This window comes from Suillus clintonianus, assembly GCF_016758775.1.
Source record: "Suillus clintonianus strain FC179 chromosome Unknown DEU56scaffold_118, whole genome shotgun sequence".
In the NCBI taxonomy this organism is placed as follows: Eukaryota; Fungi; Basidiomycota; class Agaricomycetes; order Boletales; family Suillaceae; genus Suillus; species Suillus clintonianus.
In genome coordinates, this window is record NW_024539342.1 from 1 (window position 1) to 128,317 (window position 128,317).

The 128,317-nt window shown below is 49.3% G+C and overlaps 38 protein-coding genes across 38 annotated transcripts; 14 read left to right on the top strand and 24 right to left on the bottom strand.

The window, feature by feature from the left end:
- Window positions 1-7,140: 7,140 nt before the first annotated feature.
- On the top strand, window positions 7,141-8,653 carry DEU56DRAFT_832570 (kinase-like domain-containing protein). The gene is made up of 6 exons (XM_041354593.1): window positions 7,141-7,509; window positions 7,572-7,757; window positions 7,809-7,839; window positions 7,893-7,930; window positions 7,983-8,207; window positions 8,261-8,653. The coding sequence occupies exons 2-6, from the start codon at window positions 7,578-7,580 to the stop codon at window positions 8,486-8,488; spliced, it is 702 nt and encodes a 233-aa protein (XP_041203176.1). The 5' UTR covers window positions 7,141-7,509; window positions 7,572-7,577; the 3' UTR covers window positions 8,489-8,653.
- A 2,471-nt stretch (window positions 8,654-11,124) lies between these two features.
- Window positions 11,125-11,768, top strand: DEU56DRAFT_832604 (uncharacterized protein; the record flags this gene model as incomplete). The annotated part of the gene is made up of 3 exons (XM_041354594.1): window positions 11,125-11,267; window positions 11,359-11,448; window positions 11,500-11,768. 3 exons carry the CDS (start codon window positions 11,125-11,127, stop codon window positions 11,510-11,512), a joined length of 246 nt encoding a protein of 81 aa, XP_041203177.1. The 3' UTR covers window positions 11,513-11,768.
- A 446-nt stretch (window positions 11,769-12,214) lies between these two features.
- DEU56DRAFT_917860 (uncharacterized protein) lies at window positions 12,215-12,948 on the top strand (the record flags this gene model as incomplete). Its single annotated transcript, XM_041358044.1, has 2 exons — window positions 12,215-12,616; window positions 12,676-12,948. The coding sequence occupies 2 exons, from the start codon at window positions 12,215-12,217 to the stop codon at window positions 12,946-12,948; spliced, it is 675 nt and encodes a 224-aa protein (XP_041203178.1).
- A 4,277-nt stretch (window positions 12,949-17,225) lies between these two features.
- Window positions 17,226-21,027, bottom strand: DEU56DRAFT_873634 (uncharacterized protein; the record flags this gene model as incomplete). The annotated part of the gene is made up of 12 exons (XM_041355873.1): window positions 17,226-17,447; window positions 17,671-17,918; window positions 17,970-18,595; window positions 18,711-18,849; window positions 18,900-19,091; window positions 19,143-19,540; window positions 19,593-19,741; window positions 19,789-19,954; window positions 20,003-20,190; window positions 20,237-20,608; window positions 20,667-20,839; window positions 21,000-21,027. 12 exons carry the CDS (start codon window positions 21,025-21,027, stop codon window positions 17,226-17,228), a joined length of 2,901 nt encoding a protein of 966 aa, XP_041203179.1.
- A 580-nt stretch (window positions 21,028-21,607) lies between these two features.
- On the top strand, window positions 21,608-22,032 carry DEU56DRAFT_760398 (uncharacterized protein; the record flags this gene model as incomplete). The annotated part of the gene is made up of 2 exons (XM_041350428.1): window positions 21,608-21,796; window positions 21,859-22,032. The coding sequence occupies 2 exons, from the start codon at window positions 21,608-21,610 to the stop codon at window positions 22,030-22,032; spliced, it is 363 nt and encodes a 120-aa protein (XP_041203180.1).
- Window positions 22,033-22,125: 93 nt separating this feature from the next.
- On the bottom strand, window positions 22,126-22,777 carry DEU56DRAFT_760399 (uncharacterized protein; the record flags this gene model as incomplete). The annotated part of the gene is made up of 4 exons (XM_041350429.1): window positions 22,126-22,177; window positions 22,237-22,479; window positions 22,530-22,631; window positions 22,698-22,777. The coding sequence occupies 4 exons, from the start codon at window positions 22,775-22,777 to the stop codon at window positions 22,126-22,128; spliced, it is 477 nt and encodes a 158-aa protein (XP_041203181.1).
- Window positions 22,778-23,329: 552 nt separating this feature from the next.
- Window positions 23,330-25,548, top strand: DEU56DRAFT_76751 (uncharacterized protein). Its single transcript, XM_041351168.1, has 6 exons — window positions 23,330-24,091; window positions 24,151-24,279; window positions 24,330-24,436; window positions 24,494-24,637; window positions 24,692-25,364; window positions 25,420-25,548. The coding sequence occupies exons 1-6, from the start codon at window positions 23,367-23,369 to the stop codon at window positions 25,433-25,435; spliced, it is 1,794 nt and encodes a 597-aa protein (XP_041203182.1). The 5' UTR covers window positions 23,330-23,366; the 3' UTR covers window positions 25,436-25,548.
- A 2,976-nt stretch (window positions 25,549-28,524) lies between these two features.
- On the bottom strand, window positions 28,525-30,200 carry DEU56DRAFT_76951 (uncharacterized protein). Its single transcript, XM_041351337.1, has 4 exons — window positions 30,064-30,200; window positions 29,177-30,006; window positions 28,963-29,120; window positions 28,525-28,908 (listed from the first exon to the last, which is right to left on the bottom strand). The coding sequence occupies exons 2-4, from the start codon at window positions 29,951-29,953 to the stop codon at window positions 28,803-28,805; spliced, it is 1,041 nt and encodes a 346-aa protein (XP_041203183.1). The 5' UTR covers window positions 29,954-30,006; window positions 30,064-30,200; the 3' UTR covers window positions 28,525-28,802.
- DEU56DRAFT_832617 (uncharacterized protein) lies at window positions 29,867-30,512 on the bottom strand. Its single transcript, XM_041354595.1, has 3 exons — window positions 30,314-30,512; window positions 30,145-30,262; window positions 29,867-30,006 (listed from the first exon to the last, which is right to left on the bottom strand). The coding sequence occupies exons 1-2, from the start codon at window positions 30,424-30,426 to the stop codon at window positions 30,145-30,147; spliced, it is 231 nt and encodes a 76-aa protein (XP_041203184.1). The 5' UTR covers window positions 30,427-30,512; the 3' UTR covers window positions 29,867-30,006.
- Window positions 30,513-35,278: 4,766 nt separating this feature from the next.
- On the top strand, window positions 35,279-35,940 carry DEU56DRAFT_760402 (uncharacterized protein; the record flags this gene model as incomplete). Its single annotated transcript, XM_041350430.1, has 3 exons — window positions 35,279-35,329; window positions 35,405-35,473; window positions 35,710-35,940. 3 exons carry the CDS (start codon window positions 35,279-35,281, stop codon window positions 35,938-35,940), a joined length of 351 nt encoding a protein of 116 aa, XP_041203185.1.
- Window positions 35,941-37,468: 1,528 nt separating this feature from the next.
- Window positions 37,469-40,106, top strand: DEU56DRAFT_984116 (WD40-repeat-containing domain protein). Its single transcript, XM_041359985.1, has 8 exons — window positions 37,469-37,491; window positions 37,551-38,880; window positions 38,930-38,959; window positions 39,012-39,218; window positions 39,268-39,336; window positions 39,393-39,524; window positions 39,579-39,698; window positions 39,752-40,106. Exons 2-8 carry the CDS (start codon window positions 37,873-37,875, stop codon window positions 39,788-39,790), a joined length of 1,605 nt encoding a protein of 534 aa, XP_041203186.1. The 5' UTR covers window positions 37,469-37,491; window positions 37,551-37,872; the 3' UTR covers window positions 39,791-40,106.
- A 180-nt stretch (window positions 40,107-40,286) lies between these two features.
- On the top strand, window positions 40,287-46,629 carry DEU56DRAFT_832657 (nucleoporin subcomplex protein binding to Pom34-domain-containing protein). Its single transcript, XM_041354596.1, has 4 exons — window positions 40,287-40,390; window positions 40,445-41,703; window positions 41,756-46,026; window positions 46,077-46,629. The coding sequence occupies exons 1-4, from the start codon at window positions 40,353-40,355 to the stop codon at window positions 46,587-46,589; spliced, it is 6,081 nt and encodes a 2,026-aa protein (XP_041203187.1). The 5' UTR covers window positions 40,287-40,352; the 3' UTR covers window positions 46,590-46,629.
- DEU56DRAFT_832659 (methionine aminopeptidase) lies at window positions 46,630-48,098 on the bottom strand. Its single transcript, XM_041354597.1, has 7 exons — window positions 47,634-48,098; window positions 47,435-47,583; window positions 47,286-47,385; window positions 47,029-47,233; window positions 46,923-46,972; window positions 46,802-46,870; window positions 46,630-46,747 (listed from the first exon to the last, which is right to left on the bottom strand). Exons 1-7 carry the CDS (start codon window positions 48,081-48,083, stop codon window positions 46,673-46,675), a joined length of 1,098 nt encoding a protein of 365 aa, XP_041203188.1. The 5' UTR covers window positions 48,084-48,098; the 3' UTR covers window positions 46,630-46,672.
- Window positions 48,099-48,172: 74 nt separating this feature from the next.
- DEU56DRAFT_832662 (mitochondrial genome maintenance MGM101) lies at window positions 48,173-49,427 on the bottom strand. The gene is made up of 5 exons (XM_041354598.1): window positions 48,916-49,427; window positions 48,717-48,864; window positions 48,535-48,663; window positions 48,407-48,484; window positions 48,173-48,353 (listed from the first exon to the last, which is right to left on the bottom strand). Exons 1-5 carry the CDS (start codon window positions 49,379-49,381, stop codon window positions 48,296-48,298), a joined length of 879 nt encoding a protein of 292 aa, XP_041203189.1. The 5' UTR covers window positions 49,382-49,427; the 3' UTR covers window positions 48,173-48,295.
- Window positions 49,428-49,450: 23 nt separating this feature from the next.
- DEU56DRAFT_832670 (Spc98 family-domain-containing protein) lies at window positions 49,451-53,364 on the top strand. Its single transcript, XM_041354599.1, has 11 exons — window positions 49,451-49,901; window positions 49,964-50,081; window positions 50,135-50,167; window positions 50,218-50,683; window positions 50,730-50,794; window positions 50,845-50,946; window positions 51,001-52,161; window positions 52,211-52,599; window positions 52,654-52,681; window positions 52,730-52,815; window positions 52,868-53,364. Exons 1-11 carry the CDS (start codon window positions 49,528-49,530, stop codon window positions 52,920-52,922), a joined length of 2,877 nt encoding a protein of 958 aa, XP_041203190.1. The 5' UTR covers window positions 49,451-49,527; the 3' UTR covers window positions 52,923-53,364.
- DEU56DRAFT_832675 (uncharacterized protein) lies at window positions 53,365-55,139 on the bottom strand. Its single transcript, XM_041354600.1, has 7 exons — window positions 54,615-55,139; window positions 54,409-54,551; window positions 54,251-54,355; window positions 54,003-54,201; window positions 53,877-53,947; window positions 53,727-53,822; window positions 53,365-53,672 (listed from the first exon to the last, which is right to left on the bottom strand). Exons 1-7 carry the CDS (start codon window positions 54,817-54,819, stop codon window positions 53,553-53,555), a joined length of 939 nt encoding a protein of 312 aa, XP_041203191.1. The 5' UTR covers window positions 54,820-55,139; the 3' UTR covers window positions 53,365-53,552.
- A 66-nt stretch (window positions 55,140-55,205) lies between these two features.
- On the bottom strand, window positions 55,206-57,284 carry DEU56DRAFT_832688 (uncharacterized protein). Its single transcript, XM_041354601.1, has 11 exons — window positions 57,211-57,284; window positions 56,925-57,154; window positions 56,735-56,874; window positions 56,595-56,685; window positions 56,450-56,547; window positions 56,317-56,392; window positions 56,173-56,265; window positions 56,063-56,119; window positions 55,951-56,012; window positions 55,651-55,896; window positions 55,206-55,593 (listed from the first exon to the last, which is right to left on the bottom strand). Exons 2-11 carry the CDS (start codon window positions 57,060-57,062, stop codon window positions 55,368-55,370), a joined length of 1,227 nt encoding a protein of 408 aa, XP_041203192.1. The 5' UTR covers window positions 57,063-57,154; window positions 57,211-57,284; the 3' UTR covers window positions 55,206-55,367.
- A 71-nt stretch (window positions 57,285-57,355) lies between these two features.
- DEU56DRAFT_832698 (uncharacterized protein) lies at window positions 57,356-58,407 on the top strand. The gene is made up of 6 exons (XM_041354602.1): window positions 57,356-57,479; window positions 57,535-57,556; window positions 57,620-57,767; window positions 57,822-57,866; window positions 57,925-58,117; window positions 58,174-58,407. The coding sequence occupies exons 1-6, from the start codon at window positions 57,404-57,406 to the stop codon at window positions 58,305-58,307; spliced, it is 618 nt and encodes a 205-aa protein (XP_041203193.1). The 5' UTR covers window positions 57,356-57,403; the 3' UTR covers window positions 58,308-58,407.
- A 949-nt stretch (window positions 58,408-59,356) lies between these two features.
- DEU56DRAFT_832709 (pyridoxal phosphate-dependent transferase) lies at window positions 59,357-61,473 on the bottom strand (the record flags this gene model as incomplete). Its single annotated transcript, XM_041354603.1, has 9 exons — window positions 61,323-61,473; window positions 61,052-61,105; window positions 60,956-60,992; window positions 60,787-60,904; window positions 60,481-60,730; window positions 60,090-60,427; window positions 59,880-60,032; window positions 59,514-59,827; window positions 59,357-59,455 (listed from the first exon to the last, which is right to left on the bottom strand). Coding segments are annotated over exons 2-8 (1,076 nt in total), but the record flags the coding sequence as incomplete, so codon positions are not given.
- A 736-nt stretch (window positions 61,474-62,209) lies between these two features.
- DEU56DRAFT_832711 (uncharacterized protein) lies at window positions 62,210-65,038 on the bottom strand. Its single transcript, XM_041354604.1, has 6 exons — window positions 64,914-65,038; window positions 64,343-64,814; window positions 64,164-64,266; window positions 63,774-64,114; window positions 63,440-63,717; window positions 62,210-63,384 (listed from the first exon to the last, which is right to left on the bottom strand). Exons 2-6 carry the CDS (start codon window positions 64,723-64,725, stop codon window positions 62,399-62,401), a joined length of 2,091 nt encoding a protein of 696 aa, XP_041203195.1. The 5' UTR covers window positions 64,726-64,814; window positions 64,914-65,038; the 3' UTR covers window positions 62,210-62,398.
- Window positions 65,039-65,710: 672 nt separating this feature from the next.
- Window positions 65,711-67,650, bottom strand: DEU56DRAFT_760413 (interferon-inducible GTPase-domain-containing protein; the record flags this gene model as incomplete). Its single annotated transcript, XM_041350431.1, has 4 exons — window positions 65,711-67,060; window positions 67,115-67,287; window positions 67,401-67,485; window positions 67,600-67,650. The coding sequence occupies 4 exons, from the start codon at window positions 67,648-67,650 to the stop codon at window positions 65,711-65,713; spliced, it is 1,659 nt and encodes a 552-aa protein (XP_041203196.1).
- A 787-nt stretch (window positions 67,651-68,437) lies between these two features.
- Window positions 68,438-69,483, bottom strand: DEU56DRAFT_917878 (NAD(P)-binding protein; the record flags this gene model as incomplete). Its single annotated transcript, XM_041358045.1, has 5 exons — window positions 68,438-68,724; window positions 68,775-68,831; window positions 68,889-68,896; window positions 68,953-69,403; window positions 69,453-69,483. The coding sequence occupies 5 exons, from the start codon at window positions 69,481-69,483 to the stop codon at window positions 68,438-68,440; spliced, it is 834 nt and encodes a 277-aa protein (XP_041203197.1).
- A 1,434-nt stretch (window positions 69,484-70,917) lies between these two features.
- On the bottom strand, window positions 70,918-71,115 carry DEU56DRAFT_695798 (uncharacterized protein; the record flags this gene model as incomplete). Its single annotated transcript, XM_041347215.1, has 1 exon — window positions 70,918-71,115. A coding segment is annotated over one exon (198 nt), but the record flags the coding sequence as incomplete, so codon positions are not given.
- Window positions 71,116-73,317: 2,202 nt separating this feature from the next.
- On the bottom strand, window positions 73,318-74,242 carry DEU56DRAFT_77717 (uncharacterized protein). Its single transcript, XM_041351757.1, has 3 exons — window positions 74,091-74,242; window positions 73,749-74,039; window positions 73,318-73,693 (listed from the first exon to the last, which is right to left on the bottom strand). The coding sequence occupies exons 1-3, from the start codon at window positions 74,161-74,163 to the stop codon at window positions 73,416-73,418; spliced, it is 642 nt and encodes a 213-aa protein (XP_041203199.1). The 5' UTR covers window positions 74,164-74,242; the 3' UTR covers window positions 73,318-73,415.
- A 943-nt stretch (window positions 74,243-75,185) lies between these two features.
- On the bottom strand, window positions 75,186-76,383 carry DEU56DRAFT_832730 (uncharacterized protein). Its single transcript, XM_041354605.1, has 5 exons — window positions 76,174-76,383; window positions 76,003-76,123; window positions 75,740-75,941; window positions 75,324-75,687; window positions 75,186-75,271 (listed from the first exon to the last, which is right to left on the bottom strand). Exons 1-4 carry the CDS (start codon window positions 76,189-76,191, stop codon window positions 75,393-75,395), a joined length of 636 nt encoding a protein of 211 aa, XP_041203200.1. The 5' UTR covers window positions 76,192-76,383; the 3' UTR covers window positions 75,186-75,271; window positions 75,324-75,392.
- Window positions 76,384-76,696: 313 nt separating this feature from the next.
- DEU56DRAFT_832735 (uncharacterized protein) lies at window positions 76,697-78,151 on the bottom strand. The gene is made up of 5 exons (XM_041354606.1): window positions 77,621-78,151; window positions 77,465-77,560; window positions 77,333-77,397; window positions 77,095-77,271; window positions 76,697-77,044 (listed from the first exon to the last, which is right to left on the bottom strand). Exons 1-5 carry the CDS (start codon window positions 77,698-77,700, stop codon window positions 76,854-76,856), a joined length of 609 nt encoding a protein of 202 aa, XP_041203201.1. The 5' UTR covers window positions 77,701-78,151; the 3' UTR covers window positions 76,697-76,853.
- Window positions 78,152-78,939: 788 nt separating this feature from the next.
- DEU56DRAFT_77757 (uncharacterized protein) lies at window positions 78,940-80,212 on the bottom strand. The gene is made up of 6 exons (XM_041351779.1): window positions 79,954-80,212; window positions 79,797-79,907; window positions 79,628-79,741; window positions 79,453-79,565; window positions 79,216-79,392; window positions 78,940-79,166 (listed from the first exon to the last, which is right to left on the bottom strand). The coding sequence occupies exons 1-6, from the start codon at window positions 80,028-80,030 to the stop codon at window positions 78,982-78,984; spliced, it is 777 nt and encodes a 258-aa protein (XP_041203202.1). The 5' UTR covers window positions 80,031-80,212; the 3' UTR covers window positions 78,940-78,981.
- Window positions 80,213-80,778: 566 nt separating this feature from the next.
- Window positions 80,779-81,406, bottom strand: DEU56DRAFT_917884 (uncharacterized protein; the record flags this gene model as incomplete). Its single annotated transcript, XM_041358046.1, has 3 exons — window positions 80,779-80,984; window positions 81,060-81,251; window positions 81,319-81,406. The coding sequence occupies 3 exons, from the start codon at window positions 81,404-81,406 to the stop codon at window positions 80,779-80,781; spliced, it is 486 nt and encodes a 161-aa protein (XP_041203203.1).
- Window positions 81,407-85,142: 3,736 nt separating this feature from the next.
- Window positions 85,143-87,586, bottom strand: DEU56DRAFT_984133 (uncharacterized protein; the record flags this gene model as incomplete). Its single annotated transcript, XM_041359986.1, has 7 exons — window positions 85,143-85,420; window positions 85,602-85,866; window positions 85,921-86,055; window positions 86,107-86,169; window positions 86,222-86,401; window positions 86,457-86,498; window positions 86,555-87,586. The coding sequence occupies 7 exons, from the start codon at window positions 87,584-87,586 to the stop codon at window positions 85,401-85,403; spliced, it is 1,737 nt and encodes a 578-aa protein (XP_041203204.1). The 3' UTR covers window positions 85,143-85,400.
- Window positions 87,587-88,682: 1,096 nt separating this feature from the next.
- DEU56DRAFT_746102 (uncharacterized protein) lies at window positions 88,683-89,255 on the bottom strand (the record flags this gene model as incomplete). The annotated part of the gene is made up of 1 exon (XM_041349185.1): window positions 88,683-89,255. A coding segment is annotated over one exon (573 nt), but the record flags the coding sequence as incomplete, so codon positions are not given.
- A 668-nt stretch (window positions 89,256-89,923) lies between these two features.
- Window positions 89,924-90,106, top strand: DEU56DRAFT_746065 (uncharacterized protein; the record flags this gene model as incomplete). Its single annotated transcript, XM_041349184.1, has 1 exon — window positions 89,924-90,106. The coding sequence occupies one exon, from the start codon at window positions 89,924-89,926 to the stop codon at window positions 90,104-90,106; it is 183 nt and encodes a 60-aa protein (XP_041203206.1).
- Window positions 90,107-91,377: 1,271 nt separating this feature from the next.
- DEU56DRAFT_904481 (uncharacterized protein) lies at window positions 91,378-91,906 on the top strand (the record flags this gene model as incomplete). Its single annotated transcript, XM_041356673.1, has 2 exons — window positions 91,378-91,695; window positions 91,747-91,906. Exons 1-2 carry the CDS (start codon window positions 91,502-91,504, stop codon window positions 91,904-91,906), a joined length of 354 nt encoding a protein of 117 aa, XP_041203207.1. The 5' UTR covers window positions 91,378-91,501.
- Window positions 91,907-94,490: 2,584 nt separating this feature from the next.
- DEU56DRAFT_746050 (uncharacterized protein) lies at window positions 94,491-95,481 on the top strand (the record flags this gene model as incomplete). Its single annotated transcript, XM_041349183.1, has 4 exons — window positions 94,491-94,623; window positions 94,720-94,842; window positions 94,889-95,321; window positions 95,370-95,481. Coding segments are annotated over 4 exons (801 nt in total), but the record flags the coding sequence as incomplete, so codon positions are not given.
- Window positions 95,482-99,135: 3,654 nt separating this feature from the next.
- DEU56DRAFT_760425 (uncharacterized protein) lies at window positions 99,136-100,424 on the top strand (the record flags this gene model as incomplete). Its single annotated transcript, XM_041350432.1, has 6 exons — window positions 99,136-99,210; window positions 99,262-99,396; window positions 99,451-99,718; window positions 99,829-99,870; window positions 100,097-100,246; window positions 100,273-100,424. The coding sequence occupies 6 exons, from the start codon at window positions 99,136-99,138 to the stop codon at window positions 100,422-100,424; spliced, it is 822 nt and encodes a 273-aa protein (XP_041203209.1).
- An 867-nt stretch (window positions 100,425-101,291) lies between these two features.
- Window positions 101,292-102,226, bottom strand: DEU56DRAFT_719786 (uncharacterized protein; the record flags this gene model as incomplete). Its single annotated transcript, XM_041347667.1, has 2 exons — window positions 101,292-101,567; window positions 101,912-102,226. Coding segments are annotated over 2 exons (591 nt in total), but the record flags the coding sequence as incomplete, so codon positions are not given.
- A 5,686-nt stretch (window positions 102,227-107,912) lies between these two features.
- On the bottom strand, window positions 107,913-111,594 carry DEU56DRAFT_974543 (uncharacterized protein; the record flags this gene model as incomplete). Its single annotated transcript, XM_041359549.1, has 5 exons — window positions 107,913-107,917; window positions 109,395-109,536; window positions 109,618-109,771; window positions 109,823-110,066; window positions 111,459-111,594. 5 exons carry the CDS (start codon window positions 111,592-111,594, stop codon window positions 107,913-107,915), a joined length of 681 nt encoding a protein of 226 aa, XP_041203211.1.
- A 4,423-nt stretch (window positions 111,595-116,017) lies between these two features.
- Window positions 116,018-116,652, bottom strand: DEU56DRAFT_760429 (uncharacterized protein; the record flags this gene model as incomplete). The annotated part of the gene is made up of 2 exons (XM_041350433.1): window positions 116,018-116,316; window positions 116,361-116,652. The coding sequence occupies 2 exons, from the start codon at window positions 116,650-116,652 to the stop codon at window positions 116,018-116,020; spliced, it is 591 nt and encodes a 196-aa protein (XP_041203212.1).
- A 7,809-nt stretch (window positions 116,653-124,461) lies between these two features.
- On the bottom strand, window positions 124,462-125,750 carry DEU56DRAFT_926137 (uncharacterized protein; the record flags this gene model as incomplete). The annotated part of the gene is made up of 4 exons (XM_041358583.1): window positions 125,489-125,750; window positions 125,177-125,437; window positions 124,972-125,116; window positions 124,462-124,919 (listed from the first exon to the last, which is right to left on the bottom strand). The coding sequence occupies exons 1-4, from the start codon at window positions 125,726-125,728 to the stop codon at window positions 124,462-124,464; spliced, it is 1,104 nt and encodes a 367-aa protein (XP_041203213.1). The 5' UTR covers window positions 125,729-125,750.
- Between the last annotated feature and the right edge of the window lie 2,567 nt (window positions 125,751-128,317).

The window sequence follows — 128,317 nt, forward strand, 5'->3', positions numbered from 1 at the left end:
AGGCGATCCTCCAATACACCCTTCATCCGCTTCTTCTTATGAATGAACTTCGGGACCGGTAGTAGGGCGGTGAGGACGAAAGAGCTCGAAGAAGATTTAAGTCGCGTGTTCATATGTATATTGGCCAGGCTAATAAGAAGCGGATGAGCTACACGATCGCCTGTCAATGCGGTGATATTCGTTTTGTCGGAAGATAGGATAGATACCGAGGAGGGTCGCGCCACTTGGTATTGCTGACTTTGAGAATAGCGTGAGCGGAGACATTGAAAATCGACGTCTTACGCACCTGCATGTTCCAAGCACCACTTCCCGTCATCCATTCGGTATAGACACGACACTGCTTCTCCGCCGTGGGTATCCACCTTGCGATGGTGTGAAGTCCCATACGATTATGAAACAAGGGTGGTTGTAAGAGGGGTCGCGATACACTCTAGAGGGTCACGCCAATAGAGATACCACGGGTGACTTTGTAGGATGAGACGTAGGAATTATTTGGGACATCCAACGTGGACCGCTGGTCAGCATCTCCGCTCGACCTCGCAGTAGTCTTTGGCCGAGCGGAATGAGAAGGGCAAATCTTTGATCTAAAATGGCCTACAGTCAATGGAGAGCAGTGAGTTTGAAGTTCGGGCACTGACCATGTCGAGCGATAGGAAAGAATCAATCTTCCCCATGCTCAGCCCTGACGCAGTAGCCATGCGGCAACCTGCCAGTCTCTCCGACTGCTAAATGGAAAATAAAGGTTGGTCTTGCGATATACGCTATTTTCATCAGCGTCAAAACAGGTCCAAGAACGTGTACCCATCCTGATAGGCAAGTGGTGGATCGGGAAAGTAATCTACCGCTGCTTCTTTGCCCTGGTCCTGTATTTCATCATGCTCTCCCAGTACAATATCCTCTTCTTCACCGTAAAAATCGCTGTGCGTGTGGATTCGCCTCCTCTCCGACTCCTGGTTCATGCGAAGGGATAGGTTCATTGTCGTCTAATGAGTCCATGGGATGATCTTTAGCGGGCGGGATGATGGTATTGAGCCTGATAAGATCATCCAGCCAGGTGTTGCAGCCAGACCGGGGCTGGCTCATATGACGAGCAACAGACGTATGGTCCCTGAGGAGTTTTCCGCACGATGGACAGTGAGGCATGAGGCAAGTTGCGTTGCTGAGATGTCGGCATTTTCCGCTACCGACTCTCTTACACTCTATCATGAACATCAATCTGCGATCGTTGTCAGCTAGCGCATCAGGTACAACAAATGAAAATATACTCGACCCACATCTTTGCGAAGGGCCGGCGCCCGGAATTTTTGACCTATATGAAGTTTTAAATGCTGTCAATTCCATGGTGAGGTCAATCGAAGTTTCTTAAATTTTAAGCACCTTACTTTTCAACAGTCGAGACAGGATCCAACTAACTCAGAAGCCAATCTTATCATGAACCTTGTAAGAGCGAAGCGCGATGTTTATCAGGCACAGAAAGCACTGGCAGATTGTATGATGAGGGAAAATGAAATGTTGGCCAGCCTACTCAGATTTCGAGCCGAAGAGGCAGAGAAGCGGCTGGATGATACGGACATTGGACTGGGGTGCATGAGAGTTGTCTTCAAGAACCACGGATGGAGTCATACTATTCCTCCGAGTTCTTCAACTCGAACTTCAAGTTGTAGGAGTCGTTTGCAAGCCGGTAAGCTCGTTATACTATGACATGATGCAATGACGTTCTGAGAAGCCTGCAGGAAATTCAGTGATTACAGTAGACACCACAGGGGGCCGGTGCCTCACTGCCCAGCTTGATTGATTCGAGCGCTCAGTACTTCGTAGAGTTTCTCCTTGTATTGATTCATGTTTCGTACTACTATGCTGTTATGAATACCCCAGCGTACATATGTGATATGCAATTCTTGTTATTTTTAGATCCGGCGGTGTGAATCTACTAAGTTCAAAATCATCATGTCTTTGCATCGAAAACTACAAAGTGTTGTAACTTGTACATTATGATAGCGCGCCCGTGGTACTACTTACTACTAAGGAATATTAATATAAGGCAACGTTCTGTGGAACTGTGAGTGACTGGAGACACTATATACTTTGTGGTTGTTTGTTGCTGTGACTCTGGCGGCACTGTGGAGTCTGTAGCTGGCTGTGAGAAAAACACAATTCTCGTGTTTTCTGTGAAGAAAATACTAGTTTACTGATGTGGGGATGTGCTGGCTGTTGAGGCTGCTGGTGGTGGCCTGAGTTTCTTGGTACCCAACTACCCAAGCTATGAAAGTGAGTTTTGAGTCTCACTGCAATTATGATGAGAAAATGTCTTACCATGGGTCGAACCAGAAATTTTGTGCATCAGAGTCTGGCCTCTGGCTTTGTGCTTGTCCACCGTGCGCAGTGGCCGTGTGCTGGTAGTTGTGACCAATGTAAGGCATGTTGTATTGTTGTTGAACATGACCTGGAGCATTATTATAAGTCCTCTGCTGAGCACCATTGATGTCTTGTAAAGCATTATAGATGCCATGCGAAGAATTAATAGGGTTGTATACTATGTTTCGTGCTGGATAGCTCATCACTGGTCAGTGGACTACAGCGAAGTTTCTATGTTCAAACTTAGTCCATTGGTGTGACGGTGTCTTCGCTTCGGTGGCTTCGGCAACCCAAATGGGGTCTCGCCGGTCGGCTATGTTGTTTGGCTTAAGGCACGGTGGGACTTGACACACCTTGAACTTGACATCGTAAGAATTGAGCACGCCTTATGTGTATGTCGTTTGAGATCTGAGGGACAGAGTGTGTAACGATTCAGATGTCATATCATATAGCATGGGAGAATTCTGTTACCTCCAGGTCAGGGTCAGAATGGGTGAAGCAGGAATGGGCGAGTCCGCATGGGAAGTAGAGGGAGCGGGTACAGATGAGCGTCAGATGAAGCCTGATCGAATTTAAAAGTATGAACTTCGATGTCTGGAAGCTAGCTATAGCGCTCACTGGCACGGTTGAACTCAAAAACTGCAGAATCTTCGAGTCACGGCATGTCAACAACGACAAACAATCATGGCTTGTCGCCGCACAACCATACGCGGTAACTTGAAATCATTCAAAACGAGTACACGTCTATCCGCCTCTTTTTCATGCTTAAACATTGCAGGTGTTGCGTCCATCTCTTACATTTTAAACCTAACCTACCATTCCTTATGTACACTTGTTCAAGGAACATGAAAATTCGACAAGGTACGTACTTTTCTTGCTCACACTGGCGGAACACCCGTTTCGGCTCTCACGCTTTGATTTAATTTTTCAGAGCAACTCTTCCACATTGCAGTATTGATGGTGTGTCAAGTTTTTTCCTCCCCGTCGTTCTCTCCGTACTTATAACCTGTGAGCTTTCAAGTATGGTCCAAGATCAGACGGGCAAGATAATACCAACTTATGGATGGAGGTGCTTGTCCCTCTGGTCACCACGGCGTCCCTGTTCGGTTGTTTCACTTTTATCCTTGTGGTGCTCCAGACTTACTTCTTACTGCAGACTTCATTAGCCGACACATTTCGCTGATACGTCCACGCTTCGTTTTGAATAGCTGTTGGACAATACGTGTTTGGGTGCTCGCGTACCCAGCTCATTCTGAACGTAGTGAGTCGCTGCAGGTAGCGTTTTTGAGCGATATACAATGATTGCTCTCAACTAGCCAGTGCTGTTGCTTTGCATGCGACACGGACGCCCACTCCGACTATATTGACGTGTAACTCACGCTTCTCGTTTTTATCGAGGGGGTCTACCGCAATGATGTTGTCTTTTCTAGTGGCTATGCTGTTGCCAGTGTCCCAGGAGGTTATGAACCATCATCGCGTTCAAGGTGAGATTGTGCGATTCTATGCTGACTGTGAGTCTGATCAGGGTGTTCGTATTTGGCGGTTTATTGGTAATGGAAACACTTTGCTTTAGGCACGCTCGGGTTCTGCTTTCATGATGACACGAACAATTTCCACTTTGCCTGCCTGCTCAGTTGCTCATAAGTACACGTTACATCTCATTACAAACCAAAAGCTAACATTAAATGCAACCAGGTGATTCGGCACGTCTCACGCTGTCATTCTGGCGCTGGTGAGTTAGGTACACAGGCAACCCAACCCAACTCGCCAGCGCTAGCGATGCACATTCCGCACCAATTTTTACGCTGATGAGTTGCTAATAAGTACAATTCGTATCATTCTAAATCGTTATTAATTGTGCACGCCTCAGGCTGTTCTGGCGGTGGTGTGTTGAATTAGGCGTTTGATAGTATTCAGAAACCTAATGCATCTCGCCAGCGACAGTGATATATCACGCGCAATTTATTATCTCCACCTGGCTGGTATTCAGTAGTTTTCCCTATAAAGGACAAAGTGTATTCAACCTCATCTGAACTTCCAGCGCGAGTGAACAAATGATTCGAATCAGCTGTAGCGGGCAATACACTCTTGGGTGTGTCGAATATCTACAAAGATCGCCATCACTATCAACGTGAAGACTACTCACAGATCACAACGCGCTGCTGCTTCGAACGCAGCAAATAATTCAGATATCGTTCATCAATGGACGCAGAGAAACTGATGCATCTCAGATTGTTGTGCCGTCCGTCGTGTATGCTGGCTGGTGTACCCCTTGCCCTTCAGGTTCGTGACAAGAGCAATACTGATCTTTCCACGAGTTCGCTGTGTCCTTGCGAAAAAGATGGCACAGCTATCTCGCTAGACCCCACCGTTGGCGTGTTGAGTGCAGAGCAAGTCTTCTCTGGTGAGTGGACCAAAGTGTGACCTTGTTTTTCAAGACCTGGGCTAATGGTATGTTCTTATTCGTTGGTGGGTGTTGAGCGCAGAGCAAGGTTGTGCCAGTTTTCTCTGGCGAGTAGGCAGTCCCGCTGTTATCCAGGATGCAGAGGCCTGTTCTTTTCAATCATCGTTGTGCTTCTCGTTTTCTTATCAAATTCACGCTGAATTATAAGTTAATAATGCTCTAATACAATATATTCAGGTGGTGGCACACACCTCGGGCTGTCGTTCTGGCGCTATTGGAGTTGGATGTCGATGGAATTGCACAGGACACCAATCGAACTCGCCAGCATCTGGTAGGAATGTACATGCTACACCATGTACGACACGGACACGTTCTCGTAGTCTACGCATCTCCGACCACCAGGGCGCTAGTCACTGTTATCGATACCTGGGCTGGCTACTTAATTCCGCTGTCCTCTTCGAAGTTCCATGATATATGGCGACGGTTTAGACGTTGCATTTCTACTGCCATGCTTCCAGTTTCCTACAAGCAGATGTATGGAAATGGTGATCTTGAATCCTATGAATAAGTCCTTGATATCAGCGTCGATGAAAGATCGAAAGTGACGTGAATTCATAAGATGTTTGGGGCGCAGTCAAAGACAAATAAAATGGCCGCTGAAGCATCCACGTGTCTGAAATGTTGTGTGGGCGTGTATTCAGAATAGCTTGATGCGATGGGATGAGGAAAGGTGGTCTCTGTAAACGTTCACGCGGGCTAAACAAAACTTACAAGCGAGCAACGATCAAAGTTGAATGCCTGCAGATTGACGCGTTAGCACTGATTGTAAATTTGGTCATGGCTGTGAGCTGAGAAGCGATGAGAAGTCAATGCGATGCATGGCGTAATGCACAGGTGCCCTTGCGGAGGGGGCGGTGTAAGGGCATAGTATAAATAGACATATGCAAGGCGGCGCCTAAGGCCAACAACTGCACTCACATTCGAGAATCCATCACTTTCAAAGTTCTTCGCTGCTAAAGCGCTAACGTTTCGGTACACGAAAATCTCCTCTGGACTTCCAGCGCAAATGAACTGATGTTTTGCTTTACCAGAGGACCCATCTTTGAATCGCTGTTCACGTCAGTCACAAAGCACATTGACGCCAGGAGACCTCACCGAGGAACACATACAACGACTACCTTTCCCGAACTTGACTACCACTCGCGGAGACGCAGCCATGGCTTCCACATCGACGAAGGCAGCCGCCACGAAATCTATTCTGACAGCGGCAACAACCTTGAAGGGTCATGAGAATTGGATTCAATCCATATCCTACTTTCCTGATGGCCAGCGAATAATCAGCGGATCTGATGATAAGACCGCTCGGCAATGGGATCTGAAGGCGGGTAAGGAGATTGAGGAAGCGCGGAGTGTTTGCGAGAAGGAGGTACGGGCAGTAACGGTATCAAGAGATAGTCGATGGGTTGTTACTGCTGGTGGAGATTACAAATACGGGGAGCTGAAAGCCTGTGAGGTTGCGACAGGGATCGTGAAGACATTCACAGGCCACACAACGGAGATCAACTGCATTGATATCTCCGCGGACAGCAAGCTGGTGGCGAGTGGGTCAGCTGATTCTACAGCGCAGATATGGAGCTTGGAGACTGGCAAACTTGTGGCCGGTCCATTCGAGACTGTAAGTTGGGTGGGCGCAGTTCGATTCTCAACGGATTCGAAGAAGCTCGCACTCGAGTCGACTGTGGGGATGTGCCTGGAGGTCTGGGATATCAAAAAACAGAAATTGGATGTGAGCATTGGGAAAAGTGGTTTAGGGAGTATGACGCATGCGCCAATTTTCTGGACAAACGACAACAAAACCATCTTGGCCGCATTCAACTTCACGGAAGATTTTGATGCCAAGACAATTTACGAGTTTGACGCCTCGACGTTGGACACTGTCGGAGCTCCCTTCGAACACACTGCCTTTGTCACTGGTCTAGCACTTTCATCCGACAACACTCTCCTCGCCAGCTCCTCGTTTTGGCAAGACACCATCAAACTCTGGGCCTTCGAGTCCCGCGAGCTACTTGCTTTCTTCGACGTTCAAAATGCTGGCGCCCTTGCCCTCTCACCCGACTCGCGCAAACTAGCTTACACGGGACACTACAGTACAAACATTTACATATGCGATATTCCACCCAATGTGCTTGCTCAAGCCCATGTACGCATTTCCCGAAAACATCTACTGCTCGTGCGCTAATATTCCCTTACAGACTGGTGCACGCAAAACGTCAACCCTCAATGACCCCCCAAATGTATGTGCCTTATTCTTTTACTCATTACACCACTCATCAATCATCCATCGTTATCATTGCAGTCTGATGCACCTCGGCGTTCTCCTACAGTGCGCCACAGTTCGCCGATACCCGTCACACCTATCGTGCAGAGGCCTCATGAACTCCTTTTCTTCCCTTCCCACACCGATACAGTCCTCCCAGTTCGTAACGATGAGTCTGGTGGTTCCCCTATTGAAGCGATGCTCCCAAATCTCACGACATACATCACCAAGGACGACGAATATCCTGTTGCTCATGGCGGGTTCGGAGACATCTGGAAATGCACCTATTCCATAGATAGGAGACAGATCAAAGTTCGTTCGCAATATTCTGTTTCTCCATCATCCAAAATTGACAATTGTGCAGGTTGCAGTGAAAACATTGCGTGTGAACACTGCTGATCAACTTGGTCCAGCGAAGACGAAGAAGATCAAGGTAAGAGTCTTGCCGAAAAATTCCATCTGAAGTCACTTACATCAGAGGTCGCCACTTCGCAGAGGATAATGCGTGAACTCAGAATATGCGCGAATCTGAACCACAAAAATGTTCTCCCCATTTATGGTTATACTTATGGCTTTGGCCCATTTATTGCACTGGTCAGCCCTTGGGCGGAGAATGGAAACCTGATGGGCTATTTAGAGTGTGTGGGTGCGGATCTTACTGTCCTTCGACGATTCCAGATCGTAAGTCCTCGCTTGCATTTCGTAAAGGCTACAGACTGATGACAATCTCAGCTCAGGGATATCATAACTGGTCTCCAATATCGTACGTGCTAGTTAGTTTAATGCTGGACGAGAAATCAAACCTATTCCCCGTAGTTCACGCCAACAGTGTCATCCATGGAGACTTCACTGCTGTGAGTTCGAACATTCTCGTTAGTTTCAGATTGATTGAGATGTAATCTCCAGCCTAATGTACTCATCCATGGTGATGGTACTGCGTGTGTTGCCGACTTCGGTCTCTCCTTGATGTATTCGGAGGTCATAAGTACCTCTCAGGCTTCCTGGACGTCCACGCTCAACGGCAATGCACGATGGATGGCTCCCGAGCTGCTCGCAGAGCGGGACGATGGGTCTCCAGCACGGCCGAGCGAGCAGAGCGACATATATTCATTCGGCGGCATCATGTTGCAGGTACGTCTGGGGTAATATCAACTTCTCAATGGGATCATTACCTCCGCATTTAGGTCCTCACCAATAGTACTCCCTATTATTACCTCCGGAATGATCTCGCCATCATATGGGCTATGCAGAAGTCAGAGATACCTTCCCGATCGCGTTATCCTCTGCTGCCCGACAAATACTGGGAGTTTATTGAGAAATGTTGGTCTACTGATCCGCGGAACCGTCCATCGACAGAGGCAGCTGAGGGAGTAATCAGGAATGAATATTATGCGCTATCCAGATCTCCTTGATTCTTGAACTGCCTTTAATACAATCATGTGTTTACGGTACAACGAATTGGATAGCTAGCTCGGTATGCTACTCAGGTTTAGCAAATGTAGGCCCTGCCCCCCCGCCATTTTGAGGTAAGAGCTCGAGACTAAACGTTTCTTGGGGAAAACGAACCAGCAGCTACATTCCTTCTTCTCTGGTAGATTCGAATCAACTGTCCATCCACCCATGCGGTTTGCGATGGGATGAATCGAGCGGATCAGGCATCAATATTCCATTCCAAATTGATGTGTATAAGTTTTTTTACGCATGTCATTGATAGAACAGCGAGAAGTGATACATCGGGTGCAGTGACCATACGAGACACGACAGGGAATACGATTGAATTTGAACTACCCCCTTGAAGCTGATCGATGATCTACAGGTAACTCGCAAAGTACAAGCAGCTGCTTCCATCTTTAGCATTAATCTGTGCTCGTGTAGATGGTGGTTCTGGAAGAGAAAAAGCAACTTAACGTAGCTCTTTACCCTGTGCAAGAGGAACATCGATAATGGGCCGCGACACATGACCCGGACGAAGAGGCCACCAGGTTGTAGGTTGTGTGACAGTAGTGGGAGCAGCAGACGACCGAAAACAAGGCGGTTGTGGGGCAGAATGAGACTGAAAATTGTAAGTTGAAATGAGGTTACGGCGGCCAACGCCCGAATCCTCGCATGAATACATACATGAACGCACCTGAGGCCTGAGTTATGGCCTGCGCCGAACGAGAGTGATTTGGATGTAGACACGACGTAGTGGGTAACTGAAGGAATTGGTCAAATCTGCGCAGAAGCACACGTTTTTGAAAACCGTTGTTAAATAAGTTAGCCTTTCAATTGCAAGCACAAGGAAACACTCACCTATGTACGTACCCTTATAACACCACCTATCAGAAAGACCCATATCCACCGTCCCCTCCGACTCTACCACTCTCTCCCTCCGCTGCAGCCAGGGCGTTATCGTCATCGTTGGGGTGCGGCAAGATGTGTCCAGGTTTGAAATGTCATGAGGGGTGACCTAGGACACATAATTGAGTTGTGGTGGCGGTGTGGTGAATGGGCATCGGGAGGTTGTGGGGAAATTGATGTGGGGCAGAGGTCGGCGAGGATATCTGCGTATTACTAGTACTGATGGAAACGAACATCGAGGGAATGGACCGATATCGATATATACATCAGCTGGAAGCTAAGTTTGAAAGAAAAGAGTTCAACAGTGTGTACCAAATAATGTCAAACACAGGTGTATGACGAGGCTCTACCGAGTCGCTCGTTTCCATGATGTCGAAACATAAGGGGAGCTCAAAGTTGAACGCCCAACACCCAAGCCCAACGCCCAACGCCCAACCTCGTGACTGAAATTAGGTATACCTAGAATAAATAGAAGTAAATATGGAGTAAAGCCACTGATGAGATAAGCTCCTTACCTAAACCTTGTCGCGCGAAGCGCCGAAACCTTCGCCAACTGTCTCCCCCTAATCCTCAGCATTTCTAAACCTTTTCACACCCTAAACCTTTTCATATTCTATTCCTAACCTTTCCATACTTAAAAAATGCTATTCCTAACCCTAATCATAACCCATGTCATAGATTTTATTGTGTGAGCATGTGGCAAAAGTCTAATGAGGGATAACTGAACAGGATTAGGAATGAAAAAGCAAGGTCTCCTAGGTATAAAAAGGTTTAGGTACGATGAAAAGGCTTAAAAGGTTTAGAAATGCTGAGGATTAGGGGGAGACAGTTGGCGAAGGTTTCGGCGCTTCGCGCGACAAGGTTTAGGTAAGGAGCTTATCTCATCAGTGGCTTTACTCCATATTTACTTCTATTTATTCTAGGTATACCTAATTTCAGTCACGAGGTTGGGCGTTGGGCGTTGGGCTTGGGCGTTGGGCGTTCAACTTTGAGCTCCCCTATATTTTCTTGAGCAAATACTTGACCCTCTCGCTGTACATCACAAAATTCTGCGATAAATAAATGCATCTGGGTGAGGAAATCAAATCTCGCATAATTTCTACTTACAGTTTCTACTTCTCCTGCGACAACCCTGTCTCGTTCGGGTGTTTGAGGAGAAGTTACGATCTTTCAGTATGAATCGTTACGCACCAATTTTACGCTGTTGCAACTATCTGGGTGATCATGCCCTGACACCTCGCAGTGCCGGGAGGTACAGTTGCATGTGCAGCTTTGTATGGTGCAGTGCACCTGACCTAGGTCACAGCGCTCGTTTGGTCCTTTCGATCGTCTTTATACTTGTGCCTGCGCCACGACGAAAAATCATGTCCCGGGAATCACTAGACCTATGGGCGTCAATAAATTTTACCTCGTGTCCCTAAGCCAGGCCAGACCGCAAAGATGAACGGCCCGCAGGAATGAAAAACGGCGGCTTGGGCAGGCCTCTACATCGTGGTTGTCCGGCTCATTGTGCTTCTTGGACATAAAGATACTTTGATCCGTCGTAGGAGGGCCAAAGCGCGCGGCAGGCAGACAATCGATTCCTACGCAAATTCATTCGAGGTCACACCAAGTGTCAAATGAATGAGCAGCACTCACCGAAACCTCACATGTGACCGTCGGCCTTACCTTCCGCGAAGGATAGTACATCTGCTCTGCGAGGCGATTCATGAGACGGTTACTCGTCGTGCTGGACTTTGGTACGTCTCTTGCCTTGACATTGTTCGCGTGGTCCTTTGACATGTTCCACCGAATACGGGAAGTCAACCTTACGCTTGTGGATGCTGAGAGCTTGCGCAGAATGTCACGGTGGTGTGTTTACTGGATTGGGGCACACTGGCAGACGTGCACTGCCAAACTTTCGGTACTCACGTGGACTACCTGCGACGGTTTTTTTCGGTAGTCAAGACCTGGAAAAGACGCTTCTCTGGATTGCAAATCCGAGTATCGTAAATCGATGTGAAAGAAACAGGAACGTTCTGATCTTGTGGCAGTAAGTTGTATCTGCCTATCATGAGCACAGCGACTCACTGTTCTGTGATAGTGTTGCATGTTGAGAAGGTGCGGAGATCGCATTCGATGTCCGTGTGGACTCTTGCGGCCTGTGCCGAGTGGCCCAGAGACGCTATGTGTCTTGGACCCGTTGAAGTGATGGACCGTTTGATCGGTGGTTGGATCTATATACATTTATCGGTGTGGTCTCCTGTCCAATGTATCTATCATGATAAATATTGTCAATTAGATCGTTGAATATATTTTCAATGTCAATGACTGCCCGCAGTACCTGGAGAAAATGCCAGATCCATATGCACGAAAGATATACTCTGAAAAAAGATCCAGCGAGTCGCATTCAATGTTTGTGAACAAATAATTGCACTGTTCTCGACCTACTTAGACATCCTATGTGACAGCTGTGTGGAGGAATATCCCGGTGGTCTGTGCGGTGTACTATTGTTTGTTGACAAAACCGAAGGTCGGTGGCCGCATCAACAAGGTGTGGAACATACAAAAAAGGAAGTCATCCACAACAGCGAAAGGCCTCATCAACTTTTCGCATTGATTCCAACAGTTTAAATACCGCAACTTATCTCCCTTTCCTCCTCTTTCACATACATCACTTTTTTCCCTTTCCACAATCTAAGTTGTGCACTGTAGGTTACTCCTGTAACATTACTTCATCTGATGTCACTCATTTGATCCTTCCATAGGCTATCGCCTGGTGCCACTGACGATATTTCACTCTTGCCCGATAATCAAATATGGACCAGCAGGACCACTTTTCGTTGCCACAGAACACCTGCCTTATTTCCGCCCCAACTCGCCGGGATATGGATGCAGAACCGTCTCACCATTCTACAGTGGAAGCTTGCCAAGCTTCTGTGATGACCGCGAACCCTCCGACTGGAGTAACTCATGCGCCAGTGCAGGCAACTACTGACTTAGTCCTCCCGTATTTTTCTCCCGTGCCATCCACCGTGCAATTCGAGGTGCCATTCGGGATGCAGGGACATTATTTTGAGCAGGAGTTCCTGGAGCAAGCACTAGTTGGCACAGCCGAGGAGATTTCGGTGAAGCAGGGGAACCACGAGCAGGATGGCGATGATGATGTGCTGGAGGATATTGGACAACTCCGCTTTTCCATTGATGACTACCCCGACCATGTGAGTCTAATTTATTTCTTTGTTTCTCGCCATCTCACTGGCACCTGTCCGTGATTCAGCCTATCATCACCTGGCCACAAGGGCCATTGGCTATTGAGAAAGGCTCTATGGCTGAGCCGCTGTCTGTGATCGGGCAGCACATTTCCTCTATCCCGGCCACCCAAACCGTTGCGCAAGCCATAAAACTTAAGCTGAACTCCAAGACCCCGGGAGCTTCACCGCTACCTAAATCCACGCAAGATACTGTATCTTCTCGCGTTGTGGAATGGCGTTTCCAGTCGCTGTATGAACCTCCCCCGCACTCCCGTCAGCGTGATGCAGATGCTACCTGAACCTCCTTGATTGACGAGTCGGCTTCGGGCGTCGCAAGCACTTTCATGGCCTCTCAATGGATAAAATGATCTCATCATTTGTACTGTACAGCTGTGATATTCGTTATGGATTATATATTACTTCATTGCGATGTCATATCCCATATGTTGGATGTGTCTCGTATATGTCCTGGATTCCGGAATCAAAATATCAAGTAAAAGATGTTCGAGATCTAAAGAATACGAATGACATATGTTTCCACGACCCGATGGATGGCCCTCAGCCTTTGGACTGGTAAGAACATATAACGTATCAAGATATGACCGCTATACGTATTTAGTCTTTTCATTTTACATACACGAACACTCCTCCTACCATGCGTCATACACGTTCCCTATTGGTTCTCCGTTCCAATCAAACGTATTAATTCCTCTCCTCGTCGAATGATCTCCCTCAGTCTTTTGAACCAAGACTGAGGTGAGCTATCTTATTGACATCCCTACTCTACTCCTACTAACTACTACTCTACTAGTTCTGTCCTCGCCCTTAGGTATGATTTATAATAGTCTTTTGAACCAAGACTGAGTTCTGTCCTCGCCCTTAGTCCGAGCCCTGTCACCTTTGATAGGTTATGAGCCCTGGCTCAGACTAGGCCTACATTCGTTTCTCGCTTCCGCTCGCCTTATCTGAGCCTCTCCGACTTTTTCCGAACTGGAACAAGGTCGCCCTCTATCCCCGCTTGACCCGCGGATCTTATCCATTCCCTTGCCGCCATCGCCGCCATTGACGCCTGTCGTACCAACTCGCTCGTTACCAAACCCATCTAATCTTCCCATTCTACTGTCGCCATCGCCGACACATCATTCTACATTAGTGATGTCTACTATATCGTCGTCCAACATCCGGATTCCAACATCTTTTCCTCACCCCCCTCTGGACGCCAATGGCTCCAACTATACATCGTGGGTAACGACCATGGACCTTTGGCTCTCGCTCTTCAACCTTTGGCGCCTCCTTTCAGGTGATGAGAAAGCCCCTCCGCGCCCAACCAGAAGCACCACGGAGACTGACGCTGATTTCAACAAACGCCTCGCGACACATGATGCGAGCGCGGATGTCATCTCTTTCCGGGAACGCCAAAGCATAACCAAGGGACTTCTTGGTATGGCAGTACACTCTAGCGACCTCATCCACTTCACGGGTGTCGCTGATCCAGCTGCCATCTGGAAAGCGCTAGAAGACAAATATCAGGCGTCTGTTGGCATTCGTTTTACGAGCCTTATGGGCCGTATCTTTGACCTTCCCAAAGCATCTGATAGCGACTCCCTTACCAAGACCATCAAGGAGATCACGGACATCAAAGCCCAATTCAAGGTCATTGAATCCATCGAATGGAAGTGCAATGAATATACTCTCGTCCAAGCGCTGCTGCGTGCCCTTCCCGACTTCTATGCACCGCTTTCCCAGCTCATACTCCATAGCGCTGACGCCAATGCTGGAAAGCTAACGCTGGAAGGAGTCATCAGCCAGATCAGGAACTCGGAACAATATTATGCAAGTTTCGGCTCTGCAAGCCCGCATGCGCACCACACAGCCATGGCCGCTAGGGTGGCAAAAGCAGGTAAACCTACCGAGCGTGTCAAACCGAAGGATTTTGACGCCTCCAAGGGGGATAAATGGGAATTGTCGTGGCGTTCGACATGTGGATCTTGCAAGCGCACAGGCCACATCTGGTACAACTGCCGTGCCCGTCTAGCAAAATCAGACTCACCAAACACGTCAGCGTGCATTCCCCCCTCACCTTCGCAAGGCACTAACGTGTCAGTTCTCCCATCAGGACAACCTGACGGCACCCCATCGTTTCTTCGTCTTCCTACGCACTCTGCCAGTTTCTCTAATACGAGCATTATTTCTTTTCAATTCCACGTAGACTCTGCCGCCACCGCACATATGGAATCCGAGCACTCTCTCTTCACTCGCTACAGAACCTATAATCCTCCCTTAATCGTGAAACTTGCAAATGACGATACTGTTCTTGCCCCAGGTTGGGGATTCATCACGCTAGCGCTTGACAATAATGGAAGCCGGGAGTCCATCGAACTCCCCTTCCTCCATGTACCAGATCTACGGTGCACATTGATATCCGTGTCTGCTCTAGCGTCGGAAGGAATTTTCTTCGAAACGGATGCTGAAGGAGGACAAATGCATCGTGCTGATAAAACTGTGATCGCACGTGTGGAATGCTCTGCTGGTCTATACTATCTTCGAGCTGCGCACACTCATGCTGCCTTTGCCACCAGGTCTGCTTCGGCTACACCTTTACCACTAGCTGTATGGCATGCGCGCATGGGCCACGCTGCAAACTCTACCTTGCGCAAAGCTGAGAAGGTTGTAGTAGGACTGTCCCTTGACCTACTAAACAAATCTGCAGGACTTGGCGACCACATTGACTGTCCGTCGTGCCTAATGGGTAAACAGAAACGATTGCCGTTCCCGTCTCATGCTCGGCATCGCGCAACACACGTCGCTGAACTTGTTCATACTGATGTCTGGGGACCCGTCAACACTGCGACCCCATCCGGCGAAACGTACTTCGTTGCCTTCACAGATGATTTCTCGCGTTTTTCGACCATCTACCTCATTAAGCACAAGAGTGAGGTACACTCGCATCTTCTGCGATATATCGCCTGGATCGAAAACCAGTCAGGACAACGGGTCAAACGCCTCCGCAGTGATAACGGCGGCGAATACGTCTCTCATGCTACCACTGAATTCCTGCGTAGTAAAGGAATTGAGCACGAACTTACGATGCCTTATACAGCCGAACAGAACGGGGTTGCAGAACGTGGACATCAAACCATTGCCACCCGAGCATTAAGTGCCCACCACCAGAGTGGTTTTCCCCGTTCGTTCTGGGGTCACGCTATCCTCAACTCAGTATACATCAAGAACTTCCTCCCGTCATCGGCCACTGACAACAGAACGCCGTTTGAACTCTTCTATGGTGAACTACCAAATGTCTCGCACTTACGCCCATTTGGCTGCCTCGCGTATGCTCACATCCCAGACGACAATCGCCACAAGTATGAGTTTGTTTCAAGACGGTGCTTCTTATTGGGGCACATAAAGGACGCAGGATATCTTCTATGGGACCCGGCGACACGACAGACGGTGCGCTCTCGAAATGTCCTTTTTGATGAAAAGATTTTCTACGGCACCCCCAACTCAGTTCTTTCGCCCCTCGTTGAATTGTACAACCAGCGCATATTAACGCAGCAGCCCACTCCCGCATTGCCACATGATTTGCCGATATCAGAAGGCGGCTTCAAAATCACACGACCTGGAGAAGATGGTTCCGAAATCGCACTACCAGGACCCAGTACCGTTTCAGTGGGAGTACTTCCGGCCTCTGCTCCTCTCATCCCTGAACCTCCACAACCATTCCCGCAGTCGAACGACAATGCCCCTCACGTTCCCGCTGAAGTCCTGGTAGATACGGTACCATCTCCTGAGCCACGACGTTCAACACGTCAGCGCATTGATGCGAGACCGGCAGTTCCGAAAACTGTTGCCATCCCGACTAAACACGTCCCAGTACAGCGACGCTGGACCTACGTACCGGTCACTGTTGAGGAGGAGGATGATGAAGAAGAAAACCTCATTATTAGTGCTACCCCCGACGTTACCATCGAGCACTCTGCCAAGCACGTATCCTTGGCGGACAGCAGCAAGATTGATGGACGGAAGGTTCCCCCAAAAACGATAGCTGCCGCTCGCTCGTCAATGGATTCGGGTCATTGGGAAAGTGCGATGAATGAAGAGTTAGCCTCATTGGGAGAAAAAGGAGTGGGTGTCCTAACACCACTCCCATCAGGGAGAAAAGCAGTCGGCTCACGGTGGGTATACTCACACAAGTATGATGAAAATGGCCAGATTGCCCGTCACAAGGCCCGCCTTGTTGCGCAAGGCTTCACGCAGATCGAAGGACTAGATTATACAGACACCTTTGCTCCTGTTGCGAAATACGACACCGTACGTGCGCTACTCTCCATGGTCGCAAAGTTTGATCTTGAACTCGATCAAATGGACGTAAAGACCGCCTTTCTCAACGGCGAGCTTGACGAAGAGATCTACATGCGTCAACCTCCAGGCTTCGAAGACGCTGAGCATCCAGACTGGGTCTGGAAACTCCTCAAGGCCATCTATGGACTCAAGCAAGCCGGTCGTCAGTGGAACAAGACCCTTGATGATTTCTTACGAAAAGAGGGTTTTCACCTGATGGTGGGGGTACGATATATCAAACTGGCTTACTAGCCAAAAACCCTAATACATCATTTAGTCTAGCCATCCACACATAGATACATCCTTCATGTGCAATTATCCATTGGAGGCTGTGCCCAGTGAGCACCTCCTGCGCCGGGCGAGGTAAGTATTTGTCCGCCCCCATCAACGAACGCCGTGAATCGCTAGTAGATCTAAGGTACTCGTCACTGCCCCCATCAACGAACACCGTGAATCGCTAGTAGATCTAAGGTATTGGTCACTGCATCAAATGAAGGTAGGTGACAAATGCTTCATAACTTAGGTACAATCAATCGAAGTGTATTAGTCTATCAATAATACTAATGATCGTGATCGTCGTCTACTAAATCTTCGCGAGGAGGGATATCAAGGCAGGGATGTTCATATTCGTCGTCGCCTGTCATGTCAATACCCATCCCGGAAGCCACCAGCGTTGGAACATCATTCCACTTCTCTTTGAACGATGCTGACAGCCTGCGCCGAATAAAAGCCTGCCGCTTCGCATACGCAATCAAGCCCTCCGACTCCTCTGACTTAGCCAGCGTTCGCAAACCAGTACGGTCCTCCCACCATTGCACCTGCCAGTCAAAAAAGGCTAGAACTCGCCGCATCTCTTCCAACAAAAGTCGGACTTCCTCGGACCAACGGTGTTGACGTGCCCTTGCCTTGCACCACTCAACACGAAGCGCTGTAGGTCCAAATTAGCTATGAGCATACTAACGTGAAAGCGGACACTTACAGTCTTGCAAACTTTCAGCATCGTCGTTAGAGATTCCACGCGTGAGCCATATCCAGGACATTATACTTGTGCCTTGTGTTTTCCCTGCAAAGTCCCCTATAGGACGGAGGTGAGATCTTGTGAGCGGCTGTAGTTTTTGTTCCCAACCGGTGTGATCGAGATGTTTGGATAGAGCAACCAGTGCCTTACGTGCACGTGAGTATTTTGCGTGGCTCATGACCAGGCGTTCTTCGACAGCGTCGAGCGTCTTCCTCGCGCGAGTGTTGGGATTTTGACCGCGTATGTGATGTTTTTTGAATTGGACCAGCTGCCGACGAAGGCGGATATGAGTGCGACACTCGTTTAGTGCATCGTGGCCTTGTGCGAGCCGGAGAGACCATTCGATTTCGAGGAGTTTGCGATCACATGGTACATGATCACAGACCTCGGAAGGCAGAAGGAGCTGCGTGTCTTCGGCCTTTCCAGAGTTGGGATTTGGCTTGGGACAGCCACTATCGTCGTCGTCGTCACTTGACAAGTCAACCAACCTATTGGCACGTAGGTTCGCGACTGATGGCATGTACAAAGTCTGAATTGTCATCCAAGCATCTATGCGGCGGAGGAGGGCGTTGCTGCGGGTCAAAATGCTGGTGCATTGATTGTCGGTTGGATGTTGACCGAGTAATCCTGCGTCTGCACGTAGTCGACGTCTATAAAAAAAATGAGTTCATATTCATCGCGTAATCCACATGGGAAACTCACTGGGTATGTTCAAGATCAATGCCAGTACTGATGAGGATACTGCAAGATACCTCAGAGTGAAGGGACACAGCAGTGCCATCCTCCAACTCCTTGGCATCTTGTTTTGCGAGCTCCAGCCGAACGGCTGCCTGAGTCATGGCTGCAAGAGCGTTAGTAGTGTACCAGTCCTTAGAAAAAAGGAATACATACTATCAACCCGTCTCTCAAAAGGATTAGGTTGGGTGTGATCAACCTCCCAAGTCTCAATCTCTTCTCTCCATTCTGCGAGCGAGGAGGCACCTAGTTCGGACTCTCGGATTGAGCCTTCGAGTTCGGATAGTGCGATGCGATGCTCTTGCTCAGCGCCAACCGCTTCGATGACCTTCCGTAACAATACTCGTCCTGATGGACGAGATGTGAGACAACTATGGCAGCAGCTAAGACGGTACATACCTAGTGACGTGATTTTCTTCCAGTTCCAGTCTCCGAAATAGTCGTCCAGTGTATCTCGGCGTGCTCCAGGACCCATCTCTTTAGTACTGGTAGCAACGCGATTAATATTTGCCCAGCCACGTTCGGGGGCTTCTCCGTCGGTTCTGCCAACACCGGGGGACCAATTCAGCGAAAACATTGTTTGACACGCCTCGATATGAGCCGCCAGATGAAACTTGGGGACAAAAAAGCGGAATGTCTTTCCGGCAAGGTCTGGTTGAAGGCGGGGTGGCAGGGAAGGGACACGACTCCAAAGCTTCTTGTGCCATTGGCACGCGATGTCGTAAGAGAAATTGACAGCCTTGAGGCTCGCAAATGTCAACAGCGCCGAAAACACGAGGTAGTCCATATTTACATATCTAAAGTGTGATGCCATAGGTAAGCAGAAAATGCAGACCGAAGTACGCATACCTTTCGCCCTTCTGCAAATCCCCCACACCATTTGCTAATTTCATATCATGGCGGGCACAGTCGACTGTACCGACGCCCGTAGCAGCAAATCCTTTCGACGATTTTGTATCCGCCATGTTCACGGCGCTATGGCTCACGCAAGTGCTCCTCTGTTGATAGTAAGTTTGCGGGCACGACTGTAGTTAAGAGTATGTACCTCTTGTATGGCAGCTGAGCTGTTAGCTATGTAGGCCTTGTAATGCCCCTCGTTGACGAAGTAGCCCCAGCCGTTACTGAGACCTGGGTCTTTCCTGTCGGAGGAGATCGCTCGGCGCTTAAGACGGAAGTTCGCGTCTATTGCGAGAAAAACACTATACATCCATCTGATATATGTTAGCATGTATTCCGCCACAGGCGGTAGAATCACTCACTGTTGACCCAATGATTCCCACCCGTCCGGTAAATTTTTACCGGGTTGTGGGCATGCTGGGCATAGGAGAACAAGTTCTCCCTCTCGAGTTCCGCTGACGCCTGCGGGATCGTGACCGCGTCCAGCGCGCTTCAGTGACCTAAGATTTCTCCACTCGCGCATAATCCTAAGAAACACAGAGTAGCGATCCTAGACGTTGTATAAGTATAGTTCCATAAAAGAAAAGGAAACCTACTCGTATTGGTGTGACACCAGTATTGTCACTCTGGCGCGCCAAACTATGATAGAATTCATATGCCGATACTTTCGACTCGAATGAAAGGAGATGGAAAAACTTCAAGACGCCGAACGTTGCAGCGGTTCTAGGATTGGTGACTGTCGCGGGGAACAAACGTGCCCGAAGTAACTGCTTGTAGTGAGAGGCTTCGCGTTCGCAGCCACAGAAGTCTAGACCGACTTCGTGAATACCATGAATATCAATGATGATAAAGTCATCGTGAGAGGCAGGCCTCGGGCGACGGCATGTTTCTCCCAACCTGTGACCAAGTTGAATGCGAAGGCCTAGAGACTTGAGGGTAACAGCGTGAAAAAAATCATCCTTCCATTCCTAAAAGTGTGATGAATCAGAATACAAGTACGGTACAAATGGTAACCATTCTACTAACCTCCATTCTATGGAACGGCATATTGAGGTGTGATCGCAAAATGCATGTGCGACAATATAGCAGAGGGGACAGACAATCTTGACATCGAAAAGAGGCGGAAAGATCCCCACATGAACATGGTTCACCAGCGCTCTTGCCTCGCCCTTCCAAACAGATGAGTTCATCCAAGTATACTTGGCGTTCTTGCAGCCAAACAGCGATAGGATCATCCTATAGACATGCTCAAAAATAAGTGCCGGACGAACAGAAACAGATGACTTACTCCTGGTGTTCTTTGGCTCCGTGCTCGAATTGACTCATCAAAATCAGACTCTGAAGCGCCTATGTCCTGACTGAACGTAGTCTCATTCCATGGGTCCATACTAGGTACATGTTGAGGCACGTCTTCATCTTCTATTGCAGCAGGTTTGGGAGCAGACAGGTAAGATGTTCGAAGGCTAAAGTCGCCACTGGCCTGCAGGGTGAAGTTGTGATGTCGGGTATTGACCTGGTCGATAGTTCCATGATGGACATGCCGGATAAGTTTGGGGCGTTTCGATGGGCGACCGCCAGCTGACATAACTGTGTAAAAACAACTTGAAAGGCGGTACTGGCGGTACTGAACATCGTGCTGATGAGCACTCTGGAAGCCACAGGAATATATCCCCGTGGATGATGGTATGGTGGTTTTTGCGATACTAGTAGAAGGAAGTTAGCTCAGCATCCATCCAGGGGATATATCGTGAGGCATCAAACACCCTACGACGATATATCAAAGTGGATAAGGGAACTCACCTTAAAAAGTTGTCCGTATCATGGTCCTTCATACCTGCCCACTTATTCCATTCACGCTCCAAAAAAAGGTAGGATTTCACGTGTTCGCACTCCAGCGCTGGAACTAACAAGATCGTGAGTAGATGGGAGATCAGTGGCAGCCAACGCAAGAACAACACACCTGGCTTATGCCTCGCCTCACCGAATTCCAACATCTCCCGATCCCGACACCTAAGACATTCAATGTGAATCTATTGGAGGGATGGTTGCAGCGCTGGCCTGAGCAGGACGTACTATGGCCTGACCAGGAGGCAGAGGTCAAGTTGACAGAAGATCAGAAGAAAGAGCTATGTTTAGCTGAAAAAGACCGCGAATATGTGAGTCATACCTTGTTCCATTTCATAATTGCACAGTTGACATATTTTTAGACCTTGATCAGCTGGCTTCGGTGGGCGTGGCTTCGCCCAAGGCGCGCCCGTTCGATGTATGGTTGTTCAGGTTGTTGCGGGACTCAGGACGGACATTGCGTCAAGTACCCAAATGGCCCGCCATCTTTATGGTAGTAAACATAATTTTTGCTCATGTTCACAAAGGCGAGAGCTCATCAATGTAAGCTTGTATGTACACATGTATGTGAGATGACATTGCGCTGAGCGCTGAGCAATTAAACTACTGCCATAATTGTTGAAATAAAAACTCATTATTGTCATATTTTCGTTGCAAGTCCATACCATCCACCAAAACATCGCATAAGACATCTTCCAGTGCAGAGAGCACGTCCTTGACATTTTTTGTAGCGAGACTGGCCTTGGCATACCTTTTGCCAACAACTCCTTGCATGAGTAAGTCGGTTTCTGCCTGCCGAGTCTCGAGGAATATCTCTTCGATCACTCCTACGGCTGCCCGAAGTTTTTCTGACGACTTCATCTCCAGGTATTCCAACAAAAGGCCGTTGATAATGTCATATGGTTCACCTCCGAGGTAAACTGTCATGCGATCTCGCTTGCTGCAGCGCAGTTTCTTCTTTGTCGGTTCGGTACCAGTAGGTACATCCTGTTCGCTTGACATTTCATAAATATAATGTACTTGAATTCGATAGTTGGGACGTACATCGTTGATGAACTACAGGGCAGAACACCCGCATCGTTGCGCCTGGTGGCTTGTCGAGCGTGATACTTTTCTTTCCGCATGGAACTAATTGCAGATTTGTTCCTGTGAAAACGTCAGATGTTGGCATAGCCTCTCGTAAGTACCAACTTCAAGTAGATAGAAACATACCTTGCATAGTATGACCGTCTGTGTACCCGTTTAGCTTCGTTGCGTTCTTCGGGTGTATTGTACAGCTTTGGTCGGCCCATGAGTGAAGAAATATACTAAGTGTTGATGGTCAAAGTTTGTTTGCATTGGTCGGTCAAATTGTTGGACTTTTATAGGATTGAAACTCACCGTTGAACCATTAATCGATATTAATCAACTGACTCTGTGTCCTGGCATCTCATTCGTAATACTTACTTCTTGATAAAACTATGTACAAGTCAACTATCGGGTGTATGAGTGAAAAATGAGCAAATGAATATCACTCCGGGACCTTTCAATTGTATTTCAATCGCGGGGGTTTCAAGTCGCTACAACTGGTCACACGTTGTTGGACTTTTATTGAACTCATTGCAAAACTCAACATTTAAATCCTAGCACTTGTTGAAAAATGAACGATGGGTACATAGCATCAGTCTGGTTGCAACTAGAAACTAGAATACATGGTCAATAGCTATAGTATACATGAAACAACTCAATAAATATGAAGTGTTCCACGGCTGCAAGGTACAGGTTGTCCGTGCGTGGGATAATGATGGCACATTGCAATCCCATTAGCACATATCTCCTTCTGTAAATTTTCATTTCGGTTGCAACCCGGCAAAACTTATCAAGTCAGTGTACGTGAAACATATGATATGCAAAGCATTACTAAAACATAACAAAAATAGCATGGCCCCTCCAAAGTGGACATCAGTCGAACAAGAGGCTTGGCTGCAACCTTGGTATGAAAAATTCAAGGTAAAGCAGAGCGAAAAACACAAGAATTACAAGAACTTTTTTGCCGACCTCAACGAACAATGGTTCGAAGAGTTCCCAGAACCAAGGCCAAGTCATATCACGCAGGTAGGACCCCTGACGTTAATAGAGGAAGCTGAGATGGGTGTGGCTTGTGATGCACGTAAAGCGGTGAGTATTGGCCCATTAGGCAATGAACAAACAACTCAACTAATACATGCGACAAAGAAATTATCTACACGATTCAAAAATAGCCTGGGAAGTTCAAAGACAGGGAGAAAGGCGAAGGCGGATACAACGAATGTAATTGATGCCGTCATTCGCAGCATTACTGAGTGCGAGAAGCCCACACGTATGCTTCAAGAACAAGAGGCATACTCGAAATTGTTCTATACGACCCGTGTTCAGCCAACCGTAAAAGAATCCCTGAAAGCTGTTCAGGAACACAGGACACTCACCAATGGCGAACGTGTCGCTCTTGTGAAGAAGGAGACTGCAGCATTGTATGCCCAGGAGTCACCTGATATCAAAGATCAAGTGAAGCAGTATCTTGAAGACGAGAAGCAGCGCAAACTCCAAATCAAGCAAGACGGACGGAGCCAAGTGTCTGACTATTCACGGTGAGCTTTGACTCATAATTACGTGCTTCATACTGCCAGCTTACCTCCACTTCGAAAAGAAACCTCGATAAACTTGCGGCAGTCGCCAATTCATTCCTGAAAGGGCTGGCGGAGGCAACTGGGATGTCGTTCTCCCTCCTTGCTGGGGGTCCATCTCCCGAGGCACATGGGGCAATTGACGTCTATAGGTAAGCTTGCGATTCACTAAAGAAAATGCAGCCATATCTTACCATTCCAGTTTTCATATTGGTCAAACCAAGCTAGGTAACAACTTTAACACGGCTTACCCTGGGTTTGATGTTAGTGTGATGGAGCCTTTCCGGGATTTTCTGCATCGAGTACATCGTGAGTTTTGAATTAATCCTGAAATTAAATTTGTTGAACTGACTGGATTTTCAACAGCGGAGGCTGGTGTATCGACACCACAAGAGGGCAGTAGTGAAATCAGTGGCGACACAGGTGGCTTATCGACACCTTTGGATGCCACTGACTTGGATCTATATGAGTCAGGCAACGACCTTCTGTCCTTTTTGGATGTATCATCAGGTACCAGCAGTGACACTGCCCATTACTTATCCATGATTGATGTATCGTTGTCAGGTACCAACAGCGGCGTTCCTGATACCTTGTCCATGGAGGATACATCACTATGGTCTGATGTGCAATCAGCGCAGCCTGCGCTTGATCAACTCCCCTCACAATCTCACGTCCTTCCGGAGTCAGCCACGACGCCTTTGCTCCCTTCATACAGTGATACCTATATGCCTCCGGACTTGGATGCATTTCTTGCTCAGCTGGAGGTTCAGCTGGCGTTAGAACCAGGTGCATCAGAAACCGAAACCACTACTCTGCCGCCCATGTCAACGCTTCACTCGGCATCACCTCTCACAACCACCGCCAGTACCTCCATTCCCCCACCAGATACCACCGGCAACTTGAGTATACTGCCCGCTGTCTCTCACACTCCCCAACCGGTTGGAACACTTACCAGTGAACTTCCTCCTGCTTCGACAACTGGTTCGTTGAACGTGGATCCATTGGCGCATGCTTCGACAACTGGTTCATTGGACGGGGACCCATTGGCGCCTACCTCGGGTAGCGAATGTCTTGATGACATAGGTGTCAATACTGAGAAAGATGGGCCAGCGCTTGAAACACGCAGGACCAAGCGCATCCCCAAGCCATCAACACGCAACGACACTGCGAACGCGATTGGCGGTTCTCGGAAGGAAAACAAGCGCCCCGCTGATACGTCTTCAGACCATGGACCTAAGTGAGTTATTGATATCGAACCATTGATTCTCAATTTGACTGAATGTGTCGGACAGGAGGACGAAAGTGTGATATATCTAACATATTCCCGCAACTCGCTCATTTCATCTTGCCCGTCATTTATTCTTTGTGATATATGCGTAGTACTTGCCAATCGTGTAATGAACACCTGTTCTCGAAACTTAAGAGTGTGAAATTTGCCAACAAACTTGCAGCAATGCAAACGACGAGCGGCGAATCATTGTTTTGAATTGTAAATGTGATCTAGATGTTTGAGACTTTCGCAAGATCCGCTACACAGTCCCCGAAAAAAAATACCGGCGTTGCGGAACTGAAGTTCATGTCCGTGCGGTCACCAAGAATCATCTGGTCAGTCCCATCCACCCCCACATCCTCATTCACACAGATCGAGCGTATAGACCCTGACCTTGACGACACATCCACGAGCTCCCTCTGCCCCTCCCCCCTGTGACCGTCGAAGCTGATAAGAACTACACGATGGAGGGTTGGGCGGAGGACATCGTTGTGCCAGCGTGCCAGAAGGTCCCCAGCATTGACGACAATGGTTCCAGGCTATTGGGGTAGGAGGTCAAGAGCAAGATGAGTCGATGAAAATGAACCGAGTGAAGCAGGTTAATAATGTTTCGTGTCAGGGTTCTGGACCTCTAAACCACCAATCAAAGCAAGTTCAAATTCGACAAGTGTCACTGAAAAGAACAAACTCGCCTGTGTGAGCACCAGCCTAGCTTGACCATCGCCTAAAAGTGAAGAGCCACAGAGACAGCCGAGAAATCCAAAGAATCGCGTGAAGTTGAACGTTGAGTGCAGAGAAAAGTAGGGAGACGCCCTTGATGAGACATTACCGAAGGTGTCGTTGAAACTCACAGCGAAAAGACTACAAAGGCAGTTCATAAGCAGGGTATGAAGGCAGGCACATAGGCACAGGCACATATAATCAGAGATCTGCCCGTATTGTTGGGCCAATGGACCTAGATGACCTGCCCATCCAAAGATCTCCAAAGATCCAATCAAATTGAATCAATGGAAGCCGACGCAAAGGGCCAACGGGTGGACAATGTCCACGTATAGTATTAGACCCCTCACAAACATGATTAATAAGCCGGTAAAGCAGCCACCCCAGGATACATCCATGCCACCCCAGGGATACATCCATTCTGGATAGTGGATGGGCAAACAGAATGATGTATTAGAGTTTCTGGCTAACGGTACAGTATAGATATATCATTATAACACTATGGGCTGGGGTTTTAACTTTGTTCGCAGTGAAGCAGACTATAGTCTGTACGTTCTACGTAAAGATGACAAGACCATCTGGCTCCTCGTTTACGTCGACGACATGTTGCTTGCATCGAACTGTCGGGATTTCCTCAACGGTTTCAAATTGGAGATGAGCAAACGTTTCGAAATGAAGGATCTTGGCGAAGCGCGTCATTTCTTAGGAATGCACATTACGCGAGATCGCTCCAAGAAGCTCCTTACCGTCAACCAATCCTCCTTCCTCGAACAGATCCTCAGTGAAACTCGGATGTCGGATTGCCGACCAGTATCCACCCCCATGGTTCCAGGGATCTCCTTGACAAAGTCGTCTGCACCCCTTACTCAAGCCGAAGTGCAGCAATTTGCGCACATGCCTTATGCGCGTGTTGTTGGGGAACTCAACTTCGCCATGCGTGTTAGTCGTCCCGACATCGCATATGCAGTATCGGCGCTGTCAAAATTTTTGAGCAACCCTGGCATTGAACACTACCGCCAGCTTCACCATCTCCTTCGTTACCTCCGTGGATCCACACATCACTCCTTGACTTTTGGTTTGTCCAACCAAGGACTCATCGGTTATTCGGATTCTGACTTCGCGTCTGATAAAGATGACAGCCGCTCAATTGGGGGCTATGTCTATTTTCTTTTCGGTTCCCCCATTAGTTGGCGTTCCCAAAAGCAGTCCGTCGTTGCAACCTCGTCCACTGAAGCTGAATACATCTCACTCTCTAACGCGGCCCGCGAGCAGATCCATCTCAGCCAGCTGCTATGTGACTTTGGCCTTGACCTCTCACTGATCACCCCCACCACGCTATATGGTGATAATAATGGAAGTCGCGCACTTACGAAAAACCCTCAATTCCACGACCGGGCCAAGCACATTCGCGTCCGCTATCACTTCGTTCGAGATCTAGTCAGCGACGGGACCATTATCATTCCCTATGTACCCACACACAATATGATTGCCGACATTTTCACGAAATCCCTACCACGAAAACTTTTCCGCAACCATCGACACTCGCTCGCTCTTCGTTCACCATCAAACGAAGAACCAGCTGAATGAGTACGCCCGCGTCTCTAGCGTTTTGCGTTCGAGTGGGAGTATCAAGATATGACCGCTATACGTATTTAGTCTTTTCATTTTACATACACGAACACTCCTCCTACCATGCGTCATACACGTTCCCTATTGGTTCTCCGTTCCAATCAAACGTATTAATTCCTCTCCTCGTCGAATGATCTCCCTCAGTCTTTTGAACCAAGACTGAGGTGAGCTATCTTATTGACATCCCTACTCTACTCCTACTAACTACTACTCTACTAGTTCTGTCCTCGCCCTTAGGTATGATTTATAATAGTCTTTTGAACCAAGACTGAGTTCTGTCCTCGCCCTTAGTCCGAGCCCTGTCACCTTTGATATAACGAATATTTTGAGACATCTGCGAGCAACAAGTCAACATCGACAATCTAACACATGTAGCAAGCAATGAGAAAGTCACATCAATTTTGTCGAGGTCATCGAAAACGTACATGGGTGAGTCTCCATGCTGCTCGGAAAGGGAAGTCCAGGTAGCGATACGATAGGAATTTGAGATAAGAAGAAAGGGGCGGAGGCGAGATAGTTCGCCTTCGAGGATGGAGAGGCACGATTGAGTTTCATGAAGCTACTAGTAGGGTTATAAGAGAAAATTACTGCTAATGCTGTGATCACATGCTTCGGGCACATGAATACAATGTTTCATACAAGTCTAGCGGGCCCACTATAGATGCACGGTCGCCCGAGTTTCTTTGCGTTATAAATCGCATTGGAATGCCTTATGCTCAGACAGTTTTGTTACAAGGTCAAAGAAAGTTATAGCATTGATGCGTTCATGCATAAGTATGGTGTGAGATGTAATGAGTGAGGTGATCTGCAGATACGACAGAGCAATATAATGAGTGGAGGGTGCTGCAGATACGACCGCGCAATATAAAGAAATGTAATGAAAGAAGGATGCCCACAGGCGGATACGGCAGAGAAATATAAATGACAGATAATGTAATGTGTGGTCCATGAACGATGGATTATGCAGTCCAAATGATGATATAATGCAAACTTGCCCGATGATCTTGTCCGAGGGAGATATCTAGAACCTTGTTCCAATCGAAACCGTATGATAAATCAATCTTCCGACGACTCGCCCGAACCCGGGGTCGAATCACCAGGTCCTTTAGGTCTTTTGGAACAAGACTTGTAATGACGATTCAAAGAGTCCGAGCGACTTAAGCTAGAATCAATGTATCAGCTTCACAGTCGCACTTAAGAGACGCGTGGCACTTACTCCTTGCCACAGTATTCACATAAATGCTGACCGGTGCGCCCACTGTGCGTCTTAGAATCGATATGCTTCAGCATACTGCCTTTATTCATCGAATCTGTCTTTTTGCACTGCTTAAGAAGGCATTTGTACTCGACCTTGCCACGCTTTACGACCCGTTGCTGATGAAACAGTCGTCAGTGAGATAGCTCCGACTAACTAAATAAATTTCACTCACGAAATTGGGAGGTGCATCATAGTCCAAACGTTGGCGTTTCCTAAGAGTCTTGCGTGGGGAGGGATAGTAATACGGCATGAAACCCATGAACTGGGGGCCCGCGGCATACCCATCATAAGATTGTGGGGGAGGGATAGGGTAGCCGTTCGATGTCCCTGAAGGCTGGGGTAAATACATTCCACAGGGAGGAGGGGCGAAGGGGTGGTGTGATGGCCCAGGCATCATTTGAGACTGGGGAAAATAGTTTTCAAACGGTGGAGGGATGGAGGGGTCGTACAATAGCCCTGGGACCATCTGAGGCTGGGCGAAATGTGGTTCAAACGGAGGAGGGATGGAAGGGTCGTACAATGGCCCTGGGGTCATCTGAGGCTGGGCGAAATAGGGTTGAAACGGAGGAGGAATGGAGGGGTCGTACAATGGCCCTGGAGCCATCTGAGGCTGGGGGAAATAGGGTGCAAATGGAGGAGGGATGGAGTGGTCGTACAATGGCCCTGGGACCATCTGAGACTGGGGGAAATGCGCTGCGAATGGAGGAACGGCTACAGGCCCCGTCATATCCGGCATGAGGGGAGGCTGTCCGTATTGTGCCATACCAGCATCAAACACTGCGGTCGCCATTCCGTGCGCTGTGGGAGCCGGCCCAGGTGGAGCGTACTGAGATGAATCGGCATACATGTCGAAAGGAACAGGTTCGGCATGTTGGAGTTGTGGCTGAGGCTCATCTTGGGACGGGCCTGGGATGGAACTTTCGTTCATTTCAGTCGCGTAGCGGTCCATAGTTAATGATAGAATTCTTGAGAGATGTATTGTTGATGGCGCTAGGCCTTATACTGTGGTAGGATAAGATGAGCGACAGAAGGTGGAGGAAGTGAACAGGAGTAACTGACAATGCACAAGTTATATGGCAGATGTTGCAAGGAAAGTGCGATGGATGTTGAAGAGAAGTAGAGAGACGCAGGTGGTAGTATTTAAGGTGTTGGAACCCCTACTAGATGTATGTCACGCTTTGGTGTTTGGTGGAGGTTCCAAAGTGTCTCCGACATATCACTTCCTTTTTCGTGTGATTGTCCACACCTTTTGCCCATACTAAGCGGCATCGTGAGCACAGCCTGGTGTTATACAAAGGAATGCTTCCACCGACCAGATTTGACAATGGCCAAAATGCCCGGATAATCCCCCACGAGGCTGCGGGGACGACCGACTAGCGTGACCGTCGTGAAGAGTAGAATAAGGTATTGGTGAACAAACATTGAACACGACCGCTGGATCTCAATATTCGGATTCCTTTGCCCTTTGGCTGAGCATGTTCTTCGTGTATACGGACATGATTTTTTTTTTGTATGCTGCTGGGTATTGATTGCTTCCAAAAATTGTATACACGAAATCTAATCGACAGGATTTATCAATATAAATATATTGAACAAGATATTGCATGCTTATGACACCACCGAATGATATGCCCGTCCAACCACCAATAGAAGGGTGCGTCTCTCCAACGCGTCCAACTTGCATCGCGTCTCCCAATGGCCAAGAGCAGGTCCACGCATAGTAGAATGCGATCTCCACGCCTCCCTTCTCTATCACATGACACTTGGTCATCGTGTTTTTGAATGAGCACCCTGCGTAATAGTCTGGCGCATGATCTCCGTCTGCGTGAAGCGGACCATGTCAGATCACGATAAGAGACCATGCAAACGAAGGTCAAGGTAAGAGCCGTACCATCAAGTCAAGCGCGACGGGCAACTTGACCTCATGAATCGCCTCGCAGATGTAGTGTCATGTGAGATCGCTGCGCACCTGCGGGAAGTTGATTAGTGCTGGTCCTTGACTTGAGTTTCGAGTTGACTTGGACTAAATCTGTGTAGGGGCCTGCCCGCCGTATGCTTGGGCATTCCTATGATGGATCAATGCGTTATATTTCCAGTGAGACAAGGACAAGCGCAGCATAAAGGGCCCGCATCAACCGACATGTTTCCGTCCCGCGTATGGCACGCAAGGTCAAGGTGAGTAGAGAATGATGCGCATTGTATTCAAAATACATCCCCGTCAAAGGGTTTTTCGGCACGCACCAGCTCATCAAAAGCGCGCAGACAAGACAACCGACTCCACCCCGCTCAAAAAGGCACCGAACCGACTGGCAAAATGAAAATAAGTTAAAATGCTCACCAATGTCCCCGTACTATGCACAACGCTCACATCGAGCACGTCGGCATCAAAACTTGGGTCAATAGGACGGTCTCGTTGTGGGTGAACATAATCGCTTTTCAACCACCTTGCCGATATGTCAGCATCTGCGCCCTCCCCTCCCTACAAGAAGACAACTCACCTATCAACGTGTAGATATTACGGGCGTCGCTTCGATATGGCCTTGTCCAACCCGATGAAGACCCGATGAAGACGAAACCGGGATTAACGTTCAGCCTTGTGAGAAATGGGAGGGATTCCGCTATCGGTAGAGACCGCGACAATATCAACATGGGCGCCTATCCAGATGACGAACGCTTGGCCGTATTCTCTGTGTTCGAATGTCAGCTCCGTGAAATCTAGTCAGAGAAAGTCACATCATGGTCATCGCTCAAATGTATTCATAGTTTATTTCGGTCAGTTTGTTTTGCTAAACCCATTTATCGAATTTACATAATTTTTAAAAAAACTGCCGACACGTTCATGTCATCTTGATTTTCACGCCGATCTCACACAGGATGGCAGCAAGATCTTCAATTTTGTTGAAGTCGAGTGTCCTACGGCAGGCGACGATGTACGACGAGAGTGACGGTTGTTTCAGGATGATCGGTTGGACAGATTTAGATCTGATTTCCTCTGTACCCTTCTTTCAAACACTATCCAATCAAACACGGTCAACATTGAAAAGTAGCCGGACTAACTTAACTTCCTCCTTCAATGAGGTGAGCTCTTCCTTGGTAGCCATTTGCTGACATCAAAACATCATCTGTTTATTACATCCAGCACTACGGTCCTCGAGAATGACCGGGAGATGGATGCACGGTGGACGACAACCCTGAGCTGGCCTGGTGACCGCATCGCCGCGTTGGTGAACTTGCCTCTCATGTTCAGTGTAGTCAAGAGCAAGAAGGACCCACATCATTTACGCACCAGACTGATGCAGGGAATTCTCCCCCATCTCTTAATCACCACCTTTGTAGCAACACAACCTCAACTTATAATTTAAGATGTCTCTGGAGACCCTGTCCAACTGCTCAGGCTGGAACTTGGGAGCTGGGGCGAGCATTTGCACTCGGCCAATTCCGTTGGTGTGGGGTGAGTACCATCGTATTTTTCTCGCGTCACACATGGGCTGACATTGTATAGATGGACCCTTGGCACATGCCTCATAAATATTAATATTTTATGAACGTTTCAGCCTGTCATGACGACTCCGGTGCCCACCGTTTTGAACCTTTCTGCCGATCTGTAGCAACCATCACGAGTACTGGCTCTTTGGATCCAACGTTCAACTTGATACCACATTGTCAGCTCCGTACTGGATTTGTTCTGGACATGAATCCCTTGCTCAGCATCTCACCCGATCATAAATATGGCAACGGCAAATGGACGATACTCTATCAGCTCAGACATGCCTAGAGGCCAAAAGTGATAGCTTGGATAACGCGGATACATAAGAAAACAGTGTGCGGGATTACATTTATATTGTCTCAAAGCTGATCATAATCTAAGCACAGGCTTTGTTGTTCGAATTGTTTTGGCTATACCAATGCAATGAATGATGAGCGTACTAGCTCGATATTCACAGCAGCAGGTCGGTGGATACGATGATGACCAATTTGTGGATCCAGTGAATATCGAGGGAGAATAACATCAAGTGCGTGGGTTTGTGAAGGGCGTCGTAGGCTTGTTCGAGCGGTAGGGAGAGGTCGATTGATGTTATGACATCCAGGGCGAGCCCGAGAGAAGAGGATCGATGTGGGTGCGCAGAGACTGGGACAATACGAGGCAGCCTCGTATGACGAGGAGCCAAGATGTTCTTTCACGAAGACTCATCCGGTAATATTGAAATTCGAAGCTCCGGGGACTGATGTGGTATACACTCAGCTTTCCACCCTTTGCGCGCCTCCTTGTCCACACCGTGCGGGAATACTTGCAATCGCGTCGGATATGTGAAGTCACAGGTCAATGAACGTGACTGTTTTTGTTGAATTAGATATCGATGCAGACATCACCCGCGGTGCGGGCTGGTAGGGAGTACGGGATAATCGTCCCCATGCACATCTGCAATGGTGCGTGCGTGGGTCTGTGAAGGGAGAGGATCGGGTGAGCATGGACTTGAGGACGGTTGAGACGATGGAACGAGGGAAATCGGCCACTAGCGTCGAAATTGAAACCGCAATGAAGGGCCAGGAAATCAATTGAATGCTACACATGTAACGTTTTGGCTATCTATGATACTTAGCCATTTAAGGGACTGGTTGGTGGGAAATTGAAATTGACGCTCTAACACAGGAACATCGGCAATGGCTATGAGGCTGTGAGTGAAAAGCAAGGAGAAGCAAAGTTGAAATGAATAGATGTGCACTGCCATGCAGAAGCGTGTTAGGATATAAGCAAGGAGAACTGCTGTGCTCACATTCGAGATTTCCTCGCTCTTTCTCTTTACCAGCCTCTTTAACTGACCATCGGCTTCAGCAGGGTAAGCGCTGTCATAATAAAAATCTTTATCAGCCATCAGGCTCACAGCGCACGAGGACAGCTTACCGCAGCTCCTTCGGACGCACGCATACAAAGGATATCTTGACTACTTGACTGTTATTTCGCTCGCGGAGATACAACCATGGCTTCCACATCGACGCAGCCGTTCGGTTTGGACGTCAATATGATCCTGAGGCTGGAACCGGTAATGACGTCGGCACATGCCGTGGATATTACATCCATAGCCTACTTTCCGGACGGCCAGCGAATGATCAGTGGATCTCGGGATAAAACCACTCGGCAATGGGACTTGCAGTCAGGAAAGGAGATTGAGGAAGCGCGGGGTGTTTGCGAGGTGGAGATACTGGCAGTAGCGGTATCAAGGGATAGTCGATGGGTTGTTACTGCTGGTGGAGATGACGACACCGGGGAGCTGAAGGCCTTTCAGGCTAAGACGGGGATCGTGAAGACATTCAGAGGGCACTCAAAGAGGATCTTTTGCATTGATATCTCCGCGGACAGCAAGCTGCTGGCGAGCGGGTCAGATGATTATACAGCGCGAATATGGAACTTGGAGACCGGCAAACTCGTGGCCGGTCCATTCGAGAGCGTTGATGATGTGGGCGCAGTTCGATTCTCGACGGATTCGAAGAAGCTCGCAATCAAGTCGGATGTGGGGAAGTGCCTTGAGGTCTGGGATATCCAAAAACAGAAATTGGACGTGAGGAAAGGGACATACAGTGAAGAAGGATCCACTGCATGGACGCCAATTTTCTGGACAAACAAAAACAAGAACATCTTGGCTGCATTCAACTTTACGGAAGACGATGACACAGAACCCAAGACGATCTATGAATTCGACGCATCGACGCTGGAGACTGTCGGAACTCCCTTCGAAGGGCATACGGAAACTGTCACCGGCCTAGCACTTTTATTTGATGGCGCCCTCCTCGTCAGTGCTTCCAGTAACGATTACACCATCAAGCTTTGGACCTTTGAGTCCCGCCAAATTCTTGCCTCCTTCGTCGTTCCCGGTGTCGAATTCCTCATGCCCTCACCAGACTCACTTCAACTAGCTTTCACGACCTGGGGTGATCCCAATATTCACATATGCAATGCTACATCCTCTCTGCTTGCTATACCGGAAATACATTCTATCCTCCCCAAAGTAAGCACTCGCCAGCATCATGAACTCATCTTCGGTGGACTAACCTTCCCTTGAAGACTGATACCACCCTGCGGAATTTACTCGAGGTATGTACCACACTGTTCATTTTCACCATGGTGCCCAATCAGATGAATGATTACAGTCTCACGCAACCCGTCGTCCCACTGTCGTGCGTAGTACCCCAGCGAAATCACCTGCTATATCGTTCCCTCCAAGGCATGAAAGGCCTTCGCATACATTAGACCATCAGCAACCCACATTCCTTCGCCATGTTCACAAACTCTTTCATTTCGCTTCTCGTACAAACGCAGTACGACATGGTCAGCCTCGCGATTCATGGGATGTTCGTCGCTTTATCTTATTTCTTTCATAGTTGACTCACGCATTTCCCACAGTTCCCTGCTATGTCACCCCTGCCTCCCACCCACTCGACTTCAGCGCAGGCTGCAACTCAGTTTGATCATGTTTGTCTTAATTTTGAATCCACTCGCAATGCATCACTGAGTCCTATCTAGTTTGAAATAAGTTCTCCGCCCCCCCGCTCGAACAGAGTCACGCAGTTCCTGCGACAGGGCCTTTCCTTCCACAGGTCCGGATCCCGCCATGAGCCACAAGTTGTTGAAGTCGCAGCCGGCCGGAAAGTCACTGTAACCCAGCCTTGTTATTTTCTGTCGCCTTTTTGCTGACGTGTGTCCTGCAGCGGCTTGTTGCAGCTAAACTACCAGAATATAGGAAAGTCGACGATACCCGACACCCCTCTAGACAACAGACTGCCGCACCACAGGATAATCCCTCGTCTGATTCTTCTGACGTCGATTCACTCCCAGACGTGCATTGGTTCAAGGCGTTCTTCTGCTATTACTCGTGCTGGTCTCATGGGAGACTGAGGATGCCTCCTCGATGGCGCTTGGAGCGTGTTGAGCCTCGCTAGGATTGCAAGCTCTGGTACGAAGGCATATGATTACGGTTAGTTCAATGTATCTGCGCCCATCTACGTTCGTTGAATTCCCAACAATTTCACACGGATTCTGATAACGCATGACATTGTTATAGGTATCATTTTTCGCGTGTTTTCGCACAGAATTGTAGAACAATGGTGGTGAATGTCGACTTGCTCCGAATGGCCAATTTACTTCTGTTTGTGCTAGACTTGCTTCTGGGCAGATGCGGACCTGCCGCTCTTGTGATACCCTCCTGAACCCTAGTATAATTCTAGGGGGACCGGTGCTTTAGATCAAAAAGCGCCATAGAGGTTCACATCAAGGTATTAAAATCGTCTTGTCAGATGCAGGCATGATCACACTTGCAAACGATGAGCCGCATTCCGAGTAACCTTGAGTAACAGATCTGACAGGGACTTTGCTAGAAAACTACCTGACGGTCGTGTCTCGTAGAAATTTCGCTACGTTGCTAGTTGGGCAGAAGAGGGCCAAAGATAGCACTGAAGCAAATACACTCCGAACGTGCAACTTCGAAGGTGCGTAAGAAGCCTCCACGCCGACACAGACAATTCTTTTGGAATGATTTCGGTTTAAATCCCGAGCTCTCGTTGTACAAGGCCAGTGTATTATTAGAATGGATGCAGGGACTTGATTTCATTCGCTTTTCAGTATGAGATCTGAGCTGTTATGTCATGGTCTCGAGTCAGGTGTTCTCTTGGAAAATAAAGTCAATTCATGGTGACCATAGCATGTACATGATTTGAACACGATCATCATGGGAGAACAGAAAGACATCACCATAAGCAGCCAAGGGAAGTGGCTCGGAGGATCTGAGTGTACCTTTGTTGTATCGACGAATGGAGGAGAGTTCGACGGAGATCCGCCTCTACACCATACACGACGATATTGCAGCCACAGCGATCCGCAAATACTTGTTGTACTTCGCTGCGCGAGTCAAAACACTATTCCAGAATGTCTCGCTTGATGATGAGAGTCCCATGGATCTGATTCCCGCCTTCGCGAACATGTCAGAAGGGCTGGGGCCTGGGGGAAGATCGAAGGAAGACTAGCATTGTGTATGCGGGTTAGTACAAAGTGTTGCATGCTTGTTCGAGCTTCAGAGAGAGTTCGAACAATGCTATGGCATCCAGGGAGGGAGAAGAGTCCCGCAAAGACATTGTTCGTGAAGAGAATGCATGCGGATTTAACGACGCAGGTTTTGTTGTTATGCGAAATGTGGGGCTGTGGTGGAAATGCCTGCAAGGTTGTGTGAGGGGAGGCGGGGGAGTGGCCACGGTAGAGAACAGTTGAAACGATGGCAATTGGGCGATGGGCATTGGGCATTGATGCAGATGGTGGTCGGTCTTCGGACGCGTGCGAAACTTCGAAATTGAAAGCAGCCGACGTCTTGCCACCACCCAATAATTCGCAACCATGTACAGGACCTTTGACCAAGTCCGTTGTTGGTTCTAACAGACTGACTGGTAGGAAATGGAAAGGACATGCACTTTGAGTTTGACACAGGAACATTGGCCATAACCGTGAGCGAGGAGCAAGGTGAAGCGGATTTATATTGACTGCTAATGGCGCGGCTATGCAGCAGGCCCCAGGGGCGCGTTAAGGAATCTCCGACAGCAGCGCAACGTGCAATGCTTGATGCATCACGCTGGATTTCTCTTCTTCCTGACCTCTTGGTAACATCAAATACTCTTGTCGTGAAGCAACTGACGACCAGCTCCAGGAGGCAAATTGCTTTCGACCGAGTTGGAAACTTCAAATCCGTACTATCAACGTCAGGCCTGCAGGGCACGAGGAGAGTTCACCGCCGCTCCTTCAAACTTCAAACACTCATTCAAACACATACGAAGGATAGGTCCCACCGAAGTTGGCTACTTGCTAATTTCGCTTGAAAAACATAGGTCATGAAAAAAACATCGATGCCGCCTCCAGCTTCGGCGACCAGTATGATTCTGACACCAGTAATGACATTGAAGTGTCATGAACAGAGCGTTTCATCCATATCCTACTTCCCAGACGGCAAGCAGATGATCAGCGGATCAAGGGACAAGACTGCTCGAAGATGGGATATGCAGAAGGGCAAGGAGATTGCGGAGGCGCGGGATGTTTGTGAGGAAGGCATATATGCGGTGGCGGTTTCAAGGGATGGTCGATATGTCTCCATTGGTGGTGGAGAGCTTGATAATGGGGAGCTCAAGGCCTGCGAGGTTGAGACCGGGATCGTCAAAACGTTTCAAGGCCACTCACAGAGGGTTACCTGCATTGATATATCCTCGGACAGTACGCTGCTGGCAAGCGGATCATGGGATGCTACAGCGCGAATATGGAGCTTGAAGACCGGCGAACTCGTGGCCGGTCCCTTCAGGAGTGTTGATTGGGTGGGTGTTGTTCGATTCTCGCCAGACTTGAAGAAGCTCGCAGTGAAGTCAGAGGCGAGGAACTGCCTTGAGGTCTGGGATGTCCACGCAGAGACATTGGACGTCAGAGCAGGAAAATCTGGCGGCAATCCGAGCATGACATTTGCGCCAGTGTTCTGGACGAATGAAAACAACACCATCATAGCAGCATGCGATTTCACAAATGATGAAGCTACAACGATCCATGAGTTCGATGCGTTCACGCTAGAGACAGTTGGAGCTGCATTCGAAGGCCACACCAAATGTGTCACCGATCTAGCATTGTCATCTGACGGTGCTCTCGTCGCCAGTATTTCCCAAGATCACGACATTAAATTATGGGCCTTCGAGACCCGCCAGCTCCTCGCCTCATTCCACGTTCAGAATGTTGCGTTACTCGTGCCCTCACCCGACTTACGCCACCTAGCTTACACGACCGCTGGTCGCGAGATCTACATATGCAACACTCCACCCTCTGTGCTGGCTGCGCTGGAAGCACAGTCCACCATCTCAAAAGTGTGTATTTGTGCAAATCTATCTTCTGCTCACTGATCTTCTCTCGAAGCCCAATAAAAATCTCGAGCGTTTACTCCAGGTAGGTATCACGTCCATTTTTAAATTATTTTTTTTTTTACGAATCATTGTAGTCCGATGCAACCCGTCGCCCTACTGCAGTGCGTCATAACCTAGGGACGTCGCCTGCCACATCCTTTACCCCTAGGCGGCAAAGACCTCCACCTACTGTAGACCGACAACAGCCCATTTATCTTCGCCTTAGAAACCTCCTTCACTTCACTTCTGGCACGAACGCCGTTCCCCCTGATCGCAGCAATCAACCTCGTGGTCCCCTAGATGTAGGTCATTTACGTCAGTTCTTTCAGAGTTGACTCGATTATTTCCCAGTTTCCTGCTACGTCGCCCCTGCCTCCCAACCGCTCCGCTTCGTTGCAGGCCGGAACTCAGTTCGATCAGGTCAGTCTTCATTTTTAGTAAACTCGCGATGAATGATTGACTCAGTGTTTTTCCAGTTCGAAATAAGTTCTCCGCCTAACCCCTCGAACGGAGTTACACATTTTCTACGTCAGCACCTTTCTTTCCTCATACCAAGACATAGCCACGGTCCACCGGTCGTTGAAGTCGCAGCCGGGCGGAAATTCACTGTAACGTAGATCTTCTCACATCTACTTCCCTTTTTGCTGATTGGTGCCTTACAGCGTCTTGTTGCTGCCAATTTACCTGAATACAGGAAAGTTGATGATACACGGCATCCTTCTAGTCAACAATCTGGAGTGCTTCAGGATGTTGAATCGTCTGACAATGATTCACTCCCAGACGTGCATTGGTGCAAGGCGTTTCTCTGCTATTATTCATGCTGGTCTCATGGCAGACTGAGGATGCCTCCTCGATGGCGATTGGAGCGCGTTAACAGATCCCGCCAGGATGGCGTGACGAGTAGCAACCGTGACGCGGCTCATGGTCACAGTTAGCTCAGGAAGTGGCCGGTTGTGTTTCTGCTTCTAAAGTGATTCCCTCGAGGATGTTGGCAATGCACAATAGTTCGTAGTTTGTATTAGTTTGTATACATACTGTTTCATTTTGATTACTTGTCGTCCTTGTATCAATGGCACACGCGGAATATAGGACTCGCGTCCTCGGTCTGACACTCGCAGAGTCGCAATTGACCACGCGCCCAGCATCATGGTGATCCAAGTGTGCTCCGAGAAAATGTATCGAATGCATTGATCGTCCACTAGCCGCCTCCAACATTTAATGTGTTAGGGTAGTTTGAATAGTATCGAAATCACGACTCGGACATCAAATTGAAATTGCTCGCGCTCCCCGACTGTGCCATGAGTTGGGTTGTTTGTGTTTGTGTGGTAAGAGCTTCTAGATCAAACAAGAACAAATAAGTCCTTGTCCATGAATTGAACAAGTTGAAGGTAGACGAGTCCTGGCCTTCAAATTACCCTGACTTGCGAGGTTTCACAATGCCTGGAGAACCATCGCGGTCGTCTCTTATAGATGTGTAAGTTTCTGTGCTTTGTTTCACCATATGTCTGAATATCATTGTTTTGTATAGAACGAACCAGCAGCTACATTCCTTCCTATCTGGCAGACTCGAGGGTTCGTCCCCAGAGCAACTGTGCGACATCCTATCCGCGCGTTCCTTGCAATTTCGAAATGTTGCCAATCCGTATGGAAAGCCCACACCAGAGTCACGAAAAGCAGTCGAGGCTGGCTCAGTCACGCTCGCGGATGGCGTTTTGCTGCGAGTCGACGAAGTAGAGAGGGAGTTCACGCTTGCAATCAGTGCTCGGTTCGGGATTGACGAAATCTGGGCTTTTGTTCTTCTTCGATCGTTCCTATACAACGAAGGCCTCTCAAGCAATGGAGGGTCGACCGACAAAGGTGTTGTGGACGAGCTCATTGCAGCAATCACGCCATTCTACTACTCTGAACGCCTCTTCGTATTGCGTGCTCTCATTCCATTGTTTCGTGCCCACGAGAATACTGGCGACTCAATACATATCGTTGCCACGAAGTGTCTTCCGAAAATTCTACAAGACGGTCATCAATTCGCACTCGACCTTATCACAGAGTACCTTCACAAAACGGAGATGGACATCCCAGAGGTTCTGCGCGCCGATGCGCGCATTGCCTCCCGTTGGGCTAAACAGAACATGAAGGAACAACTCGTTGTGCTAGAGGTCCTCTTTTGGACAGTCTGGGGATATGTTCCTTGCGACGGACCTTTGGTTGTTCGAATATTTGAAGCTGCTTACAACACGAACCTTGGTTCCTCGCAGAAAAACTCGACGCTCTTACTAGACGATGAAGGCAGTCAACTGCAGCACGACTGCGCAGCGTTATGGATACTTGTTACCATCGAGGTCCTCGAGCTAGAGAGAGTAGGGGAGGACGGAGGTGTGGAGTTGTCAGCAACTCCTTCTGATAAAACGTTCTATCCCTCTTCACCAGATTCGCTCAGACGGATTCATGGGATCGTGACATCTAACTTATCTAGCCAGCACGCTTGTACACACCTAGCGTGGGCTTTCGTTCTGTCGCGGTTGAGCTCAAAAGCTGGTCAATTGAAAGAAATTCCAGAATCGTATCGCAGGTTTTTGGACTCCCTGCATCCACATCACAATCGCTCTAAGGAAAGGGAGCCGTCACATGTACTTATGGCACGGGCAGCTTTTAGTCCAGAAGCGGGCCTTTTCAAACTTTTGTTGACTCTCCTTACGACCTCCCCGTTATTTGTCACCTCCGTTGCTTGGAAGACCGGGTCAACCGTAACCGACCCAAACGCTATTGCTTTCCGCTCTGTGCTCAAAGGTGACAACATTCTTGTGCGTGAGACAACACACTGAGGGTCATTCTTCCTTAGGCTTTGTTATTGCAATGATTGAACTCGTACCTGTTGAACTCATCCCCGACTTCGACTCTTTGGTAGAAGTATGGATTGCGCTGTTTGGGCGCAGCGAGCGCCAATCTGTAGCAGGAATATGTCGACAATTCTGGCAATCGGACTGGCGGCAGGGCCTTGCACGTCGCGCCATATTTGACGTTGCACGAACACGCTTCCCAATTCACTTCCGGCCACTTGTCCGCCTTCTTCGAGCAATGACTGCCTCAGGATTCATCGATACTGATCCACTATCCACTGCGGCATCATCCAATCAACCTCCTACTGAGGAGAGTGATGACGGTGACCGCGAGATCTGTAGTCGTCATGTATTCTACTACATGGATAAGTTGCCTACTTTCTCGCTGGTCATTCCCCTGGCGTCTTGCACTGGCCCCAATGCTGTCTATGAAAAAGCACAGGCTGCTGGTCCGTCCCTCGCGTACACGAACCTACGTGCTATTCGCCTTCCTGGAGGCTCTGTGATGCCTGCGCGCTCGAAGGGTCGACTATTAAGTGGGGATGGAGGGGATCATATTGCAGTGTGTTGGCAACATGAGCACAGCGGATGGAAGGTCCTTTTAGACGTGCTCACCGAGTACGTGACTCGGCGGAGGATGTATGCAGGCACCGTGGACTTGTACCAGGACGTCGCATTCGGCCGTACAGGCCCTGGATCTGTTCCTTTGACGCTCAGGCTGGAAGACGTCGGGATGGAGATTGATGATGGGGGCGATGAAGCACTTGCAACCGATGCTCTTGACCTCATTCGTAGCGTCATCCAAGACAACGAGGCGCTGGCGGAAGAACTATTGGAGTCTCTGGAGAGCGGTAGTGACCCTAACAATTCTTCAGACAATCAACCCCCTGACCTCGTCCATCTCACCACGATGATTCTGGAGGAAGCACTCAGTCGCTCGCATGCTCGAAGTTTCTCTCGAACTCAGTTGATCACATCCGCCATGAGTGTTCTCTCAGCACTATTGTCCCTGCCAAAATACTCTCTGCGCGTATGGCTCTATATCCGTTCAACCAGCGTGCTTTTTGGTCCTAGTCGTACGTCAGGTTTCGCGGCAGTTGCCCTTGCAGCAGAGCGGACCTCCGGTCACTATACGATGACTCTCGCATTGCTCAATCTCGTCCAACAACTTCTCCATGAAGCGTTTGCGTCCGTGCTCACAATTCCGCCTGACAACCAACGCCTTAAACAGGTGAAAGAGGAAGTTCTCCTCCGAGCAGCTGTGTTCGTCCATGGGGAGATATGGGTAGAGCACCTGAGTTGGAAGTATGCCCAGCTCGGCGATAGGTTCGAGATCGGGCGACGAGTGTCTTCGTTTTATGGCTATGTTCTCAAGCAATCTCCTCCCGCTTTGGCCGATCGTCCCTTTCCTGCCCTGAGCCAAGCTGTCGCTGACGCTCTCTTGCACAAGGCCACGACGTCAACTATCAACCCCCTTGTGTCATCAATAGCAGTTGCTCCTCATATCCTCGGCACCCTCTACGCTTCGCGACGTTATGGCGATGCCAGACGCCTAATTTACCTTCTAGAGTCACACCTTAGTCTCACTAGGCTGATCCTCAGCTATAAGCAGTCCATCCCCGAATCCACAAAACCATGTCTTCTAGAACAGGCTCTCTGCGCGCGTGTAGCGGGAGGTGCTGGGTTCACGGATTCTACGCGATCCAGAATAGACCCCGTCGACGTCCTTGCGAATTATGTCAAAGGGCGGGATATTGGCACAGCTGTTCCGCTGGAGTCAATAAGGGTCCTCTATGCTCTCTGCGCATCCCTCTCTGCTACTCAGCCCTCGCCTGCGACAATCATCGGCCATCTCTCAAATCCAGAAGCCACTGTCGCATCATTTGTGCGAATTGTACAGCACCCGTACGAGGATCTTGCCCTACGCAACGCCGTTTGGAACTTCATAGCCCTTGCCGTTGATAAGGAACCCGCACTAGCGAATCTCTTCGTTACAGGCCAATTCCGGGTTCCGAACAACAAGAGCAAGAGCAAGGAGAGCGCTAAATCACAAGGAGAGGATGACTCGAAGAAGCACATGAACGCGCTTGAAGTTGCGAATGAAACCCTTACCCACTGGAAAGAGTTGTGGGAAGCCAATCCTCAGCTCTTAGCATCGGTGTTTCGCTTCATTGATGTCGTGTGGCGACATGGGCTTGAACACAAGAACCTCATTGACGCTACTCGTGGTAATGATGAGTTTTGGACCAACGTGGTTGCTGTTGTTAAAGAGGAGCTTGGTCCCGACCCTGACTACGAGACAGAGATATTCGTCGTATTGGACAACGAGCGCCGATCAAGTCTCCACGAAGCAGTGTCTGTTCAGTCGTATCGCAACATGGTGAAGTCATACGCTGTGCGTGTCATTGGACAGGATATTTTCCTTCAGCCGCAGCCTGGACCCTCTGAGCCCGCGAAGAAGCCCTTGAGTTACACCAAGCTAGCTCCATCATTCAAGTCTGAAGACCAGCTCAATGAACTGATCTTGGAAGCAGAAAGCACTTCATATGATCCCAGTCTACATGACAAACTGGCCGCGCAGCTTCAGCAGGACTTCCCGGGCCTCTCCCTTACTCACCTCCAATCGCAGGATCTCAGTGACGAGCGGGAGTTTGGCGACGACTTCACGTTCTCCATAGCGCTTCTGCGGAGTCGTCTGCAACAGTGTGCGTCGGGTGATGATAGGGCAAATGCAGTGGAGGAAGTGGAAAGGAGAGTCGCGTCCTTGAATCTCAATCTCTCCCTCACCTACGCTCAGACCGCTTTGACGGAGTCGTGGCAGTTCCTCTTGCACCAAGTATTGCCGTTTGTGCGGCCAGTGCCAGAGATTCGTTCAAACCTCCTATCACTCTCTGCTACGATCTCTGGAGACCTGGCTTTAGAGAAAAGGTCGGGAGACATGATGGCGAAACTCCATGGCACACGACTCAACCTGTTGTTATCGATCCTTGAAGTGGTCTGGTTCTCTGACTCGGATACCGACAAGCACATCACCTCCTTCATGAACCTCGTCGATAATATGCACAAAGTCCTGTTGAATGAGGCACAACCTCCTTCTCAGTCGTTCCTGGGACAGTTATCCGTGCCCTTTCATCAGATCCTGCTTCAGGTCATCTACTTCTGTGTTCGCCAGTGCCGGAATCTTGCCAGACGGCCTAAACTCCTCAACGCTAGCAGGCGCCTCGCCCTTTCTGGCTTGGTGGATGCAACGCTTCCGCTAGTAATTGACGCCCTCCGTCTCACCTTCGACTCTGCCCGCACACGGCTTGATCTCGATCTCGATCGGGATATGGAGCTACTGGTTGCAGTCTTCGAGCAATGCACGCGCCCTGATATCAATGTCTCATCTCTAACGTGGTTGACTCGATGCCAAGAGACGGACGTCATCAAATCCAGCTTGGAGTTACTCACTCGGACAGACATGATTGGCCTCACAGATCTGCCCCTGCTTCGCACTCGCAGGCAACCTTTGTACGCGCCCCATATCCTCCTATTCCACATGGCTGTAGTCAGCATACCGTCCGGCGCTGAAAGATTCGCCAGTGAAGGCGTCATCTCGGCATATAGCAACAATGGGATCAGCCTTGCGGCAAGCTCGGGGCAGATCGATGTGGTGTTGCCTGAGCTTCCTGGAGAGAGGAGCCCAGCACACAAGGCATACTGCTCGATGATGGCTATCGTTTCTGCCGTTGTCTCTGCTCTCAGGCGGCAACACCACTTCTTCGACGCAGAGGCCTGCGGATTCGTACAGCTGTATGGCAAACAGATTATCCGGGCGCTGAGCTGGAGTGTCGGTGACCCGATTACACTGCCGTTGTTGGAGGAGATGGAACAAGTCGTTGGTCTCTTTTACGCGCTTGCGGAGAGTGCTCCTCCTACTGCCTCACCAAACCCAGCGGTCGTGAAGGTCCTGCGCGTGTTCACAACTCATGCGCTCATGCTCCTTCAGCAACTCAATTATGCGCTGACGCACCCTAATCACATTGCCAGTCTATTGGAGCCGGTGACTGCGGAAGAGCGTGCGTTGCTGGAAAGGGAGCCTGCTACCGCGTCCTCACTAGTATCGGTGGACATGGCCGACCTGCAGAAACATCCGTTGACCGCGCGTCTCGTCCATCGATTATTTAGGCTGTCAAGCTCCGTGGTGTGTACGCTGATCAGCATCAGCCGAGCATATGACGTACTTCTTGGTGAACAAGAAGAGTGGCCCGTTCAAGAAGCGGTGATCGTTCCCGTGCGTAGCTTCAGTTTTGATGATGAACTTTGCTTACCATCTTCCTGCAGCATTCCAAGGTCGTACCTGGAGAGCCAGCGTCTTTGGGGACCCTGCTTGAACTCGCGAACTGCACTCTTGATGTCCTACGACACCTCGTCGATCGCCCAGCAGGTCAGGCCATCACCCCTCCTGCGTCCCTCAAGGAGACGCCACTTGATGTGCAGGAAGGCATGCTGACAGCCCGAAAGACACTGGAGGCACTGCTCGTGTATGCGGCAACGCAGCTTGCGATGTGGCTCTCCAAGCCAGAATTTGACGCCACTGAAATGGACTCGGAGGATCACGTTCCACAGACCATTGATATGCGAGAAAGCTCGAAAAGACCTTCGAGGGCGCTCACAGACCGAATTAGAAGGGGAATGCCGGGTGAGATGGCGACGGATCTGGAGAAGTTGCTGAAGCAAGCGAAGCCTATTCTCCAAAAGAGTATCGATATTTCGGATAGAAAGGATGTCAAGGGGGATCTCACTCAGGTGCTACTTAGGTTTATGAGCGAGTGGGTGATGACCACGCCGACGTAGACGGGTTGTATACTATGTAGATGTATCAAAAGTAACATTATATGTTTCATGTTGCCAGTTTCTCCTTGTGACGAATATAGTAATTACTGCGTTAAAAGATCTACACCAGTCTCGGTGATGAGAACCATATGCTCTGCTTGAGCGCTTCGTGCACAATTCTGCGCAACGCAACCGTCAAGGAAATATTCAATCTTGTAGCAAGCTAGTCGTACCTCCGTCGATGCAGTCCAGCCGTCAGGAAAAATCCAGACGCTAGGATTAGAACCTTGAACGAGAGATGGCTGAAAGAAACAGACGTTAGCAGCAGGTTATGAGATGCACTGATCTGATTGCCTCGATGGTAAAGCAGTGGCCAGGAAGCATTACGCCAGGTTCTTCATTTACTGTGAAGCAAATGTCGTCAATATATCCTTGATGCGGGAATAAATCATGGACTTGCAAGTGTGATATATCCAAGGGGGTCGGTGGAAAACGGTCCCTATGCCGTGCCCAGCGAAGGCAGGACAGACAGAATGACGGGTATTCCGGACCATTTCATGAATAGCCCTACCAATGCCATTGAACGGTCTACCAGGCCCGCAAGCGTCAATGCCAGCTTCGAGTGCGGCGTTTGTCATTTGCACGAGGTCTCGACCAGGTTCATCCTGTCGTGCAAGTAAACGACGAAGAATATAATTGTGTCATGAGGTTTCTTACAACATCTCCGACGAGGAAGGTAGATGAAGTATCACCGTGATATCCGTTGAGGTAGATTGTTACGTCAATGTTAACTATATCTCCGTCCTCGAGAGGTCGGCTGTCATCTTATTGAGTCTTGACAGATAGCTCAAGCAAAGAGCACTTACTCATCTGGTATGCCATGCGAAACAACATTATTAACACTGGTGCAACAAGAACGGGGAAAGCCCTTGTATAGTAGTGGTGAAGGATATGCTTCATGCGCAATTATATAGTTGTGTATTGCAGCGTCTATCGAATTGGTGGTTACACCAGGCTACCAACAAATTATCTTGTGTCTGCATTGTAAACACTAATGACTCTCACCTGCACGAGCGAGCCAGCATACTGGCGCACATTCTTAGCAAGTGTCGCAGCCGCTCGCACGCGTTTCTCATCTATGCTACCCAGTTTTATTCTTCCGTCTCCATTGTACTGCTCTTTATGGTCTGTCTCCGGTGACATTGAGGGGTCATGCCGCATCGCATATTCCGGTCGAACAATATGATTTGGAACTGGACGCGGGGCGATATGGGAGACACCCCACACGAATGGTTCGTCAGGTAAGATAACATTGTACGTCCCAAAGTCCTCGACTTCCCGTGATTCGTCAGGGTTGAATGCGGGTGACATTGATACACATCTTTTCAAACAGTTGCGACCGACAATTGCCGAGACAGGGCGTAGACGACGAGGAAAAAGAGGGGCAAGTAACTTGTTCATGGTCATAATGAACCAAGACTGGCCGCTGGCGGGCCGGATTCGGGAACCGTGCATGCTTTAGTGGCTGTGCTAAAAGTTCGAGTAGTGAAAGACAGACAAAAATCCAAAATTATTAACTTAGAGGCACAAAGCCACGAACATGCGCAGTTTACATGACGATTGCGAGTTTACTTATAGCCACTCGTTGACAAAGAGTACTTTAAAACAGTTCACAGGCCTATATGAATGATGATTCTGAAAATTAAGAATGTGATAATACAGTGTGTCTATTCTTTCCAAGGATAATCGAACTTCGGCTGGTCCTTACGCCTCCACAACTTCTTCCTAAAGAAGTTCCCATCAGCAAGCCAAAGCAGTATCGTTTAAAATTTACATACTTCTTTTTCGTTGGGACGTGTTCTGCAAACACTTCTACGCAATACTTAGCCTTGAACTCGCGAACAAAACGCGGATCCCTGTATCAAAGTTGAATTACCGAGGTAGAACATCCTCAATGAACACTCACCAAAGCTCGCTCGCTATGCCGAGATCTTTGCAGCATCGCATGAGGGCATTACTCTTGCAGCCTTCAGTGGCCGTAGGAATATTGGATGGATCGAAGTATTCTTGTTCACCACGGGCGACTGCTACCAAGCTGCAGAAAAGCGGATTCAGATGTTATTATGGGCGAGACAAGGAAATACACACCGGCCAAGGCAGACAAGCGCATACTCTCTGCTCACAATTTTAGGCCCGACGTTGGTCTCACTACGAGGGGCGAGTCCCCATCCACCTGGTCCAAACGCTTTGTTGAGGGCGCGACGATACTTAATTTCTGGAAGGTAGATCAAGCCGTCTAGAAATAATATTCAGGAACATAACTGCAAACTATGCACTCGGAACGTACCTGGCTTCATCTCTATATCCATGTCATCCACAGGGGCCAACAGAACGTTAGCAATATCCTTCGAGAAGGCTTGAGTAGAGAGGCCATGGTAACTCGTCGACCAATCAGTGGATCCAATGTCGCCGGCTGTTGTGAAATCGCCAGGGAAAGGTGAAGACAACGATGCAGAAGAAGGCACGGTCTCAAGCGGAATGTTCATAGCTTCAGAAACATCTATCTCATCTGACGATTTAGGTATATGTTCTGCTACGCCTGAGTTGCCAGCACCTGCTACGCTCGTACTAGCAGTTGCCCTCGCTACTTTGGGCGGGCCGGAGGATGGAGTTGACGTTTTTGGTGTCCATGTCCGCGTAGACGCGGCGTACGTTCTCGAAGATAGAATAGGCCGTGTCAAGGAAGGTTGCCGAGTTGCTCTTACTCCCAGCAAAAGAAGTCGATGTGCGTTGTTGGTCAAAGCCGACATCATTTGGCTAAAATCAACCGCCGTGCGGAACTTTTGATGTCAGGAGCCATCAGTGCCGCGGGCTTTCAAATTTCAAACCTCGCACGACACAAACAAAGTGCCGATCATGCTAGCGTTGTGGGGATCAGCGAGCACGACAGACAACTACGATGAGCACACCGTCCTCAACACTGTCAGCCCGTCCTCACTCTCGCGCGCAGCATCAACGGCCGTCCTCGAGCTTATCCCAGCGCCCACCTTCCAGCGCATCATTCGCAAGACCAGTTTCAAGCGCATCCTTGCGACCCCAATCACGCGTTTCTCGACCAAGTTCGCGTATTTCGCGACCGGCCACCAGACAATCCACGCGACTTTTGCCTTTATGCCAGAAACTAATCACACAGCTCACAGGACTCACTTTAGATAACGATGAGGAGGACTTTCGTATTGCCTTGGATTTCGTTTCTAGGAACCTAGAGCATGCTACGGCGACGAAAGGAGGTCCGAGCTCGGACATGGCTACCATGGATAAACGTTTTCACGGGTACATACAGTCGTCTTATTTGCAAAAAGTGTTATTCAGCCAATATTTGCATGTTCCTTCAGTTTCCTGGAAAAATCCCGTATACAGTCCAATGATACACTTGCGGAAGCATTGGAGATGTCGTACCGGAAAGTGAAAGATAGCGCGAAGGAACTTACGAATATCGATGGTGACATCAAAGTAGAGTCCCTCGTTATTGTATGTAAGTGCACTGCTGAAAGGCTCTTTCACAGTTTGCGCATCTTCCGGACCACCTGCAACTGCTTGTGAGATAATATTCATCCTATGCAGTCGAGAGAAGCCAACAGCTTGATAGGCGCTTCTGTCTGCTGCACCAGTGACATCTACTCTCAGGCATGCAGATGCGTATGTTGAAGCAATCAAAAATCCACCAGAGCCACCACCCTCTCTAACCTGGAAGGACATCCTGGCCGAGGAACCCTTTGAGGGACAACACTGGGAGGGTGTTTATGGTCTGCCTTCAGGAAGCACAGTAGAGTGTTGGGATAAAACGAGCGATGGTAGCACGCCTTCACTTTCACCGTGGGACGATGACTCGGACGACTTGGATGATAATGATTCGTTTCCCTACACCGAAGATGCTCCCTCATCTCCTGGTCCTGTCGAGCGAGTCTCCTCTTATGGGCAGCCAAACTTAAGCCTTTCATACCAACATCGTAGAGTTGTAGAGGAACTGCAAACTCGACAGTACTGGAGAGAAGAATGGCGAACAGATGCCGATCTATCTCGACCATTCAATCTGGGTGATGCATCAACACTTGGTACCTTGCTTGTATTCCGGTGTTTTCGTAGCTGAGGACTTTGCAGGTCCTTCATTGAGCCGAGCTCTTGGTGAAAGAACAACTCTTTTGATTAACGGACCTAAACACGAGGTTAGGTTTGCGATATTAAAGCCAGTAATCGTGACTTACCGTTTCTACAGAAATACATCAACGAGCATGACGCTGTCCGCGAGGTACTCATGTGTCTCCAAGGTCGCAAAAACCTCATGATCACTAGCAGCTCGAGATCTCCGTCGCTCATGGTAGGTACCTGCAGCATACACATTTGTACCCCCCTAGAATCTGATCTTGCGCAGCGGCCATCACCGAGTGCTCCCCGTCTCGTTCATTTGACATTAACATCTCAAACTTCTATCCTCTCGTCATTTGCCCAACTTGCAAGCACCTTGTCCCACATCAGAAAATTCACTTCGGCAGTTTTTTCTAATGTATTTTCAACCTCAGACCCACCTCTGAGCTCAACGCACCTTCTATCTCACAATACGCGTTCGCAGACCATGGAAGCTTTCGCTGATGCGGTCGATTCTCAGCTACAAAAGTTCGATCGCTGGTGTGCTGACAAAGAAGAACAGATATGTCGCGCTCACGCAGGCCTTGGCGACCACTTGGCCGCCAGTCTACTAGCTCTCGAAAAGGACGTCAGAGATGCATTTTCAGCGACCTTCGACCTCCTTTTGGCCATTCTGCGAGAGCTGATGGGCTACGTCATGCATTCGGATAATACCTCCGACGAAGAGGTCTGGTTATTGGCATCTCTGTCTAGTCGTGTGCCGCCAGCGGCTGTTACTGCCCATTTACTAGACGCATGTCTGCTTTCTGCGGAGAAGCAGTCCTCGCTAGGAGACAAAATCACCGCTGAAGCTCTCATTGAGGTGTTCGTCAGGTCCGCACAGCCTGTCTGGGCTATGGTGGGCCGCTGGGTCAAAGATGGGATGCCAGTGCGGGACACGTGGGAAGCTTCTGATAATCAGACCCTAGATGAGGAGTTCTTCGTCGAGGATAACGAGCTCCCGCTTATGGACCCTGATTTCTGGGCGGATGGATACGTTCTTAGGACATTGAATGACTTTGAAGCACCCGGAGGAGGGGCGTTTTCCGTGCCGGCATTCCTGGAGCGTATAGCTGATCGTATACTCGAGACCGGAAAAGCAGTTGGCCTGCTGCGAGTCTTGGGGATACCTCTGCTAAACGATGCAGATAGCGATTCAGGGGATGTTCACTGGCCATCACTTGGAACACTGATAGGACAGCACAAAGGGGATGCCTCAGATCCAGAGGGCCTCGCTCACCTTATCTCCGACAAGATCTCACCCTATTACACATCTTCGGGATCTCAACTCATTCGAGTATTGACCGATGACTGCGATCTGTCGCGCCACATCACGGCCATCGAAGGGCTATATCTGATGACCAGAGGAGACGTCATCGGCAATTTCACCGATGTCCTCTTTGCAAAGGCAAGTGTTTCATGAATTCAACTATGTAGATGCTAATGCAGAACGGTAGATGGACAGCCAACAGCACTGGCAAGACTTTCACTTCCTGAACAGTGCATTTAGGGACGTCGTGGATGCCAATAATGCTACAAAGTACATCGAGACTTCCCTTGTTCGCCTCTCCTATCGGGGAAGCAAAACCACCGCCATCACGCAGACGGTGAAAGCCCTTGATGGCCTACTCGTCGAGTATGCTGTGCCTTTTCCATTGGCATACATCTTCACACCGCGTGTATTGTCAATCTACGGATCGATCTTCGTGTTTCTTCTGCAAATACGAAGAGCCAAAAGTGTTTTGGAACGTATTCTTGTAAGGGGCGAAATAGGGAGCGAACAGCATATGAAGCATGAGTTGAAGGTATTTTATGCGATGAGGGGAAAGTTATCGTGGTTCATCAAGTGCGTCCATTCGGTGTTGTGATGGATGTGTGCTGACACTGTCTTCCTTGCAAGCACATTATTGAACTTCCTGACGACTCATGTAAGTTTCCTGGCTGTCGAAACAATACGGCTCTGACAACCTGTCAAGGTCCTGTACTCTCGGTTAGCGATGTTCCATGAGAACTTCAAGGGAGCAAAGTCTCTTGATGAGATGATCAAGATCCATAACGACCAGTGAGTTTGCTTGCACCCATGCTATAATAACCTCGTTCACATGCCATTGAAGCTTGGACACAATCCAGTGCGGTTGTCTGCTTCAGCCCGAAGTGTGTCTGTTTTAGTTGATGACTTGCTGGTCGTGCTGACGACTGGTTCAGACTTCTGCCCTCTACCGGGCTGTTTTGTCAGCACTTGATATGTGTCTGCATTTCAGCAATATTTTTGTCTCATTTTCAGGTGACAATACACATGATATATCACGGCTCTCTATCGTTATGAAGCGCCACCGAAGCCGTCGCCAGAGACGGCTTCGTCGAGACACCATTGGGTTCTCTGCACCAGAGATCATCTCAGACGATGAAAGTGATGGCGATGACGACGAGATAGTGGGCGATGCACCTGAGCCTTCATTTTCTCTGGCTGCCTCGGTGATGAGCTACGAGGGCGATCTCCCCGATCATCTGGCCAAGCTGTCATTGGAACTGGATGGTGTTGTACGTTTCGTTCGCAGAGCGAGCGAGAGCTGGGCGGGAGGGATGTCTAAAGCTGCACCTGCGTTTGGGGCTCTCGCGTTTGCATTGGAAGATTGGGATTCGTAGTTCATTGTGAATTAGGCAATGGTACATCATGATGGACAATATAGTGTTTACTACAGGACTTTTTCGTGAATTACCGAGCTGACAACAAATACCGAGCTCCAAATACGATAGAATGTCTAGCAGCATCTTGCCACGTTGCAATTCAATACAACCCTAATACATGACCGCAGCAGCACCCTTCGTATCCACGCGCCGATTGATGCCACCGAGGAGAACTTTGATGAGCATCTCAGCATTTAATTGACCGACATATGGAGTTGTGTCGACAATATCCTGACGGTGTTTTTAGTAAGGAATGTACCTTGATACGCAAGGCCGTGGGCATACCCGTATCTGATGTGTCTGTTTCAAGTTATCATCCAACTCTACGAGGAACTGTGTTGCGCGTCTCGAATTCCCTATTTGAACGAACTGTATTCCCACCTATAGAAAAGCTTTGTTGGCAAAGAGTGTAGTAAATAAACCATGTGTAGTTACCTGTGCAAGTGGCCACCTATCAGCCTCAAGTCGCTTAGCAAAAGAGACGATCACACTTTCGGGATCATCCGCTACGTGAACAGAAAATGTCAGCACAGTCAGCTAGTATGTGTCGCACAGACTTACTTGGCGCCCCATCAGTGATAATAATCACATTCACGGGCTTTATTTGCTTGCGCGCAAAATAGTCACCAGCATCCTCCTGTCTTTTAGCAGCGTCCAGGTCACGGAAATAATCGCCAAGTATTATATCAAGGCGATGCCCAATAGGGGTAGGGCCGGAAGGCTGGAGGTTAACGAATTGTTCATGGACAGCTTTGGAGTCCTATAAAGTCTGATCAATCCCAATTCGCGACGTGTAAAATGCTACCTACTGTAACTCCCGTCATGCTTCCATAGTGGTTCAAGAAGTGAATATCAACACCATTGGCATCATATTGGCTTGCGACATCAGCAAGTGTGGCGAGAGCTTGTTTTGCCTGGACATGGAGATTTAAGCACCATCGACAAATGAAAATAACGAGTGTCATACCTCTTTCCATAACGAGCCAGCCATCGACGAGGAATCATCCATGATGATTATTGTGTCATAATGGCGGAGCGTCTCGAGCGCATCCTCCAATGATTCTGCTCGCAGGGGTTGGCGGAGATACGCTGCTCGGGCCGCCGCTCGAGCTGGTTACGAGATCGCACATTGAAATTAGTGGGACGAGATTTTGAAGGGAAGCAAGCGAATACCTTCGTTCGACTTAGCGTCATTTTGAGCTGGCGTTGGTGATGTGGCAGAGGTAGTGTATGGTGGTGGCGCTGATTGGTAGCTGCCACTGGCGTGCCCAGAAAGAGATGATTGGCTGTTCTTTGCATTATCCACACTAAAATCCCCAAACTGGCCCCTCGTCGTGGTAGACCGATGCGATCGTGACTTGGACGGGCCGTTTCCCATGATGATAGTTGGTCTTTAAGAGTATGAAAGCAAGGGGACAACTTGGTACTTGTACGGGAGATGAATCTAGCAGGGGCAATCGATGGAGGGGAGATGCAAGCCTGAGCTTGGAACGATGACGAGGAAGAAGGACCTCAGTCTCCGAAAGCTTATATAGGATTTTCAAGCTGTGGAGATTTTAACGGAGAATTACAGTGCAATGGTCCGACTTGGAGCTAGCTTCAAGAACCCGCCACCTGCCAATTCTGACACACAAAGCCAGAAGGCCTGGCAATTGTGAATCTGGCAGGCCGCCATACTGACCAAGCAAAAGGTCAAATTGCTGTGCATGGTTCTCATGTGCTGTGCAACCTTTATTAGCGCTCAAATTTGGGCACTGCCCTTCAACAACATTGACATCTAAATCGATTGCCATTCACTTCTATCTCGAATTCCTGTTAATCAGTGTGTTGCCTCATATCACACAGCTTCGTGTTACCCGGCATAAAATGCTAACGAACAGCTGTAAAACATCATGCGTACAACACAGCCGTGCTCCTGTATATTCTCTAGGACAATGGTGCAGAGCGTTCCGCTACTCTGGGAAATGCATTGGCACTGGCCAATACGACCATCTGCTTCTCATGCGAGATATAACCTCTCATATATCCCTGGTAGATCATATTCGCGACATAGCATTCAGCTTCTTCCATCGAAACATCGATCCCCTTTAATCGCAACGAGCAGTGGAACATAGATATAGGTATCCGTGTGCTCTGGTCGGTTGCCACCCAGCTTAATAAAGGTAGTCAGTACGTGGTCCACGATAACGCTCACCAGTGATCTACGTACACGCGTCTAAACAGCCCCCTGATACATAGCTCTCTGGCTCGTTCTAGCGTCAACCACAGGTTGAGCTCGAGCAGGCGCCGTTCCCACTTATCCAATGCTGCATCGTACGCAGATATATCACCAGCACATATGGCAGCAATGAAAGGCGTGAACAACTCGTCAAGCACGGGGAACCGATCCATCAGGTCTCTGGTTGGGAGATGCCCACGGAGAATGCGCAGGGGGAGTAGGTACGTCAGTATCCGTCTAATTTCCGGGCGTCAATTTATAAGCATCGGCCGATGAATAACAATCGCTTACTCTTGATTACTGTGTGCTGGAATATAGCATTGGTAAAAAGCCAGGGTTAGTTCCTGTTCGGACTGGAAACAACCTAAGCCCGGATGACGTCGGCTGCAAGATAGCTCCAAACCTTAGTGTAATCTTCATTTAGGAAACTTAGCATGCCCAGGTAGTAGCGATACGTGACCTTACAAATCGCGACGTCAGCGGTCCTCAGAAATAGGTTCTCTGTGAACGTACTTGATGTGAGCGCGGGTACTCTGAAAGAGGTGGTATGTCGGGATTAGCATTGAGCGCTCTGAGAATATTTTTCGACAATGATATTCGTTTGACCTGGAAATTTCAGTGGGCAATGCAAGAGCCAAATGAGCGAAGAGGACGGACTCGGAAGTAGCATTTTAACACAAGCCCGACGACGTAGTAGACACCCCATTTACGAGATTCGCTCGGAGGTGAAGTTCTAACGAGGTGTTGGGCGCCTGTTAAAAATACGGGGACAGGTAAACAGGTACAGTACCTGTCCGTCATGCAGTTGCTGAACGCCTTAACAACAACGCCAGCAGCGCTCTCCATACACTCGCTTTTCTGATTATTATATTTTGCGTAGTTGTCGGCCTACAGCATTCTGTGAGCGTTCAAGAAGTAGAGATGTGATGTCTCACATCAAATGCAAGATCTCTTAGGTCTCTCAGCATCGAGAACAGCGCAGGAAGTGTCCATCCAGTATTGTTGATAAAGTAGCGGAAGAACTGGCTGTGAATGAGTGAGCTTAGGAGACATATAACAGCACATAGGTACGCACGAGACGAGCTGCGACTGCTCGTTGAATGCCTCTCCAGCGCGTTTGCGGGCGATGTGCGAAGTGACCATAACATATCTAGTAGCGATGTCATCCCATGGGCTCTCAATACATCCACCATAGCGTGACATTAGTACTTCGCGCTATAAACCTAAATGTTGACAGTGTTCCAAAGGACGAGTCAAAGACGAACTGTAGGATTGCGAAACTCCTTGACGAGATCCTTCCCGTGAGGACTGGTTGGGCGCAAAAGATAGGCCAGGTTAGGTCCATTTTCTGACTGTATTGTCTCAGCGAGTGTCATAATGAAGGTCGAGAATGTCATCGCCATGTTTTCGGGTTGGTAATGTACGAATGTACGAAGGACCAGGGTGATTGTGAGCAAATCCGTGAACTTTCTCCAATTTGGTGCTAGGCTTCAAACTAATGTTCAGCAGTCAAATTATAAGACGTAAAAACTAGAGCTAGTATAAGCTCACCTTGAGTAGCGAATGCAAGCTCTTTTGTCTTGGATGCTCTCTTTTGAAGACGGTCAAAGTTAACTCAGTTAAGGTTACAGCGTCGATGATCACGTGACATATTACCACTCCTATAATTATTGCCCACACTGGCACTCGGTGTCCCGGACGTCCGCGTCGAACTTGAACGTTTTAACACTAGTACTCCAATATCATGGCTCTTCAACCCTCCCTCCGATCGACAATTATTGCGGGCGCGTACGACGCCCCGCACACCCTTGATATCTTTCGTGAGTAACGTCCAACAAATTGATCAAGTGCCTTTCGACTAACGAGGGGGTCCAGTGGACTACGTCTGCCCATTCAGGTTGACATCTACATACACAAATCCGTAAAGCTGCTTTACTTACTAATACTCGTGGTCGTACAGCGCAAAGTTATCGTTTGCAATCGATAGCGTTTTGAAGCCCCTGGTGGACGCGGGAGGTTTATATCATGGCAAAGTAAAAGTTATCATGAGACTCCAAGTCCAGCCTTGGCATGCAACTTCAACCTACACTCATGAAGCTGGACTTTCTGTAAGCCCTTTAACTCGATGCATTTGGAATGTTTGTAATAGTGATGTGATCTAGGTTGTGCGTGCTGCTCCGGAGAAATTCTGGGCATTCTCCCTCGCAGTAAGTAATAACCGAAGCCTAGTGATTCCCCGCCAAATAAAATAAATTCGATACGTAGCTTTTCAAGCAACAGGCCGACTTCTTCGACGGTCCCGCTTCCACTATGACTCCTCTGCAAATTCGTGAGAAACTGGCCAGCATCGCTGCCCAGTTCCTCACAGAGGAGCAGGTAACGATGTTTAAGGATCTTCTCAAGTTGAAGCCTACTCCCAATGGCGGAATCGGAGTCACGGATGATCTCAAATATACTAGTGTGTCTTCATATTTCGTGGTGGTATGGGGTCTCATCATACCTTTCATCGTGCAGTCAAGTTCGCTCGGCAAAACGGCGTGCATGTTTCCCCCACCGCTCTCTGGGATGGTTTGATTGCCAATCAAATATCTAGCTCTTGGGGAGAAAAAGAGTGGTCCGAATTTCTTGCTAAGAATGTTGCTGTCTAGCTGTGAAGAATTGTAATCTGCAGGTCATCAGAAGAAGTTTGATGTGTATTCTCGAATTCAATGTTTTATTTTTGCAGAGAATCAGACGCTTGTCACAATGATTGCTGTGGTTGATCGGTCTAGTAAGTATATTGAGTCTGATCGTATCCCCGTTGCAGGATAGATCCTCAAGTGCTACAGCAGCAGCGACGCATGGCGAAGCTGCTTTCTCAGAGTATAGATGGACCAACTTTCTTCTAAATTCGCCTGCATGTCGCCGGGTGGTACTGGTGAGCCGACATATCCATCTGTGATTTGGTCAAGCCTTGCATATTTCATGGCTACTCGAGTCCCACAAGATCCTTAGACTAATTGGGGCTGAGTACTTCTCGATCTGAGATGGCTATGTAGCATCCGAATCGCTTCCTAATCCTGTGCTGGAGCTTCAATTTCACCGACCACAGGAGCTGAGTCAGCTGAGCGTGTTGTTTGTTGGTATTTGGAGTAAGTCCACAGAGGAAACCTATGGACAATTCCCTAAGTCATATACTGCCCACTAGTAGTAGATACGCAACAGTACTTAGTGTTCCCCTCGACATCGGCGGCGGCTTGATCGTTGAATGAGACCTCCGACGACAAGGGATTCAAAGCATCTTGGTCTCGGTAACCACTGACACTACCTTCTTGGTGCGCAACCTTCCTTTCAGGTTGGACGCTGCATTTTAGGGCTCGTCCACATGTGAGCACACTCGTTGAGCTCATTACAGAGTTACGCTTTGTTTGTTACTTATGCGTGATAACCTAGGAAACAAACGTTAGCTGGACCGTTGGACAAAGCGACTGGACACGTTATGCCAACCGGGCCATGTTGTCCAGGACTCCAGGCCCATGTTGTCCAGCGCCCATCACATTCCTGTTCATCAATCCACATCCCATGTTCTCTAATACTTACACTTTCACTCGATTTCTTTGTTGTTGCTTTTTTTTGTGCATTAAGAAACGGTATGTCAGCGCAAATTCGAATTGGGTTTCCAGTGATTCTATAGTCAATCTAACATGTTTGCCTCCAAGTCTCTGCCCCCAAAGTATCGTGCCAGTCCCTGGGAAAGTCGTTCAAACCTGGCCCCTCACCACCTTGTCCAAGCTCTCTGCAAAGTACCTTATGTTGTGCGTGTTCAGTCCAGCCATCGAAATCCGTCCGTTGACCGTCAAGTAAATGTGGAAGGTATCTATCAGTGCTTGCGACTGAGACGGGTTGATTCCAGTGAAGCTGTTACCCGTTATCAGTACTGTGCTCATTCCCAGGGTATGCTTCGCGCCGTCCACGCTACACTCCGGCGCCAATATGTGTGACCAATAGCACGAACTCACCTAAACATGCCAATCTGGTTGATGATATGAACCCAACTGCCTGGCGTTTTCAGCTCCTCCGTCAGGAGTCGATAGAGCTCATTCCGCATGGATATAATTCGCTCAGCCATGGTCTTGATATCACGGTTCCAGTCGTTAAACAAGGCACTGTCGTTGAGAATAAGCGAGACCTATTCCCCACGCCTCGTCAGGTGAGCGTCGTGCATATCGAAATAGACTCACCAGGCGTGCACCGTAGGAGGGTGGATTGCTGATTTCACTGCGCTGTAAAACTGATAGCTGACTCTTGACACGGTCTGCAGCATCCTTGGTAGGGGGGACGATGTGCAGCGCACCAATCCGCTCGCCGTACAGACCTGCATTCTTGGCGAAGCTCTGGTCCAACACATTCAATCCGCTGTGCCGTAGTAGTCTAATGAATGATCCACTGACCTGACACACAAGCATCGGCACACCCTTCTCCACGAAGTATCTAACTGCCCACGCATCGTTGTTGAGGTCACCGCTCGCAAAGCCCTGGTATGCGCAGTCGAAGAATGCATAATGGTTTTTAGCGATGATGACTTCAGCGATGTGTTTCCATTGGTCACGAGTGGGGTCAACTCCTGTGGGGTTATGGGCACAAGCGTGCAGCAAAAAGACCGAGCGCGGCGCAGCACTTTGTAGCGATCCAATGAAACCATTGAAGTCTAGGCCAATGGTGGCCGGGTCATAGTAAGGATAATCTACAGGTTGGATTCCAACATTCTTGAAAATGGCATGGTGGTTAGCTGTGGGAATGCCTGATCAAACTTCGGTTTCACCCATTCCTACGTAAACTCACCCCAGGTGGGATTACTCAAGTAAATCTGCTTGGGGCCGTCCCAATGATAGAACCTGCTTAGAAACAAGGCTCCCAAGTGGTTTGCGCCAGTTCCGGAGATGGTCTGCACGCTAACGGCGCGTCCTTCTGCGATAGCAGGCGAATCGGCACCAAGAATGAGCTTCACCGCACCAGCAGTGAACTCTGGTAAACCTGTGATGGGGAGGTATTCGTGATCGATATCAGGGTCATTCACAATGATTTGTGTGGCCTACGGTGGCGCAGTGATTGAGTTCAAGGCATGGTGCAGATATAAAGAGGACGAACCTTCTTGATAACAGGAAGAACCCAAGGTTTGTTGTCATCATCTCTATATGCTCCAACACCGAGATTAACCTTCTGAGGAAACGTGTCCGCCTTGTATGCCGCTGTCAATTTGAAAATGCTATCCGTGACTTTTAGTGAAGAAGACAGACTTGTCATGGCTTATACGCACCTGTCGGGTGGAGCGAGGGGAACATCCTGCCATATTTCTGTATCATGAAAGGATTTGAATGCCGGACGCAGTGACTCAATTATGAATGGTGCCTACCCGCTGACATCGTGTTTGAACCTGAGAGGTGATTATGGACTTGGCTTAACCTGTCTGACATATTGGTTAGCTCCGAGGTAAGGGATGTCGTAGGAGAAACAGATCATGGTGGGACATGTGGCTGCAGAGTAACCCAACAAACCCGAAACATGATGATCGTGCCATGTGATTGTACGACCAAGGCAAGATTGCCGTCCCTTTCCCATCATTCAACATCCATCCAACAACCTGGCAGCGACGGCAATTGAACACGAGGATCCAAATAACTCACTGGTATCTGATTTGAAGGCAGAAGAAGGTGAGATCAAGATGGCGATAGCAAGACGATATCACGGTATAAGTAGTGGCGTCAGCCTCATCTAGCACGGTGAGAACGCACAGGCTCACATTTTATCCCAGATGGAATAAGAATCACTACCTGAAAGTTCTGCCACTGGATTGGGTTTCGTTGCTTGAAATTGAGGGTCTCGAGCGTGCAGAGAGGGCTTTTATCGGATTCAAATTAACCACATAGGTATGAGTCACTGTCCCTCGTATAGCCGCTGTTGACATAATTGACACAAGCTGGTCCGAACAGTAATCGAACTCTAGAAATCTCTTGATCGTGACCTATCAACGCCGCACACTACGCCCGCTTGGTGATAGATCCGCTAGGCCACTCGCTGCTAGATTGCCCTCCCCTCTCCCCCGCTCTGGCTCCGGGAACGACTTAACACAGAAGCAATCGATAATTCCGAATTCTTTTTTCGGTCTCAGTGAGAGTCTTATATAGGCTCGTGGCCAGCCTACTGATCACGAGCTATGTTATATGGACAGAACATCTACCGCAAAAGCCTCAAAAGCAGGCGACCCGGAAGACTCCTCCGAGACTCGTGACCATTCCATGGCATCTATTCGGTAACTTCGGATGGCTATTATAATCAGAGGCCTGCTTCACAGACGGGCTGGTCACCAGTTGCTCCAAATAACGCATGGTCCCCTGTAGCGTCTCAAAGATTTTCACAATCGCTCATGTCCCAAGGGTTTTACCTCGGATGCCCCGGGTGCCCGTGGCATACCCATCATGTCCGTGGTCGTAGAAGTAAGTCAACCGACGTTCATGTAACTTTAACATATACTTAACGCGCTGGGGTATCGTCAATCCTGATAATGACATCATGATGAATGATACTTTGGCCAGCTGTGAACTGAAATCCAACGTCTCAGTCCAAGATAAGTATGAAGGCACATGCAATCATTGGCTACGGCAAAGGTAAGTATACATCGTGATGGCGTCAAACACTAAACTTCGAAAGCAAAAAGCAAAGCATGACAAGACAAACATTTAAAACTTCCTCCAAAGCTTGTCTACCTCGCATTCTCCCTAGACATGAAATAGCTTGGGAAGATGCCCATTAGCTCTTCGATATACCAGTAGTTTCCCGAAAGCTCATCCAGAGGGCCCTTGCCTTTCTTCCCGCGCTTTGCGTGAGACTTCTTCGGCGCTTCATTATCAGCCTCCACCTCCTCGCGCACGATCTGCACCCATAGCCCACCAAGCCCCATCCCAAGGCTCAGCGTATCGAGTACGGCAGGCTCTACAACCAGCACAATATCATCTTCATACGGATTGTGCGGCTTGCCGGGCCCGCTGCCTTCAATCTCACCGTCGGGCGTGACCACTGCGCCGCGGGAGGTCTTGCGAATGGATGGCTTCGGGATGTCGCTCTCCTCCCTGCCCCACGGGCTCATGACAACCCGCGCAAACCTCCTCTCTAACTCATCCTCCACCATTTCCGCTGTATCACCCTTGATCTTCGCCTTATCCTTCGGGGGCGGGTGGATCGCTTTGATGCGGCGCGTGGAGGACTCCACGATCCCTGTGCTGTGTGTCAGTGGGAGAGAGGTTGGACCCAGGAGAGACGTGAGCGAGGGCGGCGGGGAAAGCCAAGAGGGCTCAGTCACTTCGGGTGCAAATGAGAGTGGGGCGGAGTCCGCACCCCATTCGTCATTGTCATCCGCAGGGCCCCAATTGCCGCCATCGCCGATGGCACCCCAGGCGTCAGAACCCACAGAACCCCAGCCTTCGGTATCGCCCGTGGCACCCCACCCGCCGGCAACGGTGTCTGCTGTGTCTGCAGACCAGATGTCGGGTGGTGCGGTGGTAGTGGCGGTGACGATAGGGGTAGTGGTGTTGGCATTGGCGACGGGGGCAGTAGTGAGCATGTCAGTAATCTGGACCTCCATGTCAACGTTGTCCTCGATGGCATCTTTGAGTGCGGTTTCTTCCGTATCTGGGAGAACAATCTCCGTTTCTGCACCATGCTGATCGGTAACAGTAATAGTCGCATCGGCTGGAATCAAGATATCAATCCATCGATAAGCCAACATATAGATGACTGAGATTACCTGGAGGATCATCATCATCTGCTTTCCGATGTTCGTCAAAGGACCATTCAATCCCGCCTTTCCTGCCAAAGCACTCCTTGCAGCCATCGCCGAACATATCAGGTAACGCCTGCCCAATCTTGTATGTCAGGGGAAGCTCCTTCTTCGCGAGCTCCACAATATCAAGGGCGCTGCGGATGCCGCGTTCATGCGAGGCTTTTTGGAGGACGCGGTTCCGCAGGACAAAGTTCAGGAAAAAACTGATGAGGTGTGGTGTGTTGATGAGATTCCTCTCCGACCTATAAGAGATACTCCAATGAGAAATACGTAGCTCAGAATTGATTGAAAGACTGACCAGATGAGGCCCTGTTCACGCATGTGAGACGATAGGAAAATTGTCACCGATTTCTCGGGGTCGTTCAAGAACACGAGGAGCTTCTCCTCGCGCTGTTCCTCCAGATCGGATTTGCGTGCCTGCAGATTACCTTCGTCGTCGTCGTGATCGTCCAACTCAACAGAGAAACCTGGAGGAGCATGATCCTTTGAGGGAGAAACTGGTCCAGGGGTGTCCTCCGCGTTGATCTGGATGTTAGGAGGGCCGTCACCTTCATCTTCATCGTCGTCGTCTGCTTCTCCGCCTTTGCTCGGTTTGCGATAGATATTTGGATTGACAAGGAGTCCAACGTACAGACGAAACTGCGAGAAGCCTTGAGGTTGGTGCGAACGCAAAGATGAAAATAACTACCTGATCCCAGAGCTGGCTGACCCCAGAAGTGATCGGCGGCCAAGTGCGATTGACCCGAAAGTCATTCGCAGCATGAAAAAGGCGATCCACATGAGTGATATTCCTAGCAAGTTGATCAGTAACAATTCACCATACCGTGGACCTCAAGACGCGATCATAGGCGATAATAAACGACCTACGAATCGAACTTGCCCTTCGTAATACGCAGATCCTCGCCTTCCTCCCACTCTTCGTACCACGGGACCTTCCTTGCAGGTGCACCATCTGCAGCAGCAGTTTTCTTCTTGCGTTTCCTCTTACGTGTGTTGCTCTTGCACTCGTCGGTTGAATGCTTCACGCGCAACTCAACTGTGGGTATCCCCAGCCCATCGAGTTCCATGTCTTCCTCGTTTGAACCGCCAACAACTTCAGCGAACAGCTGTATCCCGCGCGCCCGGAAATCCTTGAAAGGGATAAGCGTCACACCTGGTGGGGGTTGTGGGAAGGGCGGAAAGGTAATGAACGGTATCTCCTGTGTCACTGTCGTGTCTGACGCTGAGGGCTCAGCAATCCTTGAAGGCATTTTGGTGAATGTTGTGGTAGACAATCAAGAATCAAGATGGGATCGATAATTAGGATATCAGATCTTTTTGGCGCTGGTTCAGATATAGCCTGCCGGAGCATCCGGTCAGTATATTTGAAAATGCTGCTCTAATGCTACCTTCCAAATCTAGATCACGCTATAGCTACAACTAGCCGCCTGTTACTTACAGTGGTACCGTGAAGTGTTGTACAATAGTTACTCGTCAATAATTTTGACGTAGTGGTCGAACGAGGAGTGGGCGAAGCGAGGAGTTTGAAATTTGGCAGATGCCGGTCGTGCCGCTTTGGTTACAAGCGTCGACTAGCTATACTTCATTCACATCGAATGTCTCTCAATCATACATGAGCATGTTAACTCAATCGAATAAAATTTCATCCAGGAAAAATCCTAGTCGATGCGCCCGAAGCCGCCATTACACCCTGAACTGTTAAGGCCATTTCGGAACTCGTTGAATACCATTTCATCATGTTCCTCGATTATGCTGGAGTGGACGTGCCAACACATGACGAACTGCCTGGGGTAAACAGAAAGTGCTGAGGTATCTGATTACAGTTTAGAGTCTTGTCATGTGGAGTACTATGAGTAATGGCAAGTTGGCAATCGAAGGAATGCTCCTATGATTCACAAGGACAAATTCAACGTTTCGAGAGTGATAACATTGTGTCTTCAGTATACGTGATCTCGCTCCAGCAATTTCAAAGGAGTGACAACGATGGCTGTCTTCTTGGGAGAAGGGAGAACCATAGCAAGGGCACTCGTAAAATCCGTCGGGGAGCAGCGAGCGATAAATCTCGTATGGAACTCGCAGTTGAAAATTAACATGGCGTATCCGAGTCAGTCTGAACAACAGTAGACGCATAAGTTGTACTACATACGATGATCCATCACGCACACGACCTGCACCTGTCAAATTTGAAACTCCTCGCTTTGCCCTGCCACGCCACTCCGAGTTCGACCAGCCTGGCTACACCATTTGAGCATCCGTGATGGTATGCCCCAGGATGGCCACAAGCTTAGACACCGCCTCATGGATAGCCCCTGGAATCCTCAGTCCAACGGTGTTATCGCCGACTACTTGTCCCGTCGCAGTAGTTTCCGCTTCAGTATCACGTTGCGCTCGCCTGATCTTGGATTCCCCGATCAAGTCGTTCAACAGCTCAAGCTCGTCAATGACGTCCTTCGGCCGCTTCTCCTTCACGACCTTGCACATCGTTTCATTCGAAACGATGTAAACCCTTTGGTCCGGCATGTTTGCATCCGCAAGGTTATCTTTCACGCTTTGGCGGGTCTGCTGAATGAACTGCTGGCGAGCAGTCTTGTCAAGCTTCTTCTTCTGATCTCCCCCCTCGTCATCATCACTGTCGTACTCCATCTCCTTCGTGATATTAAGTATGTGCTGGTCTGCCTTTGACCGCACGATATACGTGGGGATCTTGAAGCGCCTGCAGTTGGTGAGGATGGCGATGTCGGTCACGGTGAAGCGATTGTCGAACAAGATGATGATGCAGTCAAAGACGTAGAGTCCTTGTGCATTGAAGTACTGCCAGTCTGGGATTTTGAGCGTGCCTGCGCCCGGGATGTCGTACCATGCATACGGGTGTTTCGCGTCGGGGTATCTGGCCATAGCCAGCGTCGTCTCGGTGACGCCAGTGGGGGCATATCCGCTATCCTTCTTACGCAAGCCGCGGAAGGCATTGATGAGAGACGATTTTCCTCCTCCTGCCACCCCGGCTACTGCGAAGTGGAAGAGGTCCTCGCGATAATCAACCTTCCGCTTGGCGGTACGAACTTGTTCAGCTGTGGGAGTCACTACAGGTTGAATGCCTTTTTTCAACTTGCGTTCAGCATCCTCCTTGGCAGCGTTGGCCACCTTTACCTGCTCCCGGGCAGCCTGCGCGTCTTTTCTGGCTTGTTCTTGGATAGCTGCGGTTCGCTTCCGCTCCTCCTCTGCTTCCGCTGCTCTCTGTTTTGCTTCTTCACCGGCGGCATGAGCAGCAGCTTCCGCCAGAAAACGGGCTTCATTGGCGGCTCGTTCGGCCTGGAACATCGCTATCATTTCCTTCTGTGCCTGCTCCTGCTCGGCTGCCATGGTTTGCATGGCGGCCCGCTGAGCCTCCATAGCCTTTTGCTGTGATTCCTGATGCGACTGGATAAGCTGGGCGATATGTGCCCTGGCATCCTCGGCATCCTTGCGGGCTTCTGCAGCCGCTGCCTCTGCTTCCTGGCGCGCTTTTATTTCCTCGAGTGATGGATTCGGAGCTTCTGGCCGACTAAAGAGAACTCCCATCTCTGAGTGCGCTCGAAAATGGTGGACCTGTCAATAGCTACGTCGCATGATGCATCCATCTCTCGAGCCGAGAAAACTTACTGGTATGCGTAGGCTTTGTAAAGAAAATTTCAGCCAACAGCGTTGTCCAGAGTAAGTGCTGTAGAATTGCAGGACGAGAATGAACAACCAGTTCTTAACGATAGAATAGAATGCCTGCCTTGAGGCTTTGTGTATTGCGCGCAGCTCAGGGAACGACTGAATTCGGACTGGCGCTGATCATAGTGGTGACCCAGGGCTATGGGCTATACCACATCCATGAGAATTGCGTGAAGTGTGACCTAGAGCCCAGCGAAGCCATGAAACTAGAATTTCATGAATGGCGAACATTCCATGCATGTTCTTCCTTTTTTGTGTCCAAATGGATCGTCGTGGACCGCAAGCTGTTTTATCTTCACAGAATCAGCACTGGACTGCAGTCAGGTTATGGTAAAAGTTGGGAATGATCGTGTAAATTAGTGTACTCAATTGAGTTTATCGATAGGAGGGCGCTTTTAGGCAAGTCAAATTGGGCGAGAAGGACTCACTGCTCTCATTGCCGCCGCTTCTTTGAGGCCGTGCAATGATGAGAAAAACATACTGCATCCAAAAGCTGCGCATGCACCGATCTGAAATATATGGAAAGTACTGGTCGAACTCCGAGTCAAAGGATGCAGTCCAGTTTTAACGTTAGGACTGATCAGAGGTTCGACAATAAAGTTGCGCCGCTTTAACTTGAGGTCACGGTACTGTACATGTTAGGCTCTGTTAGGTAATACTAACAACATTATAATGCGCTTCAGTCCCTACAGTATGGAAAGCCTAACAGCCGCGCTCTGTTACACGCCGTGACACGTCCCATAAATAGTAGTCACAGGTCGTGGACTCCGTACACCTCCATTTAATGATACATATGATTCACGACCTCATGCCCTGGCAACGATACCTCACTGGTAAACTGGCATTCGAACCCAGGATTCCCGTCGCCCGAAGCTCTGCATAAGTGGTCCCCACCAACCGGATCCGACTGGGTGCCAGGGCTGTTGTTGTAGGAGGCGAAGATCCTGACATCAACAGTCAACCAGATGCACTCATAGTAAATATGTATAGTAAAGGTTCGCTCTTTTCCTCATACCACATCGAACCGCAGTTGAAGTGCTCCAGCCGATGCTTCTAAGCCACAATTGGTTCTACCTACAACAAATACAAGGAATTTAATAAAATCACCTCCGACCTCTCATGCCGGCTTACAAACGCTTTTACTTTTGATCACGACTTAGTACTTAATATGTAATGCCCAGCTTGGGAATGGTCTTCATAAATTTCAATGTCTCGCCCGCAGTTCGTTGCTCAAGCGCTCAAAGTCAGTCGTTCAGCACAACGTGATCACGCTCCGGAAACTATTTTCAAAGTCTTCATCTTATGAAGCACTAGACCCTCCTGCATACCCTTGTGCAGGTCCTCATCGTCCATCCTCGTCATCGACCAAATGCGCTTTGTCACAACCTCGACAGAATTCAGCAGATCAGTATTTATCAATGCATCAAACCCAGCACGAAACTTCGTCGTCACGGCTGTCAGTTCCGATGCATACAGTGCTGAAGGCTCGAGCATTTCACTTGATATAATGGGCGTGCGCGTCCAACCTGGGTGGACATTCATAAACTGTATAACTACTCAGTACTCAACGCTCTGCGGCTGCTATCACTGTCCAGTTACTCACCCGAATATTCCAAGCGGGAAGCTTCCTGTGCCAGGACTTCGGTGAACGAATCCAAGGCTAAATAGTGGTGAGTCAAAGTCACACACTGGCACTGTGCCATAGATGCAACGTTACCTGCTTTCCTACGAACACCAAATACTTCAGCTAACGCTTTATCAAACAGCACCAACATACTCACGTAGAGCTATAGAATCCGATCATTGGGGCCCCTGTGGTTGCTGCCGCGCTCGATACTTGCACGAGTATGCCCCCAGCGCCTTTCGGGTTCACTTCTCTAAAGAATCTCATCGCCTCGAAGCTTACCGTTACCGCGCCCCAGAAATTGACATCCATTAGCACCTTGGCACGGTCCACCATCGGTGTCCCCTCCAGCTCTTGATAGAACGCCTGCCCCGCATTGTTATACACGACATCGATGTGCCCAAAGGCGTCCTTGGCCTTCGCGAAGGCAGATTTGACCTGCGCCTCGTTCGTCACGTCCATTGGAAGTACTAGGAGCTGGGTGTGCGGGTATTTGGCGACGAGGTCATCAAGGACGGAAGGCTTGCGCAGAATTGCGACCGCAATCTCGCCGTTATGCAGGACCTCTTCCACCATCGCCCTGCCGAACCCAGAGGAACAACCGGTAACTGGGAGCAGTTAGTGATCTGCACGCTGAGCAGTTGCGTGCCAACTCACTCAACCAAACTCGAGGGGTGGATTGTGCCATGACAATTCTGCGTGTGTTGCTCATGCGCCAATACCATGGTGCGAGTCGCGGGCGGGGAAGTTGATTCCTGGGATCATCACCGTGACCCAGGGCATATCAGCTGCGCCATCCATTAAAATGCGACCAGCAGGAATCGGACGGGATGGCTTGTTCTTGTGGTCCCCTCCGGATCCTGGATCTGGTTTGCAATGTTGAACTGCAATAAGTGAGACCATATCTACAAAGCGGTATACCAAGTGCGGGTGGGGTCATGCTTTGGAGTCGCGCATAACGCAAACGTGGAATGTGTAATTGAGAAAAGGGGAGAGACGCGACGCGTAATGATTATCACATACGACAGGTGGTTCTAATATCATTTTAAAATACGCGGATGAGCAGAATCACTAGGGGATCAGCAGGTGTGAGAGGTTCGAGAGATGTCAGCCCTTGCACGATGCGAGGGCAAGCCTTGCGTGAGTCTTGAGAGGCCGCTTGGAGCAGATTTCAAGAGGCCGACCTGAGGGCTGGCAGAGGCTGGGGACCTGGGATGGACAGAATTCTCTGCAGTTTCTAGTGCTCACACATACCTTCTGCTCTCTATTTCTGTTCTAGACCCTTGCGTTCGTTTCTTGAACGACGTGAATTCAAAGTTTTGATATGTAGTATTTGTAGCAGAAAACCGAACTGGCCGATTCACTTGATGACTCAAAGGTGTACGAAGTCCTCTTACCTCTTGTGGACGCGTGACGCTGACTAAAGGAGCGCGGCTGTCTGGCTTTCCAGCACCATGGGCATCAACAATACATACTCAACCCGAACCTTGACGTGCTTGTCCAGACGTCCATTTCCCGACCAGGCACTTCAAACAATCATTCCTTCACCCAGCTGCCCATGTACATAAACTCCTTGAACCTTAATCGAAGTTCTTCGTCCTTCGTAAGCCTCCTGGAAAAATAATCCAACCACGATGGGATTCATTCAATGCGTAAGGCGTGTACTTTGACTCCACAACACCAGGTTGGTGAAGTTCTTCTGGCAGAAGCCGTGGGGGAACCACATTGGTGATTTGTGACATCTTGTGCTTCCTCCAGGCGGAAAGGTCATGTACTCGAGTTCGAACTCTGGATCATGGGTATGATCAAACTGCGCCAGTCTTGGCATATAGAACTGTGATTAACGTGTGTGATTGGTAGGAGGTGCTCATGGGGTACGAGCGCACCTGTATGAACCCTAGTGGCGACCATGTATATTGCCGTTCACACTAGTACTGCATAGTTGTCGTAGTGAGTGTCCACGAGGGGTTCCGATATCTCCGGAAAACCAACGATGAGCAACAACTAGCCGCCTGTTACTTACAGTGGTACCGTGAAATGTTGTACAGTGCGATTCTATGATGGAGTTTGTAAAAGACACATAAGGCTAACTCATACAATAGTCCAATAACACAACGAAGTCCTACCGCACCTCCTTCGGCGGTATCCACTCTGGTATCTTCCCCCATTCGAATTTCTCTGCAGCGAACGCAGCCTTTACATCCACTGGTAATATGTCCATGTAGTTTGGCGGCAATAGTCCAGCGTATCTGTCAGGTTTTGTCTGTATTTTAGACCGTGAAAATCCGGGTGTTGATGCAGACGGTTTCGAAGTATCGGTTGGGGTTGTGGCCATTGGAGTTGCGAAAGCAGAAGCAACCACGGGCGCAGAAACGCCGAAGGATGATGGAGCTCCAGCGCCTGTGCTCCCGAACGCAGAAGTTGTTGGCGCTGACCCGAAAGCAGACTGCGGCGTTATGGAGGACCCGCCGATTGCACTTGGTGCAGATGGCGTAGGGCCAAAGGCGCTTTGTGAGGGTGTCGCGGAACTAAAGGCACTTTGTGCTGGTGCAGAGGAAAAAGCACTTTGCGCCTGTGCCGGCGCAGCAAATGCGCTTGGTGTTGGCCCAGAGGCAGGGGTTCCAAATGATGGCTGTCCAAACGCCGATGCCTGCGTCGGTGCCGACACAAACCCGGATGGTTGAGATGCAAAGGCAGAAAAACCGCCACCGGCTCCAGTGCCAGTGCTCCCAAACGCCGACGATGGAGTGCCAAACGCGCCTGTGGAAGGCGCTGCAGAGCCAAATGCACCAGACCCGGGTTTAATCAATGATGATTGTCCGAAAGCCGACGTTGGCTGAGTGGCTGAACTGAATGCAGATGGTTGCCCAAAAGCTGAGCTCGGCTGCTGTCCAAACGCTCCTGTCGTCTGAACAGCCTGAGGCTGCCCGAACGCAGAAGTTGTCTGCTGTGGCTGCCCAAATGCAGACGTTGACTGTTGTGGCTGCCCGAAGGCAGACGTTGATTGTTGTGGCTGTCCGAACGTTGAAGTGGCCTGTGCAGGTTGCCCGAACGCAGATGTAGTTTGTGCAGGTTGCCCGAACGCAGACGTAGTTTGTGCAGGTTGCCCAAATGCAGACGTCGCTGCGGATGTGCCAAACCCTGTCTGGCCGAATGCAGGCTGCCCAAACCCTGATTTTCCAAAGGCACTGGAAGCCGCGCCAGACACTGATGGTTGAGGGCTAGCACTAAACGCTGGTCCGCTACTAAACGCTGATCGCCCACTAAACGCGGAAACATGATCGAGCGCACCCGAACCAGGTGAAGCAGCTCCCTTGCTCAATTTGAAAGCAGCGTCATGCAACTGAGAAACGTTGCTCCTGGCATTGTTGTATGCCTGCTCTGAGGCAGCTATTTTATCTGACTCGTATTTCATCTGTTGATAATTTCATCAGTCATTAAAGAAAAATATCCTTTCCTATTCGGCTACGCACATATTCGTTTATTGTCCCTGCCTTCAACGCAGTCACCGCCTTCGCACGGAGTTCCTCAGGTGACTCGTCCAGTCCTGCGACAACCACCGGCTCATACTTCGCAGCGCCATAGGATGATAGTGGCCATAAAGGTTTATCTTGTAGAGCGGTGACGTCTCTTGCCATTGATTCAGTGCTACAAACCATGGTGTTAAGAAATCGGACCGTATGTTGACCCATAGATCCCGAACAACTTACGTATATGGAACTGCCATGTCTCTCGAATTATTATTGGTCCAACTTTGATCTAATCATTGCATTATATGTGAGAAATGTGAAAGGAGAACGAAAGTCGAGACAACGTACTCCCAAAGCCACCTTGTTGTGCTCTGTCCGCTGGATGCTCGTTTCGACATCTATCGCCGTACTTGCATGCGCCACGTAGATAGTACGTGCAAACTGTCTGACATTACAAGCGTTAATACTGCCTCAAGTTTACAGAGTGGTAGCGCACCATGGGATACGGGCTCGTCGGAAAGAAGCAGGGGAATTGCAACCAAATCGAGCATGTTTGCGGCGTGCACTTACACTAACAGATTATGTAATGACCTTAGAATTCAATAAGGACAAACAACAGTCAGCCTCGACTCTCCTTGCACTGAAGTACTCATAATGAAAGAGCAATTGCAAGAGCGTCACACCCAAATCTACGTCGAGAAAGGATGCTGATACAAATAATAGATCCTATCACAGGGATCTCAAGCATACTGCATACAGTGACTGGATGGTGAATGACGCATCTTCGAAACGGTGCAAGTTCCGCCGCGCGCAGTGAGAGAATTTCATTAATATTGGTACTTGACATAATTCGATGAACTGACGTGAGTACACCAACAGTACTCCATGGAACGTATGGACATAGAATCATTTCCATTTGTCGAGAATCGCGTTCAACTTTTGGAATTCGTACCATGGTCAGAAACTTGAACTCCCCTGCATTTCAGTTGGGTTCGAGTTTTTGCCCATGGTGATGTGCTTGATGCCATGTTATATAGTCACCAGATGGGGCCTATTCTGCACGAACGAGTCTGATGACTGCCAGGTGTTGTGATTGGTGGAAACTAGTAAGCACATCAACATGTCACAACTGGTATACGGTACCACGATATTAATCCCACCACCCCCACGTTCTACCCAACACAAACACAGCCCCAAAACCCGTCAACCAAGAGACGCTAAGCACGGCCGTCGATTCGGCTTTGTGTGCGTCCACCTTCTCGTATCCATTTGTGTCTGTAGTCTCGTAATAACCGCTATTCAGGGGAACGGGCAAGGTCTGTATGTATAGTCCAGGTTTTCCCATTAGCTGTAATGGCCTCAGAAGGATACCCGGATCCTCAGATATGTATAGCAAAACTGCAGCTGCGATATATGGATGCCTGATTGCTGGAAGTGTTTAAGCTTTTCAGTAAATTTTGTCAACAAGAGGCGAATGACCTACACCAGATGTTGAGTCCTATCAAACCACGCGAAGCACAGGAGAGGACAGTGCACAGATTGAAATTTGAAGTGCTTAAGAGAATTCTAGTAGTGCCCCGCAAATTGGAAATGTCCGAGGGAACAGTGCCTAATATTTTGGAAGAGCCCAAGAGAATAGCGCGCCACAATTTGGTAGGGCCCCAGAGAATGATGCTCCACAACTTGGAAGGGCCCCAGAGGATAGCGTCCCACAATTTGGAAGGGCCCGAGAGAATAGTCGCCCACGCTTTGGTCCAGTGGACGCCGAACCGATCTAGATATCTGTTAGATCGTCTGCGAAGAAATAGGATCCCTATTAACGTACCAGAATTCATGACTAACCGCCACAGCTTCTCATGGTATGCCTGGAGCATAGCCGGGCTCCAGTTGCGATACATGTATGCCTGGTTGCTAAAAAGTGTGCATCAAGCCCGTAACCCGAGGCATGATAACCGAGAGGCGAATAACACACACTAGTTGCCTGGCGTCTGTCAGAGCATCAGACGCACGGGAGAGAATGTTGCCCGGTAATCTGGCCCAGTCGATATTTGGCAGACCTAGATATTTCTGGGACGTGGCCTGATTTCTGATATGTGCGTATCGAGTCGTATCAGCAAAAGCGTATCAATAATTAACAGGCGTATAACATACATCAATTGTCTGGCCTCTGTCAGTGCATCAGACGCACGAGACAGAATATCGCCCGATGCTTTCGACCAGTCGATGTTTGGAAGGCCTAGATCTTTCTCAGACATAGCTTGATGGCTGAAAAAAGTATATTGAGCCGCATCAACAAGAGGCATACTACATAGTCTAAGGGCGAAGAACCTTAGTTGTTTGACCTCTGCCAGAGCATCAGACGCACGGGAGAGAACAACGCCAGATAGTTTCGACCAGTCAGGCAGGTTTACATCGTGCTGAGACGCGACCTGATTGCTGAAAAGTGTTGAACTACTATCAGCAAAGGCCATGTCGGTGCACATTCATGGGGCCAATAACCTCATTTGTTTGACTTCTGCCAGAGCATAAGAAGCACTGGAAAGAACGGTCGACAATTTCGATCAGTCAGGCAGGTCTATATCTTTCTTGGGCATGGCTGAACCTGTAGGTGTGAAAGGTCAATCCCGCAAGCTTTGTGATTCTGTACAAGAACGACCAAGCGCTCATCGACACCTAACTTGGGCCTGGACTTGGCCTGGACCATCAATTGTTGAACGTTGAACTCTCACGAAATCAAACCTTGCCACTCTTCTGACAAAATCATCCCAATTTTTGCTGCATACGTAGGCAACACATTTACTATGGAGCTGCAGCTCGAGGACGACAAGCGGGAGGCTCGCCAGGAAGGTATTGACACCCCATGAACAATTCAGACTCAGCAGCCCGCGTGAAGAGCATGGCCGACTCCGCGCGCTGGCTCGCCAGTACTTAACAAACTTACCTGTCATAAACTTCCGGTACTCGGTACTAGGACGACGGGGTCATGCAAGCGTACGAGGAACAAGTGTACGTTTTATCAAGTAGATAAACACGTCACTTAACGGTTGCATCGATATAGCTTCACGATATTTCATGCTGCTGGCACTGACTCCTACTCCGAGTCCCTCCATCATAAGCGCTAATCACATCAATTCCACCACCCCCACGTCCTGCCCAAGACAAACCCAGCCCCAATAGCTGACATCCAAGAGACGGCAACCGGAAGCATCGATCCTGCTTCAGGATCCCCATTCTCGTAATGGCCAGGGTCCATTAATCTCATTCTCCGTGCTTCGTCGGCTTCCATTGATCTGATTGCTTCTTCTATGTCCGAGTCATCATAATAGTCAGTGGCACCGTATGACTGAAATCTTGCGAAGGTGGAGTCCCGTGGCACGTAGCCGCCGTAGTGATGGGATTGGTACTGGGATGCCAATGAATCTGACATGGTTGCGTTTAGTTGAGACGAGAGACCTGTAGAATAGGATGTGACCTCTCGCTACGCCTTCTCTCCTGAAACCAAAAATATATAGGATAAACCTGCCCGAGAGCTTGAAGGGCCACAGGATCAACCGAAGCGGGAGGAGACAGATAAAACGCGCAGTTTTCGCCGTGAGCCGCAATGGCGTCAAAAGGATCTCAGGACTGTCAGAGATCCATATCAAGGCTCCAGCTGCAACATATGGGTGCCTGATTGCTGGGGAGTGTGATTCAGTTTATAAACAACCTCGTGAACAAGAAACAACTTGATAACTTACACCAGTTATCAACCTTTGTCAGAGCATAAATTGAAGAGGCGAGAATAGTGTCCCGTAATTTGGGCCAGTCAATGTTGGGCAGGTGTAGATCTTGATCTTCTTGGGACATGGTTGTATGCGTGTAAGCCTGAAGGTCGAGCCAACCAGACAAGTTTGTTTATAAGATGATAGTAAGCGCCGAGCGCTCATGTATTACGTTGCCATAAAATCAACCTCACGATGTCATTCTCTTGTCAAATGTCATAAATACTATCATCAACGTTTCGGGCTGTTCACTCGAGCAGCCCAATATTCCCCTCACACAAATCTCAACTACACACTCTCCTGGTTTTCTGATTCGGATGCTCGTGTAGCACGGTCCGGCAGGTGTTGTGGCCCAGGGAGGCAAGTTAGTTGAGCTATTAATATTGTCGGTGAGGGTTTACTCACTTTTGGCGAGGTGCGCAACTATTAAAACACAATTGTAGCAGATGAGCCTGCGAGCCCAGCGACTACCTGATTGTCAGAAAGTTAAGCCCATCAACAAAAGGCGTAATCGAGAAGTGAATCACCTGTAAACACTCGCCTGGCCTCTGGGACTGTCAGAGTACAAGAAAACAGGGCCCGACAATTTTCACCAGTCGATGTCAGGCAAGCCTGTATGAAAGGTCAATACTACAGCCCCAGCCAACACCACCTGCACTCCTCCGCACTTCATGGCATCAGTTACGAATAATTAGCGGCATCGTATTCATCAAGCTTTCACAAAATCAACCCCGAACTTGGTTATTCCTTTGAAAAAAGTCACATGCATGCGCCCCAACAAGGTAGTCTCATTTCAACTCCATTCGATACAAAACAATCCAGTCACCTCATTGGAGCCACCACCCCCACTCCCGGCCCAAGACAATCACAGCTCCAGCATATGACAACAAGGAGACAAGCGTCAACAGGAATGTCAACATGCCAGCGGTGGCCCCAAGTGATTGGAGTTGCGAAAATCCAGAGCCTCGGGGCACGTAACCACCGTAGTGACTGGCCTGATATTGGGACGCAAGTGAAACTGTCCCAGCATTGTTTAGTTACCAAGCGGAAAGTGATGTATTTGTTTACCTTGCTGTACTCCTTGACTCCTGAAGCCAAGGCACCAGATAATCAAATACACCGGGAGAAAACACAGGAACAACGCAATTGCTCCCGTCGACTGCAATAATGCCAGGAAGATCCCAATATTTGTAGCTGCAGAGATGAGTATCAAGATTCCGGCTACTGCGTATGGATGGATGATTGCTGGAAATCATGTATCAGTTAGTATAGCATATATCGCGATCCAGAGCTGAATGACACATACATTGGGTATTGATCGCTGTCAAACCGATTAAAGCACCGGAGAGAACAGTGCGCAACAATTTGGGCCTAGATAGTTTGCATCAAGCCCATCAACAATTATGGAATACTCAAGTACTAGTAGCGAATGACATACACCAATTGTTTGGCCTTCGTCAGAACATCGGACGCACGGGAAAGAATGGCAGCCCATAATTTCGCCCAGTCGATATTTGGCAGGTCAACCTGATTGCTGTATATCGAGGCGCATCAGGGAAGATGTAATGATCTAATCAAAGGGAAAATAACCTACACCTGTTGTTTGGCCAATATCAAAGACGCTTGGGAGAAAACACTGCCCGACAATTCCGACATCATGATAGCTGGAGGCATGAAGGGCAATACCAAAGGCTTTGTGGTAGTGCACGAACAAATGTACCCCAGCGCTCACCGACTCAGAGTCTCGACGTCTACCATTTGAGCTCCGACGAAATCACGCCCAAACCTGCCATCAATAATTTGACAAGCCGCAACTGCCGAAAAAACGTTGCTGCACACATCGAATCGAGAAGCTGGAAGCTTGGCCAGAAGTAGAAATGAACCAACAATTTACATCGTCTCCGAAGCTGCATATCAGGTGGCGGATGCGACGGAAGGCATCCTGTAAAAAGTCAAGCCTTCATGTGACGGTATGTCGCATATATAGCCGGGAACTCAGTCAGAGCCAAATCTAAGGTGGGCTGGAGAAGAGGTTGAGTATCCGGTGAACAGGGATTGACTCACGTGCACCGACCTGCATTGACGTGGGAACCAATTCAGAGTCAGCTGCTTGTGAGATCTCAGGACCACGGCAGACTCCGCGCTGCTTCCGCATGTTCGTCGACTCAACATCAATGACACCTCCGGTACCGGTACAACATAAGCACTACGGAGTTGCTACGGAGCTACGAAAGCTGAATTTAAGGGAACATGCGTACGTTCTATAGTTACTGATAAGTGAATGAACACGTCACTGGTTATAACAAGCTCAGGGTGTAACATCACGATATTCCATGTTGCGGGACTGATGAATGTATCTATCATGGCGCGTTTTCAGCCATGAGACAAGTCCTGTGGGTATTACGGATATCAAAGCTCTAGCTGCAACATATAGGTGTCTTATTGTTGAAGAGCACATTATCAAGCTCATCAACATTGCCGCGAACGAAAAGCAAATAACCCACACCAGGTATTAACATGTTAACCTCTGTGAGAAGAGGCGAGAATAGTGCCCCGCAATTCGGGCCAGTCAATGTTGGGCAGGTCTAGAACTTGCTGGGACATGGCCGTGTATATATAAGCTTGCAGGTAACTGGTAGAAAATCAATAAAAGGTGTACATGATCAAGAAGTGAATCACCTGGAAACAGTACTTGTCTGGCCTCCGTACTGTCTGAGTACAAGAGAACAGCGCTCGACAATTTTCACCAGTCGACGACAGGCCTGTATGAAAAACCAAAACTACAGCTCCTGTACTCTATGCATCAGTATGCATCAGTACTCAGTCACAAGCTACCGGCTCAACGGTATCCATCAAGCTCCCGCGAATTAACCCAAAACATTGTCATTCTTTTGACAAGTGTGACGTGCATACCTCAGCAATATAATTACACGATACATAACAATCCGAACTACGTCATCGTAGCCACCATCCCCATTTCCGGCCCAAGATAATCACAGCTCCAGCATATGACAATAAGGAGACAAGTGTCGAGGTGACCGTCGGCATAGTGGCCCCATATGACTGAAGTTTCGCGAATCCAGAGCTTCGTGGTACGTGACCACCATAGTGGCTGGACTGATATTGAGATGCAAGTGAACCTGTCATGGCGTGTTTAGTTACCAAATAGAAAGCACTGTGTTTGTGTACCTTTTGCTACTCCTCCACTCCTGAAGCCAAAATACCAAGTGGTCAACCGCACCGGGATAAAACACATGAACACCGCAGTTGATCCCATCAGCTGCAATGATGCCAGAATTATTGCAGGATGTGTAAGCGCAGATATGAACAACAACGCTCCAGCTGATTCATATGAATGACTGATTGCTGGAAAGTACGGATCAGTCCCGTAAAGCATATCGTGCTCGAGAGCTAAATGACACCTACACCAGTTATCGATCTCTGTCAGAGCACTAGAAGCATGGGAGAGAATGTTGCCCGATACTTTGGACCAGTCGATGTTTGTCAAGTCTACATGTTTTTGTAACATGGCCTGATTTCTGAGATGTGCAGACCGGGCCGCGTCAGAAAAGGCGTTATAATCAAGAAACGGAAAACATACGCCAGCTGTTTGGCGTCTGTCAGAGCATCAGACGCATGGGATACAACCTTGTCTGATAACCTGGACCAGTCAACGTTTTGTAGGTCTATATCATTCTGGGACGCCGCCTGATTTCTGTGTATCGAATTGCGTCAGCGAAGGCATGATAATCAAGAAACGGATAACATACACCAGTTGTTTGGCCTCTGTCAGAGCATCTGACGCACGGGAGAGAACACTGCCCGATATTTTGGACCAGTCGATGTTCTGTGGGTCTAGATCGTTCTGAGAAATGGCTTGACTGTCCGCATCAGCAAAGGCTATGAATCGAGAGGCGAATAACCTACACTCGTTGTTTGGCCTCTGTCAGAGCATCAGATGCTTGCGAAAAAACAATGCTCGACAACCTCGACCAGTCAGACATGGCTGTAGGCGTGAAAGTTGATATAACGTTGATACCCGAAGCTTTGTGATAGTACGCAGGAACGACTGTAACTAAATTTTGCTCAGACGTCCATCAATTGAGCTCCCACGCAATCAAACCTAAACGTTGCCCAAATCTGTCTTCACTCATTTGACAAGCCGCATATGCCCAACACCTGTCACTTGAAATTGTACTGCATGCATCGACGGCACCCATTCATCAATGTATGTGCAGCTTGCATGTACTAGTAGCCCAAAGTCGAGAAGCCGGAAGCTTGGCCAGGAGGAGAAATGAAGTCAAACCGCCATGCTATCAGCAGTTGAATATCATATGGTGCACGTCACGGAGGGCACCCATAGAAAGGTCAAGCCTCCATATATGTAGTATAGCCGGGGACTCAGATCTAAGGCGGGGAAGTTGAGTGTGGCGAATTGAGGTAGAAACCAATTCAGAGTCAGCGCTGGTCCATGACGTGGGCAAGGACTGCGACAGACTCCGCGCTGCTTCCGCGTACGTGTTACAGTCCCTATGTTAGCCTATCGAAAATGATATCAGCACAAAGCTTCCGGTTGACTTCCGGTACCAAGTAGCACGACGAGGCCACGCAAGTTGACAGCGAATTTACGGGAACATGCCACGGTGTCGCACGTAGACGAACATGTCACATACTTCAATGAGTATAGCTGACATTGACTCAACTCAGAGTCCCTCCATCAATCGTCGATCATCCACGTTACCACCCACCACATCAATACCACCATCCCCACTCCCTGCCTAAGACATAGTAAACTCCAATACCCGACATCAAAATCACAGGATCCGCAAATGTCGATTCTGTTTCATCCTCGTCCTCGTAATCATCAGCAGCCCCTTGCGCCTGGAATTTTGAAAAGACGGATTCCCGTGGCACATAGCCACCATAACGACGGGATTGGTATCGGGATGCATATGAATCTGTCAGGGCGTTTTTAGTTAGTGATGAGACAAGTCTTGTGGTGGCTACAGTTGTGATTGCCAGTGAAGATGTACCTTTTGCTACACCCTCTCTCCTGAAACCGAAAATATACAGGATGAACCTGACCAAAAGCTTGAACGGCCAAAGGATCAACCGAAATGGGAGGAAACATGTATAACGCGCGAGCCGCAATGGTGTCAGAACGAGTTCAGGATAATTACAGATGCACGTTAGAAGTCCAGTTGCGACGTATGGATGTCTGATTGCTAGAGAGTGCATTTGGAAAACAAAATCAACAACGTCCAGAACAGTGAACAGGAAGCAAAAACTAACACCAATCATTGGCCTCTGTCAGAGCACAACAAGTGAGGCAGGTACCGGTGTCCCATAATATCGACCAGTTGATGTCTTGCTGAGACATGGCTGTATGCGCTCAAGACCATTCACAAAGAAATTTGGTTTTATAGTAGGCGTCAGGGCATAATAACTTTAAATAAGCGCCAGGCGCCAAATGCAACCATCAACCGAGTTCGTATGAAACCAACCTCGTTGTTCCTCGTGACACAATCACCACAGTGCAGACTCGAACTTTGCACCATACGCAGGGGCCACACATTCACTCATGCAGCTCAAGGTCGACATCACTAATGACATAGCATCTGCTTCATCATACGGCCTGAACATATTATGATGCAGATACAAATTCCTCACGTTCGACCCCAGGGACGCGTATGTCACAGATGTTGTTGACACCTGGGACGTTTCATTGGTAGGTGGGGATGCTTGGAATGGCGCCCGCGTCATACATGTGGCATCCGCATTGGTAGCGCTGGTGAGTTGAGATCAAAACATATCTACAACTCGCCAGAGTCAAATGTCAGGCGTGTGCGACCAACTGTATACATTATGTGAGAACTGATTTAAAATGTTGATATGATGTGGCACTTGCTTATTAGAAACCGCCGAAGTAGCATGAACTACTCGGCGCTACGAGAGTAGCATTTGGGCGTGCAGCGCGCAAAGGGAGGGAAGGGAGACCGTTGAATTGGAACACCTTGAGCGGGAAAGGCATAGTGACGAGGAAAGGCAAAAGTTTGCATTGATGTACTTGTAGATTGTCGCACTATAAATCACTGGACGATTACGCAACGTCCCAAGGGCCGACACATGATATATGATACTTGAATCAGTAGGACGGTGGACTGTATGAGAGTGTCCGCCCTTCGCAATGGCATGTACTGATTGAAAAACGGCGTTGGCAGTCGGAGTGATACCAAGCCGGAAAAATACGATTTGAGCGTGAAGGAGAGAAAGGGAGCCAATGAATAAGAACGATGCCCGCCGTGTTCATGGGCGCACGAGACATCGACGGCATGGTGACAACCACGACAGAGAAAGGCCATAAATTCAACCTTGAACGTTAAAATCCATCTGGGGACCGCAACGACATGAGGAGCGAAGAACTTTGCACGGGGTATTTATGGCGATGATGATGATTAAAACCTTGGCTTAATGACACCACACGCTGCATGAGGCTGAAGCCTGCTCAGCTGAGTGAATTGTGTGAGCAAGGAAGTTATTTTGGGGGTCGAACAAGTCTCGAGTCAATCTTTCAGCTGAAGCGCAGATCATGAATTGTTTGGAGATAAAAAAAAAAAAGAGGTCGCCTTAGCGCTTACAAAGCTACCGATCTGTGTTTGTCGTCGTTTGGCATACGTCGAGCAGCCTGGGGGCAGGAACGACTGTAACTACTAAGCATTTGAGCTCCCACGAAATCAAATCCAAAGAAGCCACACTGCCATGTTATTAGAAAGTCAAGCCTCCTTGTATGTCTCATAGCCAGAAACTCAGATTTAAGGTGGGCTAGGAAGTTGAGCGTGGTGAGTGGGGGATCGACAATTCAGAGTCAGCACTAATAGGGTCCGCGACGCGCATAATGACCGCGATAGACTCCGCGCTGCGTCCGCGTGTTACAGTCTATGCATCGAAAATGATACAGCACGACGCTTCCGGCTGACTTCCGGTACCAAGCAGTACGATAGGGCCACGCAAGTTGACAGCGAATTTATAGTAGGGGAACGTACGTTGTTCTACTGAGTACGTAGACGAACATGTCACATATTTGCAACGACTATATTAGCATATGTTGCTGACCCCGATTCAACTCCCTCCACCGTTGCTCCATCCCCACGCCCCGCCTAAGACAAACACAACTCCAATACTCGACATCAAGTGTACAGAACCCGCAAGCATCGGTCCTGTTTCATCTCCGTCCTCGCAATCCATCAGTAGCCCCATACGCCTGGAGTTTTGCAAAGCCAGACTCCTGTGGCACAGAACCACCGTAACGTTTGGATTGGTATTGAGATGCATATGAACCTGTCAGAGCGCGTTTAGTTAGTGACGAGACGGGTACTACAGTTGGTGATTGCCAGTGAAGACGTACCTTTTGCTACGCCCCCTTTCCTGAAACCGAAAATATACATGATAAATCCGACCAAAAGCTTGAACGGCCAAAGGAACAACAGAAATGGGAGGGAAAATATAAACCACATAGTTGCTAGTGGTACTCAGAATGAAGATTGAAAATTTTGAAAGCTCACCTAAAGTTTAAACACGGAATTAGGATTTGACCCGCCAAAGGCGGAGTTTGAAACACGAGACGCAGATCTAGAAACGGAACGCGTCGATGAAAAGTACTGTCAGGGCCATTTGTATACGCTCTAGCTCAGCAGCTCACTGAGGTCCCTGGACCCTGCTACATTTCCCTACCATCCTCTCTCGGGGCAGGCCGCGACTCGGTTTGATCATGTAAGTCTTGATTTTTATTTAACTCTCAATGTATGGCTGAGTGCATATCCAGTTTGAAATAGGGCTTCCCCACACCCGTCGAACGGTCCAGTCACGCAGTTCCTGTGACAGCACCTTTCTTTTCTCGTGCCAAGACACAGCCATGGGCCGCCTGTCGTTGAAGTTGCACCAGGGCAGAATCTCACTGTAACCTGCATCTCCTTGATTGACATTGCCTCCTCGATAACGCTTGGAGCGTGTTGGCATACCCCGCCAAGATGGCACGACAAACACTAGTAGCAGCCGTAGTGGTGCTCATGCTCGCAGCTAATTTCCTGTGCATTCATCCGTATTCGTTGTATCTCCGTAACTGATGGTTTCACACTTCTATGTAGACATATACCGATTGTGGTACCAATTCCACAGCGGCTTGTAGGATGTGCTTCATTTCACACTATCTGCTTACAGTTAAGTGGGAGCACAACAGTCTGGAGAAATGAATCCGTTTCGAAACCCCGTGCATGTGTTGATGAATGCCAGTGATCACAACCAACGCACTCGCCATGTCCTTTGGCCCTCGTCGTCCAGCCCCGGTGTCTACGCTGAAGTTCCTCACAGAATAGATAGTGCACGTTCCGAATCTTCTGATCGCGTAGATTGCTGAAGCCATGATCTTTGCCTGTGAGGGTCTTACAAGCCTAGTTCATATAGGAGATGTGCGTCCGAAGTAGCAGCGCGCGTCGCGAGCTGTTCGCGAAACTTGTGATGATAATGTTACTTAGTGATCTTTGAACATGCCCCGACTCACCCAATAATGATTTGCCTGCTGGTGTGTTCATTCATGCTGGAAGTTCGGAAACAGCTCTACGATATTCAAGTATTCGATTTTCATCACCAATACTCACGGCTTATTTCTGATCCAATCGCAGCCGAATACGGGGTACCTCGCAATGAGGAAGGGAGGTTTAAACAGACGCAGGAGACTCGCACAGATACCCATCATCATCAGGCCATTTAAGTTGCAGCCGCTGAGCCTCCTGGTAATGTATAATATCCCATGTGATCCTGCAGCACGGATCAACTGACAATTGGCTTCAGCAGGGACAGTGCCCCAGCGCTCGAACTAGTAGTTGGACATCTTCAACAAAGCCATCGATATCAAGCCAACAAACAGTATGGGTGATGTCGAGCTGGGTGACTATGAAGTCGAGTTCAGGACCACGAGTGAGGTCTCGTGTATGTTGGTCTGACGATGATGACGAATCCTATTATCAAACCATCCCCTATGAGATGAACGCCAGGGGGCAATTGTGCACGCCACCTTTCGTCGCAGGTCCCATGGACCTCACCTCAACTATCTTCGAGCACACAATCATCCAATCTTTTTCCACTTCACGGACCGCGCACACACTTGCAAATGTGAGGGAATTCATAAAGCCTCGCATCGCCAAAACCCGCACCATCGACATTGATCCGCGTCACTGGGCCAAGCGTGGAAAGAAGCAAGTGTTCTCAAGAGCACGAGGCTGGGAAGCAAGACTGGGGAATGAGAACAAAGATATGTTATACTCGGCGCACTGTAGCTCTGAAGGTAAGTCATGACGAGGTGTGCATCATTGATTTTTCTATGACCCCGGGTTGTGTTCTTGTGAATGAGTACCGCTATGAAGTACGTGAAGGTGAGACCTACAAGCTGCTGTGCAATCGGTGTCAGGGTTGGTATACAGCTCTATGGAATATATCCCCGGATGCCGGGTTACCTTAATCTGGATACATAAAAGTGTGAAACAATCAGTTATAGAAATGCAACGAACACGGTTAATTACGAGCACCACTGCGGCTGCTACTAGTGTTTGTCGTGCCATCCTGACGGGGTATGACGACACGCTCCAAGCGCCATCGAGGAGGCACCCTCAGTCTGCCATGGGACCAGCACGAATTGTAGCACAGGAACGCCTTGAACCAATGCACGTCTGGGAGTGAATCAACATCAGACGACTCGACGTCCTGCTGCACGACAGGCTGCTGGCTAGACGGACGCCGGGTGTCGTCTACCTTCTTGTATTCTGGTAGATTGGCAGCAACCAGCCGCTATAGGGTACGAGTCAGCGAAGAGCCAGTGTCAATTAAGGAGATGCGGGTCACAGTGAACTTGCGCCCTGGTGCGACTTCAACGACAGGCGGCCCATGACTGTGTCTTGGCACGAGGAAAGAAAGGTGCTGTTGTAGGAACTGCGTGACTGGACCGTTTGATGGGTGAGGGGGAGAACTTATTTCAAACTGGATATGCACTCAGACATGCGTTGCGAGTTGAGTGGAATCAAGACTGACATGATCAAACCGAGTTGGGGCCTGCCCCGAGAGAGAGGATGGTAGTGGCAATGTAGCAGGAACCTGTGGTTCCATCGTCGAGTCAATAGTGAAAAAACCGAGATAAATCACCTACATCTAGGGGATTACGAGGTTGGACAGGGGGGACTGCGTTCGTGCGAGAAGTGAAACGAAGTATTCTGCTGAGGCGAATGAAAATGGGTGGCTGCGGGTCTATGGTACGCGGAGGTATTTGCGGACTAGGTAATATCAGTGGATTGCGGCGCAAGGCAGAAGGACGACGAGTTGCGTCAGACTGCAATGATGGCGATGGATGAGTAGCGTAATGAGTAACATGATGGAATGCGTACATTTAGCAAACCACCGAGGTTGGACTTTTTGTGTGCATTAGTCTGTGAGGGACATTAATGTTAGCCAAGGACGATAAATGTGTGCGGCAAATGCGAACACTTGCCTTTGTATCCGGCACAGGCCTAGTGCTACTAGTAATGATGTTGGGTGGGGTGTCGCATATATAAATCTTCAAGTTGTGATCATCTTTGTAGTATGACGTCACATAAGCTAGCTGGCGTGAGTCGGGTGAAAAGATGAGGCACATAGGGTTTCGGACGCTGAAGGAGGCAAGGAGCTGTCGGGATTCGAAGGCCCAGAGCTTGATGGTATTGTCTACAGAGGCACTAGCGAGGACGGCATCATCAAATGAACTTGAAAGCGCTAGACCGGTGATAACCCCGGTGTGCCCTTCAAAGGGAACTCCAACAGTCTCCAGCGTCGACCCATCAAACTTATAGATCGTGTCGGCGGAGTCGTCCTTTGTGTCGAATGCAGTTGTGATGTTTTGGTTTTGGGTTGTCCAGAAAACTGGTGATGGCATGAGGGGTAATCGAAGAGATGCGAATCCCCCAACTCTGACATCCAACTTCTGTGTCCGGACATCCCACAGCTCAAGGCACTTCGCCGCATTTGACTTGACTGCGAGCTTCTTCGAGTCCTGGGAGAATCGAACTGCGCCCACTTTGTCATCACTCTTGAATGGACCAGCTACGAGCTTCCCAGTGTCCAAGCTCCATACCCGCGCTGTAGAATCATCTGCCCCGCTCGCCAGCAGCCTACTGTCCGCAGAGATATCTATGCAGGCAATCTGGTCTGAGTGGCCTTCGAATGTTTTCACGATTCCCGTCTCGACCTCATAGACTTTGACCTCCGGAATATCATCTCCACCAGCAGTAATGATCCATCGACCATCCTTTGATACCGCCACCACATCTACTTCCTGCCCAGAAACATCCTGCGCCTTTCCAATCTCCTTACCCGTCTGCAAGTCCCATTGCCGAGTGGTCTTGTCCAAAGATCCGCTGATCATTCGCCGGCCGTCTGGAAAGTAGGATACAGATCGAATGTCGTCTCCGTGACCCTTCAAAGTCATTACTGGTGTCAGAATTGATGTCGTAGCAGCTGGCTTTGTCGATGTGGAAGCCATAATTGTGTCTCCGCGAGCAAAATTGTTAATTTGTGGCCAAGCATGCAGATGGTATTCTTTGAATGGGTTTGAAGCTGCGGTAAGTATACTGTAGGCCTCGCCTTTTCGATAGTGGTTTGAAGATTCCCACTGCTTTCGACTCACAGCCACAACCATGACAGCCATAACGAAGTTCCTGTGCCAGAGCCTCAATCTCTTTTCTACCATAGGTTGAATGGGCGAGATGCTGTGATGCCATTAATATTGATTGAGAGTATTATCGGGACATTCTGACTTGGTGGTCCTTGAGCGTACTGCTTCGATGGTTCTGCCTTTGCATACAGCCTGGTGATCAAGCACGTCTCAAGCCGTCATTCTGACATCAGTGAGTTGAAAAGATTCCCCTCTCAATTCACTCTCTGTTGATTCCAGGGAATCAGAACCTGGCATGCTAGGAGAACCTTTGCAATCGACCATGATTAGCTTGTTCGTTGAAAATTTCTCTGGCTGGTCTCTTTGCAGAACGAATCAGCGGTTGCATTCTCTCCGGGAGATTTTTTTTTTTTTTTTTTTTTTTTTTCCAATTTATGTCCATTGAGAGTGATACTCTATGTAGGACAGTACTAGTAAGCCATGGAGCCCCTTGCTCCGTACCCCATTTCCAAACCTCCAAATGCATTGGTGTAGGGCGTACCCCCACCAATCCGCCGTTCCTGCCGGCCGTTTTAGATGGACGGTTTGTCGAAAATGAGAAGGCTAAATAATGTGCTTGCGTGTGTATGATGTGACAATGAATACGGTAACGCATGCTCGGCTGCTTACGCAGGCCAAACAGAGAATCAAGTAAGGTGTGCGATGGGATTATGTGAGGTAGTTCTAAGGAGTCGAGAAGTGATGGACTACTTCTGTGATTTGTGGTATAGTTGGCATATCCGCAGTGCATTCCAAAGAGGTTACTTCAGTTGCCTATCGACTGAGGCCTCAGGGCTGTGCCGTCGATCTCGTGTTAACGAGCTGGTGAAGTGTTTAGGGGGTTATGGAGTATGGTGTGATTAGGGCGATTTATGTTAGTGGGGTTTCGGGTCGTGGTAACTGTGGGGTGGGACTGTCAAACTGTCTAGGACGAGGGCGGCAGAATTTCACCTAGCGTGGGTTTCAGGCGGCGGGTAGCGTTAACAAATCTTGCGAGGTGGGGGATGGCTTCGGAGTCCGTTAGGAGGTATGGGAGAGAAGTGGATTTCCTTCCAAGGGCACACGCCAGGATGTGCCTTTCGCGTTTATATTGCGGGCAGTCAAACAAGAAGTGTAGTATAGTTTCATCAATGAGTGGGCAATGTGGGCAATGGGGGGAATTAACTTTTGTTAGGCGGTGGAGGTGTTTGTTCAACGGAATGTGACGAGTGCGGAGGCTGACGAGGAGGCTGGTGAGGCGTTTGGAGCAATTGGCTGTGAGCTTGAGGAATGATTTGTTGATAGTGGCGGATTCTATTGCTTGAAGGCGATGATAGCGGGGGGAGGTAGGCCATAGTCTTGCCCACCTTGCTTGAACTTGTGTCTGGTGTGCTTGTTTCATAGCTGAAATACTTAAAGGTAGCGGGCCCTTGCGTAGATATCGGGGGAAGGACTCACGGGGACTAGTGCGGTGAGGACCTTCTGCTTCTTTTGCTGCTCTGTCTGCCTGCTCGTTACCATGTTACATAGGCATTGGCACGGGTATGGGTAACCTGTGCGGGTTACGGGTACGGGTCCCTGACGGGTACGGGTGCAGGTACGAGTGTGGGGTACCCGTGGCAGGGTACCTGTACCCGTCAGGCTAAAAGTAGCCATGTCGCACCTGTCACATATATTGCACATATATTTGAAACTAACATATATTAGAAACTATACAGAATTAAAAAAACTTTATTTCGACCCCAAAAAAACTGACAGGCCGCCAGCGCATCTTTCGCAACCTCTCGCAAGCTTTGAAAGCCCCACTCCACCTCCATTCACCACAATGTTTCATAAGCGGGTCAAGAAACTCACCGAGAAGGCCGCGCAGGCTGTTGCGGAAGGCACGACAAAGCTAAAAAGGAAGGTTAGCACCGGTAGTCAAGAGCCTTCACTGGCCAAAAAAAAAACGAAGCACATACCTTCGAGTTCTGCATCTGAGTGAGAAGAAGCATCCCCTCCTCCCCGCACCATAAGTCGACAAGCTACTATCCAAATTGAACAGGATCAAAGTCAGCGAGCTACTGTACAAACGGAAGAGGAGGATGGCATACAGGATGCTATCAATGTGGACTCCGAGACGTCATCTGATGATGCCGAGACCTCAGAAGCTGAGCTCGGCAAGTTAATTATCCTGAGCATACCATTATGTTAATCAGTTTTTATTTCACAGACAAGCTAAAAAAAGGGTGGACATCACCGGTTTATGCGTTCTACGAGCCAATACCAAGCATTGAATATATTGGCGGGCGGCGCTCCCATGTATTCCAGTGCATGGGGAAGGGTTGCAAACAGCGCGTTGTCATGCATGAAATGAAGATCATACATTGACATTCAATAGGATAAGGGTATACTAGTCAAAAAGCTTTTGCTTTAGACTAATTACTCTATGTTGAGGCAAGAGAAGTAAAAAGTGGCAGAAAGCTCGCGTTTCATTTACTTCTGTTTACGTTTATCTTTGTTGACTTTCTTGCTTCTGTTTCTCTTGTTCTTTTTTATTTGTGCACATTATGTGAGCTTCAGCCACAATCTGAGCTTACATAACATGTAATTAACCCTAGGAGAAGTCATGTGACTCCAGAATTGAGTCATTTGATCTTGGACGATGTCACTCGATGTCATAACTCCACAACAATGTCATTTGATGTCATAGCTCCACAATGATATCATTCAGCTCCACTTTGCTCCACAAATGCTCCACACTGCTCCACAGTGATGTCATTTGCTGTCAAATGAGTCAGAATGAGTCATTTTCCTCCTTTGGTGTTCTTTCCACTTCAATTCTGCATTTTATGCTACAACTACCTTATTTCTTCTGAGATTTGTGTCTCTTTCTATTTTCTTGGTACTATACAGTTCCTGGGATATTTCCCACACCAAATGTATATAAGGAGGCTCGATTCTCTGAGGAGAAATGAGAGACTCCCCATATTGGAGATTTCCCACTTCACATCTATCATCTGAAGTGCAGGCTGATACTGACAGCCTTACTACACTAAGATTTGATATAATCTTAGTCTTGTGTTATCTTTACTGTTGTTAGGGGCATTTAGTCACCCTAACCTTCTTTTCTAGTCCTTTGTTGGTCTAGAACTGCTGTTTCCTTGCTTTGATTAAGTCAGCAAGGATTTGTCTGGGAAAAGCTTAGTCAGCATCCCACACAACCCATATCTTTTGTCCAAGAGCTGTTTGGACAAAGAACTCTTCAGGAGAATATTCTTGCTTTGATTACGTCAGCAAGGATCTGTCTGGGTAAAGCTTAGTCAGCTTCCCAATTCCACACCACCAAGGACTTTTGCTCCATACCAAAGGTCCCTCGTTCATCAAAGGATCCACACACTTCAGCCAAGTGTTGTGTAGCGCATCCACTTGTATAATTGTCCAAGGACCATTCGGACAAACCATTCGTCAACGTAGTCTAGTCCATCTATTCTACGCAGTTCATCGTATCAGGCCTATCGTCTAGGTCTATCCTCCCATCCCAAACCGAACCCCATTTCAAGAACCAACGACAGACTGTATAGTCGAGCCTCCCACGAACGACACGTTATCAACCGAGAAAACTAGAAAATCCGTTGACCGTGTACTTGAGGAGTTGGCAACTCTTGTCTTATCAAAGTGTAGTTGTGGTGTCACTACATTTACACGAAAACATATAAGACCCTCAAGTAGTAAGACATCGTTCGGCGCTACCTCGACAAGGGCGATGCGAAGTTGACGAGCAACATGGCCAAGCACGCCAAGAGCTGCTGGGGGCCAGAGGCATATGATGCCGCACAAGAGACTAAATCAGCAGTAGCAGCACGTGAAGGCGTCATCAAAAACTTACTGAAATACGGCACTATCACGTCCTCTTTCGAAAGAACATCTAAGGGTAAAGTGACCTATTCACATAGGCAACACACGAAGACTGAAACCAAGTAAGTACTCACTAGTATGTACATGAACACGCTACTGACACATTGCCAAAGGGCAGAGATCGTGCGTTGGGTCTCGGAAAGCCTACGACCATTTGAGACTGTCAGTGACCGAGGATTTCAGTCGTTGATGAAGACGGGGCGTCCTGAATACTACCTACCTTCACCTTCCACGGTGTCACACGACGTGAAACTTGTATTCGCAAATGTTTGACAACGGATCGCATGAATGCTGCAGGTGATGCACGCCGTTGTCGAATGTCACAAAAAAAAACTAAAAATCTGAAAGGAATATGATGGTGAACTCAACTTCGCGACAGATGCATGGACCTCACCTAATCATAAGGCCTTTGTGGCGGTCTCTGTGCACCTTGAACACCAGGGCAAACCTCTGGCCATGGTTCTTGATGTTGTTGAAGTTGCGCAGGTGGGTGTGCTCGATTAGCTTCACATCACCCTGAGACTGACGGCAAGTCAGTCACATTCTGGTGCCAATCTCGCAGAGGCCTTTGCTAAAATTTTAGCCGACTTCGGAATAACTGACAAGGTCAGTACCACTCACCATGATGCGTACTATATGAAGGGGGGTTGGTGCCAGCGTTGGTGGGAGGTTGGTGTTGGCATTGGCGAAGGGGGGTTGGTGTGCCAGCGTTGGTGGGGGGTTGGTGTTGGCATTGGCGAAGGGGGGTTGGTGCCAGCGTTGGTGGGAGGTTGGTGTTGGCATTGGCGAAGGGGGGTTGGTGCCAGCGCTTCACAGTGCTGGCGTTGAGTAGATGACGGTGCTTCACAGTACAGCTGCTTACCATCCTGCAGATACTGAGCATCACGGCCAACAACGCAAGCTCTAATGACACACTCACGACTGAGCTTGCCGACCTCGTAGCTCACTTCGGAGGGCCCACATCACGAACACGATGCTTTTTGCATGTAATCAACCTCGTGGCGAAATCGTTAATAAAGCAGTTTGACTTACCGAAGGCCAAAGATGTTCCCACTGACGCAGAGTCACTTGCACTTGACTCGGATATGGTGAGAGATATGAGGAGCGAGGATGAAGCCACAATTGCAGAGAACGGGGATGGTGACCCGGATGCAGAGGATGTTGACAATGAGGATGGGTTGGTCGACGAAATAGACCTGCTGACAGCGCATGAACGCACTGCATTGGAAGCAAACATTCGGCCCATTAGATTGACACTAGTAAAGGCAAGTTTGAGTTTATACATGATTAAAGACATGAAAAATTAATCCACTCACCAGCTGCGCAAACTTGCCTTCAAGATTGTCCACTCTACTACACTCCTTCTCCCTGCATGGAAAGACGCTACTGAGGAACTAGGACTTGGATCCAGGATCATGCCGCGTGATGTGTCGACCCGTTGGAACTCCACATTTGATATGTTGGAGTTTGCGATCGATCACCGCAAAGCGATTGATGCGATGACTGATAAGCGTAAGTTGGGACTTGGAGTGTATGAATTAGATGATCACGCGTGGACACTTGTGACATAGCTGCGAGATGTTCTGAAGGTAAGTGACACGTCACACATTACACAAGCTGTGACTGACCTTCTACAGATCCTCAAGCATGCTACCTAATACTTCTCGCGATTAACTCCTAATCTTGTGATGGTCATCCTAGCGATGGACCATATCGACACGACATTCACTAACGGTATCCTTAACGCTCACGTCCTTGACCCTGCCATTCGCGCGGCATTGAAACTGGCAAAAAGAACCCTCAACAGATACTATTCGCTCACTGATACCTCCGAAACATACCGTGTGGCTATGGGTATGCTCTTGTCAAGTCTTCCTTCTTATGATGATGCTAACTTCATATTTTTTTCACCGGCAGTCCTTCATCCCCAGCACAAACTGCAATACTTCCGGAATGCAGGCTGGGAGAATGAGTGGGTTACCACGGCTGAACATCTCGTGCGTGAGGTGTATGACCGGTCATATGCTGTGCGAACAGTTGCTCAGGGTGTCAATGCTGGTGACGAGGTAAGTTTCATGTCTCCGTGTCCCTCATTATTTAACTAATCTATTGCTGTTAAATGTTGCCATAGATTGATGCTCACAATGTCATTGACGAGACGTTGAATATCTTCGACTCACTCCCAACACTGGCCGCACCTCAAGTCATATCACACGAGCTCGACAAATATCTAAGCACCGATGTTGAAAAAGTCGGCGATGTACTGGCTTGGTGGCACGAACGTCGCGCTATGTACCCACGCCTCTCTCGCATGGCCCTAGATTACCTGTCAATTCCAGGTGAGTTTGTTTTTATTCTGACGTGAATCTTCGATGTTTTTAATGTGGCTTTCCAGCAACGTCTGTTGACGTCGAGCGCATTTTTTCTCGCGGACGGCTCATTCTTTCTCACATGCGTTCAAGACTTTTGGCGCAAACGACACGAGCTCTTCTTTGCCTTGGAAGTTGGAGTCTCCTTGGTCTGGTGAAAGACAAGGATGTTACTGCTGTGACATGCAAGCCTGACCTCGAAGGAGAAGAGCGGGAGTTGGATGAGGGCTGGGATGATATCATTGTGTAGTTCTCGCATGTCTAGTAGCTAGATTTGAATGTACACCGCGGGTTTACCCCTCACGGGTACCATACCCGCTGTACCCGCTCCGACCCACGCGAAGACCCGTACCCCCTGGTACCCTTGGGTACACGGGTATGGGTACATTGCGGGTACAGGTGCGGGTCGAGGTCTGGATACCCGCGGGTTTACCCGTGCCAATGCCTAGTAATACTAAGCTTTGCTATCAGTGCCATTAACTTCATGAATCCATCAGAATACCTCTGGCGAAACGAAGGCCAGTGTCTACAAGCGGATCGGCGCTGTCGTTTTGCCAGAATTCCACGAGATCGATCCCACGGCGACCGGAGACCGTGTAAAAGGCAAACTTGAGTCGTTGAGTTGCCTAATACCACATTTGTTTAGTTTATACTAATACCAGTCATTTAGCCTTACGAAAACATATAAAAAACATGCTGCGAAGCTTCGGATGACAGGCGAAGGTCTCCGTGAGAGTCAGGACAGTGACAATGGTGATCCCACCAACGAGTTTTGCCAATTCTACATTGGCGCGAATGGCCCTGATGCTACTAGCACTGAGGAAGCGAAGAATTTATGGGGTATGTTTGTTTTATTACGAGTGTAATGCAACTCATGGTGTACCAGAGGAAATCAAGAATGATTTTCCGTTCTTCGCGGACCTCCACCAGATTTTCGCAGCTCGTCCAAATGTCACCCCAATTGCAGTTACAACTGGGGTTGGCCCTCACGGCAAGAAGACCTTTCATATGCAGCCTCCGAGTGATGACGAGGACAACACCACCTTCACAGCTTCACAAGTCAGCCAGATCCGAACTCTCCAGGATGCCCTGAATCATGCCAACACTGCTCCCCGTGCAGCCTCGCCTTCATTCGAGTTCGTCAATGACAAAGAAAACACTCCGTTCTTTCACGCCATGATGTCTTCCCAGACACCCATTAGGACGAAGGCTCCAAAGCCGTCGTCAATGTCTCAGGATAGCATCACGAAGGTGAAGGGACGTATTCAGAAAATCACACCGAAGCGCTCGATCGAGGATACACTGTTTGAAATTCAGAGGTATGTGATCATTTGTTCGAAGTTATTATATTTCATGACTCGTACTAGGGTGAACCTCAATGCAATGAATGCTCGTGCTCGTGAAGAGTTGTTGCTCAAGAAAAGGAACTGTTTGCTAGAAGAGTTTAAGGCTGGTATCTGGGATGCAGCTGAGTATTGAGAGCGACTTGATCAGATGGAGGATTCAGCGCACCCTAACAAGCGCACTCGCCATGAGTCTCCTGAATGGGATTTATCTAATTTTGCTGTTGATGAGTCTGATGTTTTTGTCTGACTATTCTGTTAATGATTTATACCCTACTAGTCTCTACATTTGCTGGAATGCAACTAGCTCTTCGACCAATCTTTTCCGCTTTGCCTCGCCTTCATTATTATTCCCCCCAGCGAGTGGCTCGTCTTCTCGACCTCGATCCTCGATCTCCTGCTGATGTGTGTGAATTGGTGCGAAGTATTCACCTCGTTGATGACCTTCCACTTCAATGACAATATTGTGCAATATAATACCAACTGTGATCCATTGACATGAAGAAACATGCTGGTGCTTCGAATTGATGTTCACTCAAAGCCCACGGAAACACTGAAATCGTCCCTTTAGTGCCCCCATGCAGTGTTCTGACCGAACACGTAAATTAGCAACTGCAGCATCAAAGGCGATATTTTCGGGCAAGAGTGCGGCTGGTTTTTTGTGGACAGGGATGGTGCGTGAGTTGACAGCATAGGCTGAGTCTGCCCATGCAAATTCTTCGCCACTAAAAAACCAGTTGGGATGCTTTGCCGCAGCTGTATGCTCAAATGTCCAGGCATCATGAGCTGAACCTGTCATGCCATGGGAGTAGTCGACAATCCGAAGATTGGAAGGCAAATTGCCAACCTAAAAAATGTCCTTATGTGATATGAATGGTCATATGTCACTCACCTGGAGGTTGAGACCATAGTTTGTTTTTCGGGTGAAATATGCATCACCATTGAGTGCAGGTTTTGCATAGAGCACAACAATAGTACCGTCGTACATGACCCATCCTTCCCGCCATGTCCCGGAAAATCCAAGATGCTCATCTATCCAGTGCTTCTCCCGCTCCTTCTCATCTGCAGTGGGGAGACACACAAAAGTATCATGAAGCGACTCAATTGCTTTGAAGCACCGTTCAGTATACTTCTCAACACTACCTTCAGAGCACCCTGCGGTGCGAGCAATATCCTCGAGTGAAGCACCATTTCCGTACCGACCCATCCGGTATAGTGTGACACCTAACTGAATCTCCACAGGTTCTTGAGGTTGATTTGAGTTGTTATGAAACACCGGATGGTCCTCTATTAATCCCAAGATCCCTTGAAATACTTCTGGAGAGACTCGAAGCATATTGATGAAGCGTTGATGATTGGAAGGACTGTGTGCCCATTCCCATGCAAGGTGTAAATTGCCAGATTTGAGGACAGGTGGACGAGAACGGAGGTAGCGAGTTTGTTGTAAGGCTATGATGCAATTCACATCCATATTTAGCTCCTGTGCTAGGTCCTCTGGTGTTTGCGCAGGTTGGAAGAGTGCTCGAAAGGCCATAAATTGGACATAAGAGGCTATATACTGCTGGTGTAGCGAGCGGCGAGCCATAGCATGAGCGAACAAGTTACGTGCTTATATAATCATATGCCAACCCTTATCTCTCACGTGCGGCAACAGCGAAAGCGAAAGCAACAGCGGACAGCGGGCTACTCTGAGCTCCCCTATTGTAGTAGTTCCAGATATCTGCTACCTCTACTGCGTGCGCTTAGCGTGATCCCGCGAAGTTGATTAGATGTAGTAAATATTGCACACCAAACCTTTCCCTAAATCAAAGTCTTTTGAATACATGTCAGACAGTCTAGCTAGTACTGCATGAAAAATCGAATAAAACAGACACTAGACTACGTGTGTCATGGAAAGGTTTAGGAGGAGGTTTAGCAATACTACAAATATTGAAAGGTTTAGGCCTAACTTCAGGCTTTATACAGCGAGGATGAGGATGAGGATATATACTCGCAGTGCGACAAGGTGTAGAAATTATCTCATGCGAAGGTTTTGCTAGCGCGGTACACGTGGACAAATTAGGAAACGTTTAATGTTTGGGGTCCGCGTTGGGTCCGCGTAGGTAATTTACGTGAGGTGACCGTAAGCTTCCAGTCGACATTGACAGCGACTCCCCAGAATTGACCAGCCCCGAGGCCTGATGATCTAACCCTGATGCTGTTGGTCGAAGCATAGAGAATCGAGTAAATGCTAGCACTGCCAAGGAAAGCACACAATTAAGAGACATCCAAGGAGCTGTGCTCACATCAAACAATTCTTCGTTCTCCTTCCTCAGTAATTTCTCTCATCTGGAGTTCCAGTGCGGATGAACTGACTATCAGATCTACTAGAGGAAAAGTGTTCCCGACCGAGTTGGGGATCTTCAAACCACTATCGACGTCAGATCTCTTAACGGTTTCGCTCGTGGAGACCAGCCATGGCTTCCGCATCGACGAGTGCAGCTGCTACGAAATCGATTCTGAACCCAGTAATGACTTTGAAGGGTCATAGAGAGTACATTCGATCCATATCCTACTTTCCTGACGGCCAGCAAATGATCAGTGGATCTTTGGACAAGACCACTCGGCAATGGGATCTGAAGACGGGTGAGGAAATTGCGGAAGTGCGGGGTGTTTGCGAGAAAGACGTAGCTGTGGTTGCGGTATCAAGGGATGGTCGATGGGCTGTCAATGGTGGTGGAGATTACGAAACCGGGGAGTTGAAAGTCTGTGAGGTTGAAACAGGGATTATGAAAATATTGAAAGGCTGCTCAGGAAGGGTCACCTGCATCGACATCTCCGCGGACAGTACGCTGCTGGCCTCGAGTTGCTCATTTGCCAGTGATTGTTCAATGCGGATATGGAACCTGGAGACTGGGAAACTCGTGGGGGGTCCATTCGAGAGTGTTAAATGGGCGTGCGCAGTTCGATTTTCGACGGATTCGAAGAAGGTCACGATCAAGTCAAATGTGGGGAAGTGCCTTGAAATCTGGGATGTTCAAAACCAGAAATTGGATGTGAGTATAGGGAAATCCCAGGATTTCGATCAAGGATGGGTCACACATGCGCCAATTTTCTGGACAAACGAAAACAAAACCATCTTGGCCTCATTCAGCTTCACAGATGACCGCACCAAGACTGTCAAGACAATCTACGAGTTCGACGCATCGACGCTGGAGATTGTCGGAGCTCCCTTCAAAGGGCACACTGACTTTGTCACCGGTCTAACACTTTCATTTGACTGCACTCTCCTCGCTAGCGCTGCCTACGACCACACCATCAAGCTCTGGGCTTTCGAGCCCCGCCAACTCCTCGCTTCTTTCGATGTTCAGAATCCCAACACGAGCCTTGTTCTCTCACCCGACTCGCGCCAGTTGGCTTACACGACAGACACCGACAATGGTTACAAGATCTACATATGTAACACTCCACCCGGTGTTCTTGCCCAGACCTGTGCGCTCAAAAAGTCAACCCTCAGTGACCTACTAAATGTACGGATCACATTTCTTTACCCATCACACCACTCATCCATCGCCGTCATTGCAGTCAGATGCGACTAGTCGCCCTCATCCCGGGCGCCGCAGACCACCGAGATCTGCCATACCTATAGTGCAGAGATCTCCGCATACAATAGATCCGCAGCAACCTATTTCCCATCGCCTCCGCAAACTTTTTCACTTCTCTCCTCACACAAATGTAGCGCGTCCCGTCCCACCGCGTAATCCCCTAGATGTAAGTCATTTGTCTCAGTTCTTTCACATTTGATTGGACAATGGCGGCGCAGGTCCCGGCTACATTGCCCCTACCATCCTCTCTCTTGGGGCAGGCCGCAACTCAGTTTGATCATGTTAGTCTTGCTTTCATTAAACTCGCAATGCATGACTCAGTGTATATCCAGTTCGAAATAAGTCCTCCCCGTCACCCATTGAATGGTCCAGTCACACAGTTCCTACGACAGCACCTTTCTTTCCTCGTGCCAAGTCACAGTCACATACCGCCAGTCGTTGAAGTCGTACCAGGGCGGAAGTTCACTGTAAACTACATTTTATTTGGTGTCATTGCCTGTTTGCTGATTTGTACCCTATAGCGGTTAGCTGCTGTAAATCTACCAGAATACAAGAAAGTGAACGACACCCGACATCCACCTCAGGCTGGGGTGCCGGAGGATATCGACTCATCTGACGTCGATTCTCTCCCAGACGTGCATTGGTGCAAGGCGTTGCTGTGCTACTATTCGTGCTGGTCTCATGGCAGACTGAGGGTGCCTCCTCGATGGCGCTTGGAGCGTGTTAATACACCCCGCCAAGATGGCACGACAAACACTAGTGGTAGCGGTAGTGGTGCTCATGCTCGCAGTTAACTTCGTGTGCATTCATCTGTGTTCGTTGTATTTCCGTAACTGACGATTTCACACTTCTATGTAGACATATACGAATTCTGAATCCTGATGCACAGCAGCTTGTAGGTCTCACCTTCACGTACTTCATTTCATACTATCTGCTACTTGGTCAGTCAATCGTTTGACTCGAGCTTCTCTTTCCTCTACTTTCATCTGCTTCACTTGTTTAGACCTGTAGCTTCGTATAACATTTGTGATATTCGACTGGACGACTCCAAATCACGAACCTTGTACGATCTAACAAGTCTTGAGCATGCGACTTGGACCTGGTTGTGCCAGACTCGACGCTTCGAAATGTCTCAATTTGATTTTCTGCTTTACAAAACACTTGTAGATCGAGAACGAACGACTTCGTCTGTTCACCCCGCCAGGGTCAAGCTCTTGGATGCTGCATGTCAGTTAGCAGTACATTTAAGAACGCCAGGCCTTACTGCCATGCGAAACAGCGGGTTTCTTCGTTACATGATCGATGAGCCGCTGGCAGGTATATATCCAACCGCACACACGCAGAAATATCCATCATTGCACTGGCCATGCTGTCTCGAGATCTTGATGATTTGGCTCGTACCCTGAGTGGTACATACATGAACCAATGGTACAACTTGTTCATCCTTACGCACAAATCACCAGTGCATATTAGAAGGGGTCATGTTTTGTTCTGAGGCAACAGGCTGGAGAATACAAGTCGGAATTATAGGTGTAGATATTGGGGTTCCGGGAGGTACTTATATATTCCTAAAGTCTGAAATAACGAACAAAGTATCTTGTTGGCAACAGGCTACAAGGAGCCAGGTCTGGATGCTACACACGATGACGTCAGATTGAATCAGGAAAGCGGTAGGTGGGGGGACGCATGAAATTGATCATACACCAATATGCATGAAAACTATGCGCTGGTCCAAGGGCATCTCCTCGTCACCAGCCAACGACTGGACCGCTCGGTGAAGCACCCGGGCAGCTCGCTTGGAATTCATTTTTCCATCCTCGCACAAGTTCTTGTAGAATGCCTCGACTAAGCGCTGCACCGTACGATCGTTGACGCTCCATAATGTCCCAACTACACTCTGCACACCAGCAAATTGTAGGCTAGCCGCCAGGTGTATGACTTCGTCAGGCGTATTGACATCACCGACTGCGGTTTCACAGGCAGAAAGAAAGGCGAATTCATGCCGAGACAGATCCGTTTGTGCGATATTGAGGAGTGAAAGCGGTTCGTCGAGCATGAGCAAGGCCGACTGGAAGGGTTCGTCAAAGTTCTGTGTCCCGTGACACGAAAAATGGAGCCAAGTGTTGTCTCGCAATGCACGCAATGCTCTCGATTTCGTTGAATCAACGCTCGTTATCTTGGTGAAGGCAACAGTCGGGGGAGGGGGTAAAAGCTTCTGCACCAAATCTAGCTCAGGCTCCACAAACTTCAAAGTGAATGAATGACCGGCTGGGTGATTCTGACCGATGGCAGCAAAGGGCACTGGCAGGGATCTATCGTGGCTTCTGCGAGCCCTGATCAGGGCGGTAAGCGATGGGTCATTGCCTCGGTGCTTGAAGCAGGTGGAGAGCACAAACGCAAGCTTGTTTAATGACCTGGACCGATCTGGGTGACCGACTGGAAATAAAGCCAGCGCGTCCCTGTGAATCATGATGGCGTCATCCAAGTCTTGGCTATTGCCTCGGTGTTCGAAGCGGGTGAGCACCATTCTAGCCAGACTAGATAACAATTGCCCTCGGCGATCATACATAGTGTCGTAGTATCGCAGTGCATCGTAATGAAGGGAGATCACTTCATCTAAGTCGTGGGGATCATCTCTCTGCAAGCACCGCTCTGCACGATCAGCAAGTTGATCTGGCGAGAACGGAAGCATGGATGCAGCGGGCTGCATGTACCCAATATCGTGTCCATCCGTGCCTCCAGCTCGATGTAGAGAAAATGTATCGATCGCAAGTAAAGCTGCTCTGTAAATGTGGCTGTTGGCGTGGCAAACCTCGAGGACTTCGCTCATTAAATCTCCGGCCACATCAGCATCTGTTCGTGTCCATCCGTGCCTCCAGCTCGATGTAGAGAAAATGTATCGATCGCAAGTAAAGCTGCTCTGTAAATGTGGCTGTTGGCGTGGCAAACCTCGAGGACTTCGCTCATTAAATCTCCGGCCACATCAGCATCTGTTTGAAATCCCCGTTTCGCAAAGCGAGACAACAGAGAAATGGCAAGGTGGAGCTGGGTCGTGGGTCGGTCAGGATGACCGGTAGGACGCAAAGCAAGGGCATCTTGAAAAAGAGAGATGGGGATGTCGAGGTCGAGGGATGTTCTATTAACTTGGCAACTCAAAAACTTCGCGATAGCTAGATTGAACAGTGATGCAGGGCGGCAGGGATGATCTATGGGGCAAAGATCCGAGGCGCGTTCAAAGTGCTTGATGGATTGGTCGAGATCCCCACTGTTCTGCCCCCTGCGGTATCGTGCGAGAAGATGATGTCCGGTGTCCGCCCTGAGTATTAACGCCTTTCTATTGCCGGACGTAGCCTACGTATCACAAGTTCTCAGCATCAGAATGTCAGACTGCGTTGATCACTAACGGTAGTAAGGAGGGAAAGGACAGCGCCATTGTCATCAGAACACCACCGCTTCACTGTCACGAACAGTGAAGTACACGGGGATATGAGTTCCGCCTGCTTGGGCTGAAAAACTATGGCTGTGATACTCGTCAACATCTCTCAGGCGTAATTTGCAACAGACGTTACTGACGACGTGACTTTTCACTGCGATCCAATAATTCACCCACGGACATCTCGAATGTTCGGAGGACTTCTCCATGACTGAGCATGGGACCCAGTTCAAATGAGGCATACACGCTGACCCGAACGAGAGAAGATGGTTCACATGGCCTAAAGTCTTTCTCAACACCTGCAGCAAAGATGGGATCAAGGACAGCTTACAAAAGTATGGGCTCGTTCCATTCGACAACGGCCTGGTCTACGTGCACAGGCTTGTTTCTTGTTTGGAATTCGATACCGCGAGCCTTTACCACCACATGGAAGCCAGCGGGAATCCGTTGGAGACCAAGAGTTAGATCAGTTGCGCGAATGGCTTGGGGGAAGCTGTCAATACATGCGGAACTGAGTTTGATATCACATACCAGTAACGACAATCTGTTGCACTCCACTGAGGTGTGCCTCTCCCGGGTCTTGGGGGTGTTCTGGGTAGCTTGCTTCCTCACCCAAAGGCTGGGAGGGTATCATCGAGTGGGTCTGGCACGGTGTCTGTGGCGAAACGAAACAGCAGAGTAATGACGAAATAAAGTGTTAACAGAATGGCTTTGGGAAATCATTGGTATGTGCTGAATGAAAATAGATGGTGCATACTATTGACGGCGAATTGTAGCATTTCACCGACCGCGAGATTCGTCTCGGGGTCCTGGGGGCGTGCTGGGTGACTCTGCTCCTCCAAGGGTGGAGAGCAATCATCAAGAGGATGAGGAACAAAGTTTGACATATGGCTGAGGGATGCAAACTAGCACTTGAGAGTAAGATGTGTACTAGAGATCACGGAAAACTGCAGTGCTCGCAAATGCCTGACGGATTATAAAGGAAGGGAACATAGCATGCGCGCGGCATCCACACTGCGCTGCGGTATGCAGAGGTGAGGTCAACGGGACAGAAGCGGCTCGCAACTCATTGAATTGCCTATAGATTCATTAATGAGCGTCAGACTTGTACAGCAGAGGTGTGTTGTAGGTGCGCCATTGATTAAAGCAGCCAACACGAGGAGGCTGCGAGGCTCAAGAACAGCTCAGTATTCCAGGCTTTTGAATATTGCGAAGCACGGCATGAATGTCACCGCCCTCAGGCCTCAACCCCATCCCACTGCTGTCAGACAGTATGTCACGCGAGAAGATAGGAACTGACAAGAACTCGCTGTCTGCCATCCGGACAGCAGTCCCAACACTTTGCCAAGACAGACAAGTGTTCGCTGTTCTGGGCTGAGGGCTTATGACGGAATGGGACAAAGTTCTGCTCGGGTCCTGAGGCCTGATGCATATGGGTCGAGGCTTCCACTTGCGCGAGCAAGGGGATATGTACATGGAAGAATGTGATACTAGTTGTCGCAATTCAATAGTAGGGACGTTGCAACTCGAAGGATCGTGTGAATGATCGAGTGAGGTTGGTTGAGAATAAGCGTAGTAGGCTTTGAAGGGGTTAATCAATATTAATATTGTCACAGCCCACAGCCAGCATCAACATACTGGGCTCAGAACCGACGTGTTTGCATGGATGGAATATGTCACACATTCAAAAGCATTCAAATAATGGCCCGGGGATGTCGACGCAAACATCGAGCGGGGTTTAAACTTTGCTCCGTCGAATTGTACAAACATCGACCTGGCAACTATTTTACATATCGCCTTCGTTTGTACTACCAGCGTTAATTTTCAGCATGTGCCGCAGGGACTTGCTTGTTCTCGATTTGTTTTGCCACGGTGTCCTTTACGCTTAGGGAACTGCACGGGTAAACCCCCGGGTACCAGCGCCCATACCCGCACCCGTACCCGGCGAAAACCCGTACCCGTTAGCACGGGTACGGGTTTTTGGCGGGTATGATGAGATCAGACCCGGACCCGGACCCGTGTGGGGTAAACCCGCGGGTAACAGTGAGGGCAGAATAGATCATGCACCCGCCGACAAGAAGTTCTTTGATCTGTTGGTGCTTTGATCGCGAATGGAGGGAAGATGATGAGTAGACATTGACGAGAGGAGGAATACAGACCATCCAGAATGAGGAAGGATAAACACTTGCGACGTGGAGGACTGAGAGCAAAAGGTCAGAATAAGACCTGATTCAAAAAATACTCACAGCGCGCATATATCACATGCGAAGGAGACGACTTGGGCACAATGTTAGGTGAAAAGGGGACATCACAGCACCGTCAGCGTCCTGGTCCATTCGATTATGGTCAACCAACGTAGCAGGGAATCGTTGTGACGACTCCTGGCGGTACAGGAATTACGTGTCTGAGTCAAGTTGAGCTTGACTTCTTCCTATGTCAACACTGCAACCAGCAGAAACTCCGCCACGCAATTAGTGGCTGGTTTGAGGCGTGAGGGGAAAGAACGTCGACCGCATCTAGTGCATACGCAGATCATGGGAATCGACGAAACGAAGAGGTTATATATTGCAGTAAGGTGTATGCAAAGTGTTCGGGCAAGTTACACGGTGATATGTTGGAGACACTGCTCAACAACAGAAACAACAATATTGATGCGATCATCAAAGAAGATTAATGTAGTGAAGTAACGTAAAAACGCACAATACACGCACCTCTGACACCCGCTACCTCAGCACGCAACACAGTCTCCGTCTTCATACTCTCCAAGACCACCACCGGCTGACCCATTCTCAACGCGATCGCCGATGCTTGAGAACATCCTGGCCGAGGGAGAGCAGGTATGCAGGAGGTGCGACAGCCACTGGCGCCAAGCAGCAGGTGAGATTGTAAGGTCATGCGAAAGGGTATCCAGGGCAAGCGATTCGAGCTTGTTAAGCGAGTGGACAGGAAGTTTGCAGTTGATAGGACTTGAAGCCGAGATGACAGGGTAGGGAGAGACAAGGGAATGAGGGTGTCCCGAATTCGGAGAGAGCGGGGTGTCATTGCGACTCGTGGCTGCTAGCACTAGCATCGTCAACCTTGAACGAAAAAAATTGTTAGTAATGGGCATACATACATAGATCATTGAATACGCACCTATATGCAGCAGCAGACAAGTGCCGGGAAACGAAAACGTGTACAAATGAGCGCCGGAAGATAAAACAAGTGAACATACGCAGCCAGGCATTCACAGATGGACACAGATGGACTTGCAAGGACAGGCGTATGCAAACACAAATGTTCCCAAATGGGTGCCACGTGCAAATGAGTGCAGACGTCGCAGACACAAGCAAAGACAACTTAGACAAGCGAGAACAGCGCAAACGAGCAATTACCATTTTTGGAAGGTACGGGTACACCACGGGTACGGGTTTGAGCGCGGGTCTCGAAATCTCAACCCCTACCCGTACCCGAGGAGTACCCGTACCCGTGACCCGCACGGGTTACCCATACCCGTGCAGATCCCTATTAGGCATTGGCACGGGTAAACCCGCGGGTATCCAGACCTCGACCCACACCCGTACCCGCAATGTACCCATACCCGTGTACCCAAGGGTACCAGGGGGTACGGGTCTTCGCGTGGGTCGGAGCGGGTACAGCGGGTATGGTACCCGTGAGGGGTAAACCCACGGTGTACATTCAAATCTAGCTACTAGACATGCGAGAACTACACAATGATATCATCCCAGCCCTCATCCAACTCCCGCTCTTCTCCTTCGAGGTCAGGCTTAGTGATGTGCAAAGCCCGGCTTCAGGCCGTGGGCCGAGCCAAGCCAAGCCCATTTAGGCCGGGCCAAGCCGAGCCTTGAGGACGGCCCATAAGGGCTCAAGGCCCGGCTTGAGGTATCTGTAAGCCTGAACCGGGCCCTCGAGCCACGGCTTTCAATGGGAGTAACACTGGCAGATCATAGATGAGTATTTGAGTACTTCTGCTCATTTGCGTGCATCTGCATTTGTTCGTATGTAATTCTGCGTGTTCTCACTTACACATACTCATTTATAAATCGTTGCACGTGACACTTTGTTTGTTCGGAACGGGTCATTCATGCTTGCATCCTGTTCATTCACCACTCGTATCTTCACACTCGTGCTCATATTGCACTCATTCCAGCTTGTGTACACCTGTTCTGACTTGTCCCTCGTCGTTCTCATTCATCTGGGCTTGCCTGGCCTCATTTTGGTTCATTATGGCTTGTCCCTCGGCATTCTCATCCATCTAGATTTACCTGCACTCGTCTGGACTCTTCTGCATTCGTCTGCATTCGTCTGGACTTGCCTGAACTCGTTTTGACTTGCCTCTATTCATCTGGGCCTGCCTGCACTTGTTTGGACTCGTCTGCATTCGCTTGTACTTGCCTGCACTCATTCTGCATTCGTTTGGACTCATCTGCATTCGCTTGGACTTGCCTGAACTCATTTGGACTTGACTTGGCTTGTCTGTATTCGTCTGGGCTTGTCTGCAAATGTTTGGACTTGACTTGGCTTGTCTGCATTCATCTGGACTCGCCTGCAATCGTTTGGACTTGCCTGCATTCATTTGCGCTTGCCTGCACTCGTTTGGACTCGTCTGCATTCATCTGCATTCGTCTGGACTTGTCTGCGTTCGTTTGGACTTGCCCTGGCTTGTCTGTATTCGTCTGGGCTTGTCTGCACTCGTTTGCACTTGCATGCATTCATCTGGACTTGCATGCACTCGTTTGGACTCATTTTCATGTACGTTGGTGCCCGTGCATGTTCGACAGCCGTTAATGATATCACACAATTTTTTGCATAGCAAGCCGCGGCCTAAGCCTAGGCCGAGCCGAGCCTAGCCTGAGCCGTCAAGGAAGGCTCGGCCTGCAATCTCAGTGAGCCTGAGCCCCATCAAGCCGAGCCGTGACCCCGGCTTTTGAGCCGGGCCGGGCCGTGCACATCACTAGTCAGGCTTGCATGTCACAGCAGTAACATCCTTGTCTTTCACCAGACCAAGGAGACTCCAACTTCCAAGGCAAAGAAGAGCTCGTGTCGTTTGCGCCAAAAGTCTTGAACGCATGTGAGAAAGAATGAGCCGTCCGCGAGAAAAAATGCGCTCGACGTCAACAGACGTTGCTGGAAAGCCACATTAAAAACATCGAAGATTCACGTCAGAATAAAAACAAACTCACCTGGAATTGACAGGTAATCTAGGGCCATGCGAGAGAGGCGTGGGTACATAGCGCGACGTTCGTGCCACCAAGCCAGTACATCGCCGACTTTTTCAACATCGGTGCTTAGATATTTGTCGAGCTCGTGTGATATGACTTGAGGTGCGGCCAGTGTTGGGAGTGAGTCGAAGATATTCAACGTCTCGTCAATGACATTGTGAGCATCAATCTATGGCAACATTTAACAGCAATAGATTAGTTAAATAATGAGGGACACGGAGACATGAAACTTACCTCGTCACCAGCATTGACACCCTGAGCAACTGTTCGCACAGCATATGACCGGTCATACACCTCACGCACGAGATGTTCAGCCGTGGTAACCCACTCATTCTCCCAGCCTGCATTCCGGAAGTATTGCAGTTTGTGCTGGGGATGAAGGACTGCCGGTGAAAAAAATATGAAGTTAGCATCATCATAAGAAGGAAGACTTGACAAGAGCATACCCATAGCCACACGGTATGTTTCGGAGGTATCAGTGAGCGAATAGTATCTGTTGAGGGTTCTTTTTGCCAGTTTCAATGCCGCGCGAATGGCAGGGTCAAGGACGTGAGCGTTAAGGATACCGTTAGTGAATGTCGTGTCGATATGGTCCATCGCTAGGATGACCATCACAAGATTAGGAGTTAATCGCGAGAAGTATTAGGTAGCATGCTTGAGGATCTGTAGAAGGTCAGTCACAGCTTGTGTAATGTGTGACGTGTCACTTACCTTCAGAACATCTCGCAGCTATGTCACAAGTGTCCACGCGTGATCATCTAATTCATACACTCCAAGTCCCAACTTACGCTTATCAGTCATCGCATCAATCGCTTTGCGGTGATCGATCGCAAACTCCAACATATCAAATGTGGAGTTCCAACGGGTCGACACATCACGCGGCATGATCCTGGATCCAAGTCCTAGTTCCTCAGTAGCGTCTTTCCATGCAGGGAGAAGGAGTGTAGTAGAGTGGACAATCTTGAAGGCAAGTTTGCGCAGCTGGTGAGTGGATTAATTTTTCATGTCTTTAATCATGTATAAACTCAAACTTGCCTTTACTAGTGTCAATCTAATGGGCCGAATGTTTGCTTCCAATGCAGTGCGTTCATGCGCTGTCAGCAGGTCTATTTCGTCGACCAACCCATCCTCATTGTCAACATCCTCTGCATCCGGGTCACCATCCCCGTTCTCTGCAATTGTGGCTTCATCCTCGCTCCTCATATCTCTCACCATATCCGAGTCAAGTGCAAGTGACTCTGCGTCAGTGGGAACATCTTTGGCCTTCGGTAAGTCAAACTGCTTTATTAACGATTTCGCCACGAGGTTGATTACATGCAAAAAGCATCGTGTTCGTGATGTGGGCCCTCCGAAGTGAGCTACGAGGTCGGCAAGCTCAGTCGTGAGTGTGTCATTAGAGCTTGCGTTGTTGGCCGTGATGCTCAGTATCTGCAGGATGGTAAGCAGCTGTACTGTGAAGCACCGTCATCTACTCAACGCCAGCACTGTGAAGCGCTGGCACCAACCCCCCTTCGCCAATGCCAACACCAACCTCCCACCAACGCTGGCACCAACCCCCCTTCGCCAATGCCAACACCAACCCCCCACCAACGCTGGCACACCAACCCCCCTTCGCCAATGCCAACACCAACCTCCCACCAACGCTGGCACCAACCCCCCTTCATATAGTACGCATCATGGTGAGTGGTACTGACCTTGTCAGTTATTCCGAAGTCGGCTAAAATTTTAGCAAAGGCCTCTGCGAGATTGGCACCAGAATGTGACTGACTTGCCGTCAGTCTCAGGGTGATGTGAAGCTAATCGAGCACACCCACCTGCGCAACTTCAACAACATCAAGAACCATGGCCAGAGGTTTGCCCTGGTGTTCAAGGTGCACAGAGACCGCCACAAAGGCCTTATGATTAGGTGAGGTCCATGCATCTGTCGCGAAGTTGAGTTCACCATCATATTCCTTTCAGATTTTTAGTTTTTTTTTGTGACATTCGACAACGGCGTGCATCACCTGCAGCATTCATGCGATCCGTTGTCAAACATTTGCGAATACAAGTTTCACGTCGTGTGACACCGTGGAAGGTGAAGGTAGGTAGTATTCAGGACGCCCCGTCTTCATCAACGACTGAAATCCTCGGTCACTGACAGTCTCAAATGGTCGTAGGCTTTCCGAGACCCAACGCACGATCTCTGCCCTTTGGCAATGTGTCAGTAGCGTGTTCATGTACATACTAGTGAGTACTTACTTGGTTTCAGTCTTCGTGTGTTGCCTATGTGAATAGGTCACTTTACCCTTAGATGTTCTTTCGAAAGAGGACGTGATAGTGCCGTATTTCAGTAAGTTTTTGATGACGCCTTCACGTGCTGCTACTGCTGATTTAGTCTCTTGTGCGGCATCATATGCCTCTGGCCCCCAGCAGCTCTTGGCGTGCTTGGCCATGTTGCTCGTCAACTTCGCATCGCCCTTGTCGAGGTAGCGCCGAACGATGTCTTACTACTTGAGGGTCTTATATGTTTTCGTGTAAATGTAGTGACACCACAACTACACTTTGATAAGACAAGAGTTGCCAACTCCTCAAGTACACGGTCAACGGATTTTCTAGTTTTCTCGGTTGATAACGTGTCGTTCGTGGGAGGCTCGACTATACAGTCTGTCGTTGGTTCTTGAAATGGGGTTCGGTTTGGGATGGGAGGATAGACCTAGACGATAGGCCTGATACGATGAACTGCGTAGAATAGATGGACTAGACTACGTTGACGAATGGTTTGTCCGAATGGTCCTTGGACAATTATACAAGTGGATGCGCTACACAACACTTGGCTGAAGTGTGTGGATCCTTTGATGAACGAGGGACCTTTGGTATGGAGCAAAAGTCCTTGGTGGTGTGGAATTGGGAAGCTGACTAAGCTTTACCCAGACAGATCCTTGCTGACGTAATCAAAGCAAGAATATTCTCCTGAAGAGTTCTTTGTCCAAACAGCTCTTGGACAAAAGATATGGGTTGTGTGGGATGCTGACTAAGCTTTTCCCAGACAAATCCTTGCTGACTTAATCAAAGCAAGGAAACAGCAGTTCTAGACCAACAAAGGACTAGAAAAGAAGGTTAGGGTGACTAAATGCCCCTAACAACAGTAAAGATAACACAAGACTAAGATTATATCAAATCTTAGTGTAGTAAGGCTGTCAGTATCAGCCTGCACTTCAGATGATAGATGTGAAGTGGGAAATCTCCAATATGGGGAGTCTCTCATTTCTCCTCAGAGAATCGAGCCTCCTTATATACATTTGGTGTGGGAAATATCCCAGGAACTGTATAGTACCAAGAAAATAGAAAGAGACACAAATCTCAGAAGAAATAAGGTAGTTGTAGCATAAAATGCAGAATTGAAGTGGAAAGAACACCAAAGGAGGAAAATGACTCATTCTGACTCATTTGACAGCAAATGACATCACTGTGGAGCAGTGTGGAGCATTTGTGGAGCAAAGTGGAGCTGAATGATATCATTGTGGAGCTATGACATCAAATGACATTGTTGTGGAGTTATGACATCGAGTGACATCGTCCAAGATCAAATGACTCAATTCTGGAGTCACATGACTTCTCCTAGGGTTAATTACATGTTATGTAAGCTCAGATTGTGGCTGAAGCTCACATAATGTGCACAAATAAAAAAGAACAAGAGAAACAGAAGCAAGAAAGTCAACAAAGATAAACGTAAACAGAAGTAAATGAAACGCGAGCTTTCTGCCACTTTTTACTTCTCTTGCCTCAACATAGAGTAATTAGTCTAAAGCAAAAGCTTTTTGACTAGTATACCCTTATCCTATTGAATGTCAATGTATGATCTTCATTTCATGCATGACAACGCGCTGTTTGCAACCCTTCCCCATGCACTGGAATACATGGGAGCGCCGCCCGCCAATATATTCAATGCTTGGTATTGGCTCGTAGAACGCATAAACCGGTGATGTCCACCCTTTTTTTAGCTTGTCTGTGAAATAAAAACTGATTAACATAATGGTATGCTCAGGATAATTAACTTGCCGAGCTCAGCTTCTGAGGTCTCGGCATCATCAGATGACGTCTCGGAGTCCACATTGATAGCATCCTGTATGCCATCCTCCTCTTCCGTTTGTACAGTAGCTCGCTGACTTTGATCCTGTTCAATTTGGATAGTAGCTTGTCGACTTATGGTGCGGGGAGGAGGGGATGCTTCTTCTCACTCAGATGCAGAACTCGAAGGTATGTGCTTCGTTTTTTTTTTGGCCAGTGAAGGCTCTTGACTACCGGTGCTAACCTTCCTTTTTAGCTTTGTCGTGCCTTCCGCAACAGCCTGCGCGGCCTTCTCGGTGAGTTTCTTGACCCGCTTATGAAACATTGTGGTGAATGGAGGTGGAGTGGGGCTTTCAAAGCTTGCGAGAGGTTGCGAAAGATGCGCTGGCGGCCTGTCAGTTTTTTTGGGGTCGAAATAAAGTTTTTTTAATTCTGTATAGTTTCTAATATATGTTAGTTTCAAATATATGTGCAATATATGTGACAGGTGCGACATGGCTACTTTTAGCCTGACGGGTACAGGTACCCTGCCACGGGTACCCCACACTCGTACCCGCACCCGTACCCGTCAGGGACCCGTACCCGTAACCCGCACAGGTTACCCATACCCGTGCCAATGCCTAAGTATTACTCACCTCGTGTTGGTCTTTCTTTCCAAACAACACCTTGTAATTAGCTTTTTGACTGAGTTCCGCGATGAGTTTCCACACTCGTGAATGGTCATCCTTGCTCCACGGAATTTCCGGTAGTGAGATCTTGGGGTTCTTGGATTTACCAGCCATATACAAGCTTGGACGATGAACTACTGATGGGCGTGATAAACGATGAGCTCGATTTGGTATATGCGGTTTAATTTGAATTATTTTGCGCCCGCTGGAAAATAATTCGTTTCGGACAACAGCGAAAGCGAAAGCAACAGTGGACAGCGGGCTACTCTGAGCTCCCCTAATGAAAGATTGAGGTCTCCATACGGCAAGGATTACTATCATTCCCGGTAATATGTCCATGGTTGCTAATATGCAAAAAGTTCATAGCACTTCAACATCGTGCTTAACTGACATCGAAAAAATTCAAGCATGTACAGAGTACCTATAAATGATGTTTTGCACGAGTAGAATGAAAGATTTTGGAATATTGCAGCTGCGATGGATGAAATAGTGGTGTTTTGAAACCTTTGCCCAACACAAATCAACCAGATCCCGAAGATCCTGCAAAGGTATTTGTAAAAATATACCTAGAGCACAATGAACACCTTCTAGGGATGTCAGAAAACCAATTCGATAAAGGTTACTCTCTTGCGCTGAGGTGCTACAGTGGTAGAATCAACAACAAGTACAAAAGCGTGACACAGGACAGGGGAGATGTGTAAGTAATTTAGACTCCTCCTCGGCATATGCCCCCCCCCCCCCCCCGTATTACTGTGACAGGACGTGACAAAATGTTGCAGATTAGAGAGTAGACCCTGAGTTTTATCGGGTTTGCTCCGACATCACACCACATCATCCTAAAAATCAGTAAAAATCAGATCCATGTAGAGGAGATACAAGTCTATGACGGAGAAAATTTGCGAAAGAAAATGTGATGTTGCTGAGGAGCTACAAAGGTTTTGCTGAAAACTTTGCATGTTATAGGGAATGATAGTAGGACGAGGTGCGACAAGGTGTAGAAATTATCTCATGGGAAGGTTTAGCTGGCGCGGTGCATGTGGACAAATTAGGAAAGGTTTAGGCTCCGCGTAGGTAATTTACGTGAGGTGACCGTAAGCTTCAAGTTGACATTAATATTGACGACGACTTTTTAGAATTGACCAGCCCTATCAGATCTTTTCTATTTACCCAGCATGTTGTCCATTACTGGCTGGGCTGTGCACACTGCATTGCGACGCTCCGGCCAATCTGGAGAGGCCACATTTTACATGCTACATCCGTCACCTCACAAGCCAATAACACCAACAGCCATCTCAAGCCGGAGTTCCAGGCTACCATTGAACGTGCTGACATTCACTTCTTGAACGCACAGACGGCATTGCACATATCTGCGTGTTGTAGCTGATGAGTAAGGTTTCTTGAGTTACTCGCCGTGAACAACGCACCACCAACTTCAGTGATAACACCATACCACTCCAACCTGATCCATGTACACTTGCGACAACTTCAATATAGCGGATACAGATTTCTTGCAGAGGACCACGGCGAAGAATGAGAAGCACGAAAGGCCAGGTGAATAGAGCGCACTAAGCTTCAGTACGGTGATCAATTTCTTCACGACGGAGTCCTTGACCATATCGCCCTAGAGTCATTCGCAGAAGCGGTAGAAAGCCAAAACGATCCCCCCGAGGCTAGTAATGGGGTGCGCGTGTGTTCATCATTGAATCAGGGTAGGGCAGGTGACCTCCAAGATAATTCGTGAAAGGGTTAATGTAGAATGAGGTCATTTCAATTTTGACCAGATCGATATTTTGCCGGGATATCGTCAGCTAGGATGAGCACACCAAAGGATGATAATCCAAATCATCCAAGTTCATGTTGTGATGGGATTTAGCAGATGCGCCGAATATCGCAGATGGCGTACAATTGATATATAAGTGTAAATTGTCAGCGATGAAGTATACAGTAGTGATGAGTGCACGCAAAATTAATCGCAACCATGAGCACCGCTACGGCCGCCATTTGTCGAGCCGTCCTGGAGAAGTGTATGAAGGTGTCCAAGCGTAATCGAGGAGGCATCCTCAGTCTTCCATGAGACCAACACGAATGACAGAACAGGAACGCCTTGCACCAATGCACGTCCTGAAGCGAATCGACGTCAGATGAGTCAATATCCCGCGGTACCCCAGCCTGAAGCGGATGTCGAGTGTCGTCTACTGTCTTGTATTCTGCATTGCCATCATCGAGTCTCATGACCTACATGTAGGGGATTACGCGGTTTGACAGGGTGCACTGCATTTGTACGAGGAAAGAAGAAAAGAAGTTTGTGGAGGCGAAGGGAAATAGGTTGCTGCGGGTCTGCTGTATGCAGAGATATCTGTACCATAGGTATGGTAGATATCGGTGATCTGTAGCGCCCGGCAGGAGGACGAGTTATATCAGACTGCAATATAGTGATGTATGAGTGGTGTCATGAGTAAAGGAATGAGGTGTGTACATTTAGCACATCACTGAGGGTTGACTGTTTGCATGCATTTGTCTGCAAGGGATTGTTAGCACACGGACAGTAGATATTTGCAGGGAGTGCGTACACCTGCCTGAGCGAGGGCATCAAGTGGAATGTTGCATGTGTAGATATTGTAATCCACTTGAGGGGACGCACTATATGCCGTGTAAGCCAAATGGCGCGAGTCGGGGAGGACAAGGGTAAAAAGATTCTGAATGTCGAAGGAAGTGAGGAGTTGGTGGGACTCGAGAGCCTAGAGCTTGATGTAGCCATCAAATGAAGAAAGTGCTAGGCTGGTGACAGTCTCAGTTGTGTCCTTTGAAGTTACGACTGTCTCCATCGTCGACGGTCGAACTCATATAGTATGTTCAATTGTGGCGTAATCGTCCTGGAAGCTCAGCAAATGCGGTTGACCGTTTCACCCTTGGCAGCACTTAAGCGCGCGTCTCACGGTCTCTCAGGTGGGGTTTCTATGTTGCAGGGAACCCACCTGTGAGGTATGCCTCTCCACGGAGGCTCCCTGTAATTGCCGCAAGAGGTACATGCCTTTTCCTTTGTGTATTGTCTCCGTGCTCCCAGAGGCTTGCGAGGGTAGGAACCAACCACGCGAGGCCGTGCGCCCTCGCTGTTTAAAATAGTTGATGTATATGTTTTTGCAATACATGTTGGAATTTGGTGAACATCAATCCAATTGCGCGAAAGGCAATATATTTGACGTGAAAGGCGTACAGAGACAGTGACTAACAACATAAAGAAAAGCCATGCCCGCGAAAGGGATACAAGAACACATTCAAACCACGAAGAAAATACACACTCGTTATCCCTCTCTGTCAGGCCATCTATCCTCGTCATCTCTAATCTCATAACCACGAATCCCAGGCAAACACGTAGTGTACTCGAGAATGTGACTTTGTGAGGCGGGGGGAAGACATCTCAGACAGCGGTAAAGAGACAAAGAGTAAGATAGAAGGCAACACGCGATGCCAACGCTCAAATCAACAAGATCACGTGCGCAGATGCTGATGGTTAGTACATGCCGCGGAAGGGAGGCTCGCGAGGATGTGATGAAGGTTGAATGGATGTTTGCGAGGGTTGAAGAGAGGTTTGCGAGGGTTGAAGAGAGAGGTTTGCGAGGGTTGAAGAGAGAGGTTTGCGAGGGTTGAAGAGAGAGGCTTGCGAGGGTTGAATAGAGGTTTGCGAGGGTTGAATGGAGGCTCGAGAGGCTTACACAGATCACGTCCTTTCCTGCGACGCAAAAAGCTCGTCAATCTCCTCTTCGTCCTCCATGGTGGCATCATTGGCGGCTTCTTCATCATCAATAGCACCATCCTTGATGGCGCCAACCCCCACTTCATCATTCCTGATGGCGGTAATCTGTGGGATAAGGTCGCTATTATTGGGTTCAAAGTCTAGTGAGTGTCGCTGTATTGCTTTCAACCTCCAGGAGGCTGGGGCCTGTGGTACCTCTACGAACACGCGGAGTCTCCGCCACTTAGACGACACAGGACAAGATTTTGGAGGAGTAGTGTTGCCTAGATGGCTCAATCCAAGCCTATCAATCTGTCCATCAGCAAACCCTTGTCGGCCACGAGTGTGACGAGAATCTGCGGAGGGCGCTTCTCCGACGATGACGGTGTAGGGAGTAATATCCCTACAGGCTCGTATCCCCTGATATATACATCGACCTCATCACTATCCTCATGTAGGCACAGTCCAATAGAGTCGCGTGCAACACGCGCGACCTTCCGCGCTCTTCCGCGACGCACGCAACCTTCCGCGCCCTTCCGCAGACCGGCGCTATCCTCGGCATATCCTCCCATGTCCTGTCCTGTCTGTCCGGTACCGTTGGTGCGTACTCTCACTGTCATCTCCGTCTCTGACCACATCCAGGGTCTTTTACATAGTGTTACATACTTATCCACTTCCTTGCGCGCTTCCGCGCAGCCTATCCGCTTCCCTTACGTCTCAATACCCTGAGAGCTCGCGTAGCGACCTACATATCTAGAAGACTCAGAGGATTTCGGACTTACTTACTTTTCCCTTACTTGGACTCACTATCAGTTTCCTGTCTACTCGCGCTTAGAGCGCTAATATCATTGCTGTCATTGTCTATCATCTTCTTTGTCTTGTGAAGTCTCGTTCCTCATCCAAAGGGAGCTCCTACGATCCTCTGCAACTCTTCTCCCATCGCGCACGTACCGCGCGCTTTCCGACCCTTCCGCACGGCTCGCGCTTTCCGCGCGTTCATCACATCAGCCTCGCGCGTTCCCGCGCGCCTTCGCGCACCTTCCGACTTGAGCCTTTCTCTTGATCCCTCTCATCATTTAGAGAGATTGACTCAGTAGCATCCCCTAAGGGACGATTCTACTAGCTCGCCTCTCGAGGTAGATATTCTTGTGACTCTCCGGAGTTTGCATTCCTATTTCCTCACCCACAACTGGAGCCCACCGCGAGGGGATCAAATCTGAGAAGACTGGCTGAAAAGTCCGATAGAGTGCTTAGGCCAACTAGAGCGCGCGCAGAAAGAGCGGCTGTCATAGAAGCCTTCCAACAAATATCCATCCAAGAATCATTCATCACTCCCGCCGCTAACCCAAGCGCGCGTCTCCGTTCCGCTTCCGTGCCACTATCCGTTTCAGTCCGCTCATCTACGAAAGAAACCACGCCATCGGAAGGATCATCCGACGCATCGCTACATCTCACGCCGACATCACCCATCACGCCGTCTACTAAAGACTCCGCGAAAGAAGAATCATCGGACGACTTTGAATCAGTAGATCAACCCCGCCAAGTCATCCCCGGTACCTATTTCGCATCGCCCTATCACGCAAGACTCCAGGAAACAGACTCGCCATCGACCGCTAGTTCGCTTACCGCTAGTCAGAACCCGACCCGCCAGACCACGCCAGTTATCCCGCAGCCGCGCCAGCTACCGGACGCAAGAGATTTCGCTATCAACAAAGAAGCGCGCTTCTACAACCTAGACCCCATAGAACCTAAGAAGGAAAAAGCGTCATCGCTACTACAAGCGCCGAAGACCAAAGAAGAGAAGCCCCCGCTCCCTATCGTCGCTTTCAACGCGCCTATAGCTCCTAAGGTATATAAGCCTTATATTCCTGTTCCTACCCCAACACCCGCGCCTGCTACCACTAACCCTTATATTCCCGCCATGTCAACTAACACCTTCAGAATGCCGCTGCGCGGTACAGAGAATGCCCCCAAGTTCCGCGGTCAAGCGGCACACCTCATACGCTTCTTTGAAGATATTGAGCAGCTATCCGACGCCGCGGGACTCAACGACGGACAACGCATCGCAGCGGCAATGCGTTATGTCTCCCTAGAGGAGGCAGAGATATGGGAGGTCCTACCTGAGGCGACGGGTTCAGACTTTACGCTGTTCGTCGCGGCGGTAAAAGCGATCTATCCCGGGTGCGAGGGAGACCGCAAGTACACGCGCTCCGATTTAGAGACCATGTCTGTCGAGCAGTCGAGGACGCCGCTGCGTTCTAAGATAGAGCTCGGGGTGTACTACAGGAACTTCCTGAAGGTCTCCACGTACCTCCTATCGAAGAAGCGCCTGGCAGAGGCTGAGCGCGACAAGTTGTTCCTTGACGGGTTTCCAAGGGACATTCAGACGTCGATCCGCAACCGCCTCCTCATCAAGGAGGTGGATCACCACCCAGATGACCCTTATGATTGGAAGACAGTACTAACCACTGCTGAGTTCTTACTTCCAGCTACGACCCCAGCAGCTCCCGCCGCCGCCACAACATCCACACCTCGCGCACCTCAAGCGCAATACCCGCCCGCACGACAATCACCCGCGCCAGGTACAGTAACGAGGCAAGAGTACCCCGCACCCCGCTCCTACCCGCCACGCAATTTCGGGAATTGCCACTTCTGTGATGGAGCCGACCACCGGGTCTACCAATGCCAAGAGAAAGAAGCGTACATCCGCGCCGGCAAGTGCAAGATGGATGAGAACGGCCGAGTCGTCATGCCAGACGGCAATCGCATCCCAGGCCGCCAGTCAGAAGGTACCATGAAGTACCACATCGACCGCATCGCCGCGAGCCAGCCGAAGACATCCGCGACAGCTGGTTTGTATGTCCTCGCCGCGCCGCAGACGGAGGCAGTGATAGAGGTCGAACCCTCCGCGTTTCTGCATACCGTTCATGACTCCGAGTCCGAAGAGGACGAAGACGAATTGGCGGTAAGGCGGAGCATCGCCGCTCTTGCCTTTGCAACCGCGAAGCGCGATGAGAAACGCGCAGCCAAGGGAAAGACCGTCCGATTCGACGGGGTCGAAGTACCTAAGTCATCCTATCCGCGCGCAGTACCAAAGCCGTCAGTTGAGACGGAGGAGATCGTATCCCCAGCCGTCAAAGCTGCGGCGCAACCGTCATCACCACCACCCGCAAATACAGGTAAGGCGTCAGTGTAGCGCCAGTTATTCCTAAGCCTTCGGCAAGCGCGAGCAAGCCGAAGGTTCCGTCATCCACCCCAGTCCCCACTAACGAACCAAACCCAATTCCCGCATCCCAGTACAGATACGCGCACGCATTAGAAGACGAAGCCGCGCCTTCGCGAGTGGCGGCATCCATGCTAGACTCCACCATCAATGTTCCTATACGGGAGTTGATTGCCATCGCGCCAGAAGTCCGCAAGGCAATACGCGAGCTGACCGCAAACAAGCGCGTCACTGTCGGGAGCGTGTCCGTCAATGAGCTGATCAGTCAGCCGCAGGTAGAGTCGAATATGCGACAGTATCAAAGTTGCGTCCAGCGCAACGAAGAAGGTAAAGCAGTCGCCAGTCATCACGAACCGTTGCGCTGCATTCGCGCAATTACCATCAACAACCGCGCGCTCTCCTGCGTCCTCGACCAAGGCGCGGAAGTAGTAGTTATGCCGAAGGCGGTGTGGCAATCGCTTGGCATTGGCCTCCGCTCCGACTACCAGTTGAGCATGGAGAGCGTCAACACGTCGAAAGACGCGACGCTCGGCGTGATAGAGAACGTTCCGCTGGACTTCGGAACAGGGCCTATGCTCTTCCAAGTTCAAGTGGTCGAACGCGCGCACTTCGAAGTGCTTCTCGGTCGCCCGTTCTTTAAGCTGACGAGCTGCCGCACGCAAGATCTCCCCAATGGGGAGCAAGATGTTACCCTCACCGACCCCAACTCCTTTAAGGAGATTCGCATCCCGACGACGCCCTGGGTAAAGCGCTGCGTGCGCTGCACTATGGAGCAATTCTGCTCCGACCACCCCGCTAAGCCGGAGGGCACGGGTTTTTAAAGATCGATGATTCGTTTTCAAAGCGAGGAGACACTAACCGTAGTCTTACCGCTTCGCGCCCCGCGCACAACAGTATTCCGTTCCGTTCTCATTTCCCCTCTGTTACCACACAAATCGCGCAACCCGCGCATGATGTGTCGTCCGTTATGTCGCTCTCAAGGAGCTCATCCGCCGCAGTTCCCGTTCCTACTTACCAATTTTCCGCATCAGAGCGCAAATCCGCGCATTATCCGTTTCTCTCTTCTTCCCGCTCCGTATTTGACCAAGCGTCCATCGACGCGTTTAATTCAGTTTACAGTTACGATCCCGTATGTCATGCACTGGTCTATAAGCCAGTCGCGAAGAAAGTCCGCACCGTGCCAACTACTATGCCCCCAGAGTATAGAGTTGTGCGCCAACTCCCCGCCGATCCATTAGCTGGTATGCCAGAACTACCACCCCATCCCCCAGACTTCATACCAGGCGTCCGCTTTACGCAAGAGCGTGCGGACGCGCTAGACTTAGACCCCGCCAATTGGCTATGGCCAGGACGAGCTCAAGCTAATCCGCTGGCTCGTTCGCGCGCATGAATTAGCATTCGCGTGGGGCGCCTCCGAAAGAGGCCGCCTCAACGAAACCTACTTTCCGCCATACAAAATTCCGACCGTGCCGCACACACCATGGTCACAACGCAACATCCCCATTCCGCCATCTACGTTAGGCGAAGTAATCCGCATCATCAAGGAGAAAATCGATTCCGGCGTTTATGAACCGTCAACCGCCGCATACCGCTCGCGCTGGTTTTGCGTTGTCAAAAAGGACAAGAAATCCCTCCGTCTAGTTCACGATCTGCAGCCGCTCAACGCGGTGACCATTCGCGACGCCTCTGTTCCGCCATTCGTAGAACATCTCGCGGAATCATTCGCGGGCTACGCGGTATACGGCATGATGGATTTGTACTCCGGTTATGACCAGCGCGCGCTCCATGAGGAGTCGCGTGATCTGACTACGTTTGGCACGCCCTTAGGGCCGCATAGACTAACCACGCTCCCGCAAGGACACGCGAACGCGGTCCAGGTATATCAGGGCGATACAGCCTTTATTCTACAGCATGAGATCCCCGAGTATACCTCGCCTTTCGTCGACGATGTACCTGTCAAGTCTGTGAAGACGCGCTATCAGAGCGCGGATGGCTCATACGAGACTATACCTGCCAACCCAGGCATCCGCCGCTTCATCTGGGAGCATTGTCAAGTCATTAACCGCATCTTACAGCGTCTTGAGAATGTTGGCGCTACTGTGTCGGCTTCGAAATTCGTTTTAGCCGCGCCGACCGCAGTTATCGTCGGGCATTTATGCACGTTCGACGGTCGCATCCCGGAGGACTCTAAAGTCCAAAAGATTCGAGATTGGCCAGAGTGTAAGAACCAGTCGCACGTGCGAGGGTTCTTAGGCACTTGCGGCGTCCTCCGCATTTTCATCCGTGATTTCGCGCGCATCGCGCGCCCGCTGATTAACCTCACTAGGAAAGACGTCCCCTTCGAATTTGAGGAAGAACACCGCGAAACCATGATAACGCTGAAAAACGCCATCCTTGAATCCCCCGCCCTGCGGCGCATCGATTACGAGTGCGGCCGCGAAGTCATCCTAGCGGTCGATACTTCGAACGTCGCCGTCGGCTACCTCCTCATCCAAATCGGAGAGGACGGCAAGCGCTACCCCAACCGCTTCGGATCAATCGCGCTTAACGAGGTCGAGAGCCGCTACTCTCAGGCCAAGTTAGAACTCTACGGCCTCTTCCGCGCACTCCGCGCCGTGCGCATATACATCTTCGGCATTACCAACCTTACGGTTGAAGTTGATGCGAAGTATATCAAAGGTATGATCAATAATCCGGATTTGCAGCCTAACGCGACCATCAATCGATGGATCGCGGGCATTCTACTATTTTCATTCAAACTTGTCCACGTTTCCGCGACGAAGCACGCCGGCGTTGACGGTCTCTCAAGGAGACCGCGCGCAGACGAAGACCCAGACGAGGAAGACGATCACGAGGACTGGCTCGACCGCGCGTACTCCTTTGGAGTAGCGCTTATTAATGATCGAACTCATATGATTGAAGCCGCTGGCACATCATACACCCGCGACCCGTACACCAGGCGCGACGCGCAAGTCACTAACCGAACTCCCGCACTCCTAATTTTCTTAGATACTATCTCCGCTCAACCCGATGAGCCCCCTATACCTCGTTCTGACGCAGCGCAAGCCATGGACGAGAAGATGCGCGAGTATCAGCGCTTCCTAGAAAGTCGCGAGAGACCCGCGGATCTCTCGGACGACGACTTCGACACCTTCGTCAATTCCGCGGCAAAATTTTTCGTCATGGAAGATAACCTATGGCGCAGAGAATCACATGGCCGGCACCAGCTAGTAGTAAGAGGAGAGCGGCGCTATCGAATTCTCAAAGAAGCGCACGACGACCTCGGGCACAAGGGTATTTATACCATCCGTACGCGCCTCCTCTTGCGCTTCTGGTGGCCGATGATAGTCGAAGACATCAAATGGTACGCGAAGACTTGCCACGAATGTCAAGTACGCCAGAACACCCGCCTACACATTCCGCCTATTGTACCCATCCCGGGCGGCTTGTTCCGCAAGGTACACATCGACTGCATGATGATGCCCAAAGCGGGCGGATTCGATCGTATAGTGCACGCGCGATGCGCACTTACTGCGTACCCTGAGTGGCGCATGCTACGTAGGGAAACCGCGAAGACGTTGTCCGCGTTTATATTCGAAGAACTCCTCTGCAGATGGGGGCCCATCACCGAGATTGTAACCGACAATGGCCCCGCGTTTATCGCCGCCGTCGACTTACTCGCGGAAAAGTATGGGATTCACACGATCCGCATCTCCCCTTATAATTCTCAAGCTAACGGTATCATCGAGCGGCGGCACCTTGAAGTTCGCGAAGCGATCATAAAAGGTTGCCAGCACGATCTAACGCAGTGGCCGCAGATCGCGCACGCCGCATTTTGGGCAGAGCGCGTCAGCATCCAGAAGTCTACAGGCTTGTCGCCATATTTCATGGTTCACGGCATGGAGCCGATTTTTCCTTTTGACCTCGCAGAAGCTACTTTCCTCGTACCACTCCCAAGCAGGGGCGCGCTAACCTCCGCAGATCTTATCGCATGGCGCGCGCGCCAATTACAGAAGCGCGTGCAGGACCTAGACGCGATTAAAGGCGCTGTCCTGAACGCGAGGTACAAGTCTGTTCGCGACTTCGAACAGCGCTTCCGCGCATCAATCAAGGATCACGACTTTCCAACAGGAAGTCTGGTTCTAGTCCGCAACTCAAAAGTCGAGTATGAGCTGAGCAAAAAGACGAAGCCACGGTACTTAGGTCCAATGGTTGTCCTTCGCCGGACGACCGGCGGATCGTATTTATTGGCTGAGTTGGACGGCGCGGTCTCGCGACTCCGATACGCGGCATTCCGCGTAATACCATATTTCCCGCGCAACGATGAGCGCATAGCTGTGACGGCCATCACGGGCCTTGACGATGAAGGCCTGGATCACTTAGCCGCAGAAGATGACGATGAGCCAGAAGAAGAAGACCCCGAACGCGACTTCGGCGAATAACGCGCTCCCATCACCCCCTCCGCAATTATTCCCGACCCTCTTCCCGTATATAACCGCTCCGCAAGAATGCCCTCCAGAAAATATAATAAAGACATCGAAAACAACGAATACCGCCATAGAAGAAAATAACAAAAACACCCCGCATCTATTTCCCTCTCTCAGTTTTACCCCGGGTTTCGACCGGCGCTCTCAGTTTCTCCTTTCCAGACTCATAATACCGCGCGCCGCGCTGAACATATCTTCCGCAGACCCTATATACATTCCGCACAATCCCCGCAACAAGAACATAACAAATCAGATAAGTACATACTATGAATCTAATGCGCGCATAATCAACCATAGACATTTCCCCTTCTAACGCACGCCCGCGCCGCGCACATTTTAATATATATCCTGCCGCTAATCATTAGAGCGTGGCAACCCAAGGAAGGAATAGAAGCCGACAGTCCGCCGATGAACGCAAGCCGAGCGCGAACCTCGCACAAACCCGCCGCCAGTTCCAAGTTTTCTCTATGTTCCATGCGTTCAAATACTTAAATTTTTCTCTTATCTCATCCTTAGGCCCAGCGGACCGGACTCAAACTCAGACACGGACATGGGGGACACGGATATCTATTATGCGCGTATGCGCAGGGAAACAGAGTCAAATCTATAGTACAGGCGCGCTTTGGCACCAATTCAGCAATCAAGTATAGTACAAGCGCATTGGCGCTATGAATCCAGAGTCCACAAGCGGAAGAACCGCGCATTATGCTATCAAGTATCTAAAGGAACTCCGCCAGTTCCTCATCCTCCTTCCACTCCCGCGACATAGAATATAACCGGCTGCTCTGTGCAGCCATCTCAGCCTGCTGGATGCGGGAACGCTCTCCAACGCGGCGAAGAAGCTCGCGGAGACGCGCATTCTCAGAGCGCAGACGCTCCAACTCCCCACCTTCCTCATATCGATCCAAGGACTCCTCCGCGCGACGCTTCTTAGGGCCGGAAAGGATAGGGTTGATAGCCCTGGTCGGCCTAGCAGGCAAGGCAGAGAGGCCCGGAGCAGGAACGGGCTCAGGAACTGACATCTCCTCGGACTCCAACCCCAACTCATTCCCGCTATCAAGCTCCATCACCTCCTGACGCGAAGACGCGGTGCGAGGACCAGACTCTGCGGTAGGCGCACGCGAGGACGCGGGTGCAGCCTTCTGAACGCGACGCTTAGGGGGCGCCCTTGCAGCTCCTAAGGAAACTCGTTAACATAGGAAACGGTACGCGGAAACAAAACAACTTACCTCTCTTGAAAGAGCATTGCTGGTGCGCCTTCGCGCAAGTATCACAGCGCACGCCGGGGCTGCCATCACACTCCCTACCCAACTTGGTGCACCGCTCACACTTCTCTCCCAAAGGCGCCCGACCAGTCATGCGCTCGGTAGGCAACTGATGTGAAAATCGCGCCAAGTCAGAATCCGCACCAACCCGAAAACGGACACTACGCACCGGAGCACCCATATCAGTCTGTGCACCCGCCTTCTTGGAGGACGGAACCAACACCTCCATCTTCTTCTTCTGCGCGGCAGGAGGCCGCGCAGTCACAACTTCTTCCGCTTGAGCAGCGGCCTTCTCCTTGATAAGGCGGATCGCGCCTTCGAAATTCTTGTAGGCCTTGCGGCCAGCCGTCATCAAGACGTGCTCCTCATCGTCGAGATCGAGCTCGACCTGCAAATGCCGGGCAGTGTCGCCGGCAGCCATAACACGAGTCTACGATAATCAGCATCAACCACACAAGGCGAAGAGACCGAGGACACTCACCATAAACCCATTCCAACTTCGCATCCAGGTCTCCTGATCCTCCATCAACTCCTCTTTATCATCCGGCATTACGCGAACGAGCGTGTCCAAGACTTCGCGAAGCGCGGTCCATTCGCGACGAAGAACGTCGGCCTCGGTTTCGATCGGCTCAGGTTCCTGAGCAGGAGACGCGACGACAGGAGACGCAGCACGCGACGGCGGCGGCGAGTCGGCAAGCGAGTCGAATAAGAAAGGCGCCATGGTATAGAAGAGAGTATAGATGGGCAGAACAACGCGTGATGTAGATGGATAAGAAGAAGAAGAAGAAGAAACGGAAGCACGCGTCCACTCACTTTTTCAAGCGCCGAATTCCCGATATAGAAAACAAAGCCACGACGCGTCCACACACGTGACTCGTGCTTTTCCGGCGCCGGCACACACACACTCGCCGATACCGGCACGCACGTGACATAATCGTCAGAAATTTCGCTAAGTCCATTCCGCGTCTAGAGGACTGACTGCGGACAGTCAGTTTAAGAGTACCCCGCAGGTGTAGGGAGTAATATCCCTACAGGCTCGTATCCCCTGATATATACATCGACCTCATCACTATCCTCATGTATGCGCAGTCCAATAGAGTCGCGCGCAACACGCGCGACCTTCCGCGCTCTTCCGCGACGCACGCAACCTTCCGCGCCCTTCCGCAGACCGGCGCTATCCTCGGCATACCCTCCCATGTCCTGTCCTGTCTATCCGGTACCGTTGGTGCGTACTCTCACTGTCATCTCCGTCTCTGACCACATCCAGGGTCTTTTACATAGTGTTACATACTTATCCGCTTCCTTGCGCGCTTCCGCGCAGCCTATCCGCTTCCCTTACGTCTCAATACCCTGAGAGCTCGCGTAGCGACCTACATATCTAGAAGACTCAGAGGATTTCGGACTTACTTACTTTTCCCTTACTTGGACTCACTATCAGTTTCCTGTCTACTCGCGCTTAGAGCGCTAATATCATTGCTGTCATTGTCTATCATCTTCTTTGTCTTGTGAAGTCTCGTTCCTCATCCAAAGAGAGCTCCTACGATCCTCTGCAACTCTTCTCCCATCGCGCACGTACCGCGCGCTTTCCGCACCCTTCCGCACGGCTCGCGCTTTCCGCGCGTTCATCACATCAGCCTCGCGCGTTCCCGCGCGCCTTCGCGCACCTTCCGACTTGAGCCTTTCTCTTGATCCCTCTCATCATTTTGAGAGATTGACTCAGTAGCATCCCCTAAGGGACGATTCTACTAGCTCGCCTCTCGAGGTAGATATTCTTGTGACTCTCCGGAGTTTGCATTCCTATTTCCTCACCCACAGCGGTTGAGAACTTTGGCAGCTGGAGGGGGTAACACCCATTGTGTAGGATGTGGAGTTCTGTAGCTGTTGGGGGGTCAGTTGCATCGACAATGAATTGTCAAATGGCGATGGGAATGTCAATTGGAGGGAGAAGAAGCTCTCTGTGGGGGTAGATTCCCCTAGAGGGGCCATCAGCGGGGTTTTGCTCGCTGGTGATGTAGACAGTGCGGAATGTGCAATGCTGGGGTGAGCATTGAACAAGCTCGTGTATGTGGCGAAAAACAGTGTTGACTTCTCGGTTTCGATGCTGGCCTTTCCACAACCTTCAACAACCCCGGTATTGTTGCCATGTACTGTGAGTGAATTGCCCATGCTGGGGATAGCAACAAGAGTTCTGACGAGCAGTTCAAAGCCGACAGCTTCTGCCCAGCCGATGTTGCGCTTTCCATTGAGGGTCTGCCAACCGGGAACAAGTCTCCAGGCCCTCCAATGATTGCCGATGACAATGCCGATGCCTATGCTCGAACTGGCATCTGAGAAGGCTTGGGGGTTTTGGTACGCGGGTGGGGGAAATATGGGTGTCAAAACGCCTCCATTTTGTAGCAGGCTCGACCACCAGATGAGATCTTCCTCAATGTCCTTGGCGGGGCGGTGTGGAAGGTGCGGCTTCTTGCTGCAGGTACTTAACATACCTTCTAACGACGTCAGGTATGCACGCCCCTTCCGCACAACTTGGCACACATGTAAAAGCTTGCCGTAAAGCTTGTGAACGTCTTGAAGGACGTGAACTGCTCTGTGGCGCCACTTGTGGATGGCCAGCAGGTACTTAGATACTTTTTCCGGGCTCAACGACATGGTTCTGGTGTGGAGAGCGCGGATGGCTGGTCTTTGTCCTTGTCCCACATGATGCTGAGGTGTTCGGAGAGCTTGTTGATGTCCTCGAGGCTAGTGTTGCCTCGGCTCCGGTTTATTGCCGGTTATAGCTGTGGTGAGAGTTATGTTTAACAGAGCTGGGCACGTGGTTTTGGCTTATGTAATATATGGGCTCGGCCTAGTTCAAGTAGCCGCGGTTAAAGGCTAGTTAAGAGCTTAAGCCGGCTCTGCACTTCAAATAATATATCTTTGTTCAACTAGCTCGAAATAATACAAGTGAGGGAGAATATGCTCTGGAAGACATTTTGTAAGAGACATATTAAGTTTTGCAACCTCAAGAACAGATTTGAAGACGTGGAGGCAGCATGATCATTGATGACGAGTTCAAGTTTGAGTTTGAGTTCACAGATAGGAGCAAAAGACGGAGAGGAGCAACAACACAGCGGCAAGAGGGCAAAATGATAACTGTAAGTGGAGAACTAGGTAGTGGTACACGATGCAATGGTAACGAAGTAGGTAGAAAAAATGTCAGCCAAAGAGAGCAGGAAGATCAGGAAGATCATCACATTCATCTACCACCATGGCTTTGAGAAGCTCATCGTACACAGAATCATGGCTGCTGGTGATGGTACTTCTAGCAGAC

Coding starts and splice junctions, on each gene's coding strand:
- DEU56DRAFT_832657 (XM_041354596.1), top strand. CDS start 40,353: ATGCCTGGAGAACCATCGCGGTCGTCTCTTATAGATGT. Junction 41,704..41,755: donor TTTCCGCTCTGTGCTCAAAG/GTGACAACATTC, acceptor ATTCTTCCTTAG/GCTTTGTTATTGCAATGATT. Junction 46,027..46,076: donor AAGAAGCGGTGATCGTTCCC/GTGCGTAGCTTC, acceptor ATCTTCCTGCAG/CATTCCAAGGTCGTACCTGG.
- DEU56DRAFT_832670 (XM_041354599.1), top strand. CDS start 49,528: ATGAGCACACCGTCCTCAACACTGTCAGCCCGTCCTCACTCTCGCGCG. Junction 52,682..52,729: donor TGAACTTCCTGACGACTCAT/GTAAGTTTCCTG, acceptor CAACCTGTCAAG/GTCCTGTACTCTCGGTTAGC. Junction 52,816..52,867: donor ATCAAGATCCATAACGACCA/GTGAGTTTGCTT, acceptor ATGCCATTGAAG/CTTGGACACAATCCAGTGCG.
- DEU56DRAFT_832617 (XM_041354595.1), bottom strand. CDS start 30,426: ATGTTTGTTCACCAATACCTTATTCTACTCTTCACGACGGTCACGCTA. Junction 30,263..30,313: donor GCCATTGTCAAATCTGGTCG/GTGGAAGCATTC, acceptor GATGCCGCTTAG/TATGGGCAAAAGGTGTGGAC.
- DEU56DRAFT_832662 (XM_041354598.1), bottom strand. CDS start 49,381: ATGATGTCGGCTTTGACCAACAACGCACATCGACTTCTTTTGCTGGGA. Junction 48,664..48,716: donor GCGCTTGTCTGCCTTGGCCG/GTGTGTATTTCC, acceptor GCTTTTCTGCAG/CTTGGTAGCAGTCGCCCGTG. Junction 48,485..48,534: donor GGCATAGCGAGCGAGCTTTG/GTGAGTGTTCAT, acceptor ACTTTGATACAG/GGATCCGCGTTTTGTTCGCG.
- DEU56DRAFT_832711 (XM_041354604.1), bottom strand. CDS start 64,725: ATGCCTTCAAGGATTGCTGAGCCCTCAGCGTCAGACACGACAGTGACA. Junction 64,115..64,163: donor TCAGCCAGCTCTGGGATCAG/GTAGTTATTTTC, acceptor GGCTTCTCGCAG/TTTCGTCTGTACGTTGGACT. Junction 63,385..63,439: donor AGATGATGATGATCCTCCAG/GTAATCTCAGTC, acceptor TCTTGATTCCAG/CCGATGCGACTATTACTGTT.
- DEU56DRAFT_832570 (XM_041354593.1), top strand. CDS start 7,578: ATGCGTGAACTCAGAATATGCGCGAATCTGAACCACAAAAATGTTCTC. Junction 7,758..7,808: donor TCCTTCGACGATTCCAGATC/GTAAGTCCTCGC, acceptor TGACAATCTCAG/CTCAGGGATATCATAACTGG. Junction 7,840..7,892: donor CATAACTGGTCTCCAATATC/GTACGTGCTAGT, acceptor TATTCCCCGTAG/TTCACGCCAACAGTGTCATC.
- DEU56DRAFT_832735 (XM_041354606.1), bottom strand. CDS start 77,700: ATGCCTCCAGCTATCATGATGTCGGAATTGTCGGGCAGTGTTTTCTCC. Junction 77,398..77,464: donor ACGAAGGCCAAACAATTGGT/GTATGTCATTCG, acceptor CAAACTATCTAG/GCCCAAATTGTTGCGCACTG. Junction 77,045..77,094: donor GAGTCAAGGAGTACAGCAAG/GTAAACAAATAC, acceptor ATGCTGGGACAG/TTTCACTTGCGTCCCAATAT.
- DEU56DRAFT_984116 (XM_041359985.1), top strand. CDS start 37,873: ATGAAAAAAACATCGATGCCGCCTCCAGCTTCGGCGACCAGTATGATT. Junction 38,960..39,011: donor ATCTCGAGCGTTTACTCCAG/GTAGGTATCACG, acceptor GAATCATTGTAG/TCCGATGCAACCCGTCGCCC. Junction 39,337..39,392: donor CCGGAACTCAGTTCGATCAG/GTCAGTCTTCAT, acceptor GTGTTTTTCCAG/TTCGAAATAAGTTCTCCGCC.
- DEU56DRAFT_832675 (XM_041354600.1), bottom strand. CDS start 54,819: ATGGGAAACGGCCCGTCCAAGTCACGATCGCATCGGTCTACCACGACG. Junction 54,552..54,614: donor TGACGCTAAGTCGAACGAAG/GTATTCGCTTGC, acceptor TCTCGTAACCAG/CTCGAGCGGCGGCCCGAGCA. Junction 53,948..54,002: donor TATCACTGATGGGGCGCCAA/GTAAGTCTGTGC, acceptor CTGTTCACGTAG/CGGATGATCCCGAAAGTGTG.
- DEU56DRAFT_77717 (XM_041351757.1), bottom strand. CDS start 74,163: ATGTATCGCAACTGGAGCCCGGCTATGCTCCAGGCATACCATGAGAAG. Junction 74,040..74,090: donor GCGGTTAGTCATGAATTCTG/GTACGTTAATAG, acceptor ACAGATATCTAG/ATCGGTTCGGCGTCCACTGG. Junction 73,694..73,748: donor GATAGGACTCAACATCTGGT/GTAGGTCATTCG, acceptor AAACACTTCCAG/CAATCAGGCATCCATATATC.
- DEU56DRAFT_832698 (XM_041354602.1), top strand. CDS start 57,404: ATGGCTCTTCAACCCTCCCTCCGATCGACAATTATTGCGGGCGCGTAC. Junction 57,480..57,534: donor GCACACCCTTGATATCTTTC/GTGAGTAACGTC, acceptor GAGGGGGTCCAG/TGGACTACGTCTGCCCATTC. Junction 57,867..57,924: donor TCTGGGCATTCTCCCTCGCA/GTAAGTAATAAC, acceptor TTCGATACGTAG/CTTTTCAAGCAACAGGCCGA.
- DEU56DRAFT_76751 (XM_041351168.1), top strand. CDS start 23,367: ATGATATGCAAAGCATTACTAAAACATAACAAAAATAGCATGGCCCCT. Junction 24,280..24,329: donor GGGGCAATTGACGTCTATAG/GTAAGCTTGCGA, acceptor TTACCATTCCAG/TTTTCATATTGGTCAAACCA. Junction 24,638..24,691: donor CTTTTTGGATGTATCATCAG/GTACCAGCAGTG, acceptor TATCGTTGTCAG/GTACCAACAGCGGCGTTCCT.
- DEU56DRAFT_832730 (XM_041354605.1), bottom strand. Junction 75,942..76,002: donor GACAAAGGTTGATAACTGGT/GTAAGTTATCAA, acceptor CACACTCCCCAG/CAATCAGGCACCCATATGTT. Junction 75,688..75,739: donor AGGAGAGAAGGCGTAGCGAG/AGGTCACATCCT, acceptor CGCAACCATGTC/AGATTCATTGGCATCCCAGT.
- DEU56DRAFT_76951 (XM_041351337.1), bottom strand. CDS start 29,953: ATGGACCGCTACGCGACTGAAATGAACGAAAGTTCCATCCCAGGCCCG. Junction 29,121..29,176: donor ATGATGCACCTCCCAATTTC/GTGAGTGAAATT, acceptor CTGTTTCATCAG/CAACGGGTCGTAAAGCGTGG. Junction 28,909..28,962: donor TGTGAATACTGTGGCAAGGA/GTAAGTGCCACG, acceptor CATTGATTCTAG/CTTAAGTCGCTCGGACTCTT.
- DEU56DRAFT_832688 (XM_041354601.1), bottom strand. CDS start 57,062: ATGGCGATGACATTCTCGACCTTCATTATGACACTCGCTGAGACAATA. Junction 55,897..55,950: donor CCAGCACACAGTAATCAAGA/GTAAGCGATTGT, acceptor CCCGGAAATTAG/ACGGATACTGACGTACCTAC. Junction 55,594..55,650: donor AGGGGGCTGTTTAGACGCGT/GTACGTAGATCA, acceptor ACCTTTATTAAG/CTGGGTGGCAACCGACCAGA.
- DEU56DRAFT_832659 (XM_041354597.1), bottom strand. CDS start 48,083: ATGCACGGTTCCCGAATCCGGCCCGCCAGCGGCCAGTCTTGGTTCATT. Junction 47,234..47,285: donor CCTTCCTCGTCGGAGATGTT/GTAAGAAACCTC, acceptor CTTGCACGACAG/GATGAACCTGGTCGAGACCT. Junction 46,973..47,028: donor CCCTTGGATATATCACACTT/GCAAGTCCATGA, acceptor TTTGCTTCACAG/TAAATGAAGAACCTGGCGTA.
- DEU56DRAFT_77757 (XM_041351779.1), bottom strand. CDS start 80,030: ATGTCTGACTGGTCGAGGTTGTCGAGCATTGTTTTTTCGCAAGCATCT. Junction 79,908..79,953: donor ACAGAGGCCAAACAACGAGT/GTAGGTTATTCG, acceptor TGATGCGGACAG/TCAAGCCATTTCTCAGAACG. Junction 79,393..79,452: donor GACAGAGATCGATAACTGGT/GTAGGTGTCATT, acceptor CGTACTTTCCAG/CAATCAGTCATTCATATGAA.